Below are 121,896 nucleotides of genomic sequence, written 5' to 3'. Positions count from 1 at the left end.
GCCTGTCCTAGAGACAAGTATCTCTAAGATCTGGGGTGTCGTGGGGGTGGGGGAGCAAAGCTAGTTGTTTCAAAATCCACGTCTTGGATTTGAGGCCTTGCTGACGTGAGGTATTTAATTCTGCTCCCATCATGACCGACTTCTTTGCTGTACACAAATTGCATTTTGAGTACTTAAGTGTGAGCTCCAGCTTTTACTGAGACATAGGCTAGAAGCCCTAGTTGGGAAGGTCAGTTTTTGAACAGCCATCTAAAGCTATAGCCCTAGCAGCTAGTACAGAGCCTGACACCTCATAAGAACATAGTAGTTGTTGAATGAATAAAGAACAAGTCACATTTAGGGTAAATACCTTTTGATAAAATCTAACTTTAAAATCTGGTTTGTCTAGTTTGCTAAGAGTGTTAACCTAGGAACATAACCCTTTCTCTGTATAATTATAGTCATGTGCCACATAACGACATTTCAGTCAACAACGCACCACTTTGTTGACGAAAATAATCCATAACCAATCTATAAATGAAAATGTGGGTGAGTTTATTCTGAGCCAAAATGTGAGGACCATGGCCCTGTGCCTGCCTTCCCAAAAGAAGGAAGGGCACCAAAGAAGTGGGGTGTACAGAGTGGTTATATACCCTCAAAGAGGATGTTTCACATAGGATTGAAATGTCCCTTTTACAGTAGTCAGGAGACTGTTCTGTCGGCACAGTGATTGATGGACACAGTAGGTAGTAGGTCTGCTGTCTCAGACACAGCAAGGTGGCAGGTCTGCTGTCTCGAGCTGGGTGGTCAAAGGTGAGCACAGTAATCAGTTCCTAGTCTAAGGAGAGATGCTTATCCTTAAGGAAATGCCACTGTGAGGGGAAGTTGCACCTTTATCTTAAGGGCATTTGTTCTTGCCATAGGAAATGTTTAAAGCAGATATACAATGCATGCTTGATGGCCCCATCAGGCCCTTTTGGAAAAACAAAGTCAGGCCAAATTAAGTTTACACCAAATGGCTTCCTCATATACTCCAATGTGTCCTATTGCTTGCCATCTCTGTTTGTCAGCTTATACCACAGTAGTCCCGTAAGATTATAATGGAGCTGAAAAATTCCTATCCCCTGTCGTCGTAGCTTTTGTAATGTAGTGGAACGCGTCACTCCCATGTTTCTGGTGATGCCAATGTGCTGCCAGTTGTATGTAAGTATAACATAGTTAGGTACAGTACATAAAACTTGATAATAAATGATTGTTTCTGATTTATGTATTTACTATACTTTTTGTTAGCATGAACTTTTTCTTATAAAAGAAAATTCACAGTTGGGGCCGGCCCCATGGCCGAGTGGTTAAGTTCGCGCGTTCTGCTTCAGCGGCCCAGGGTTTTGACAGTTCAGATCCTGGGCGCAGACATGACACCGCTCGTCAGGCTGTGCTGAGCTAGAATCTACAACTATGTACTGGGGGGCTTTCGGGAGAAGGAAGAAGGAAAAAAAAAAGAAAAGATTGGCAAAAGATGTTAGCTCAGGTGCCAATCTTAAAAAAAATTTAAAAATTACTGTAGAAGAGTATGCTGTGTTACGCTGGCAGCAGCCTCATATATTGCACGTTTACCACATCTCGATTGCATCATTTTCTCGTGTCCAATTTAATCTCATGTTGTTTTGTTCATTGTGTCCCCTAAGCGTACAAAAACCCCTGCTAATATTGCCAGTAAGAGACCATATCAAATGACTAACCTGGAAACAAAATTAAAAGTGACTAAGGACTACAAAGGTGGGAAATCAGTGATGGTTACTGCTTGCCAGCCAGGCATGTCCCATTCCACCACAGCTACAATCTTGAAGAACAAGAACAAAGTGATGCAAGCTGTTAACGGATCTGCTTCATTGAAGGCAACGAGACTAACAAAATTCAAGAAGGGCCTATATCAGACATGGAGAAACTTCTGAAGACCTGGATTGAAGACCAGACACAGAAGCGTATCCCTCTCAGCACCATGACAGTCACGGCCAAAACAAAAAGTTCGTTTGCAATGCTGAAAGTAAAGGCCAGACCGACTACGATTTTGAATTTACTGCTAGCTCTGGGTGCTTTAAACGATTCAAGAATCGTTGTTCGTTACATGATGTGAAAGTGAGGGTGAGTCTGCGAGCGCTGATGTGAAGGCAGCAGAAGAACTTTTGGAAACTCCAGATAAGCTGATTGTGGAGGAAGATTGCTTGCTAGAGCAGATATTCACTATGGGTGAAACCTCCCTCTTCTGGAGATGGGTGCCTGAAAGGACTTTGATCCAGAAGGAGGCCAAGTCAATGCCAGGTTTCAAGGCTTTTGAGGACAGGATAACACTCTTGCTTGGGGCAATGTTGCAGGCTGCAAATTGAAACACTTTGTCATCTGGCAGGGTGAGAACCCCAGGGCCTTCAAGAACATCAGTAAGCACACACTGCCAGTGTACTACAGGAGCAATAAGAAGTCACAGATGACCCAGCTCCTCTTCCAAGATGCCCTCCTGAATTGCCATGCCAGCGAAATGGAGGAGGACTGTTTGGGGAATCACATCTTGAAGATTTTGTCTATTGTTGATAACGCTCCCAGACTCCCTCCTTTTTTTTTTTTACTGATGATCTTCCTCCCAACATCAAAGCTATGTTCCTCCCTCCAAACACATCCTCTTTGATCTAACCAGTGGATCAAGGAGTTACAGCAGCTTTTAAGGCCTAGTACCTGAGGAGGATCTTTGCCCAGGCTATTGCTGCAAATGAGGAAGACACTGATGCAATTCTGGAAGGATCACAACATCTACGACTGCGTCAAGAAGCTTGCTTGCGCTTGGTTCTTGATGGCTTCTGGAAAAAGACATTCAAGAGGTTCATCCATGACTTCAGTGAGGAGTTGTTGGAACTGCAGCAGGAATGCATAGCTGAAGAAGAGGCAAGGGAAGAGGAAACTGCAGAAGAAAATAAGAATCCCCAAGAAAATTCACACACGGTTTAGCAGAAGCTTTTGCAGACCTCAGCAAGCTCCTAAAAAGTTTGAAAACATGGACCCCCAACACCACAACATTTTCATTACTAGAGAAGCTTGTTCATGGTGCATGATCTCTTACAAGCAAATCTATGATGAAAAAAGAAACCACCATGGACATATTTCTGAAAAGAGTGACACTTCCTCAAGGAGAGCCTCATGCACGTCCCTCGGGAGGCATTCCAAAAGAAGGCCTTGTTATCATGGGAGATGACAGCTCCATGCATGTTATTGCCTCTGAAGACCTTCCATTATTGGTGAATATTAATGATCCTGAGCCTGTGTAGGCCTAGGCTAATGTGTGTGCATGTTTTAATTTTTAACAAAGAAGTATAGAAAAATTTAAAAATAGAAAAATGTTGGGCAAGCCCCGGTGGCCTAGTAGTCAAGTGCAGCGCACTCTGCTTTAGTGGCCTGGGTTCAGTTCTCAGGTGCAGACCTACACCACTTGCCTGTCAAGTGGCCATGCTGTGGTGGCAGCTCACATACAAAAAGAAGATGACTGCAACGGATGTTAGCTCAGGGCAAATCTTCCTCAGCCCGAAAAAAAAAAAGGAAAGAAAATAGAGAGTAAGGATAGAAAATATTTTTGTACAGCTGTACAATGTGTGGTTTAAGCTTGTTATTACAAAAGAGTCATGTTAAAAAAATTTAAAGTTTATAAAGTAATAAAGTTATAGTAAGCTAATTTATTGAAAAATATTTTTTTACAAATTTCGTGTAGACTAAGTGTACAGTATTTCTAAAGTCTAGAGCAGTGTACAGTAATGTCCCTTGGGCCTCTACATTCACTCACCACTCACTCCTCACTCACTGACTCACCCAGAGCAACACCCAGTCCTGTAAACTCCATTCATGGTCAGTGCTCTAGATAGGTGTACTATTTTTGATCTTTTATATTGTATTTTTACTCTCCCTTTTCTGTGGTTAGATATGTTTAGGTACACAAATACTTACCATTGTGTTAGAATTGCCTACAGTGTTCAGCACAGTAACATGCTTACAGATGTGTAGCCTAGGAGCAACAGGCTCTCCTGTACCGTCGAGGGCTGCAGTAGGCTACACCATCTAGGTCCGTGTCAGCGCACTCCGAGGCTTGCACGACGACGAAATCACCTAATGATGCATTCTCAGAACGTAGCCCCATCGTTACACAACGCATGACTACACCTCTATCCCGTGACTAGGCTCTGGGTCTGTGGCATATATCCTACTGTGAGCATTTGGGATATAAAGTACAAATAAATGCAGCAGGTGCCAAGGTTAACATGAAGGGACAACCTTTTCACATCACCACGCAGCAGAAAATCCTACCACATATTAGCCAAATCAAACTTCTGGGTAACTTACAGATTATACTACTACTAAAATAATGTACTAAATTCTAGTAAGTAACCTTACAAATTTTAGATAATAACCTGTAAATGTGACAGTGTGAGACAAAGCAAAAAAATAAATTTCAAAAGGATATAAAAAATGGACACCATGCCCACTCTTTGAACTTTAATACACCACTACTACTTCCACTGCATTTCCCAGACATTCCTTTCTGTGTGACCCATGCTGTGGAGAGACAAAGACTATATTCCAATGAAAAAACATCATATCCATTTTCTTTTCCACCCATGTATTTATTTAGCTGGACTTTCATCCACTAATATTATAGAGTTGTGAATCATGACCCTTAAAATCATGGCTTCTTGGAAAAATATAATTGATTTTTTTTTTTTTTTTTTTGAGGAAGATTAGCCCTTAGCTAACATCTGCCGCCAACATCCTCCTCCTTTTTTGTTTTTTTGCTGAGGAAGACTGGCCCTGAGCTAACAACTGTGCCCATCTTCCTCTACTTTATATGTGGGACGCCTGCCACAGCATGGCTTGAGCAGTGGTGCATAGGTCTGCACCCAGGATCCGAACCAGTGAGCCCCGGGCCACCAAAGCGGAGTGCACAAACTTAACCACTGTGCCACCAGGCCAGCCCTGATTTCTCCTTTTCATTTTAAGGATTTTACTGCTCAACACCAAGGGAGCAAAGGAAGCCCCTCCAATAGCTCTGCCCTCCAGTCCTGACAGACGTCGTCACAGGACTGGAACACTCTTCCCCAATAAGCCCAGACCAGCCTCAGAATCCAACCCAGATAGCCCCCAACGGCCCCTGCCAGCCAAGCAGTTTGCCATGACAGGAGAAAACGAGCACCTTCTCTGCTCTACCTGAGACAGGAAGGGCGTCCTGAGCTCTCTGAAGCTCTGCAAGGTGACAAAGGCGTGAACTAACAAAGGCATGTGAATCTTAAACTTCTCATTTTATGGCTTATATGCTGTCATTCTTCATAGATCCAGTCAAATTTTTTCAAAACAATTCATTATAAACTGAATATTCTTTAAAAACTTTGATGCTGTGACAGTGCAAACAGCATTCATTTTATTGCTCAACTTCGGCATGGGCACATACATAGTTAATTTTTAAAAACCATTTATACAGATGTTATTGATAAAGCTCATGTAACAACTGAGTGAAAATACAAAGAATATCAAAGCTAAAACACTCTGTAATAAATACAAATACAATGAAAATGATAAAACTTTGTAAAGTCAGTTTGAGAGAAGGAAGAATATTACATTAAGTGAACTAATTACATCTAGAAACAGAACAACTCAGCATTTGGTACAACCATCACCCTAACATGAGAACATTAAATACCACAAAGGCCCCGCTGACACACTAAGCTGACAACGGAAGCAGGAGCTGCTCTTACCACACTGTAAAGATGCCCGGACCATCCCTAACTCCATCAGTGCGGCCAGTTCAATGCACCAGACGGTCATGCAGACTTAGTGTTGTAAAATAAAGCAAAGGACATTGTAATTTTAAAAGAAAGGAAACTTGTGCTCTGGACTGTAAATACAAGAAAAAAACAAAAGACTTGGTAAAAATAAAACCCATTCAGGGCAACAAACTATGTGCAAAACAAAATGTACACTATACACAGCACTATTGAAACACTCTTTACATCAAGAACGAGACCCTCGGAAACAGAACTCACCTCTGTCCCGCCCGTGAGCTCTAAAGGGAAGCACTGTTCAGAGTTAAGCATTCGTGGTGGACAGGCAATGTATGGGAGGGTGACATCACGCATCGGAAATAACTAGGGGAAGGATCAGGAAAACCCAGTCAAGAGGGGCGTGTGGAAATAAATATTCACATTCAACGTGAGGTGCAAGTCCAAGGTTCAGGGACACACTGGGGGTTTGTTTGCTTAGCACCTATCTGGAAGTAATCAGGTAACAATTTTGAAAATGAAATATAAATCATCATGCTTTTATAAATTATGTTGGTGATACCAGAGACTGTTAGGGAGGGTAATTTATTTCTTTTAAAGCTCCATTAAGTCATTATTATAAAGTTAAAAAGGCACTCAAAAAGCGATGGTATTTGCCGGCATTATATTATACACTGTGACAGCAGCATTTCACTATCACCGCATCCGTCAGTTAGGACGTCTCTGAAGCGTTCATCGTGTCCTTACTTTTACTGAAAGGCTGTAAGAGTAGGCACAATTACACTGCACTAGTGCTTTAAATAAGAGAGATGGACCTGCAGCCAGTAGGTACTATTGTGGAAGCTGGAAACTACTGATAATCAAATCGTATAGAAACTTTCTCTGTACATTTCAAGATGTTCTTCAGTACTAAAGAATGTGGTAGGAAAACACAAAGTGTTTGGGAAGAAAAAGGTCAGAATAAGCACATTACCACTGCACAGTTACGATTATGACTAGATTGCATGTAGCAGTCAAATTTGGATTAATGAAATAAATTTAAATACTTAGAAACTACACAAGTAGTTCTGAACATTTTTTTTAAGCAGCAAAATTTCCACTTCTTTTATCCCACCTATCCCCCTGCCTTCCATGAAAGCTTACTTGGAATCCCAATATATAAAAGAGAAAACCTGGAGCTGCTCTGGGTCAAGGGAGCGGGGGTGGGGAGTTAGAGGCCCCCGCTCAAACACCAAGTAGGCCTTCCCTCTCCTTCTCTTTGTCCTTCCTCTCTTAAACCAGTACTTCTGAGGCACCCCTGAAGAACCTCCTGGCTCCAAGAACACAGACTGAAAACCAGTCCGTCAAATGAAAGAACACAAAGGGCCTATTCACTTGATAATTACGCTGCAAACTTAAACAAAGCTATCTCATCAAAATTTGCTATTCTTGATTTTACATCAATGTAAAAAAAAAAACAACAACAGAACAGTGTAGAGATTTCTGATGGCTGAATTTAAAACTCCACCCATGATTCCAAATTTCTCCAAACCCTCATTCCAGAATTTTGGTTGCCTTCTGGATCATGCAACGTGCCACACACCTTGAAAGCTCAATCTGGGTATTTCAAAATCAGATGTTGATCTCTTAACACCAAGGGAACTGGGATTCCCTTACTTCCAAAATTAACTCTTCTGTGTTAAAGTAATTTATACCATAGAGTCAGAGTCACTGTTCCTTTAGTAATCACAGCCCCTGCCTGCCCCATCACCCCCACTTCATTTTGTTGGGTAAAAGCAGGGTTTTCTAAACTTGCTAAATAATCTTTAGAGCAAAATTTTTCCTTTTTCATAATTTTAGCTGATTAAAATACCATGAGCAGCTCAAGAAAGATTCAGGATGGTTTACTTGAGAGAAACTTAGACCATAATTAAAATATAATATAAATTAGGTGCACTTGTCATAGGAGACTTTGGTTTACAGAAATAGAATATATATTAAAGATAAGCTGACCCAGCGAAAGAATGAAAATCTTACCCCAGCCACGTGATTGGAGGAACTATATAAACGCAGTATTTCCATTTAAGATGAAAAGTCAATCCAAAATACCTGATCATACTGATTCAATATTAAAAAATTAGGATTTCTTTTTAAGTCTCTTAAAAACAGGGAGCCCCTGAATGCATCTTATTATAGCAAATAAGCTACTAAGTTTAGACTAAATGGTTGCATTAGGAATTTGACAACCAAAATTATATAGCTGTATTCCAGGAAATTCATGCTTGAAAAATATAAAAAAGACGCACTTAGGCTAAGTTGAAACATATAATGCTTTTAGAATATAATGCTTTGCTATAGAAAAATGTTAATTAAACATGTAAATGGCTTAATTTTTTAAAGATAATGATTCTTTTAGCCAATTGTTTACAAAGGTAGAATAATTCAAAATAATTTTATTTTCTTTTCTTTTACAAAGAGCGAGTACAGGAGCTGTTCCAATCATGTGTTCAATCAAAATGCAACGTGACTTGTACCGACTGCTGAAGTTGTCTTGACGTTTGAGAGACTTGAAGTGTGTGAAGCGATCTGAGTAGATTACCTTGTAGAAAAATAGTAGTAGTCTTTAAGTGTAGAATACTGCCTAACTCTGGAAATGCAGGAAAAGTCAGCATTCTTTAGGTTCAAGATATTAATTTTAAATAGCAGCTGAATGTGGCCTCATGGCAAAGCATAAAGACCTCTTTTTTCCTTGAAAAGGAATTTCAAAATTGTCCTTTCCCCTCACAGTGTCCTAAAATTTAAAGGGGGGAGGGCATTTTCCTGTGTTTCAGCATTCCTTGGAACTCTGCTGAAAGGAGGCTGTCGGTCGGGGGCATAAATAGAGTCCTGGGTAGGTCCTTGAAGTTCATTCCACAGCAAATCCACATGTTTCTTCGATGGCTGTTAGCAGCTTTTCATATAACTTTTCATAGCTTTCGTAAGGCGGAATGTCTATGCGATTGAAGCTGGAAATAAGCAAATCAGATTGTACACAGTTCACTCAAGTAACTGGCCGAGCAAGTGTCTACTGATGCAGCCACATCACTCTTTGTGTCACACAGAAAATTAAAAGAAAAAGGTTCTATTTCTCTAAAGTAGAGATTACCACTCTCAAGTTTTCCTACCAATTTCTGAATAATCTTAAATCACTTTAAGGAGTTGCTTATCATTCTTTTCAAAGGTCCATTTAGTAGTGAGGACAGTAAGTGAAAAGTCAAACCTGTTTGAAACGAACACCTACGTAGATGGACTGAGGAGAAAAACGCAACAAAAATCACTTACCAAGTGTGGGCTTTGGGCAGGTTGTTAGTGCAGGCGTCAATCTGGTGGATGGTGAAGAGCCGCGGGCCCGCAGCACCTGCAGGAGAAGTCAGTACGGCTCAGACCGCGCAGGCGCCTGTGAGTCTCCAAAGTCTCAGAACAAAACTGGTGCGCAAACCACAGGCCTAGGCACGGGGACACTGGTGACCACACGAGCTGCCAAAGGGCAGCAGGAAAAGAATCTGCGCTTTGAAAGCTGGAACTGACCTTAGATAAGGCTGGTTTCCTTAATATACCAGCATTTCAATTTGGAAAGTTCAGGATTGAAATCCTTTGCCAAGTTCTATCTTCTATACAAAAATCAATGTCCCAAAAGTATGAAAAGAAAAGTAAATGGGCAAATCCAAGACCAAATGCATATACACAGAGTCAAAAAGATGACAGCTTAATGCATATTCAGGTTTCATGACTCAAACTTGGCTGAGAGCAAAAGATGAGCAGTCTACAGAATAAATTTCAGTCAACATAAGACATCCCATACAAATGTATGCAGAAATACAACTCCACTTTATGCATCTGGGGAGTGTGAGAATGATGAGTTCTCCAAATAGGGAAGGTAAGCACAACTCAAAGTATGCTTTCCCCGTGGACTCTGTACATATGTACCGTGGGCAACACTGTTGAATTATGGACCAGTCTTGCTTCATATATCCTCAGTCATCACCAGCAGCAGCAGCTTTGAAAATGAAGAGGTTCAGAGGTAAAGGAAGCAACTGCCAGCCAACGAAGCACAATCGTCAGCGAGATTACCAACTCGTCCCCACATTCAACGGCTAGTCCACGGAAAACATTCCTAAACACGGGATATGGCTGCACAGAAACGACCTGATGCCATGCAATAGTTAAAGTGCTCTGACCAAACAAATGACTTCCACAGCTCATGCTGCCTCTTTCTATTAAAATAATAAAAAAGTACAGGGGAGAGGCATCTCTCCCTGCGGGTCAATGTTTCGCCAGATTGAGAGGTGAACATGGAAGCAAACAGACTTCCCCTGTAGGAAGGTGCAGCAGACTTTAAAAGCAAGGTGACCAGAAAAGAAAAGGCAGAGCCTCACCACAGACAGTCTCTAACATGGGGCACTCACTACAACCACAGAGAACCCCAGCAGAAAAGGCTCTGGGGAGGGGAACGGAGGAAGGAAGGAGAAGGCGGCGTCAAGACAGTTACAGATAAGAAACAGAGCAAAAGACAACCTGCTTATCAGCACATGGTTGGTAAACTATCTGTATAAACCAAATACTGATTCCCTCCCCCAATCATGTGGTGCCACATCGTCAGTCCCTCTGGGTTTTTACCTTGTAAAGCTTTGAAGCCCTGCAGAGGCACTCTGGACGATCCTGTCACAAACTGAAGTAACCGTGCTCGTCGTTCCTCATCAAAAAACTCCACAGCTTTCCAGAACCACTTGACGACATTGCTGTCTGGTGTACAGTGTTTTAACCGGGTGTTTACCTTCCAGTCATTAACGTCTATCTTTCCAAGTCCACAAATAATGAGCTGTTAAAATATTGCACAAATATGAGCCAGTGGAAACCCAAGTTAAGTCAAAAATTCCTCAAAACAGAACTTTAGATTTGCGGTATTGGCTCTCATATGGTGGTTCTTAATCAAGGATACACATCAGGATCATTGCAAAGTTTTTCAAAATACACACACCAGGTCCTATAATCAGAGATTTTAATTCTGAGAGTCTGGGGAGATAGTAATCTGTATTTTAAAAACTTCCACAGGTCCCTACTCACTGCAGTTTCCCTACCCAGGGTCTGAGAAGCACCTCTGTGACGGAAGTGACAAGATGAAAGTTTCCTAATTTCATAGAATTCTAAACTTTTTTTAATGGACAGAAACTAGACTCAAAGAGTAAATACAGTTTATGCATGGCTTCCCCAAGACCTGCATCATATTATTCTGGTTTCAACACTTAGTAGCTTTGGGATTTCGGAATTCAGTTCACGTCCCTTAGCCAGCAGTTTCCTCTGCTGTGATATGGTAGGAACACCTATTTCACCACATCCTCTGAAAGCAACCAACAATGCACAGGAACCCAAGAAATGTTCACTGAATGAGTGACACAATCTGCTTGATAATCTCAAAGTTGTGTCAAGGGACAAAAAACATGAGTGCACGGATACAGAGCTCTGCTTGGCATCCTGATGCAGGGGCAGTACAGATGAACTGTACCCACATCAGTCTAATACTATGAATATTCACATCTCCTGAGGGCCCAAGACTAACTCATCTGACTAACGTGTTTACAACGGTGAATTATGATTGTAGTGTAAAACATACCGTAACTTGCAAATCCTACATTTTATAATTAATTCTTAATATTAACCCAGTATAACACTAAAATATATACCTATGTTTTTATTAAAAGTTTAATTTCATTAGCAGTAGAAACTATACAATGAACCGCAACCCTACTGAATAAAATCTCCAACAAGGCTTCTACAGAGTTCTGAAAAGATCACTGAATCACAGCCACACTGAGCAGGAAAGTGGTTATCCAAAGGACACAGATGTACTTGTAACACAAAAGACACCTCCCTAAATTCTTTTCTTTAGAGGCGTGGTAATTTTAGGGCCATGCTCCTCATCCAGTGTATGAACAGATGAAAATGCGCTGTATTTCAGCTTTATTGCCATTCCTGCTCACTGTTCTTCCTCCTTTGGACTGCGTCCTTCTGGCCACGTCATCATTAAATAGTTCAATCATAAAAGGAATGAGGATGGGAGCAATCTTTTTAGATTTGTTTACTAACAAGTCTGTTAAGGATTTAGTTAGAAAGGACATTGAAGTTAATGAATAAAATCATGTTTTACATTATTTGTAGACTTCAAATATTTATGCTATCCCTAGCCACTAATTAAACTTGGGACCTCTGGTAGAATAAAACCTTGTTGTTTCTGCAAACTACTTCAGTGAAAATTCAGATGTATTTCTTAAAGGTCTTAATTATAAAACTAGACCTAAGGTGGTTTAAGGGCCAGCTTTAAAAGAAAACAAAAAACGGTTAACTGTTTATTACAGCTACAGTTAGTAATGAAATGTTTCCAAAGAGACTGAGGATGTTTAAATACAGTTTACCCTAAGCGTTTAAATTATTTCTTCTATGATCTTATCTACCAAATGCTTGTTGCAAATCTTACTGTAAATCCAATTGAGCCCAGGCTTTTATTCCAAATAAATTTCCATATGGTGGAGACCAATTAATGAAGTTTTAGTTAACTAAATCAATAACCACTTAATTAGGGAAAAGGAAACAACTCTGGAAGGATGTACACAGAAGACATGAAATCTGCTGAAAACAAGAAAGGATAATTTGGAAAAATTAATTAAGAATGTTCACAATATAAGAGAGTGCTTACTGTAGAAATTCCAAAGCATGAAAGGCTTTTCCGAAGGGGAAGACTTTTTCTGTGAATAAGGATTCTCACAGCATTGCACCATAAAACTTCAAAAACACCAGGAAAACAACTTTCTCCTAAAACTGAGTAACAGAAAATTCCTAAGCTTTCCTTGTTACACTAGAAGATGTCATGACATGAACACACTGACCTCTAACTCCTTCTCATCAAATGTCTTCAGCAGATGCTGTGGAATTACTTCATTAAATCCCTTCTGTAGAGCGAGGAATTGCGCCTCAATGCCTCGTAAGAATCTCCAGTTCACATAGAGCCTGTAAACATTGGGCAGCGGTTTCATATGATCAAATATATTCAGACTTGGCTATTACTAGCCTGTCCACTCTAGCACAACTGCATTTTACAAGCATCTAGCATTAAGAATTTAGTCCAAAGTCTAAAAGAATCTCGGATTACTAAGGGTAGATGGCTCCTGAGCTGTGAGGCAGCTCACCGTACATTTTGAAAGTAACCATCCACTAACAAAAGCAGCATCAATAAAGGAACTCTTCGAATCAGAGAAACTCCTAGTAAAGTGGAAGTCGGCTAGAGGTTAGGTGGGTCTGAATTTAAAATCTGGATGAAAGTTCTTTCTAAACTTCTAACATGCATGCCAATAACCAGGAAAAACAGCCCATTCAACCAAAAAATGACTTTTTTGGTTTCACTTGAAAACACAACCTGAATGTGTTCGGTGTTTTGTTTATATTTTGGGGGCAGCATATCAGGGAAGACGAGGTAAAGAGAATCCTCACATCCAAAATGATAAGAAATAGTAAAAGACAATAGCAAGCACTTTTTGAGGAAATACTCATTGTTCCCTAGAGGCTTTACAAACCCTGGAAGATGTCATTTTACCAACAAAAAGTACACTAAACTACAGCTGATGTGTAGCTTTACTTATACTTTTCACTTGGACTTAAAATTTATAAGTGAATTGCTTTTTTTAAAATCTTATTTACCCAGGAAAACGTCTCACAAATCTCAGAACAGTTACTATTCATCTTCCAAATCTGTAAACATTTCCTTTTCCAAACTTCGAGAAATAGTTCTCTGCTTTAAAAAATAAGTTACTTAATATAATATCCTTTGGGGGACCTCATTTTTGTTAGTTTGTTTAAGGGGACAGCAAAAGTGCACATCTTTAAAAAGTTTTTCTTGGTAATTTTTTTTTTTTTTAGGAAGATTAGCTCTGAGCTAACTGCTGCCAATCCTTTTTTTTTTTGGCTGAAGAAGACTGGCCCTGAGCTAACATCCATGCCCATCTTCCTCTCCCTTTTTTTTTTTTTTTTTTTTAACATGTGGGATGCCTACCACAGCATGGCTTGCCAAGCGGTACCATATCGGCACCTGGGATCCGAACTGGTGAACCCTGGGCCACCAAAGCAGAACATGCACACTTAACAGCTGCACCACTGGGCTGGCCCCTGTAATTTTTTTTTTAAATCTCAAAACTGTATTTGGTAAGGGATACTTACTGTGTGTTGTAAACAAAACTGAATCCTGGAGAATGGGACTAGGAACTGAGTAGTGCACACGGGATGTGGACAACACTACTAAAATTCAGGAAATTCCTATTCATTTATGTTTTAATTAGAAATGTAATACATGCTTATTATATATGAAAATAAAAATCAAAGATTAAATGTGAAGCAAGAGTAAAATCTGAAAGTCCATTCTTCTATCCCCTTTTCCCTTTCAAGTTCCAGGGCCACCACCTCCAACCTCCACTCCCTCATCCTAGGCAAACACTTTATTTGGCAGGGAGCTTTCCTGAACATCTTTCAAATAATTATCAAACAACAACACAGACTTTGTTCCTACGTTATTCTTCTAAGACTTGCCTTTTAAATCTGATAGCTTATGCAGAGTTTCTCTTTCTTTTTTTTTAAATATCCACCTAATATTCTGTTGAATGTATGTATTTATCATTATCCTCTAAAAACATTTTAGCTGTTTTCCATTTTTTTTACAAATAATATTTAATTGAACATCTTCATTCACATTTCTTTAATTATATATGTGTTTCTGTAAAACAGATTCCTAGAAACGGCACTGCTAGTTAACAGGCAGGTGCATTTCCACTTTGGCAGCTGTTATCAAATTGCTTTCCAAAAAAGCTACACCAGTGTCCACTCCCTTCAACAGTCCATGAGAAAGTTTTAGCCAATAGGTGTTGGGGACATAACCTATACAAAAGAGTAGAGCGCGCATGTTTCTGTGTACATACGGTGACGTTCAAACTCCTAAATACGACTACCATAGTTTATGTTTAGAAGAACTGTAGTTACCATAAGCCAAATGATCTAACCCAATACTTCTAAATTCGTCAATCAACAGGTGATTGTATAAAATCTGAAGAACATTTTCTTATATTTATCCCTTAAACTCACAATGTGCTTATTTATCAACAGGATTAAGTGCTTCTGTATTGCTAGCTGTGGTAGCTACACTCCACATGGCCCTGGTCTTCATGCCTTTGTACAGCCCCTACCCAACAGTGAACCTGGGCTGGCATGTGACACTTTAACCAAAAGAATACAGCAGAAGTGATGTTGGACAGTTCCTGACTTAGGCCTTAAAAAGATTCGACAGCCTCTGATTTTGTACTCTGGAAAACCAGCCACCCCATAAGAAGTCTGGCCATCTTGCTGGGGGGAGAGAGGCCATGGGGAGAGTGAGAGGCCTCTGATACAAAACGAGGGTAACCAAGGAACCCAGCGAACAGTGAGAATTAGGCCTCAGATGGTGACTGAGTGGCCCTTCCAGCCAACCAGCCCCCAGCTGTTTGAGCCATCCTCACAGAAGCATCAGATAGGTGAGCAAAGAGGTCAGTTTGACATTTCACTCCCAGCTGACACCACATGGAGGAGCAGTGTGCTATCCCTGTTGTTCTCTATCCAAATTACTGACTCAGGGAATTGTGAAAAATAATAAAGTGGTGGCTCTTTTTAATTTGCTAAATTCTTTTTTTTGTTTTTTAAGCTTGGCGCCTGACCTAACATCTGTTGCCAATCTTTTTTTTTCTTCTTCTTCTCCCTAAAGACCCCCAGTACACAGCTGTATATTCTAGTTGTGAGTGCCAGCAGGCCATGATGAGTGGTGCCATGTCCGCGCCCAGGATCCGAACCGGTGAAACCCTGGGCCGCCAAAGCGGAGTGCATGAACTTAATCACTGAGCCACAGGGCCGGCCCCCACTAAATTCTGTGGAAGCCGCTTTTGTAGTGATAATTAACACTACCTAAATACTTAAATATTTTTCCCTACTGCCATTCTAGAACATTAAAACAGTTCTCAGGCTTGAGAACACGTTAAGTGTTTACCTGACATATTCTTTTTTATTTTCTTCAGTAACAGGGATACTCTTGCCATTTGGTTTAAGTTCATGCTGAATAATTTCACCATATGCGTTATGTTCAACACAGAAGGTATGGTCCAAAACACCTGTAATATCATTCTCACTAGAAAGGAAAGAGAGGGAAAGATGCTTAACTGGAAAATCTAAAATACAGATCCTATGGATGTATCAATTGGTGAGACAGATCAAACTAAGATAGTTTTAGGACATGTCAAATATAAAGTCAGACTCCTCTTCCCAGTGCTCATGCTGCCACATCTCCTAGTTCCTGGACAGAAGAGTCAAAGAGCTTTAACATTCATAAACGCAGGGGACATTTCACCTCCTCAGTAATGAGAAAGAGCCCTGGCCAAAGCTGGGCTTTACCTAGGGAAACTGCAGTTATGTTTGGCATTCAGATAAGAGGCCTTACTAGATCTGGGTACCCCTAAGTGACCAAACGCCTGAGGGTCCCCAGTGAGAAAGCCACTCATCTATTTGGCAAAAATAAGTGTGGCCAATATATCTTCATAAACTAAGGACCTCCTGCAAAACAGAACTTGTTCTTACAAATACCCTTTTAAAAGTGTGGTTTCAACAATCACCACTTGAGCAGGAATTTGCTATTCCAACACATGTAGGACTGGAATGGAACTCGCATCATATTGAGGAAATCATTATATAAAGTACTTTCTAAAATAAAATATACTAGGATTTTTTCCTTTTTAAAGTAATACCGCTCACTAACTTTTAGGAATTTGAAGTATATAGGACAGGAGTAGAAAGAGGGAATCTTATGTGGTCCTATCACTCAGATTATCACTCTTAGTATTTTCTGTGCATGTTTTTTAAATTAAAAAAAAAAGGACACTCATTTTGAAACGTGTCTTTTTTAAAAGCTCATATTCTAACTATAACAAACAGATACAGGACTCAATACATACAGTATCCACACTAAACTGTTATGCAGATCTGGATCAACTAACTCCATGTCATCCAAAGTAATTGACTTCCCAAGCAACTGCTTATAAAACGGCAACGTGAAACCACCATCAATGTAATGTCCATGAAACACTGCCATTCCCATTATTCGTCCAACAAAGTGGAAATACGATAAATGTTCCTGAAATTGAAAAGAGTTTATATAAACTCAAGTTAGACACTATCCAGGGATTTTTTAATAAAAATTAAATTTCTATGCAACATTAACCTATTTTTATAAGTATCAACTTATACTCTAATTTGCAACTCTTTAAATGGAATAGCCTATCATATCAAAGCGCAATCATTAGGGACAGTTTCTATAGGGCATGCTCAAGTTACTCTACATTGCTATAAAATATTACACCGGAGTCAACATCTCTCTCAAAGGGTACAGTCACTTTGCAAAATTTATCTTTAGAAATTAAGCCCAAACTACAGTCCCACTGTAGCTTTCATCAAATCACACACAGATTCTGTTCCCTTCCTCTCCTCTCAGCTCTTGCCGAGCTCCTTACAATCCTGGCTCTGTCATGGAAAAAAAGCTTTCAATCCAAAACCTACCACTTCTTTGACCTAAAAGAAATCGAACATCAAAATATCAGACATTTAAAGCACAGATTTGGTGTCTAACTTGGACCAGAGTCCTGATTCTGCCAGTTACTAGCTATGCACACTTGGGCAAATTATAACCCCTGTAGGACTAATTTTCCACATCTGGATAAAGGAAGGTTAACCATAGTATCTAAAAAGTATCTTGAGATGATGAAACCCACAGCACTAGACCTGGTATACAGTAAACACTCAACAAACATGGGTTGTTATAACTACAGTGGCAGTAATGGACTCCCCACACAGAACCTTCACCTAAATATCTTCCCTTTATAAAGGATTCCCTGCAATGAATCTAACATTTCTACCACGTTTGGATAGATTTGGTCTTTCATGATAAGTTTTGTTAGTTGGATATTTGTATTTTAAACTTCTCTTACTTCTCTATGCAATAAGTAATCTTTTAACTCATCTTTAAACCTCCCTTTTATCTAAAAAATATCTTTTGTTTCTTTTTAAAAAATAATACACGTTCACTACAAAATACTCAGAAAATATAGACAAGTGAAAAAGAAAAAAATCACCCATAATCTAATACCCAGAGATAACTACCACCAACATCATAGTGTAGAGCCTTTCAATGTTTACACACATATTTACCAAAATTCTATTGTACTATTTTGAAACCTCCTTTCACCTAATAGGTCATGAACATCTTTACATGTCATTAGCTGTTTTCCCACAATGTCATTTTAGTGGTTGTATAAAATATGCCCTTGTATGGAAAGATAGAAATAATACAAAAACAGCAAATTAATAATAGCTGCTAACTTTTTTGCTTAATAATACATAATAGGGTTAAAAATGTATAGCTCTGTGCTTAATACTTAATGTGCAGGGTCCCATTTAATTGTCACAACCCTTCTCTGAGGTACGAACTATACGTATTATTATTAGCAATGTTAAAATTGAGGCTTAAATCAATGAATTTGCCTAAGGTCACAAAGCTAGTAAGTCATGGGACCAGAATATGACCTCAGGTCTTTCTAATTCCAGAATCTATGCTCTTAACCATTACTGTCATTCTGCTTCACGTCATAATTAATCACCTCCCCTCTTCTGGACAACGACGTTGATTTCAGTTGGGGCTGCTACAAACAATGAAGCACTAAACAGATGCACATATCTACAATTGTCTACTTGGGAAAATCTCCTAGAGGAGGAATTGTTGAGTGGAAGGGTGGGACTAGGACAAGGACAGTAATCCTATGTCATCAACTACATTGACATTTAAAGCACTGGAGGTCACAAGTTACTTCATGTCATCACTGGCACCAATCCTACCGGATTAACTGCAGAATCAGGATTGATCTGCAAGGTATAGATATCATCTCTTGAATACTGGAAGAGGCCATAGTACGGATTCAACATTTCATGCGACAAGAGATATAACCACTCCCTAGAAAACAAGATGTGACAGAGGAACTATTTGTTAATGAATACATTTTTATTAATATACGTTATTAATCATTTCACCAAATAATTTTTAAAATAAAGTACTAACTGTAGTTATATAAGATCATAGCGAAAAATCTACCATGAGCAGAAAGCAAATGAAAACTCTTATTTTGTTACACTGAAGTTAATTCTCACTCAATTTTGGGCAATTTTATGACATTTTAGCATCAGAGAGTATAAAGATATTATCCAGAAGTGCCACTACTCATCAGATGTGCAGCCCAGTGGTCTGTCACTTTTACTTGCTAAATAAGTCTGTAATCCATGGTAAATAAAAGATAAAGGGAAGAATACGATTTTACTTCCAAACATCCATGTGATCTATACTATCCTACTCTGCCCCTATCATGGCAGATTTATACTAGTTTATATAGATATATAATATAGCATTAATTTACTCTCACTTAGATGAGGGTGTGTTTTGTTGTGGGTATTGTTTTAGTAAGGAAATTTCATTATCCATTTCATCATCTTTTTTGTGTAAATCCTAAAATAGACCATGAGAAAAATATAAGAGGGGGGCCAGCCCGGTGGCATAGTGGTTAAGTTCGCACACTCCACTTGGGCAGCTTGGGGTTTGCAGGTTTGGATCCCAGGTGCAGACCTACACACCGGTCATCAAGCCATGCTGTGGAAGCATCCCACATACAAAACAGAGGAAAACTGGCATAGATGTGAGCTCAGGGCCAATCTTCCTCACCAAAAATATTAAAAAAACAAGTGGTCAGAGATTGCAAGGCATTTGGTATAGGTAGGAACACAAGGGCAAGCGTTTTTAGGGGGATATTCCTATCACTTCTTGTTTTCAAGTGAACATCAATGTTTTTTAAAACCTCATAATAAATAGGACTATCACATTAAACTTATTAAATCCTTTATATTTTTCAAAGCATAAAAGATAACTTGCTATTCATTTTGGTGAAACTGAAATAAAATCACTAGTCCAGGACTTAAGAAGATGTAGTTCTAGTCTCAAGTCTTGTCATTCCTCAGGAAAGGTTTTAAGTGATATGTTCTGATATTACAGATTAAACAGATTGAATAATGTATTTTTAGCAAATGCAGTGACATACTATTAAAAAGTAGTTAAAGGAAAATATTTCAAAGTTTTATAACATGAATCTAAATCAAATCACTACCATTACTCTCGAGATTAAGAAAAGTGAGGTCTCTACGTAAGCAACCTTCCCAACACACATAATGCTCACCTGACACTGATGTGTCTCATATGCTTTTTATGCATATTTTTTATTGAGTCAATGATAGGTTACAATCTTGTGAAATTTCAGTTGTACATTAATGTTTGTCAGTCGTGTTGTAGGTGCACTGCTTCACCTTTTGTGCCCACCCCCCACCCCACCTTTCCTCTGGTAGCCACTAATCTGTTCTCTTTGTCCACATTTTTAAACGCTTCATGAGTGGAGTCATACAGAGATTATCTTTCTCTAACTGGCTTATTTCACTTAACATAATTCCCTCAAGGTCCATCCATGTTATTGCAAATGGAATGATTTTGTTCTGTTTCACAGCTGAGTAGTATTCCATTGTATATATATACCACGTCTTCTTTATCCATTCATCTGTTGATGGGCACTTAGGTTGCTTCCATGTCTTGGCTATTGTAAATAATGCTGCAATGAACATTGGGGTGCACAGGACTTTTGGAATTGCTGACTTCAAGCTCTTTGGATAGATACGCATTTTTTTTTTTAAAGAAAATCCAAATTTTTCTTTTGTTTCACCAAGTATTTGTAACATACAGAAGAGCAGAACCCAATTACTTTTGGGTTCTACTATGGAATAAAGATTAGAAAAAGCAGTTCACTGCCATACCCCATTTAGTCTGCCCAAACCCTGACGGTAGTGAGGTTAAGAAATAAACAACAAATAACTGACTACTTATACATGTAATTACAGCATTTAGATTCCATCAGCAGATAATTTAAAAGTTTTCCCAACAAGCATTCAAAATCTAGCTATGAGTACACCAGAAGAATTGCACAAAGAAACTATCAAGTCCTAAGTATTATGTACAAGTGATCGATTCTAAAAATCCAAACTAAAGTAACTATCCATTTGTTGGTAAAAAGGTCACAGAAGGAAAATAAGGCTACAGGTAAAAACAAGTAATGCTAAATAACAATTATGGGACTTGGTAGAAACAGAAATTTAATTTAGGCTGGATTTAGATTAGGGGGAGCAGAATTATCATGATGGCGCTTAGAACGTTTCAATACAGAACCTATGATGCTTCTGCTACATTTATAAAAGTGAATTCTCACACCTGGAAAAAAAATTACTTGATGTATGAATGTAGCAGAAGCATACAGCTTCTGTACTGAAACGTTTTAAGGACCATTTATGATATATACATATACATACATACAAACATTCCTTTAACAAGGTTAAAAAGCATGACAATGGAAGCAAAGGGAAACAGCATTCAGTTTAGAAAACATGTCATTAAAGTCTCAAGATGTTCCTGACAACGTAAAGCTGAAGGAATAACGTGTATTAAAGGAGGCAGATGGAGAAAATATAGGGCCTGCAGGTCCTACCAAGACTCCATGTAGGGTTGCAGCTACATTTCAGAGAAAGTCTCACTGGGCTATATGATCCATTAGGGAGTTCTCACATACTCTTCTGTGGTAGTACTATCCTAACATCATTATGAATATATCTATTAGAATATCCTCTGTATTGCAAACTTTAGGGAATATTATTCTAGAAAATAAATATCAATGAGAAGGTTATACCACAGGAGATATCTTAAATTTTTTAAGTATAAAGATCCATATGTCATTTATTGATGAGCAAGTCTTCACCTGGCAACCCCTCCATAGTCAAGGCCTTCTTCTCCACGAAATTTTATCATTAATCGCTTCCAGAGATCTTTTGGTCTCATTTTCATGACCTGTCGATATGATTCCTGAAAAAAAAATTGAATATAATACTATTACTAGGGGCTTTTAACCTGTTATTTAAACTCTCCCTACCACTCCATCTATAAAACATATATTTATTTAAATAAGGTGAAATGTGTTCAACAATCAAATCAATGGATAATCTCCAAGTGTTTGAAACCTCATGGAACTTCTAAAAACAAAATGGATATAGCTTCATACTACTGAAACCAATTCATTTGATAAATATTAGAAGCCTACTAGTTGCAAAAATCCATATTTAAGTTTTATGAACTATAGTAATGATTCCACTCACATTAAAAACAAAATCTGATAGAAGTACCAACTCTTTAAAAGTTGGTTGACCTAATTCTAGGTCATAGGCACCAGTAGAAAGCAAAGGTAAGAAAAAAAGTTTCAAAAGAATGTGAGTAATCATTAATGTCATCTTCATTAAATTGACAACTTTATACTACTTTAAAATACAAACGACTGACCACAAACAAAACTGTTTCAGAACTGTTCTGAGAGACAAAAGTTCATCCTTTGGGAAAAAGATGATCAAGTCTCCAAAGAGCCTGCCCAGGAATCCTCTAATGAGTGGGAAAGCCTCCCTTGGACCTCTGCCACTCATTATGTAAGAACTGTGCAGCTGATAGCAGGGCCATAAAATCCAAAGAGAAAGGAATATACGAGAAAGGAAGATTTTCAATAAATCAAAGAAGTAGTCTACTAATAATTAAACAAAGTCATTTTCTGATTGATGAGTCCTTTACACCTTTTGGAAAATTAGAAAGTAAGGGATGGATAATATTTGTGGCCTTTTAAAATTCATTAACAAATAAGTACTTGAAATGCAGAGACCAAGCTGAACCAACTGAAACATCTCACACTCTTCATCCCATTTAAATGTTGATCTTATATATTAAATCTTTCTGATATTATTGTTTTTACTCCCCACGATTAAAAAAGAAATTAATGAAAACTCTTCCATTCTAAAGATATGTAAGTCCCAGAAATATTCTTGGAAAACAGAGTAAAACACTGAAATTTAATTTTTCTCTATAAGACTTGTAAGTTTACCTCAAAAATCTCTTCCCTGGAAACTTCAATGCGGCAATGGCCAGCCTGAGGCTGTTGTTGGGAGAGCTCTTGCCGTAAAATTTTCAGTTTTTGAACCAGGTCTCGCTTGTATCGTGGGACTGTCAGACACTCTGTGTCATCAGGACATAACGATACCACTTGCTGTTGCTGTTGGTCTTTCAATTGGTTCTGCCGACTAAAAGTAAACAGAAATATTAAAGTATTTTAAGTACAAAAGACTGCTATTAGATGGTTAAAATACATCATACTATGAAACAAGTCTAGCTATATCATTTCCAGGCCTTATTATATTCTTGGCTTGACATTTTTGACAACAATAAACTCTCTCCAAAGTTTCTCAGAATCCATATGAATTTATGGAATTGGATAATGGAATTTTATCCATAAAGCTTTATACAGCTACTGAGAAGAAATGTCTCAAATACCACTTCCATTTTCTTTTGCATAGTTTACCATCACCCATTTTAAAACTCAGGCATATGCCAAACCCTATGCCTGTTATCTAGAGCCTGTCTCTCTGGAAGAAACAAACATTTGAGCTAGCAGCTTGGCAGGGACTCCTCCTATACACACTACCGTCTAGACCACAAGAATGTGGGAGGTCACGTGTAAGTTACCGGCACAGAGTAATGAGCACTTTACAAACAAGTCTAAAAGCTTTACACAATGACTACTTTTCTTTTTATTATGGCAAAATATATACAACATAAATAATAATCTCCCAAGTATAGGAGAAATATAATAATAATTTTTAAAAGTCACATTGCCTAGAGATATTTTTCTTGTCCTGGAAAAAACACTGTAAGTTGCATCTAAGAATTTTTTTAAAGAACCTTATGATATAATGAACTTACTAATTCCAATCAATTCCAGGAAATAAAAAGTCAGATAATTCACTATTGATGTCTATGCAGACACCGAGTGATTCAGTTGGAGTTTAATTTGATACACAACAGATAAGAGCACAATCTCCTGACCTACGGGTAAAGGGCAATAAAGCTGTGATGAAATAAAGAACAACCTCCTCTTCTCTAACAGATCACCCAAGCTTACTTTACATATAGTGATTCTTATGTACCAGGCCAAATTTTATACCTAAACATAAAACTATGCAGAGAAAATGCAGCTTTAGTGAAATTACAAGTCACTAGTTACTGTTCTCACAAACATTATAATAAAGGGTTTTTTTTAATACACACACACATAAACAAAATCAAAACAGAATATTAGAAAATACTCCCTAGTGTATTAATCCTATGCAAAAAAAAAAAAAAATGAACTTGGACATACCTTACACTAGATACAAAAATTTAACTCAAAATCCATCAGAGATCTCAATGTAAAACCTAAAGCCATAAAACTTCTGAAACACAGAAGAAAATTTTTAATGACTTGTGTTAGGCAAAGATTTCTTAGATAAGATACCAAAAGCACAATCCACAAAAGAACAAATGGATCAACTGAACTTCATCAAAATTTCAAAGAAAACTTCTGCTCTTCAAAAGACACTGTTAAGAAATTGAAAAGACAAGTCACGGACTAGGAGAAAATCTTCCCAAAGCATATATTTGAAATAGGACTTGTATCTCAAATTATCTAAAGAATTCTCAAAATTCAAAAATTAAAAAAAACTCACTTTTTTAAAAAAGGAGGCAAAAAATTTCACCAAAGTAGTTATACAGATGGCAAATAAGCACATGAAAAGATGCGCAACATTATTAGTTACTAGAGAAATGCAAATTAAAACTACAGAGAGATACCACTGTACACCTATTAGAATGTCTAGAATTAATAAGATTAACTATACCAAATGTTCAGCAAGGATGTGGAGCAACTACAACTCTCATACACTGCTGGTGGGAATGTCAAATGGTACAAGCACTTTGAAAAACAATCTGCAGATTTTTAAAAAGTTAAATATAAATCTATCATATGATGCAGCTGTTCTACTCCCATATATTTATTTATCCAGGAGAAGTGAGAGCGTATGCCCATACAAAGACCTAAAATAAAAGTCTGTAATAGTTTTATTTGTCATAGCCCAAAACTGCAAACAATCCAACTGTCCATGAACCGATACTAAATAAACTGTGGTATATCCATACAGCGGTGAAAAGAAATGAACTACACACACAACAACAGAGATGAATCTCAAATAATTATGCTGGGTAAAACAAACCAAACAAAAAGGGTACATACTGTACAAATCCATTTATCTAAAACTCTAGGAAATGCAAACTAATGTATAGTGACAGCAAATCAGTGGTTGGCTGAAGATGGGGTGTGTTGTGGATTGAATGAATTGTGTCCACAAAGATACAGTGAAGTCCTAACCCTTGGTACTGTGAATGTGACCTTTTAGAAATAGGGTCTTTGCAGATGTAATCAAGTTAAGATGAGGTCATACTGGATTAGGCTGGCCCTAAATCTAATTAATTGGTATCCTTATAATGAAGAGGGAAAGCTGGATCCAGACATACAGGAAAGAAGATGTGGCATAATAATAAATACACTTTAGTCTTTGTCCTGGGTTCCTGACACAGAACTCCTAAAATCCTTGCAATTTCCTGAGTGAGAGAGAGAAGTCTTTTCTAATGTTTGGTCTTTGTCCCCAGTTCCAGATACAGAGCTCCTAAGTCTCTAGGAGTTTCCTGGGTACAGGAGCATTTTTTGTTTTAATGAGGTACGTCTGGGTGGGCTCCTAGTTGGCTTCAGGATGGGGGCTGGTCGCCAGAAACACTGAGGCTTCATTAGAAGCTTGGAACTTTCAACCCCATCTCCCCAACCTCTAGGGAAGGGAGAGGAGCTGGAGACTGAGTTAATAATCTATCATGCCCATATAATGGCATCTCCATAAAATCTCCTAAATGGTGGTGTTGAGAGAGTTTCCAGGTTGGTGAACACATTGTGATGCTGGAAGAAGTGAACCATCTGGAGAGGGCATGGAAACTCTGCATCCCTGACCCCATACCTTGCCCTATGTGTCTCTCCCATTTGGCTGTTCCTGGGTTGTATCCTTTATAACAAACTGGGAAAAGTAAATAAAGCATTTCCCTTAGTTCTATGAGCCATTCTAGCAAATTACCAAACCCAAGAGGAAGGTCATGGGTACGCCTGATTAATAACCGATTGGTAAGACGTGTGAGAGGCTTAGGACTTGCAATTGGCGTCTGAAGTAGGGACAGTTTTGTGGGACTGAGCCCTTAACCTGTGGGGTCTGACACCAACTCCAGGTAGTGTCAAAATGGAACTCAATCACTGTACACCCATTTGGTGTCTGGAGACTTGGAGAATTGGTAGCTTTGAGGAAACAACCCACATTTTGGTGTCAGAAGTTTTGTGGGTAGAAACATCACAGAAGGCCAAGTGCAGACAAAGATTGGGATGATGTGTCTACAAGCCAAGGAACAGCAAGGTTTCCAGAGTCACAGAACAGATTCTCCTTCAGAGCCTTCGGAAGGAACTAACCCTGCTGAGAACTTGACTCTTAACTCCTAGCCTCCAGAACCGTCAGAGAATGAATTTCTGTTTTAAACTACCCAGTGCGTGATATTTTGTTACGGCAGCCCTAGAAAACTAACACAGGTGGAAGTCCCACAGGAAGAGACAGGAGGAATTATAAAGAGGCATGAGGAACCTTTTGGGGATAATGAGTATGTTCACTATCTTCAGTGTGGTGATGGTTTCACGGGTGTCTAATGTGTCAAAACTTAAATTGTACACTTTAAATAGGCACAGTTTATCACATGTCAATTACATTTCAATAAAGCTGATTTAAAAAAAAATCCAAGGGTACATAACAAGCTCATTCATAAAGACTTGTGTCCTGAAAATGGAAAAGAAGGCCTCAAAATGAAGGACCAAAAAAACCCAAAAAATCCTCTAGAATGGATTCAGCTATCCCGGAACTATTTCTAATGCACTCAGGGGGAAAAAATCACCCCATAAAGCAGCCTGTCTCTTCAGGTGTGTTAGGGTACACCTTTGATACAGATCCTCTTCCTAACATTTCAGGACAGGTTCCTACTTAAACACAGTAGGATTAAAATATTCATATCAGAGTAAAACTTGCCACACTCTTATATAAAGTTTTGTTCAACAAAAGTAATTTATAATTGAAGAGAGCAGACGTTCTATCACATTTATTACAAAAAGCATGTCTCAGTCTTCTCTTGTTCAGAACTTGCATTTTACCATGTATTGTTTCAAAAACTTACTTTAGAACTAAATGCAAGTTAGCAGAGAGCCGAGGATCTGTAAACTGTGTTGTTCTGTTGTTATGGTCAACGAAATAAACTCTGCCTGTTGCCGTATTACGGATCTCCCATCCAGGAGGCAACGGACCAAGCTCTTCACAATTGATGTTGCTAAGATCCCTGAAAAACAAATATAAAATAAAAAATACCTCATTGCTGTGCCTGCTGAGCCAAGCAAGTATAAATGACACAGAACAATTTCATGAAGTCTGAGAAAATATACTGTTTCAGAAACTTGAGATGTTCAGCTGGAATCTTTAATTCCCAATGGTTTAACAAACTCACATATTCAAAACCCAATCCGTAAATGGCTCAGAAATTTATCACATAGCCTACATTTTTAGTAAGTTCGTTCCTGGGCTTTAATGTAATACAGATTTTAGATTACTATAAAAGCAATCACAACATTTGCCAATATAAACTGTACTTCAATACTTGTCTGACAAAATACTATTTTATAAATGTCAGTGATATAGGAATTAAATGTTTTCTAAAATTCCCTTCAATTATTTTTCTTTACCACACCATAAAATTTGTGTAAATAAATATTCATTCCATGATTAATTTTAAACTTTCCAACGAAGCAAAACTGGGAATGTTACTGAAATTACAATCCCGAAAACAATCACAATACATCTTTTAAAGGATAACTGCTCCATTTTGAATTTTGAAATCTATAAAGCTGGTGAATGAAGAATTTTAAGACGCCTAACGAAGAATGCCCTAAGGCTTACTGCTACAATAAGAAAAGCAAAAAGACTTCTAATGGACCAAAGATCATTATTATTATTATATTACACATTCTTAAAACACTATTACATGTAGACAAACATTTACAGGACTTTAAAGAAAGCAGCATGTCTAATGTAAACAAACTATAACAGATAATTATAAAGACAAATCTCATCAAAATCATGTTTTAAAAACTAAACCAGAAAAAGACTTTTCCTGAAATAACCTCTTTGTGGTCATAATGAGACAGATGAGGGACACACATAAGCACCCACAGATTTGTTGAAACAATGATTTTGACTTTCTGCTTATAGGTGTTCCAAGAGATTCTTCTGGTACAGAACAACTAATATTTGGAAAGAACACACTATTTGAGACTCTGCTAGTCTCAAAAGAGGCAAAGGAAAAAGTTCCAAGAATCCTCCTCAAATTTTTTTTAAAAAGTGAACTGAGCTGGAGCTAGTACCCAAGTGGCAGCAGGCAGATGAGCAGGGCTGCTGGAGGGTAGTTGTTAATTAGGGAACTCAGCCCCAGGCCAGCAGCAAGGTTGGAAAAGGAAATATGGAACTTCCCCACTAAACTGAGAACTCAAAGGGCGGATGAAGTGCTTCCAGGAAAACAACCTAAATTTCCACTTTAGGTCCACATAACTCCAACCAATTAAGATCAAACTCAAAATCAAAGATCACCAAACACTTCAGAAGGGAAAGTCAGGATGACAGAGTCTCAGTGAAAACCATAAACCACATGATTAGATCTCCAAGCCCTGTCAGAGATCAGACAGAACAGCTAGGATATGCAACATTAAAAAAACAAAAGGGAACAATTATAAAGACAAACTATCAATGAGAGATTATTAAGAATGAACAGATAGATTTTTTTTAATGAAACTTTTAGAAAAGCAATTATTGAAATCAAAGCGTGAATAATTCTTTTGATGTAATGTAGAATTTTATTTTATATCATTTTACTTAGAATTTTATAAATCTATAGTCATACATGGGAGAGCTCTAAAGAACTGATTAAAAGAGCAGAAAACTGGGGGCCAGCCTCATGGAAAAATGGTTAAGTTCGAGTGCTGTGCTTTGGTGGCCCAGGGTTTCGCTGGTTCAGATCCTGGGTGTGGACCTAGCATCGTTCACCAAGCCATGCTGAGGCAACATCCCACATAGCACAACCAGAAGGACCTGCAACTAGAATATACAACTATGTACTGGGCTTTGGGGAGAAGAAGAAGAGGAAAAAAAACAAAAGATTGGCAACAGATGTAAGTTCAGGTGCCCATCTTTAAAAAAAAAAAAGCAGAAGACTGGAAACAATCTTTACGGGCAATTGGGAAATTAAAGAAAAATAGAATTCTATGCAGCCATAAAACGTAATGCAGATCTGTATTTCAAGACTACACAGTCAGTATGCAAAATAATGCATAACAAAGCATTAATCATTGTTTTAAAGAGAAATGCAAAACATGATAAAATGGGACTTCTCTGATAAATCTAAGTTTACTGATCTTTAAAGTTAGTTTTAAAGTGTCTGAGTTACACAATTTTATAAATGTCTTTGATTGAATAGTGACGATATTTTAATAGAACCTAAATATTTATAGCCTGCTTTGATATAAGATCTTCCATACAAAAGGCTAAATATTTACTAAAGGATGCTCCAAAACAAAAGATACAATATAATTTGTGTGTTTGTGAAGAAGATTGGCCCTGAGCTAACATCTGTTATCAATCTTCCTCTTTTTTTTCCCTCTCCCCAAAGCCCCAGCACATAGCTGTATATCCCAGATGCAAGTCACTCCAGGTCCCCCATGCAGGACACTGCCACAGCATGGCCAGACGAGCAGTGCACAGGTCCACCCACAGGATCCAAACCAGTGAACCCTGGGCCAGTGAAGCAGAGCAGACGAACCCAACCACTCGGCCACGGGGCTGGCCCCTATGATATACATTTTTAAGATAATTTGGAGCAGAGAAACTAAAGAAAAGAAAAATAATCCTGAGTATTATTTCATAAAGTCATTATTCAATACTCAACATGAAATACTCTTAAACCTTTATAGAAACCCTATACTCATTAATGGAAAACTGACATTTCCTTAGGAGTAAGAACATTACCAGCAATGGTGCCAAAATCTCTCTCAATTTCAGCTTTGAATGCCAGCTAACATACTATTCTTCCAACAGATAGCTCAAGATGACTTTTTCACTATTGTAAATCATTTAATTTAAAAAAAATCATTTTTCTTCTATACATCTCCTTGCAATGATTTTATTTTATAGAAAAGCTCTTTATTGACCTTCAATTTGATTAACAGAATCCAAAACACTTCTTTTCATAACTTACATAACAAAACTGTTATTTCCAAAAGTCAGGCCCTTGGATTTTTTAAGTGAGCTTATTAATAAAACAAAAATTTCCTGGGGCCGGCCCAGTGGCATAGTGGTTAAGTTCACACGCTCCACATCAGCGGCCCAGGGTTCCCTGGTTCGGATCCCGGGCACGGACCTAGTACCACTCATCAAGCTACGCTGTGGCAGCATCCCACATAAAACAAAGGAAGACTGGCACAGATGTTAGCTCAGAGCCAGTCTTCTTCACACACAAAAAATTTACTCTCCATTACTTTTTTTAAACTAACAGCTTATATTATCAAGACACAGAAATGGCAACCTTGATAAAATAAATAATAGCACATTTCCTTAGCTGCCACCTCAAAAGATTCTCATTAAGTTCTATCACCAAGTAAAACATTTTCATTATGAGAATTTTATTTATGAATAACTAGAGAGTATCAAAGCAATCCAAGATCAGCTAGTCACTCACATCTGTTTTTGATTCAAATACATGATTCTTGACATGTAGAGCTCTGAATATAAGCTTTAGGCAGAAAACTATCTCTTGACCTTCCATGAATCCTTTTTTTTTTTTGGAGGGGGATGTTGCACTTAATACAAAAAAAATGTATTATTTTATGTATTACGTGTGCAGTTTACAAAGCACATTTAGAATTTAATTTAGAACTCATCCTTTTTTTGCAGCTTCAACAGGACTACTTGGCACTCTGTATCTGGTCACTAGAAAATAACTCCAAATAGCTAATTAGTGTTTGAAAAACTTATTTATACTAAAACGTATCAAAAGTTATGTTGAATCACTAAACTGATTTGTGTGTCATTCCATCTTCTTGAAGTTAAGACAGCTGACATTTTGGTTAATAAATGCACTCAACAATGCCTGCAGTTCAAATGTACAAGTTTGGGCATTTTTTAAAAATTTAGGGCCAGCCCTGTGGTCAAGCAGTTAAGTTTGTGCACTCTGCTTCTGCAGCCCGGGGTTTCACTGGTTCAGATCCTGGGTGCGGACACGGCACCACTCATCAGGCCACACTGAGGCAATGTCCCACATGCTACAACTAGAAGGACCCACAACTAAAAAATATACAACTATGTACTGGGGGGATTTGGGGAGAAAAAACAGAAAAAAAAAAAGATTGGCAACAGTTGTTAGCTCAGGTGCCAAACTTAAAAAAAAAAAGGGACAAAAAAATTTAATTTAATTAGGTTCTTTCTTTTTCCACAATAAAATGAAACTTTATTAATGAACACGAGAGAAAATTGAATACACTTATATAAGGTTAAAAATAAAACTTCTTAAAACAAGTCTAACCAGAAATAAAAATATCAATTTACTACCCTTTAAAAAAAAGCGTATGTATGTTTTTATAAGATTTGTATGTTTTTCTCCAGGTCAATTTTCAAACTCCTAAAAGATCCATGTTTTTGCCGCAATTTTTTTTTTTTATTCTTTTCCCCAAAGCCCCACAGTACACAGTTGCATATTCTAGTTGTGAGCACCTCTGGTTGTGCTGTGTGGGATGCCACCTCAGCATGGCCTGATGAGCAGTGCCGTGTCCATGCTCGCGATCCGAACCAGCGAAACCCTGGGCTGTCAAAGTGGAGCGCGTGAACTTAATTAACCACTCAGCCACAGGGCTGGCCCCTTCCCCAACTTTTTTAAGGGTGAGCAGGGAGAGGGACCGGGCACTAGCTGTGGGGTGGGACACTCGGGTGGAATCGCAGAGAAGTAGGTAGACTTTCTACTAAATGTCAAACTGAAATGACTATCAAAAAGAGCCAAACTTTTACATAAGCTATTTTAAGAAGTTAAAGATTAAATAAAGAAATCTTAAGTAAAATGGATATTCAATGGTATGAAGAGTATTTAGAATATGTTCTTACCTAGGCACTCTTGGATCATGCCATGTGCTCACACCAGTCTGAGTATGTAAGAAATATACCTGACCTTGTTGTGTTGTCCTCTGTTCTGTAAAATTAAGAAACACTAATAATAAAAACACATTTAGAATGTCCAAATCAAAGACAGATATAGACACTAGGATGATATTATATTAATAGGTAAATTCTCCAAATTACCAATCCATTTTATTACAAAAAGTTGCTTTACAAATCATTTGTTCTGAACCCAGAATACATTTTCTCCTGGAAACAATCTTCTAAATGGTGATGAGGGTCACAGGCCAGCTATCTAAAAGCCAACTACACTTAGAATGTGGCTCAACTACTAACCATGTTGCAATGGAAAACAGAAAACAAGACTGTCACAGTACCAATAATTAAACAAAACAAACATGATGAAACGATCTCTTATTTGTCTTAAATGTGAAGCCTGAGGGAAACCAAAAAAGGCTCAGAGAAAAAGCCTAGCCAACTTTGGGGAGATTCTGGGGAGACTTGCAGCAACTGCCAAAGGGTTGCAAGCTGGTAATGCTTTTACATTATGCCTAATTTTATTTTAAAAACTTATGTTTTTTTCTTTTCTTAAGAGTGTGTATTCTCAAGACTACATTTGGACTCAAACAACAGCAAAAAAGATGGAATATAGCAGAGACAATCTATAGTCAAAAGTGGGCAAAGATGGGGGCCAGCCTTGTGGCACAGCGGTTAAGTTTTTGCACGTTCTGCTTCAGCGGCCCAAGCTTTGCCGGTTTGGATCCCGGGTGCGGACCTACGCACTGTTTGTCAGGCCATGCTGTGGCAGGTGTCCCACATACAAAGTAGAGGAAGATGGGCAGGGATGCTAGCTCAGGGCCAGTCTTCCTCAGCAAAAAGAGGAGGATGGGTGGCAGATGTTAGCTCAGGGCTAATCTTCCTCAAAAAAACAAAAAAGGGCAAAGATGGAAAAATAACCAAGTTAGAAAGAGGAGGACTAAAGAGCAAGTGTGCATATCAGGGAGAAAAAGGCAAAGGGGAAATTAACTCAAAGTCCTTGAGAGAGTGAAGAAGCCAGGGCAAAGAGAAGGAATCTGTGAAAGGGTTTCTGCAGTGGTGGTTTTAGTCTTTATTTATGATTTTAAGCAACAAAACCCACTATTCCTTAAATAAAATCTAATGAAAAATTCCCACATATAAAATGATAAAACTATTGCTAATATTTATTAGTATAAATTTAATTGCTTATAAACCTACAATAAAGTTAATCAACTTAAATTTTAAACTTTTAAAAATTATAACCATAAAATGTTTATAATTGGTTACAGATGACAGCTGCACTAATTTCAGCCTTGGTATCCACTTTATTCCTATGTTTTGGTTGCACAAAGTTTTTTTTAATCCAAATCATACAAATATTGTAAAAGTATAATCATCCCCACTTCAAACAGCTTGCCTTATTATCTCAATTAAAGAGAAATGGCAGGAGATACTTTATTCTACATTCTGAACATTAATAATAACAGCTAAAATGTACTAAGTGCTTTCTATGCAGGACACAGTATCAGGCACTTTACATGAAGTTATTTATTCCTGGCAACAAACCTATATGGTTGGTACTATTATTTTCCCCATTTTATAGAATATAAAACTGAGGCTCAGAGAGGTTAAATAATGTGCCCAGGGTCACACAACTAACATGTGGCAAAGCCAGGATATGAACCCAGGTCTGTCTGTCTTCCAAGCCCATACTCTAATCACTGTGCTATAAGTTAACCTGCGTGGCACAGCACAGTTAATGGACAAATTAGTGGGTTTTCTTTTTTTAATTAGAGAGTTAAAATACCTTAAAAAATAAAGTTAGCATCATGCATTTGTGCAACAGTTTAAAAAATATTCTAGAGTAAAAATAAAATACAAGTTAGATCAGGCAATTCCCAATGTTGGTCATTAGGTGTCACCATCAGCCCAGAATAGTTTATCTACAGGCTCTCAGGAGGGAAAGGATGCAACTTTGTTAGATTTTAGCAAGAAAGGCGAGAACAACTGAACCGAGTTCGTACTATCCCAAAGAGTGTTCACAAGCTGTGAGTAATTTAGAAAGTTCTGTATTCAACCAGGAGAAGATTCATGTCATCTTCCACATGAAATTCTACAATTCAGGAAATTATCTAAGACTATAATAATTTTACACAAACATAGAAGTGACTAAATCATTTACAACAATAACCCAATCACTCAGATAACCCAAAATTATAGACAATATAAATATGATATAAAATACCATCAGAAAAAAGCTTTAGAAATTTCTAAATACACATGTCTAGAAAATTACATTGCAGGTCTGACTTCAGATCACCATTATCAATAACAATACTATCTCCCTTCATACAGTGCCTGTTTACAAAGTAGCCTCACATTGTTTCATATGCTCCTCATAATACCGTTGTGCTAAGGAGAGGAATCATTCATCTCATCTCAATATAAAAAAGTAAAATGGCTGAGGTTAAATGACCAGCCCAAGGTCAAACTGTCGGTTAGGCAGTCTTCTAGCACTTCAAAGACTTTTCAAAGTTGGGAGGTTTTACATTTACTCTTATTTTCATGCAGCATCCCTAAACCCAGATTAATAACTTCTTTAAAAGTTGATTTTCTGGCTTTCTTAGCAAGCTAAAATCAGTACACCACACTTTATTTTTCCTCTGCTAGTTGTCATACCATAGCCTTCTGGTAGGTCTGGAGGAGTATGTAAATGTGTCCTGCTCATGTAATTTCTATGTCGTTGTGACCTGACTCTCCTCTCTGCCAGTCTGGGATCTGAAGACTGTCCACATGTTGCACCATTTGTTCCACTAATTGGAGTGTTCTCATCAACAAAGCAGCTAAGAGGTCTGCCAGGACTAGAATATTCAGATGCCGGTCTATTGAAAAGTAACAGGGGAAAAAAAGTTACTCAACTCAGATATCAAAAGGAGAGTTCTCTAGACAATGTACGTACTGCAGTAACAATCACTTATAAGAAAATGTAATGATTAATATAAATATAATGATTTCAAGAACTCTGAATAAAAGCCTAAAGCCTCTAAGCACCAAAGAAACTCAAGTGATAAGCAGATTGTCAATCACGTATTTCATCATTTTATATCGATCTTACATTTTATATGAAATCCACACATCTGTAGATGTTAGCACTAGCTTACAAAGCACTACAGTAGTCCTCCCTTATCCATGGGTTTGCTTTCTGCTCCTTCTGTTACCCATGGTCAACCGCAGTCCAAAAATATTAAATGGAAAGTTTCAGAAATAAACCATTCCTAAGTTTCAAATTGCACAGCGTTCTGAATAGCATGATGAAAACTTGTGCCATCTCGCTCTGTCCCACAAATCATCCCTTTGTTCCTCCCACGTGTTAGTCACCTAGACATCTTGGTTATCAGATTGTCTGGTACTGCAGTGCCTGTGTTCAAGTAACCTTTATTTTACTTAATAATGGCCCCAAAGCACAAGAGTAGTGATGCTGGCAGTTCAGATATGCCAAAGAGAAGTTACTGTTTTCACTCTCTTTCTGTGCCAAATTCTTAAACTTTAGCACAGGTATGTATGCACAGGAAAAAACATAATATGTATGTGATTTGGTACTATCCACTGTTTCAGGCCTCCACTGGGAGCCTTGGAATGTCCCCCGAGGATGAGGGGAGACTACTGCACTTGACTCAGCTACAGCTACCTCTCAGACCTGATTTCCCAGCATTCTCCCACTCTGCTTCTGCCACACTGACACTCTTCCTGCTCCTTGAACGTGCCACGGTCGTTCTACCCTTAGTGCTGCAGAGTAGCTCTTCCTTCCACCTAGAATGCTTTTTTCTCCTTTTCTCCCTAGGCCAGGTTCCTTTTTGTCATTCAAATCATAGCTTAAGCTTAAATGTCATCTCTAACAGGTCCTTCCTGACCTTCAAATCTAAAGTAATCACCCAGGCATTTGAGAGTACATCACCTTACTTCCTCAGCATAGCAATTATTTCTCATATTTTTCTTATTTGTATCCTTATTTTTGACTGTCTTCCCCCACCAGAATATTTGAGAGAAGAGTCTGCCTAGTTTGTTCCCCACTATATATATCTTCTGCACCTAGAATAGTGTTTGGCATATATGTAAGAGTAGCTCAATAAATATTTATTGAATGAAAAAAAATTGATCGGGGGCCGGCTCTGTGGCCGAGTGGTTAAGTTGGCACGCTCCGCTGTGGCAGCCCAGGGTTCGGATCCTGGGCGCGGACATGGCACCACTTGTCAGGCCACGTTGAGGTGGCATCCCACATCCCACAACTAGAAGGACCTGCAACTAAGATATACAACTATGTACGGGGGGGTTTGGGGAGATAAAGCAGAAAAAAAAAATTGATTGAACGAATAGAGGATAGAAGATAGTCTGTCTCTTCAAAAAGCTTCCAGTCTACTGGAGGTCATCCAAAATAAGAGGATAATAAGAGTTAATTTTTAAAGAAACATTTATAATGCGATCAACTTTATACATGGTGAAATTAAAGTCAATTTTAACAGTCCAATGAGTCACAAGGAAATGGACTTCACTAAAACACTGACATAGATATACATTCATTTACACTCAGGTATAAAAATGGGTCTTTTGACTTCAATAAAATCCTTGGCAGTTTACTACTAGAAATGCAACTCTCAAGTATTTTTTAAAACAGGAACGTAAGCGAAGCTTTTACCTGAGAATCATAATATAATAGAAAAACTGTGATTCAATGAGTTAAGCAATTCCTCTCCAATAAATAAAAGTAGGTATAACTAATGAGAAGCACTTGATGTTCTCTGCCTGGTGGCAGTCCTGATAAGAAAAAAACCAAACTGGGGCAAAACAAACACTGAACAGAGGTGGCAAAAAGACTTTGTTCTTACTGAAAAAAAAAAAAAAAGGAAAATTCAGCCACTTATCCCATTTATTTTCAGTTACTTAAAAAGCTCTTCCTTGGAGTTTCCAAAAATTATCTTGCATCCCCATGGCTTTATACACTAAGCTCTGAAGGCCTTTCTGCCTTGTTCACTGTTATTGCCCAAATGCTAAGTGCAGTGCCTGGTATATAACCATTTCGTGAACTGGATGATGGCTGTTACCACTGCCTTGAACACCTTTCATCACCTTCCCCTCACCTGGCTAAATTTCAACATTCTTCAAGATTCGGTTCACAGATTCCCCTCCTTCAGAGTCGTCTTTGCAAGTTCTACCATCCCCTCACCCCCACTCTAAGTCAGGAGCCCACTACATGGTCTCAGATCATCTGATTCTTAACCACAAACCTTACTGGACGCAATATAATATAATCATCCCCCTACATGACTGATCAAATGGAGAGCCTGTGTATGTATTTTGTTACAGCCATTACAATAACGGACTCAAAAAAAAAATTTTTAGGAGTCCCAAAAATAAGATGATTTCTCAATTTATTCATTTAACTTATTTAATAAATATTTATTGAGTACCACTGCAGGCCCTGAAGCTACAATAACAGAATGACCTGCTAAATAATCTTTACTGAAAATTACTTTTTAAAAATAATAATGGCACTTGCTGTAGGATCTACTGATCTAGAGCAGTATAAACCAAGAAAAGCTGACAGATAAACAGAAAGGGATGACTTCAGCAGGGCGAACAGCATAGACCATGGGACGATACTTGCATGTTCTTACCGTGTTGGACGTTCCCACTGCGTAGTTCTTGTTATGTGGTTTAGATACTGGATTCTTCCAGAGGCAGTTCGTCTTTCTTCCCAGCTTAAATAAAACATCAAGAGATGAGGCATTAATAAGAAGCTGGATACAGGATGTTTTTAGTGCAATAACCAAGCCAGGAAGACATCTGCTGTTATGAATCAGGAATGACAAAATGAAATATCAATACACAGATTATAGGAATTTTTTCAACTTCTTTTAGAACCGTACAATGTATCTCCTGGAAGTTTGAACCTTCTGAAGTATTTATACCAAGGTGTGACCAATATTTTCCACCAGCCAAACTCAGAATTTTTCAGTAACGTCAACAATGCTTAATTGATTTCTCCAGAATTTAGTAGGTAAAAAGGACTATACTAAAAATAAAACTCACACATAATTTTTTAAATTAAACTGGAAAAGTACATAAAAGCATCTAGCCTACCGAAACTAATTTTTTAAAAAGCAAGAATGCCACTTCTTCCTCAGTATTTTATTAATTCATGTAACAAAGAAATAGGCAAATGACTACAGAAATGTGGTAATGTTACTATTTCCACCAAAACATTGGCAGAGGTTTGGAGGCCTTAAAAAATAGAAAATAAAATGGGGCTGGCCCAGTGGCGTAGTTGTTAAGTTCGTGCACTCTGCTTCAGCAGACCGGGGTTCACCAGTTCAGATCCCGGGTGGGGACCTACACACTGCTCATCCAGCCATGCTGTGGTCACATCTCACATACAAAATAGAGGAAGACTGGGACAGATGTCAGCTCAGAGACAATCTTCCTCACAAAAAAAAAAGAAAGAGATGCTAAGAGGTTTTTTCCCCCTGTGATTACAATTACAGTTCAATAATATAGACCAAGTTTAGAAATAATAAAGCCTACAGTATTATAATTGTCTCAATATTGACTAGTTATTACATCCTAAACTTCCCCTTCAAAAGTACCATAACCTACTTCACATCCATAAAAGTTAGCAGATCTATCAAGAAGCTAAAGTGATCTACAAACAGACTTAAATTATAGCAATTTTTAACAGTTTAAACAAAATGAGAAAACACCAAAGCTTGGAAGTAAAATTTCATGCCAAAAATAATTTAAGTAAAAACTTGACCAATCATACACTTTAAATGGATATAATTTATTGTACGTAAACAATACCTCTATTGAAATTAATCAAAAATACTTAGAAAGTTAAAAATAAAATCAGAAAAGTGTCAGAACTAGTATCAAACAAAGATAGAGAGCAGCTATAAAAAGCAGGAGCTTCGGAATCAAGGCTTAAATTTGCATTCCAGTTTTGCCCTCTGCTATGTGGCCTTCAGCAAGTTACTTAACTTCTCTGAATCTGTTTTTTTAATCCGTGAAATGAATAAGGGTAACAATAGTAGTAGCAGTAGTAATAATTATAGCTAATTATTTATTAAGCACTAACTATATGCAAGACTGTGCTAAGTACTTTTCACAAATGATATCATTTAATCCTCACGATAATTTATGACATACGTACTATTATCATCATCCTCTTTTATAAATACATATACACCAAAGCTTACAGAAGTTAAAGAAATTGATTAAATTCATAAAGCTCATAAACAGAAGAGTAAAGATTAGAACCCAGGTGGTCTAATTCTAGAATCACAGGCTATGAGAATTAAATGATATAAGGTATTATATAAAGTGCTTATAACAGTATCTGACACATGCATGCCCAATAAATGTTAATTATTATAATTACTATTACAGAAATTCTCTATTCCATCCCTCTAAATAGAGCAATACCTCAAATTCAGCACCCTATATGCCCTGTTGTGAATAATTTAATCAAGTGAAAAAGTTTTCTTTTAAATATATAATATTTACAGGAGAGTTACATTTGTCAAGAAATTTGTCTCCTAGTCAAAACTCTTAAAAAACAAATTTAAAATATCTAATTCATGGATTATTTTACAAATTTGTTGTGACAAGATCCCTCAGCAATTTTCCAAGAACAAGGAAAACTAGGTTCTGGCACTGGTTAGCAAATTTCTAAAGTTAAGTATACAGTAAAGACCAACTTATTTCTCATTCTTTCAGGGGTACTACCGATGTATTTCTCTAATGACTTCAGCTTACCCGTCTGGTAAATCATTATCAAACAAACGGCTGCAGTCCACGACTTGTCCTCCTGTGCCTATTCGGTCTCGGGACTGAAGACTAACTATTAAACAACAGAAAGATTTCTAAGAGCAATAGCAGTAGAAAGAATTATTACAATTTAAAATGTGTACCTTTAAAAGATCTCTGGCTTAGCTTATTTTAATCCTTTAGAATGAACTCTTTAGTTTCTACTATATTCTGTCATTTCTTTTTCCATGAGATTTTTCCCTTTAGGAGTGATATTAGAATTTTAAGGTTTTCTACACTTTATCTTGTTCATGACGGAGAGTCTAATTCCTTTTTTCAACATCGTAATGGGACAACGCAAAGCTACTATTGCACTTAAGTAGAGGCATAACATATGAAAGGTATATTCATGTACAGAGAAATTTGAAAAGTTCACATTAACTTCGGTTTAATTCTTGATCCATCTTTAAAAAAAAAATACACTAGATTCTAGCAATAGGGCAATACTTGGATTCCATTAGTTAAAGCAGTACATCATCATGCAGTGTAGTATTAAACTACCACTATAAACTTGGAAGCCAAGAGCTGTGAACGCCAGACCTGGCACTAACAACTAGTTTAGCATTATCGCCTTGAACAAAACACTTAACATCTTTGAGGTTTAGATAATCCCAATCTGAATAATGAAGAAATTAGGCTAAACGATATGCCTGAAGTCCTTCCTTGCTGCTCTAGTATTCTTTAATTCTATTTTTGGCAACTCTCCCAAGAGACAGAAGTGATAAGCAAACCCGACTATAACCTAACTGCTTAAAGAATTAACAGATTACTATACAAAGTATGACATTTAAGACTCTTCATTCCAGGAAAGATCTCAAAATTCTGAAATATTTCAGCTCTGTAAAAATTTTGAAAAATCAGAAAGTTTAACACATTACTCCTTTACCTAATTTATAGGAGACAACACTGTAATACACCTCCTCAGCAAATGTAAACAAAACATTACGTGAAAATTATACTAGAAAACTATATTAATCAGTTTTTATACAGAAAATTAAAGTGAAATGCTTACCGAAATACAATCACAGTAGAAACAATGTTATTTTCTCAGTAGCTTTTTTTAAGAATAATGTTAAGGTTCAAAGTTAAGGACTTCAGGAGCTTCAAGGCACATCTCCAGAATGCTGCATTACAACACACCTAAGCAATTTTTAGGTGGGATTGTGTAGCCTACGTCTAGCAATACATAAGATGCATCACAGAAACTCTATGTTTATCAGAGCACTGTTCATAATATTAAAACATCAGAAACAACCTAAATGTCTAACAATAAGGGACTGATTAAACTAATTATTTGCCTACTATGGACTACCATACAACCTTAAAAATGCTACAGAAATGTACCCATGGACAAAAAAAAGATATTTAGGACAGATTAAAACAGGTTATTTAATCTTTATAGTATAATCTCATTTGTAAAAACATGGAGAAAAGGTATACATCAAAGTGGTGACAATGACGCCATGTTATGGGTGCTTCTTAGGTTCTCTGTATTTTTATTTGATTTGATAACAAAAAGCAAAACTTCAGAAGAGATGGAAAGAATAAAATAAGTTTTTTTTTAAAGATTGGCACCTGAGCTAACAACTGTTGCCAATCTTCTTTTTTTTTCTTCTTCTTCTTCTTCTCCCCAAATCCCCCCAGTACACAGTTGTATATTTTTCAGTTGTGGGTCCTTCTAGTTGTGGCATGTGGGACACGGCCTCAGCATGGCCTGAAGAGCGGTGCCATGTCCGCGCCCAGGATGTGAGCCAGTGAAATGCTGGGCCGCAGAAGCAGAGCGCGAAGACTTAACCACTCGGCCACAGGGCGGCCTTAAATAACAGTTTTAAATGCAAGGGAAAAGATTTGTAACCCTTGAATCGAGCAAGTCAATTTAAGAGAGTTTTTTCTAAGGTTACAATCAAAAACAGGATAAAGCTAAGTGTACAAAAATGGATGTAAGTTCCAATGTTATAATAGCAAAACATGATAAAGTTCAATGATTAATTTATGATATATTGATATAATTATCCTTTAAAAATCATTAATTATAAACAATAATAATAATTATAAACACTATTTTGTTTTTAACAGGAAGAAAGCAAAATAAAAATTTTATGTTCACTATAATTAAAATCATAAAAATATACACATATATGTATATACAAATACTAGAAGGAGATACATTTTTTTAAAAGTTAGTGTTCTAGCGTACTTTTCTCCATTTTTCAAAAAGATGTTATATACAAAGATGCTATAATTATTTGTAAAGGTGTAATTCAGCATGAACTAGAACTCATTCTGTTCTTAAATGATGGAATTGCAGGATCATAAAAGCATAATGTTTGAGTCCAGCCTGCCTCTAATATAAACATCAAATTTACATAAGGCCTTCAAATTGAAAAGAAAATACAGAGGGGCCAGCCCTGTGGCAGAGTGGTTAAGTTCGTGCACTCTGCTGCAGCGGCCCAGGGTTTCACGGGTTCGAATCCTGGGTGCAGACATGGCACCACTCATCAGGCCATGCTGAGGCGGCATCCCACATGCCACAACTAGAAGGACCCACAACTAACAATACACAATTATGTACCAGGGGGCTTTGGGGAGAAAAAGGAAAAATAAAATCTTAAAAAAAAAAAAATTTATAAAAAAAAAAAATACAGAGACATACTTTAAAGTAAAATATTCGGGGCTGGCCCCGTGGACAAGTGGTTAAGTTCACGCGCTCTGCTGCAGGCGGCCCAGTGTTTTGTTGGTTCGAGTCCTGGGCGTGGACATGGCACTGCTCATCAAACCACGCTGAGGCAGCGTCCCACATGCCACAACTAGAAGGACCCACAACGAAGAATATACAACTATGTACTGGGGGGCTTTGGGGAGAAAAAGGAAAAAAATAAAATCTTTAAAAATAAATAAATAAATAAAAAATAATAAAGTAAAATATTCTTTTTTTTATATAGTATACCTCAGTAGGTATATTTTTAACAGCTAACAAAGGAAAGTCTGCTATTTCTATAAATGCAAATTTACACCCTAGTAAAACCGTTTTGTTACTACTAGATACTAGTTGGCAAGCATTACATAATAGGCCAAATCACATAAAGTAGGAACAATTACATTTAAAAATCTTGTACGCCAGGATTTATTTTTGAGATGTTTTTTACTCTCTTTTCAACCTAAATATGACAGGAATCATCAATAATGCCACAGTGTAGATACTTCCCTGTGATAACCACAATAGGGCTTTGTTATGTTGCTACCCTGGCAATTCCCTATGAACCTACTTCATTGCCTTGTAAAATCAAGTCCTCTAAGTACCTCCAGTAACTAAAACCTCTCTGCTGGGTCCATAATAAAATCTTTTTACTCTTAATTCTGCTCTATAGTGAAGTGGTAAGATTCCAACTGCATTTTTCTTCTTTAATTGAAGAAGTCTCAAACAAGCCCACCTCAATGTCCTATCACACTATGTATCTTGATCAAACCTCAATTCACCAATTCTTAGGAGAAATCTCAGGAAATTCTCCACAAAGTCTTTCCCTCTGAGTCAATTCAAGATAGCCCATTAGCACACCAAGGGCCTTACAAGTAAGGTAACAATTTCCTCTTTTTCCAATCAGTGCTATCCTACCATTCCTCATTCTAGTTTTTTCAATTATCACAGATTATTTTAAAACTACAAAATCTTAAACAAAGAGTTCAACAGAATATTCTCTTTTTACTCGAAAATCAGTTTGAGAATTATTTTCGGAAAACTTTAATACCATCTATAAAGTCCGTCTCGGTGCTCTACTATACCTGTGCACTTAAAAAGAATTCCCTCCCAAAGGACCACTAGTTCTTCACAACATTAGGAGCCTGCATATTTTTTTTTTTAGATTATTAAGTTTTTTAAAAAATTAAGTTAGCCTGGATCCTGACTCCACTGTTCAAAGTATTTTACATGACTCATATTTAATTCATGCATTGTACCTTGATTTAAAGGCATTTAGAGTTTAGGTCAAGTTAAAAAAATCCCACACTTACCTACTATCTGTCCTCTAACAGTATCATTGTCATTTGGCCCAAGTTTGCATAGATCCAACCTCTGATCTATTTCAAATCAACCAAAGAAAAAAAAAGCAATTAAAAAACAAGCTGGTATCAGAGATTCTAACATCTATAGAGTGATGATAAATTTCCACAATCCATTGGAAATCAGGTCTATCATTTAAATAATTAATGTTTTAATGATGAAACAAATGTTTAAAACTGTCTAACTGAATATATAATTAATGTAAATATCTCAACAAAAGTTTTGATAAATTCGGACTTCAAAAACCATAAGACACTGGTATGTACGTTGCCAACATGCAGTTACTTTCTCTCCAACAAAAATTTCAGACCACTTCAGTCTGAGTCTTGGCTTAATACTGAATAGTTGTTCTTAAGCACTTATCCCTGAGTCTTGATTTTCTCATGTATAATAGCAATACTTACCTCATATTTTCTAAGATTAAATCAGATAATTACGTAAAACTCTTAGCAGAGTACCTGGCACATAAGGGTTCAATAAATGTCAGTTGTTGTCATTATTATGGTTATTTTTTATCCAATCCATTCAAATGACCCCTACCCCCCCCACACACACACAAAGTAAGTATTAATAAGAAGCCAGTACAGGGGCCGGCCGGTGGCGCAGCAGATAAGTGCGCAAGTTCCACTTCCGCAGCCCAGGGTTCGCTGGTTCAGATGCTGGGTGTGGACATGGCACCACTCAGCAAGCCATGCTGTGGTAGGCATTCCACATACAAAGTGGAGGAAGATGGGCACGGATGTTAGCTCAGGGTCAGTCTTCCTCAGCAAAAAGAGGAGGATTGGCAGCAGTTAGCTCAGGCCTAATCTTCCTCCAAAAAAAAGCCAAGCATAAAAAGATATGGGTTGGAGACAGTTCTGCTACTAACTCATCTAGGGGCAACTCACTCATTCTCTCATGCCTCATCTATAAAACAGATGTAATACTGGCCTGGCCAGTTGCAATGTCCAGTAAGGAACAGTGATACCCACAGCATGTTGGTTTTACTTTAATTGTAGCGCTTATAACTAAATTCCTTTACAGCTCTACGCCATCTATCTGCTCAAATCATGAACTGATAAAAGGAGGAGACTATATGTTAGTCTTCGTATTCTCCACTCCAACCTGATAGGACACTACATACATCAGGTGCTCAAAAAATGTTTGATAAATATATTGCACACCAAAAAGGTCAAATAGAGTAATGCAATGGAACTTTACAAGCAGCAAAAAAGAAAAACTCGTGCCCCAAAACTATAGCACCTGGCTACCTAGCCAAAAATACAGACATTCTTCCCTTTGCAAAATAAATAGACACTAACTACTAAGTCAGCTATACAGTGGACTTGTGCAGAACAACTCCTCCTCTCCTGTGCAGCCCTTCCAATGTGTCCTGCTCCCTCCGCCAGAAGGCCTTTGCCCTTACTTCTTAGATGATAGGATCCATGCCCTTTTCATCTTTATATCACCAGGGTTTAGAACAGTACCTAACATATTAAAGGTTCAATAAATGTTGGTTAAATTGAACCAGAAATAAGATCATACATGTGATTTATAAGTTTTCACTTTGCCTGCTGGGGTGGGTAATAAAACAGTTCATTTTTACATGCTAGACCTTTTTCGAATCCCAGTGTCTATCTTTTTTTTTTTTTTTTTTTTGAGGAAGATTAGCTCTGAGCTAACTAGTACCAATCCTCCTCTTTTTGCTGAGAAAGACTGGTCCTGAGCTAACATCCGTGCCCATCTTCCTCTAATTTTATATGTGGGATGACTACCACAGCATGGCGTGCCAAGCAGTGCCATGTCTGCACCCGGGATCCGAACCAGCGAACCCCAGGCTGCCGAGAAGCAGAATGTGCACACTTAACCACTGCACCACCGGGCCAGCCCCAATCCCAGTGTCTTCTCTCTTCTTTTGGTTACCCTGGCAACCCAGAAATGTAAGAAATTCTCAGGTGCCTTTAAATTCTCCTGGTTCAGAACTTCTAGCTCAATTTTCTCCCTTTTTCTTTTTAACAGATCAGTATGTATGTATCTGGGCTATGGCATCCTGTTAATGTATTAAAAAGGATCATCTCTTAATATATCTAATATTCAAAGCTAAAGAGACTCTATTTTTTATTTACAAATTTCCTTAGCTATATTCTATGTGAATCTGCTTAGCACAGGCATTCAGCCTGAAATCTCATGACAATGGCTAGCAGTATATTTTATGTTATATAAAGAAGAATTCTGTAGAAACAACAAAAAAGTTCTGTTGAAAAAGTATTTCCATCTATGTCCCAATGGAAATACTCCCCAAAAGATGCTTTGTCACCTGGTTCCATGAATTACACATATGCTAAATCAACTTGTCAATCCAATATGGAAATCACTTCTAATGTCTTGATTTGGGTCTAATCTTCTAAATGCCCAGGTTGGTGAAAAACTGAGCTATAGCCAAGTAGTTAACACATCTGTCTTACACTCAAAATAATGTCTTATCTTTCTATAACTTTTAATTTTTTCACTGTAGTTTTTTTTTTTGAGGAAGATTAGCCCTGAGCTAACATCTGCCACCCATCCTCCTCTTTTTGCTGAGGAAGACTGGCCCTGAGCTAACATCCATGCCCATCTTCCTCTACTTTATACGTGGGATGCCTACCACAGAATGGCTTGCCAAGTGGTGCCATGTCTGCACCCAGGATCCGAACCAGTGAACCCCAGGCCGCCGAAGCAGAACGTGCAAACTTAACTGCTGCACCACCGGGCCAGCCCCTCACTATAGTTTTATATATCATTCTTATTCACTAAAATTCCCTTCAATTGTCACCTTAAACATTCCAGTCACCTAACTAGAACTCACTTTATCTCATAAATCCACCAAAACCAGAGAAGGATGTCAAGAAATTTTTTTAAAAGGCATATACACTTTGACACCTTTATTTTCACTCTTCTGAGTATCAATCATTTCTTAGCACTCATAAATTCACTGGAAACTAAGCATCAGCTCTGATTCAGCTCTAGGATTCACATACTTAAAATGTTTCATTCTTTTTTTAAAGTCCACAAAATAAATTTAGACCAGGAATTTTCACCAATGTTTCAAATATATACAGGAAATTAAAGTTTTTGGACCCCTGCCTACCCTCTAAAACATATATATATATTTTTAAATTTTGAAAAGCACTAGTATCTACTTACAACCAGTGTCTTTGAGGCGGTTGATGGCATTGGAAAGAAGGCGAACACAACCAAGAAATCCAGCACCTTGTTTTTTATGGATCTTCTTGTGATTCCATACACTGATCGTAACTGAATCAGACTTTCCGATGTACCTAGAAAACAAAATGGCTACATGAGTAACCTGGCAATTACAAGTAGTTACTTTAAAAGTTTTCTTTTGTTTTCACAGTCTAAAGTCACAGATGTTTCAGAGCATGATGAGTTCATGCAAAATATGTTTTGAGTTCAATCAATCCACAGGACTGAATTCAGATTTTTAAAAAATCTTAAAAGTAAAATCTAAAAAGAATTTTTCATATATCCTTTATCACATCTGCCACTCTCAGACTGAGTAACAATTTTTGTTAGTAAAAAAACTATTTTAGTAGCTAGAGTCTAATAACACTATGGGAGTTTGTAATGATTATTTCTTTCCAAGAACAAAAATCTTACAACTTCTATCACTGTCACATTTTAAACACATTTCAATGACATGACCTACTACCTCAGAGAGTATTCAGTTCATTTTCAAGGGGCATTGTCAAGGCTGACAGACCAAAAATCTGACATACCTGTTATGTTTTAAAATGCTGCAGAACAAAAGCTGTTTGTAACGCTTTTCCCCTGCTTCTTTCCTGTATGCAGGCCTTGAGCGAGCAGGACTCTTGCAGATTTCACTTCACTGCCTGCAGACAAGCAGAGCAGGGAAAAGCGTTACTACACTCGTCTGTGCATATACCTGCAAGTATGTAAAAGCTCTACCACAGCCAATTGTTAACATGGTGTCAACCCATGCAAAAATATAATAAACAACTTAATTACAGCAGTAGAACCCTAACTAGATTTCACTGACTCTAAAAGGTCAAATTTTTGGTCCAGCAACCTTGACCTTAAAGTATCATTCAGTAAAGGAGTAATATCAGAAGAATTTACCTAGTATATAAAAAAGCCTTAATAATTTAAGTGAGGACTAAAACTTCTAAATGAGGAACACAGAAGCCACGTTGGAGCCCCTGGATCCAGCTGTGCTTAAAGCATGCCCACCCCTAGACTTCTAATTATGCAAGCTAATACATCAGTCCCTGTTTAAAAACGAAGACAGTTTGAATTTCATTTCTGTTGCTTGCAAATTAAAAGACGTAGATTAAACTATCATTTAGTACACATGCACCAATTTTCAAACATACCTAACAGACTTGGCTGTTAGTAGTAGTAGCCAAGTACTACCAAGTCTGTAGTAGATGTTAACTACTACGTGAGATGTCAAAATTCTAGAGCCAGAATCAAGTATGAAACACCTAAATCATCCCAAACCAAACATTAAAAAAAAAGACACATTAAATCAGTTTCCCAACTGGTAAGCCTTATTTACATGTATGCTAAAATATTGATTCCCTCAGGCCTTAGAACAGCCCACCACTGGCTTAAGCATCCTGTCAGGAGGCTGGATGTCAAGGTCCAGAAAGACCTTGAGAACATACACTGAAAACAAGGGAGCTTCTGTCAGCCTGTGTCCTTGAATGACTGTGTGACAGTGTCTTGCCTCCCTGCCAAATGGACTCTATACACAAAATACACTTGAAAATCTGGGGTTGTCTACTGTATCAGTTAACCTGCTCTAACCAACACAGGGGACAAATCATAAAAGGCCTTGTCTGCCATGGTATGAACTCTGGCTACTACTCCAAGTAAGACAGGAAGCCAGTGGAGGATCCGGAGCAGAGGAGTAACAAGATCTGAAAAACGTTTTAACAGGATCACTCTAGCTGCTGTGTTGAGAAAGACAGCAGCAGCAAGGCTTTTTGGAAAAGCAAGAGGCCCAAGGCAGGGGTCAGCGAACCCCAGCCTATGAGCCAAATCCAACAGAGCACAGGGTATACTGTATAACTACTTTTTTTTTTTTAAGGATAAAAAATTTTTTAAGTTTTAAAGCTTACTAAAATAATTTAGAATGTCTATATCTCTCCATTCACATTACCACTTTTGTAACATAAAGTCATCATTTTCTATGTGCTGGATTACCCCATAGTGTTGGAACTAGTCTGCTTGCCATTCTTCCCATTATAGCCCGCGTGTCCATTACTGGACATAAATCTAATCATAGCATTTCTCCACTTAAAATCTTTCATTGCTCCCCGTTGTCTTTAGGAGAGCATTCAAACATATTAATAGGTTTTCGAGGACCGTCATGAGCTGGCTCCTGCTCATCTTTTCCACATTCCCCTTACCTTACGTGAACTCTCCAGTGCTGCCTCTCTTAACTGTTTTCAGAGTGAGGTTCTCTTTCACCTCTGGGTCTTCACACAGACTGCTTTTGCTTAGAGCCTTCCCCCTTTTCCTTTTTCTAACTCCTACTTAAGGTCTAAGCCTAAATGCCAGTTTTTCTAGGAAGCTCTCCCCAACTCCTAAATCATGTAAAGAAGTTCTATGGGGGACAGCCCGGTGGCGCAGCGGTTAAGTTTGCACGTCCCACTTCTCGGCGGCCCAGGTTTCACCAGTTCGGATACCGGGTGCAGACATGGCACCACTTGGCAAGCCATGCTGTGGAAGACGTCCCACATATAAAGTAGAGGAAGATGGGCACGATGTTAGCTCAGGGCCAGGCTTCCTCAGCAAAAAGAGGAGGATTAGCAGTAGTTAGCTCAGGGCTGATCTTCCTCAAAAAAGAATAAATAAATTAAATAAATAAATAAAACAAGGAGGGGAAAAAAAGTTCTATGTATTTCTATAATATCCTAAACTTCCCCATATTCTTATCACACTGTTCATAATTTTCTATTTACTTGTTTTATATAACACTTGGCTATAAACTTGGAGGACTATGTCTTGTTCACTGTTGTAGCTGGGTTTCTGGCTGAATTAAATCTGATTGAAGCTAAAAGAAATAGCTTAAAATAATCTGATTAAGAACCCAAAAGCTTAGTTAGCTATATAGATAGCTTATTACAGCTTTGTTTCCAAAATTTCTAAAGGTCAAATCAAGTAATAAAAAATTTGTGACCCAGAATATATTTACTAAAAGCGTCTAACATTTGAGAATTAACATGCCATGCCAGGTACTAGTCTAAGCACTTTACGTGTATTATCTCAATCTTAATATCAATCTTCTCCAGTAGGCAATATTGTTGTTGTTATAATATTATTTATGGAAATGGATGCACAAGGGGTTAGACGATGAGCTGATGATCACACAGTAAGCGGCAGAGTGGGATGCTAGGTAGTCTCATTTCTCCATGTCTACTTTTTTACTTCCCATTTATTTGCTTATTAAGTTAACTCGGAGTTACTGAGCCATAGCACTGAGGAACACACACAAAAGCATTATTCCTAGCTGTCTCCAGGTATCTTACTGTTGCAATGGAGATACGACATTTGTTCAAATGTGGTTTAGAAGGCAAAATCTAAACAACTGATCAGAGTCCACACTGAGTCTGGGTACTCTAGGGTCGTTCCAGAGCTAAAGGTCTAGTAGTAAGTAGGTGCAATGTTAGGCAGAGAAGTTTTTTGTTGTTGTTGTTTTTAATTGAGTTCATAATAGTTTACATCATTGTGAAATTTCAGTTGTACGTTATTTCTTGTTTGTCACTACCTAAGCACTCCCCTTCACTCCCTTTGCCCACCCCCCAACCCTCCTTCCCCTGGTAACCACTGAACTGTTTCTTTGTCCATGTGTTGTTTATATTCCACATATGAGTGAAATCAAGTGGTGTTTGTCTTTCTCAGTCTGGTTTATTTTGCTTAGCATAATTCCTGCCAGGTGCATCCATGTTGTTGCAAATGGGATGATTCTGTCCTTTTTCATGGCTGAGTAGTACTCCAGTGTGTGTGTGTGTGTGTGTGTGTGTGTGTACATCTTCTTTATCCAATCATCATGGGCACTTGGATTGTTTCCATGTCTTGGCTATTGCAAATAGTGCTGCAATGAACATGGGGGTACATATGCTACTTTGGATTGTTGATTTCAAGTTGTTTGGGTAGATACCCAGTAACAGGATTGCTGGGTGATAAGGTATTTCTATTTTTAGTTTTTTGAGGAGTCTCCATACTGTTTTCCATAATGGCTGCACCAGTTTGCATTCCCAGCAGCAGTGTATGAGGGTTCCTTTTCCTCCACACCCTCTCCAACATTTGTGATTTTTAGTCTTAGTGATAATAGTCATTTTAACAGGTGTGAGGTAGTATCTTAGTATAATTTTGCTTTGCATTTCCCTGATAATTAGCGATGTTGAACATTTTTTCACATGTTTATTGGCCATCTGTATATCTTCTTTGGAAATACGTCAGCTCATATCCTCTGCACAGTTTTTGATTGGGCTGTTTTTTTGCTGTTCAGTTGTGTGAGTTCCTTATATATTATGGAGATTAACCCCTTGTCAGATAGATGATTTACAAACATTTTTTCCCAGTTGGTGCATTGTGTTTTTGTTTTGATTCTAGTTTCTTTTGCCGTGCAGAAGCTCCTTAGTCTGATGAAGTCCCACTTGTTTATTTTTTCTTTTGTTTCCCTTGTCTGAGAAGACATGATATTTGAAAAGATCCTTTTAAGTTCAATGTCAAAGAGTATACTACCAACATTTATCTTCCAGGAGTTTTATGGTTTCAAGACTTATCTTCAAGTCTTTGATCCATTTTAGGTTTATTTTTGTGTATGGCATGAGATAACGGTCTACTTTCATTCTTTTGCATGTGGCTGTCCAGTTTTCCCAACACCATTTATTGAAGAGACTGTCTTTTCTCCACTGTATGTTCTTGGCACCTTTGTCGAAGATTAGCTGTCCATAGATGTGCAGTTTTATTTCTGGGCTCTCAGTTCTGTTCCATTGATCTGTGTGCCTGTTTTTGTACAGTACCATGCTGTTTTGATTACTATGGCTTTGTAGTACATTTTGAAGTCAGGCATTGTGATGCCTCCAGCTTTGTTCTTTTTTCTCAGTATTGCTTTAGCAACTCAGGGTCTTTGGTTGCCCCACATGAATTTCAGAATTCTTTGTTCTATTTCTGTGAAGAATGTCATTGGGATTCTGATTGGAATTGCACTGAATCTGCAGATTGCTTTGGGTAGTATGGACATTTTAACTATGTTTATTCTTCCAATCCATGTGCATGGAATCTCCACGTCTTTATGTCATCATCTATTTCTTTCAATAATGTCTCATAGTTTTCATGGTATAAGTCCTTCACTTCCTTGGTTAAATTTATTCCTAGATACTTTATTCTTTTTGTTGCAACTGTAAATGGAATTGTATTCTTGAGTTCCCTTTCTGTAAGTTCGTTATTAGAATATAGAAATGCAACTGATTTTTCTAAGTTGATTTTGTACCCTGCAACTTTACTGTAGTTGTTAATTATTTTTAATAGTTTTCTGATGGATTCTTTAGGGTTTTCTATATATAACATCATGTGGTCTGCAAACAGCAAGAGTTTCACTTCTTCACTCCCTATCTGGATTCCTTGTATTCCTTTCTCTTGTCAGGCATAGAAGTTTTGATGGGAGATCTAACATTAGTTTTTGTAGGTAAAGTTCAAGTGGAACATTTTGAAGAAAAGTTGAGGTTGATGAAGAGTGAAGTAGAATGACTGTGAAGCTTAAAAGGCTAAAGACTTAGTCAATTATCAGGACAATTAAACATGTTTATAACATAAGAGATGTTGATAAAATGGCAGAAGCTTAGACAGCATGTGACAACTGAATTAGCAACCTGGAGAAAAAAGAAACCTAAGCCTGCAGAGAGGAATAGAGAAGAAGCAACACTATCACTGCCCCAAAACCCCTGAAATATTCCCAAACTGTATGCCCAAGATACTCTGACAGTGATGGTGGGGCTGAAACAGAAGGATTGGGGCAAGTGTTTAAAAGGAACAGAAAGAACTCCCCAAATCCTTTTCCCACCCAGTTCATCCCCAATCCTAGCAGGAGGATCAAAGGTTTATCCTCTGAAACATTCTCTACTCAGGGACACTGGGCACAGCTGAGGGAGGAGGTGAAATTCCATAGTAAAAACAGGGGTAATAAGGAGAGGTTAATCTAGTGAATGGAGAGACCTCCTAGCATCCTTACAGTATTCAGCTCCAGAACAGTAGCACCCAAGAATATAGGCCCTAGGCAGGAAACAGGAGAATTCTGTGCAATGAAAATATCACAGTCACACCTGATTACACTAGTGAGTTGATCAGCTCTACCCATAGGCACAGAGCTTCCAATCAACATTTAAGTGCCTCACCTTCATCATGAAAGACAGACAACAAAATCAAACTAACAGAAAAGAGGAACTCTGAGAAAACAGACACAACATAGGTAACAGAAGAAAACTATAATTAAGACTCACTTCTCTCATCAGAGAAGTTACTGCATCCAAGAAATAAGAGGAAGCTATGCAAAAGGGATATTCAGAAAGCAAAATGATGTTGGAAGTTAAAAATGTGAGAGTAGAAATTACAATTAAATAGGAATGCTGGAAAATAAAGTTGGGGAAACAGCCCAGATATTTCATCCTGGTATATATATATATACATACACACACATACATACATACACACACACACACATATATAAAACATAACTCAATAATTATTTTATATTGATTATACGTTGAAATGAGACTATTTTAGATATACTGAATTAAATACAATATATTATTAATCTTAACTTCATCTGTTTCTTTTTATTTTTTCTTAATGTGACTACTAGAAAATTTAAAATTACAGACGAGCTCCCATTTGTGGCTCACATTTTACGTCTATTCGACAGTGCTGATCTAGACCCAGAAGATAATGAAGCAATGTATTCAAAATTTGGGGGGGGGGGGGGGGGGAGTGATGTCTCATCTAGAAGTCTGTACTCAATCAGTCAAGTAAAAAGATAAAACATATTTTCAGATAAGATCTCAAAATTTTTTTTCCATCTTTGCACTTTCTCAAGATGACAACAGAAGATAGACAGCACCAAAACAGGGAAGTAAACCAAAAAATAGGAAGTCATTGGACCTAGAAAAGACAAAGGAAATTCCCAACATAATGATAAAGGCAAGTCCCAGGGCAGCTGTGCAGGTCTCTGAGAACCACCAGACCAGTCTGGAGCAAAAGACAGAGGCTCCAGGTGGGAGAAAACAAAGCCAATGCAAGTCCTCATGTAGCTGAACATATGCAGAGATGTTCAGTTCTGTAGGAGGGTTTAAGAACTAACTGATGAGACAGAAAACTAAACAGATAGCAAAATAAGATAGTTATTAACTTTAAAAAAACAAAAGTTGTCAAGAAAGGAAATGTAATCATTGCACATACCATATTTAATACAACTCAGTTATGAATATTTACATGCTCATAATAATGTAAACACAGAACAACAATCCAACCAAAAAGTTTCAAATAACTATTATAGGAGGGCGAGGAGAAAGGAAGGGGCATGTAGGTGTCATGCAGGAATGAGGGAAATCAGTTGTAAAAGCTAAATCATCTTCTATGGCAGGAAATTTAAAAATAATACCTAAAAAAAAAAATCAAGATGCTATAAAATAAGCATGATATCCAGAAACAGAAAAAATATCAGAATAAGTAGCCAAAGTTATTGAAAACAGCAACCTTGAGAATGTGTATCAAAAATAAGAATGGGACAGAGAGCTGCACTTTCCCATTAAAAGCCTTACAGTATCATTCTCCTTTCTAAAAAGGTATATATGCTACCATGATTAAAATAAAATTTAAAAGAAAGAAAGAAATCATTCATATAGAAGCAAAAAAGAATGCCTATGAGTGTATCCCAATTCTGACTTCTGGTTTTATACTTATAATTGGCCTAAAGTGAATTAATACCTTTTTTAATTGAAAAAAGGAGGGGGGAACTGCTCAATGCTGTGAGCCAGTTTCACTTTGTTCTTCATAGGCTTAAGGGTACCTCATCCTCAAACTGCTATCAAAAAGCCAAAGTACCTTCCCACTGGGTTTTGTACCCCTCTGTGAAGCCCCAATTATACCACAGATAAGACTCAGATCATTTTCAGTCATTCCTTTCAAAGACTCTATCAAATAATATTGATTCTATTTCAAATTAATCACTTAAACCTACAGGTCATAATGCTGATTCCACTTTGGATCGAGTGTGTTCTTCACAGTATCTGTAGAATGGCATTGCCCAGATCCATCAACCACCACCTTAGCAAATGGATCAGGAAGTCCTGTGAAAAAAGGGAAGAACTTTTTTTTAATTAATATTTTGACATGAAAGATTAATTATATAAAGATTACCATTTGTTACAAAAGATTATTCCATTCTTTAGCTCTTTTTAAAAAGTTTAACACCTAGCTATAAATGAAAAGTGGTATATTTTAAAACTAAGATTAAAGTTAGTTCTACATTAAATACCAAAACTTACGTTTTTTCTTGTTCCTGTCCCAAAACATTCTCAGCATAAACTACCAAAGTCTAGAGGTTACCTCATAATGTGGAAGTCTTTATAGATCTTTACCAGCCCTTTGATCCCAGAAAGGTGAATACTTAAAACATTCTTGGCTCTCTTTAGAGTTTTCCCAAGGTCTCCCTTAGCAGTTCATTTAAAGAAAGAACTGTTTAAAGGTTTTCACACAGGACCATGGGCTACAAAGAAATCAAGTTAGCCAAAAAGTTTTACTGAATAATTACCATGAGTAATGAGAAAATGAAACAAAAAAATCTAATACCTTGCCTTAAAAGAACTTACCATCTAACTGGGGAGATAAGAATGCCCTACATGGAGGTGGGGGTGGAGGGACACTTGAGAATAAACAAGTATTTGACTGCAATGATTCTAAAGAAAACACCTGTAATACTGTGTCAGGCACTATTCTAAATGCTTTACATATATTAAATCTCTTAATCTTCACAATAACCCTATGGGGTAAATACCACTATAATCTCTGTTTTACTGATAAGGAAACTGAAGACAAAGCGGCTAATTAACCAGCCCAAGGTCACACAGTAGTAAGCTGGCAGAGGTAGGATCTAAAGTTTAGATTCTAATCCCCTGCACGTACAGTCTGGCTCTCAATTTTATGCTCTTTAACCACTATACTGTATTATACCTCTCACTTACCACGTGGTTCAACAGTGAGTACAAGAGCTCAGAAAAACAAGAGAACAGTTTGAGTGTGAACAGTACAGAAAGGCTTGGGACTCCTTTGAGTTTTAAGGGACAAATAGGAAGAGCACCAAGGAGGGCATGACAGTATCCGAAGGGCTTTGAGGAGTTTAAACAAAGTGTTTGTGCTAAGGTGTAAAAATAAATACTACTGGAGAGATAAGATTGATCCAGTAAGAGAAGCTTAAAAGTCAGAAAATAAGAGCTTGGAATGACTGAGGTAGATAATAGGGAGCCATTTTAGGTTCTTGAGCATGGCTGTAAATACGTTATATTTTCCTATTAGTGGTATTCAGGGTGGACCGGGAGAAGGGAAGACCAGAGGCACAGAGACCACCTATGAAGCTATTGTAACAACCCAACAGTAGGATGAGAAGACCCTGAAACTAGGAAAGTCACATGAAAAGGAAAAGGAAATGACAGTTAAAAGAATTACTCTGAAAGATCTAATATGAATTAGTAAGAAATTACTATCAAAGATGACATTACAGTTTTCAGGCCAAAGTATCAATGAAAACAGAGGTCCTTTTGACCAAAAAATAAAATAAAATAGGAGAAGAAGGTAGAACTAAATAAAACATTAGAGACAAAAATGACAATTTGGATGTTAGACATATTGGGATAGTGTAGATTTCCTACAGACAGCTAAAAATACTAGAACCAAATGTTAGTAAGTGTTGATCACTGGAGAACCTTTGCACCTCGATATCTATGCTAATTTTTTTAAAAGTCAAGATACTAATCTGCCAGGATTCAGGGCCAGACAGAGATCACCTAGGCAGTTTCCCAATTCTACGATCTGTCAACTTCAAATAAGTAAGAGAAGATCAAAATTTAAGTGTTAAATTTTAAATTAAATCGGGCATCAATCTATTTAACTATATTGTTCTCAAAGTTTAGTGCTATTCACATTATTTCAATAATCCCTAACCATCTGCAAATGTGTTTAATGGAAGACTACTTTTCCCTCTACCTTCAATAACATTAAATATCTTCTCCTGGGAAGAATCCACTCTTGTTCCCTTGACTCTACTATCTAAACAAATAAACATATAAATGTATATTTTTAAGAAAAACAGACAAAAATTACTTTTCCAGCTTTCCCTTTGGATGTTGTTTAACTAGTTAAAGAATTGAAGACTAGGAGAAACAACTTTTTCCACAACAAAAACACTGGCTTCTTGATCCTTAATGAAGTACGAAAAGTCTGAGTCCCATCCTTCTGTTTTCCTTCTGTTAAGCTCTCTACCTAATAAAAAAATACCTAGAGTTTCAACTTACCTGATATTCTACAAAAATTTAACCTGAGAGCCAAATCACTCTAATGTGGTCAAAAGTTATCAAAGTTTTCTGAAGTTAGTGAGACCTCTAGCGGTAAATATAAAGCGGTTAAAGCATTTTCTGTTTTTTTAAATTTCTCAATTCTCCCCATCATTGCTGAGTCACATAAAATAGCTGAAGTTCAAGAACTTCCTTACTAAACAAATGCACTTAATGAGCTGAAAATAATAATGGAAAAAAATCTCAACTTAAAAGTGAGTTACTGTGCAGAGAAAATAAAGCTTTTGTTTTTGATTGAGGGAAGGAAAAAAACTTCAACCAACCATCTTGGTTCTGAGTTAAGTTCAAATTGGCCCCTATATAATACACCTTCACATAGTATCTTACTAACAAATATTTTACTTAAATTTGCATAAAAGAGAGAAAAAAATTTATACTAATGAAAACATTCTTTAAAAAAAAACAGATAATGGGGGCCGGCCCAGTGGCACAGCAATTAAGTTCACACGCTCCACTCTGGCAGCCCAGAGTTCACTGGTTCAACTCGTTGGCGCGGACTCGTGCACTGCTCAAGCCATGCTGTGGCTGACATCCCACATACAAAGTAGAGGAAGATGGGCACAGATGTTAGCTCAGGGCCAATCTTTCTCAGCAAAAAAAACTCCACAGATAATGGCTAAATGGATAGATATGTGATAAACTTAATGGTAAAATCCAGATGGGTATTCACTGTAAAATTCTTTACATATTCCTATATGTTTGAAAATTTTCCTGCTAAAATTTTGGAGGAAGGGAGAAGTAATCTGTTTTTAAAGCCAATAAACTTGAAACAGTTCAAAAAAATGAATTAACAAAACTTTTCTCAGCAAGGGTAGATACCCTGGAATAAACAGTATTATCTCAAATTATACAAATTAATCTTACAAAAGACAACACATGGCAGCATATTTTTTCCTATAGTTAAAAATATATATATATATCTATTTCACCAGCCTATAGTTATGCTTCATATTAAAATTTACTTTTCTCATTCAATACTAAACTGCATACTTAACTATATTTCACTATCAATGATAACTGCATTCTGATCAATAAACACACATTCTCACTCACATTTAATTAAAAGACTTATGAACTATTATTTAATTCTTTCTCTGAAATTAATGTGGGCAACTCTCAACTTATAAACAGATCATAAATAGATGTCAATCAACCACAGCGGGAGGAACTTCGCTAGTGGGAACCTGGGGGATACTTCCACCCCCTGAAGGCCTCAGGACCAGCGTTTCTGTTTCCCTTTCCACGGCCATCAAATGTTTCTTCCATTCTGGGTTTTAGAGATAGTCACACAGTTCCCCCTAATTTTCTTATCCCTGAAGCAAGCTCACAACTCAAGGATTTTTATTAATTTTTACTGCCTACACAAATGAAAAAGAGAAAGAATTTCCTTCTTTCCTTCTTTTTTTAACCTACAACTTAAGGACAGATGAAGATCATGTAAGTGATCATAATCGGCTCTCAGAGGTTTACAAAGAATTAAAGTAAGATTCCTCTAGATTTCCTCAGAAAACTGAGACAAGGATATCTGGATATTTTATTGGAGAAGCTGTGTCTTAGGACTCTGGAGGAAGGAAAAGAATTTGGGAAGGAACGCTGGGAGACAAAACTGAAGATTTTATCTTTAAAACCAGAGCAGATGTCTTGGAGGGTATAGAAGCAGCTCTAAGAGGGTGCATTCCTGACTTTCCGCCCTTTTCCTCTTGTCACCTGCCTATCCAATCCTATCTGCCACTGTGCAGTCCTACTAGGATAAATCTTACCCCAGATCAACCTTAAGAAGGGTAAAAAGAGTACACACTGGTCATTAGGTGACATGCAGTGGGGTGGAGGGCACATGGTACATAAGTTGGAGACTGCTTCTAACTTTCTTCTTAACTATGTACCAAATTATCCTATTTAATTGCTTTCCCATATAAGCACAGATACCATAAACTTTTTCAATTATATAATTTTATGTTATTTCATAAATTTTAATTCAGTTCTACTCTAGAAAGATTGGAAGTAAAAAAATTTCAAGTAGAATGAATTAAGTAAGATTTAAAAATATATCAAGAGCTTCTTTCTTTTTTTTTCCTTTTTTCTCCCCAAATCCCCTCAGCACATAGTTATGTACTTTTTTTTTTTTCAGTTGTGGGTCCTTCTAGTTGTGGCAGGTGGGACACCACCTCAACGTGAAACGACAAGCGGTGCCATGTCCACTCCCAGGATCCAAACCAATGAAACCCCAAGCCACTGAAGTGGAGCGCACAAACTTAACCACTCAGCCACAGGGCCAGCCCCCAAGAGCTTATTTCTTTCAATCAAACCCTTGAAAAATTATCTAATGCCATATTAAATTAGCACACACAGCCAGTTTTTGCTGGTTGGTAGGACTTGAATTTAAAAATCTGATAAATTTTCTCTATTTCTAATTTCAAATATTTTACATATAAAATTTTGTTGGCTCAGAGTTCTTTTACTAAAACTTCTATCATTTTTATTCAATAATTTAAAGCTATTGTGAAGTATAATGTTACAGGGTAAAGACTTTAAACACACGTGAGGGGTACTTCCCACTCCTCCCTCACAAAACTTAATCCTAAATACAGCCACAAAAAAATTCACAACAGCTTGGCAAAGAGACTGCAAATATGGGAACCAAATGTCTGCTTGAGAGTCTGAGACATAACAGCACCTATGATCAAGTGTGGCAGAGATCTCTTTCCTACACTCTGGAAATTCCAAGTAGGCTGAACGACTTTTCTACCTTCCAAGGAATCCTGAATGCATGGGTAAAATTTCCTATAAAACGTGAGAAAAGAAAAAAAGTGTTTACAAAATAATCTCAAACCTTTTTTGGAAGTCCAGTAGTACGTGCACACCTTCATTATACATTACACACGTCTACATTTACACACCTGCACACACACACATTTCACACAAATATATGGGAGGGTGGATAAAGGGAAAGGGACTGAGGCTAAAAAAGCACAAAATCCTCTAACAAATGTGATGTCAAAAGACTCTGAAACCAAAGCATTCATAAAACAACATTGAGTGTATTTCTAAACAGAGAAATCCCTAAACTAGACAATTCTGAAAATGCTATCTAAAAAAACCTACACACAACATACAAGATTTAAAGTCAATTTACTTACGGAAAAAATCCTTTTTCACCAAGTTTTTTGCACAGAGTACTGTAAGGGAAACAAAAAATACATGGGAAGAATTAAAATGGTATGACTGAATTGTCAAAAGTTTCATTTTAAAACACTGAAAACACCAGTAAATAATTACTAAACACTAACTACAGCAAAGTATGAAGCTACAGCAAGGTATGACATATGATCACAAACTCTCACTAAAGACTACAAAAAGACATCTGAGCCAGTGGTTGCAACTTTAACAATGATCACCAGTAACAGCTGAGGGCAAGGAAGTTTATAAATCTGGTATCCTAATAAGGACTCAATTCCTATCTTCCACCAGGATCTATTCTCAGAGTAGTTCAGTGGCAAGGGAAAAAGAGTGCTAGGGAGGAAATATGTAAATTCAGGTTGATATATACATTTTAAGAATGAAATAATTTTATATTGAAGGGGATCATAAATAAGATAAAGCTCTCTTGATACAGAGGAGATTTTTTTAAAAAACAATAATGTTTTGTTATTTACTCTCTATCTAGACTGCAAAGGAACTTTACAGGAGAGAGAAATTTTCTTCTAAATCATCAGCTCAACGACAAGATAGATCTACTATATCTTTCAAAAATAAAAAGTTAACATACTGAGCTAGATGTCCTAAATCCACATTCTCTGGATTACCTTGCATTAAATTATTACTCATCTGGTGATGGATGCACAGCCTTATGAATATATTAAAACCACTAAATTGCACACTTTAAAGGGGTGAATTTTACAGTAAGTGCATTATATGTCAATTAAAAAAATAGTGCTTATGAAGAGAGTCATAAACAACTTCTTTAATTCAAACTTGATACAAGTGAAGGGAAAACACCAATTTCCATATATTTATAGTTTAATTTATAAAATATCTATGAGTAATGTTTCATTAATTTCTACTTACTTCTACTCAGTTTAAATAGTCTGTTCAACTAATTACAATTATTGGAAGTTTAGTGTATAAAAATTCATCTAACATAAGAAACCTTGGGAATAAGTCTAAATATAACTGATCACTTTAAAAGTTCAAATAAAAATCATTTTGAAGATAGATGTCACCAGTAAATGAATAAAAAATTATTAAACAAGCACAAGATACTGATTTACTAGTCAGTCTCTTAGGCCCTATCCTCGAAACAGTTTTGTTTTTAAAAACATAAAAACTCAGTCATGAAAACTAAGGCCATAACTAAGAATATCAATCCATAAACTTGATTTAAAAGAATTCCTCCCTAAACTTTTGTTATCACCATAAAAACTGAACAGAATATTCAGGATCAATACCTTTACGACACATAGACAAATCCAAATTATAATCTTCAGTATTCATGAAGTAAGCATGGTGTTTTTTAACCACCATCCTATGATTTAAGAAGTGAAATGATTTCACATCCTACTTCAGAGAAACAAAATACATGCGAATTTCTCCAACTTCTTGTCACTAATCTGACAAACTTACTGTTTTGATATGCATTCTTTTTTTCTTCCTTCCACTATAATGTCTAACACGATCCTTCACCTGTGCTCTGGGTCTCATATCGAACACAGCACTTTCTCAGCACCTTGTCTTTCGTCCCTCTACTGACAGCCTCATGGGCATTTAAACATACTCAAGTCTCGCCCGTGCCTCCTCCCTCCAGCCACCATCCTACCTCTTCTCCTTGATAACAAAACGTCTTTAAAGAACTGTCTACACTTTGTGACTCCACTTCTTTACCTCCCACTAATGCCTCAAACCACTGCAATCTGGCTTCCTCTCTCACCACTGCCCCTACACTGCTTTTCCAAAGCCCTGGGGACCTAATTACTAAACCTACCCACGGACACTTTTTTGACCCTTGACAGGCATTTGCCACTACTCACTACTCCCTCTTCTGGAACCCTCTCTTCTTTTGGTTTCTATTTAACACCACATTCACCTGGTTTTACACCAGGCATAAAACTCATGCTAAGTCTTCTTTGCCAGATGTGTTTCCTATGCTCCATCCATGAAAGTTGAGATTCTTCAGGGTTTTGCCCTAGGTCCTCTTCATTTACTCTATAACCTAAGGATCAAAGACGCCCAATTTTGTAAATTTTGCAATTACATGTAACCTGTTACATATATGTCTATTTTGGGGAGAGAGAACTCACATTTTTCCTGAGAGGGAGTTCACAGTTTAACAGATTGACAAAACTCTTCCTGTCCTCTTGAAAAATAAACCTGAAGAGCCACTTTTCCATACATTCTCCCTCGTCTTTACCATTTTGATGACACCTAAATCTATAAACCCAACCCTTAGCTCTCTTCTGAACTCCAGCTCCACACATGCAAACTAAATATGCCCCCAAAATACAATCACCATCTCCCATCGCGCCTAAAACTGCTCCTCCAGTTTACTTTCTTTCAATAAATAGCCTTGCTTTCCACTCCACTGTCCTAGTCAGAAACCTCCACAGCAACCTTCACTACTCCTCTCCCTCCCCACCTCCTGGCAATTACCAACTCTAGTCAACTCTAGATATTTCTGCCTCTGAAATATCCTTCATCTGTCCACTTCCATTACCAGTGCCAACACTCTAGTCAAGACCACTGTCAGCTACTATCTAGGTCATTACAACAACCTCCCAATCAGTCCCCTGCCTCAAGCCTCAATCCCCTCCAATCAGTTCTCCACACTGGACCCAAAGTGATCTTCCTCAAAATGTGATTAAGTCTTTACATCCATTTCCCCTCCTCCAAATAACATTCCAAAACATCCTTAAAACGTTCATCAAAATTATCCTTCCACCTGTGCTCTGGATCTCATACCCAACTTTCTCAGGAACCTTGTCTCTCTTTCCTCCTCTCTGACCTTCATCCCTAAAACATTCCTAAGATCTTTGGGCCCAAACTTTACATTGGTTGGCAATGCCCTTCTGGCTCTGGCTCCTGCTTACCTCTCTGACCTCAACTTTCATCACCAGCCCTTCCCTCCACACCCCCAAGTCCAAGATCCTGTCACACTAAACTTTCACTTTCTCAAATGTACTCCGTCTCTCATCCATAGCCTTCATGTGCCATTCCTTCTGCCTGAAACATGTTTCCCAAGCTTTTCCACCTACTCATCTCAAAAGGGAAGGAAGCCTTTTAGAACATGTTCGCCCCAACCCTCCGCCCACTTGTATTTCACAGAAGCCCATACTTATCACAGGCACTCATCATACTTTATTATAACTGTTTACTTTTAGAATGTTGCTTATAACTGTGGAGTTGAAAACTCCGTATAGCATAAATCATGTCTGCCTCATTTCTTTGTATCTCCAGCACCAAGCACACAGTGTCCCAGTATTTAAAGGGCACTCAATAAATATTTGTTGAATGAATGAAACAGACTCCAAAATAATCTAAAATAACTTCACTAAAAGGGAATGTTTTACACTATATGACAGATAAATTACCAATCCTCAACTAATCATGATTTTCACTTACGAAATCTTATTTTTATATGTTTCCTTTTATTTAAAATATGCTCATCAGGTCATATTTGAAAATTTTTCTTTTAAAAATCATAAATAGGATGTTGCTAATATATGACTAAGTTTCAAAGGGCAAATGAAAAATCAAAAGAAAAAAAAGAACTTTAAAATCAGGTTCAAAGTTTATGAAGAGAAATTGAAATTTAGTAACCCAGAGCCTAGGGAAGATAATATCAGGGACCTGGAAGAAACAAGATTAATTTATAACATAAAGAAATATCAGGATCAGATTGGAGCTGTTGAAATCAAGCTAGCAACCAGTTTCTGCTTAAATTATTTTTATACCCTAGAAGCAGACTCTCATTTATAAATTTTGAAAGCAAGATTGTCAAACCTGACTTGAGATTTGGTAATTTTATTTATTTGCATAATAAATTATTTTCACAACATGGAGCCTTTAGTGCACTGTTGTCTCTCTTGGGAATGTACTCTGGGTACTAGAACCACAGCCCATTGCTCCCTCCATCCTCGACACCAATTATAAGAGCTCAATAAACAATGAATTAATGAATTTCAATAGGACAAACCCCTAATCGTCACCATAACCAATTCTCAACCAAAGAGGTATGTATCAGAATCTCCTGGGGAATGAATATTATAAGGTAATTTTGTATTTGTAACAATTTTATATTTGTATGAATTTATATTTGTAAATCTATCATTTCTTTTGTAATAGAAACTATAGAAGGTTGAGCCAAGATTGAGAAACGTGGAGCTAGGGAGGGGTAGCAATGTGGAGGAACTTTCATTTTTGTTTTCTAAATGATTATTACAGGAGAGAAGTAAAAATAATGTTGAGAAACACTAGACTAAGTTACAGGAAGAGACTAGCAGGAGAGAAAACTTGTAAGATGAGTGAGGCCAGAATAAAGTCTAAGGAATGCAGACTTTCTCTTAGACAACTATTAGTATTTCAATATCTTTAAGCTTTCTATTGAAGTAATATATACAGAAAGGTGTGGAAATCTTAAGTACATAATTCAATGAATTCCACTAATTTTTCTACTTAAACAAAACATTATACTGGACTCCAGATATTGAGTAGTCATGTGTTAATTTTGATTCATGCTAACTACAAATGTGGCATTACACTAGTGCAATACCATTACTCCAGAATTCATTAGGGACCATCTCAGATGGTCTGTAGATTTCCACTAGATTAATTTTACTAGACTAATTTAATCATGTTAGTAATTCCTTCAAAGCATTTCTCATTCTTAAGTCTACATTCCCAAAACCTAGCCTGCTCTAGCTATTCTATTCACCCCTTCTGCAGATGGACGGTTTGAAAGAGGTAGAAGAGATGACCCAAATAAACTAAAGTCAGCCATGCTGGTATACCAGTAACTCCTCTCTCTCTCACAGATGCAGATGTGACCATCTTGAAATGGTTAATGAGAAGGGAGTACCTTCCCACAACATTCACTCTTTTATTCAACGTGTCCTGAGCACCCACTTTGTACCAAATGCTATGACAGATTCTGCAGATACAAAGATAAATAAGATATAGTCCTTTGCTCTCAGAGCTTGCAGGTCAGCCATAATTCAAATATCATACTATAAACGCCTTTTGTTGTTATTTTCTCAAGAAATGTTCTTAAATTTCACAAAAATTTCCTTTAGTATATTTGATTTGTGGCAGTGATTGAAGAAAATCACTTGCAGAAGTGCAGATGTAATAAATATTACCATTTCATTTAAGTCAATAATTTTTCTGGTTGGAAAGGAGTTATCTAAATGCAACACACCACGTAATAATATCAGAGTAAATCCCAGCTGTAGAAATAGAACGCTATTGCTCTTCTTACTGAGTTGTACTCATAATGAATGGTTGTCTATGCTTAATCTGAACAAAACTCCCAAATGCTCAGTATCTTCTTGCCAAAAATTCCCCTTCCTCCTCCAGATTGGAGTTGCATTCCAATTACACTGCTGACTGGAATGAGACTGCTTGTGAAAGAAAAAACACACTCAGGCATCCCGTCTTCCTTTGCCCCATAAAAACAGATTTTATAATACTGTTTCTGCAACTCAAAAGTTGTATCGACTATTTTTGAACACAGTAGATTTCTCTGGATTTTCTTTGAACTTATCATTGTAAAATAAAACTGAAGTTCGGGATAACAGTCCTATACAAATTCCAACAAGATGGCCCAATGCTTTAAAAACGTTTACTAATAAGCACCCTTCCTAATCGCCGGCACCTCACAGCAATTTGGATCTTTCTGCTCCAAGAAACCTCTACTTCAACTCCTAAATGTAAAATGAAAATGAATTTAAGTTCTATAGGCAACTTGTGCACAACATAATCTTTATATATATGTATTTTAGTTATTGTTGCTTGAAACAGGAGCACTACACAAAGATTCACATTCAAGAGCATTATTACAAAATACTGCAGTGAGCAAAAACATCAGATAAATCCTATGTGCACAACAATAATGAAACAGTTAAGGATGACAAATAGCATGTTCAAATATTACATAGTCATTAAAATTACGGAAACAAATTTATTGACAAGAAAATATTTTCTTAATATCCTGTTAAGAGTAAAAACCCATTTACAAATGGTAATTTAAATAAAATGTAATTTTAGTAAGGCATATAGAAAGATTGGATAATTTTTATCAAATATTGACTACGTACAAGTGTATACCAACCACTCTGTGAAGTAAGTCATATATTACTTACATTTTAGAGATGAAGAAACGGAGGTTCAGGGATAAAAGACTTGCCAAAGACTACACTGTAAGTGCTAGATTCCAACTCAAACAGTCTAATTCCAGAACCCAAACTCTTAACCATTACATACAGAATGAAACAGTCTCTCAAGTTAGCTCTTCCTTTTTAAAGGAACTTAATGCTGGTTAAAGCAATCCTTCGTCATATAGGTTCCCAAAATGGTTATTAGGAACCTAGGTTGCAAAAGGGCCTTCTAGAGATTAGCCATTTCCTTTTTTCAATAGATACAATAGTTTACCTCTACAATCACATTAGACCTACTTTTAACTAAATATCCTGCTACAATATCAAGGGATTTTAGGCAATTCATTTCATGCATGATGCAAAACAAATTGGGCCTCTAAGTCTAACAATGTATTTAATAGCTGGCAGGTACTTAATTTCATTAGTATATTAAATGACGTTTAAAAGATCCAGGTTCTACCACAATGAGGTAAATATTCTTACTAACAAAACCAAACAATATCAGCATTTAAATATTTCACCAAAGGTAAAATTGGTTCTCAAGTTAACCAATTAAAAATGACCTTTCTAGGGCCAGCCACAGTGGCCCTGCTTAAGTTCAGTGTGCTCCACTTCAGTGGCTCACGATTGGTTCCCAGGCATGGACCTACACCACTCTGTCAGCAGCCGTGCTGTGCTGGTGGCCCACGTACTAAAAAATAGAGGGAGACTGGCACGGATGTTAGCTCAGGGCAAATCTTCCTCAGCAAAAAAGTAAATAAATAACCTTTCTAACTCACTTATATCAAACAACTGTTAAGTAACTACTTTTATTTTTAAATTTCAAACATATGAAGATTTTGGTCAAAAAAATTTCCCAAGCAAGTGCAGTTTTTAATTGAATAAAACCGAAACAAGATCAGGCTATACAAATAAGCTTTTTAAAAATTAAGTGCAGGGCCAGCCCTAGTGGTCTAGTCATTAAGTTCAGCATGCTGCACTTCAGCAGCCTGGGTTTGGTTTCCAGGCAAGTACCTACACCACTCATCTGTCAGTGGCCACGCTGTGGTGGCAGCTCACATACAAAAAAAAAAGAGGAAGATTGGCAGCAGATGTTAGCTCAGGGCGAATCTTCCTCGGCAAAGAAAAAAAAATTAAGTGCACATTTATCAACTTTTTCACTACAAAACCAATGATCTACTTTGACATAATAAATGCAGATATTATTTGTTCTAGCCACATCTGTAAATTTTTGCCTTATAGTGATCAGAGATAATTTTAAAATAAAGCTTCTCTTACAAGCATAAAAATCAAGTTCTGGTGTAAGTTCACATGTTAAAAGATAAGGTTCAGCTAAAGCCAAGCAGCACATTCCACATGAAATAAATGCAAAGCACAGTCTGGGTACCAAGCTTATAGCAGACACACTACAGAAGCTATTATTGTAAGAAACTACCTGAAAGCATTTCAGCTATATATCTTAAATCAATATTTCCATGAATTCTTTTCTCCACATTGAGGATGAAAATACAAAAAGTGCCGTCCTCCATTCATAAGGATGATAAATTCACTATGACTTAAGGACCTCCTATGCTGTTTTCAGACTGAACACTATCCTGGCTAGCGCTACTGGAGACTAAGCCATCACCTCTTCTCTACTGGACACCTTCATTTAAACAGACCCACTTCATAACTGACGACTGCTCAGAAGATTGATATAGTATATCTACATTTAACCACACAATAATTTGCTTTCTTTATCAGAACACCCGAGAAGGAAACCTTACTATAAACTCAAGTATATAGTTGCAATGAAGCCTAAACACTATTCTACATGTAGGGAAAAGTTGCATCACTTTCTGGCCACTCCCAAGTTTCTCCTTTGTCTTCTTTCTTCAGAGACAGACTCAGAGACAGCATAGTACAGTGTTAAGCTATAAGACTATATAAAGTTAAATACTAAGAGCCAGAATGCCTAGGTTTGAACCTGGTGCTGTCACTTATTAACTTACGACCCTAAACAACTACTTAATATCTCTTTACCTCACTTGGAACAGTACCTGATAAACAGCAAGTGCTCAATAAATATTAGCTGCTATTATTCCTTCTACTCTCAAATTTCTAATAAAATTAACCCACCAGGTTGCAAGCAACCTAAAGAGCAAGAAAGAGGTCACAACCTGGTGAGAAGCCTGTCTTGGTTCAGGCTGCTATAGCAAATATCATAGACTGGGTAGCTTAAATAATATTTATTTCTCACAGCTCTGGAAGCTGAGAAGTCCAAGGTCAAGATGCCAGCAAATTCGATGTCTGGCGAGGGCCCTCTTTCTGTTGTGCAGACAGCCACTTTCTTGCCATATCCTCACATGGCCAAGAGAGGGATCATCTCTCCTTAGTCTCTTCTTATAAAGGCACTAATCCCAATCATGAGGGTTCCATCCTCATGACCTAATTATCTCCAAAGGCCTCACCTTCAAATATCATTACATAGGGGATTAGGACTTCAACATGGGAAATTTGGGGAGACACATTCAGTCAATAACAACGTTTATGCACCTAGTAAGCTTTCAGCAAATATTGATAAGCGAGTCTCAATCTGTATATCTAGCCTCACTCTTCTCCCAAGCTCCAAGCCCACATTTCAACTGCCTACCACACATACCCACTTGGATACCTCACCAGCACTTCAAATTATATTTATGCAAAGCTGATTTAATCAAATTCCCGACTGAACTAGCTCTTCTTCCTTTTGACCTGTCTAGTTTTGTGAACTGCACTCCGTGCTTCCAGTCATCCAGAAAGCAAATGTCATTCTTATTTCTCCCTCTCCCTGACCACCCCACATCTAAAGCACTTGCCAGACTGCATCAAGTATCACAGCTCTCTCTGCCTCTTTCCATTTCCAATATTCACCTTTAAATAATTTATCTAGAGTATTTTACAATGTGCCAAAAGAACTTCCACAAAGTCTCTTGCTTGATCCTTACAAGTTTGTGAGTTATGTTCTAATATCCACAAAAAAGGAAACAACTGAGAGTTGTGACTTGTGCCAACCTGTCACCTAGTGAATGAGCCTAGGCATTTTGAAGGCAGGCTCAATCCTCTTTTTCTACAGAGTCCTCACTCACAAGGCTGTCAATAATCCCAGTCTTCTCTCTCATTAACCCCTAGACTGAAAATCTCATCCTCTTTGTCCCCCTCAAATAAGCCCAGGGCTCTTCTGCCTTTGCCTTTATTCAAAATATTCCTCCCTTGGGCTGGCCCTGTGACCAAGTGGTTAAGTTCACACGCCCCACTATGGTGACCCAGGGTTTGCTGGTTCGGATCCTGGGTGCAGACCTATGCACAGCCCATTAAGCCACACTGTGGCAGCACCCCACACAGAAGAGCCAGAATGATTTGCAACTAGGATATACAACAATGTGCTGGGGCTTTGGGAAGGGGAAAAAAAAGAGGAAGACTGGTAACAGATGTTAGCTCAGGGTCAATCTTCCTCACGAAAAAGTATACTTAAAAAAAAAAATTCCAGGGCCAGCCCCATGACCAAGTGGTTAAGTTCGCACACTGCTACAGCGGCCCAGCGTTTCAGTGATTCAGATCCTGGGTGCAGACATGGCATGGCTCGTCAGACCATGTTAAGGTGGCGTCCCACATGCCACAACTAGAAGGACCTGCAACTACGATATACAACTATGTCCCGGAAGGATTTGGGAGATAAAGCAGAAAAAGAAAAAAAAAAATTCCTCCCACCTCAAGTGCCATTATTCTAACCACTAACCCTCAAAATCTTATCAATTCATCAAATTTCCACTCCATGTGAAACCTCTTCTGATTCTCTTCCTTTCTCACAATCCAATTTTCATCTCTCCCTTCCTGTGAACTTCCAACAACACTTTGATGCTACTGCTTTTGTATGTCCCTTCTCACTTTGCTTGTATTAAAGCTATTAACGATGTCTTATCATTCCTTTCATGTCGCATTAAGCTGTAAATTTCTTGAAGACAAGGTTGTGACCTACTTTTATATCTCTCCTACAGTTTATTATATAGTATTTCAAACAATATGCACTCAAATACTTGTTGAATCAATGAAAATCCTCAAAAAAATGCTGATGAGGCATAAGAACGAGCAAACTAAAAGGTAAAAATAAAACAAAACTCATTCCTTGCTTCCCTTAACCTAGGAAGTTTTTTTGTTCAAATCAGGATGGCTTCCTCAACTATTTGTAAGCACTCTGCGTACCCTTGGGCCCAACTAACTATTGGAGCCCTTTCTTAACAACAGATCTCATTGAGCCTTCTCTCTCATACACAATAACAAGGTACATTGTCACATAATGTTCCCCAATTATATTAACCTTATTTCTACAACAATGTAAACAAGAATAAGCTCCTAGTCTTCTGCATCCTTCCAGCCTCCAAAAACTGTAGTCAGTCAAATACCTGATGATCTACTCTAAGAGCAAAGTGTAGAAGATATTTAGTTTCCAGAATAGGCTCCATTTGTAAACACAGGCTACTAGTACAAATAGGAAAGAAACTGACACTATAAAAAGCACAGTATTTTATAAGAAAATGCTTCTTTATAACTTCATACTTCTGAAATATTTCCTGGATTGACAGGGAATAATTAAACTTAAAAACCTTTTATTTTAGAATAATTTTAGATTTATAGAAAAGTTACAGATAGTAGTGTTCCCATACACCCCACACTCATTTATCCTATATATATATTTTTTTGGAGGGGGGTGAGGAATATTCACCCTGAGCTAACATCTGTGCCAATCTCCTCTATCTTGCATGTGGGATGTCACCACAGCATGGCTTGACAGGTGGTGTGGAGGTCTGTGCCTGGGATCCGAACCCGTGATCCTGGCCTGCTGAAGCAGAGCATGTGAACTTCACCACCACATCACCTGGCCGGCCCCAAGAATATCATATTACATTTAGTCATCATGTCTCCTTAGGCTCCTCTTGGCTATGACAGTTTCTCAGACTTGTTATTCATGACCTTGACAGTTTTGAGGAATACTGGTCAGATATTTTGTAGAGTGTACCTCAATTAAATTTGTCTGATTCTCATGATTATTCTGGGTTTATGGGTTGTTGAAAGGAGGATGACAAAGGTAAGAATAACATTCCCTTAACATCTTATCAAGGGTATATACTATCAACATGACTTATCACTGTTGATATTAACCTTGACCTGACTGAAGCAGTGTTTGTAAGGTTTCTCCACCATACAGGTACTCTTTTATCCTCCTTTCCTTACTGTACTCTTTTATCCTCCTTTCCTTACCGTACTCTTTGGAAGGAAGTCACTATGTACAGCCCACACTTAAGGACCAGGGAGTTATTCTCTCCCTCCTTAACAGAATGTTTACATAAATTATCTGGAATTCTGAATGGGAGATTTGTCTCTCCTCCTCCATTTCTCTATTTATTCAATCATTTATTTATATCAGTATGGACTCATAAATATTTATTTTATACTTTGGGTTATAATCAACTACTACTGTATTTTGTGGTTCAAATTGTTCCAGCTTTGGCCATTGGGAGCTCTTTCAGTTGGTTCCTGTGTTCCTTTGACATACCCACATCACTGGGGGTAGAGAGAGCATCCTTCCAAGCTTTCTGACACAAGAAAATGCTCTAGGCTCATCTTGTATGTTCCCTACCCCAGTCCGAGAGTCTGTCGTTTCTCCAAGGAGCTCTGGGAGTTACCAAATTTAAACATCCATAAAGACCCACACTTTTCAAATATATACAGTTAAGCCAATTAACCTTTCAGTTCATAAGGTCTCCCCCACACTAAAGTGAACATTAAACTCCATTAGGTCAAGAACTTAATTTTGATCTACACTGCATCCCCAGAGCCTAGAAACAGTGTAGAGGGTACGCATTCAGCAACTACTATAAATATTGAAGTCTTACAAATTCTGAAGCTCCACAAAAGTGTTCAGGATTGATTCACAATATAATTCGCCACTGCAATGGAATCTGCCTATATTTGTCATATTTAGACTCCTGTCCTAACATCACCATATCTAATTCACTGCATTGTTTTACAGTAAACAATAGGTTTCCTTTTTTCCACTGCTCTTTCCTCTTATCCCACTGTAAGCCAAAAGTTTAAGCATTCCCCAGTAAAATTTCCAGTGCAAAGGACTAATGCATCACATTTCCTAGATTCTTTCTATAATAGCATATTGCCATTTATATCATCCTGTCCAAGTTCTAGTCAAACGATCATTTTAACTCACTACGTAGAGTTTAAACTAAAGGCATAATGCCAAAACCTTATCAACATTAGCAGAAGAAAAATTACTGACAATGAAAGTGCCAAAAATCTACTGATACCTGTTTACACATAATGCTCCCTCAAACACCCAGTTAGTATGTATGTAAAATAAAGCATCTGAAACCTACCAATACCTTTTTATAAATCTGTAATATGTAGACAGGAAAAAACATAAGCTAAACATATACTCTTTTATGTGTACACAGTTTGATTAGAAACTGAAGGCATGTTTCCATAGCCTATCCAAACACAGGCAAAAATAATCTAAGATTATAATGGGACGGTTCTACTAAATAACTCTATATCTACAATATAATTCTAATATTCACTAAGTAATTTGTGATGGCTTATTTTTTAGAGAAAGTTACTGTAAGGAAAAAAGAAAGCTACTCACTACTAACCAAAAGGCAAGTCAAGTAGTCCTATTTTACCCTAATAGGATATCAAAATGCTATAAAGTATACTACCTTAATAAAATGTAATCTACAGCTACAGCGTAAGCCCTAGAAGAGAACTATCAGTGGCTGTATTTGTAGTGTGTGATCCTGATCCACTGGCCACCTGACCGGACAATGCGCAGTCACCAGACCCAATGAGCCAGTCAGATCCTCTCCTGGGAAACCAGCACTAGAAGTCAGAGCCACTACAAGGAAGGAAGTGTAGCACTTAGAAACGAGAAGGTTCTAAATGGCCCTGGGGGCCACTGGGAATAGCTGTCTGAGTTGCTAGGTTTTCCATTTCCTGGATCCTGTCTCACCTAAAGCTAGGCTGCACTTTTCCCTCTGGGTACCAAAACAGTATCCTCCCAAGAATGTCTCTTTTTGTTTAAGTTAGTCTGAGTGGCTTGTTTCCCGTTACTTGCAACCAAAACTGTCTTCATCAAGATAAAAGTAATCCAGGGGGCTGGCCCCATGGCACAGTAGTTAAGTCCCACACACTCTGCTTCCAAGGCCTGGGTTCGCAGGTTCAGATCCTGGGTGCAGACCTACACCACTCATCAGCCACGTTGTGGCAGCAACCCACATATAAAGTAGAGGAAGACTGGCACAGATGTTAGCTCAGGGCTAATCTTCCTTAGCAAAAATTTTAAAAATGATAAAGGTAATCCACAATGCTTACCAAAGCACTGTCACAGACCAAAAGGTGCTTAACCAAAAGTGGAAATATGTTAAACCCAAAAGTCATTAACATTTTATATATCAAAATGTTTTCAAATATTAGTTCTAACCTTAAATGTCAACAAAATAATATTTGTTAAAAAGAAAAACTGCTATGCAGACAAGAACATATGAACATGCTTACAGAATTTTGTATTCAACAGATATTTCTATTCCATAATCACATCACCAAATGAACATTAGTGTGGATTAATATAGGTTATGGGCCAACATACACAGAACTAGTATTTGTTACATTATATCTACTCTATCACCTTAAAGTCATGGTTCTCAAATTTTAGCACACATCACATCACCTGCAGCACTTGTTAAAATATATGGGGGGTGGGGGAATACACTTTCAGGGTTTCTAATTCAGTAGGTCTAGGATGGGGTCCCGGAACTAAGTTCCCAGGTGATGCTGATGCTGCCGGTCTCTGCACCACTTTGAAAACCACAGCCATAAAGTAATGATTCTTCACTTTTGGGTGGATGAGATGGTGGTGGTAGAGGGTCACTTTAAAAATCTAATTAAAACTGTACTTACACGTACTCACATACATACTTTAAAGGGTTTATGGAAACTCAGAAACTCATCCATCTCTTCTTCCAAATGATTCTGGGTTAAGAACCTCATTAAAATGGTAATATAAGGTCTTACATATCCATGTTTTTCAAGTACACCTTGGAACTTTACCTCAAGTTTATTTCACACATTCATCTTGATGTTTTAATCAACACAGGCTTTTTCATCCAAATTAATATTAACACAAACAAGATTCTGCTTTAAAAACCTACCTGAAAACAATTTCACATTGTCACAAAAAAGACAAAATTATATCTACAAAATAAGCAAAATCTGTATCTACATTTAATTAAACAGAAAAGAAAAACATTTAGGAATAAGTGAATTATCATATGAAATACATATCTGTATTCCTTTAAAAATAAAAACCTCTAGATTAGAGCTAATGTACAAATTCTTTTCTATGAAGAGTCATTCCAAAAAGCAAGTTCTCCACTGAAACCTACATATAAAATCTACCGTATCTGGACAAAGCTTGAAAAACTCATTCTCTGAAAGCTCTCTAGGCCATTGGAAAAATCCAGACACATAAGCACTTTTATATAAAGTGTAATATTCAGATCATTTATCCTGCAAGGGTAGAATATTTAGGAATTTTGTTTTAAAAGGTTATTAGGTCTTTGTATCCTTAAGAGCATCTACATAGTAACTAAAATGTAACAGGCACTGTAATAAAATCTGCAAATAACAAAAAGTCATACTGTATCACTATCTGTAATTCATAAACCTTTATTTCCACATTTGGAAAATTCCAGATTATGATGTTTTATTTTTAGTAAGGCGTTCTTTTACGGAAATTAAGACAAATTATTTTAAGGTATTTAACTTTGATATAGTTGAAAAATGGGTATGCTATACATTGAATGTTTGTGTCCCTCCAAACTCGTATGTTGAAACTTAATCTCCAACGTGTTGGTATTTGGAGGTGGGGCCTTTGGGAGGTGATTTGTCTCTGAGTACTCACCTTGGAACTGACTCAGGCCACTTGTAGGAATTTCAGCTAACAGTCCCAGCAGACAGCCAGCTGAACCGCCAGAAATATTAGTGAATAAAACCTTCAGATAATGTAGCCCCCCAGCCTTTGCTCCACCCCAGCTGATGCCGAGGAGAACAGAGACAAGCTAACCCTGCCAAGCCCTGGACAAACTGCAGATTTTCGCGCAAAATAAATGTTGCTGTTTCAGGCCACTAAGTTTTGGGGTGGTTTACTGCATATCAACAGATAAGAACACTATTAGATGAGATAAGAACAGATTAAGACCCATTAAAGCTGGCATCTTTCTCCACCAGACCACTTTTCAAAGCATATAGCTACAGAACTATACCCAAGACCTCCCTCCTAAGACCCAAACCCTCATACCCAGAGAACTACTAAACTCTGATAAACCCTGACCTGGCCACCTAGCCTGCTAATGCTAATGCAGCAGCTGGATGACAAAAATCCTTTTTTTTTTTTAAAGATTGGCACCTGAGCTAACATCTGTTGCCAATCTTCTTTTTTTATTTTTCTTCTTCTCCCCAAGCCCCTCAGTACATAGTTGTATATTCTAGTTGTAGGTCCTTCTGATTGTGCTATGTGGGACACGGCCTCAGCACAGCTTGATGAGCAGTGCTAGGTCCACGCCCAGGATCCAAACCAGCAAACCCTGGGCCGCCGAAGCAGAGCACATGAACTCAACCGCTCGGCCACGGGGCTGGCCCCTGGATGACAAAATCTTAATTCAGACATATTACAGACAAAACAGAGGCAGCCAGACATCATAATTCCATATCACACATATGCTACAGACTATCTCCAGCCAGTCCAGTGCTTAACAACCAACAAACCCAGATATCACAAGCCAATCAACAACACTCAAAGATTTGTCTCCTCTAACATGAAACAAAGATAATTCACGATCTTTTGGTTTTAAAGAACCTACCCCATTTCTCCCACCCTGAACCTCATCACTGAGAACCTGCTTAGACTCAGACAGATCAGGTTCCGTACTTAGCAATAAAGGTTTTTCACTTAGTTGGTCTCTAATAGCTGTTATTGCTTCTTTAACAGTTTGGAGGTCCTACAGAGATCATACAATTGAGCCATTCAGTGAAGCTGACAGACCACCAACACTTAAGAACCTACTGAACCGCGGGTTTAGCACTTTTTGGCACCTTCTGATGGTGATTCAGCTGATTTCAGCTCTGAGTCTGTTCTGTTCTCTCACAGGTTTCTGTTCATTCTAGCTCAGAGCCTTCTGGTTTCTTGTGGGTAGATATGGAGAGGAAATTTGGTCTCTTTTTTTTTCTTTCTTTCTTTCTTTTTTTTTTTGAGGAAGATTAGCCCCGAGCTAACATCTGCTGCCAATCCTCCTCTTTTTGCTGAGGGAGACTGGCCCTGAGCTCACATCCATGCCCATCTTCCTCTACTTTATATGTGGGATGCCTACGACAGCATGGCTTGACATGCAGTGCATTGTTTGTACCTGGGATCCAAACCAGCGAATCCCGGGCTGCCAAAGTGGAACATGCGAACTTAACTGCTGCGCCACTGGGCCAGTCCCTTGGTCTCTTTCTTGAATGACACAAAGAGAGCAGATCTTTCTATCTATTCTGTATATGTTCTGTTGTTAGTCTACCTATGTCCTGTCTAAGAGATTCCTCAGAAAACTCATGGTTTCAGCCAGAGTCAAGGACTGCAGGTACTAGCCTACTGGTTCTCTCTCAACTGCCTACATACTCTGTGTATACACTTGTCTACCAAATGGTAAAGGAATCTCCTTTTTGTTATTTGTTGTAGGGACTGTCAATTCAAAGAATCAAATATATGTATATTTATTATAGCCCAAGTATGTGTTCGATAATATGGCATAATTATACCAAGGATAGTTTATAATTGCAGCAGCCACTTCGGGAAACTTATGATTTCATCAAGGGCTTATACTTTTGCAAGGCCTTAGAACCAAAGGAGGAAAAATCGCCAAAGCAATTGTCTACTCTCTTAAACTTGTACACCAAGATATCTAAATGTCTCAATAGCTCAAAATTAACTTCCTTGAAGGATTTCCTCACAAAAGCTAAAGAAAAGACAGCTTTTTCTCTGTCTCTGACTTCCTGCCTCCAAAGCTCAGCCTTTATCCCGTCTTCTAGAATCCCAATGTTCTAACTCTTCAGATGAAGACCTCATACTTCTCTCACAACTTCTTTATCATTATGGGCTTCCCTAATACCTTCTTCCCTTAGATATCATGGTCCTATCTCCTTCCCTGCTGCTGAGTACCCACATAGCAAGGGACAGACAATCACACAACTTCCATTAAGGACTTGCCCCCACTCTTCAAAAGAAGGTCATGCCATTGTTTTTAAACTCTGATCCCAGATGGAATTCCCAAGCCCACTGAGAACCAAAGGTTTATTGAGGAGTTTAGAATACTTTTAGACATCTACACTCCCAGGCTTGCCAGAACTTCACAAGCTTATATAGACTACTAGTCTCCCCAACAGAGGTCAAAGATGGTTCAAAAAAGCAAGTTGGGATCCTAATGCAGATTAGATATCATAAATGAGAAGAAAGTTTAAAGAAAGCTAAAGATACAGAAAGGTGTTTGCTTCTGGCCAGCCCAGATGCCTTTCTTACCAAAGTAGATTGGACCAAAATCCAAAATTGCAAGCAAAATTATTCATAATCAGAAGATTTTAAAAACTTTTAGGAAATATTTTGGTACAGACCTAGAGGCAAACGAGTATAAGGTCTTTTCAGACCTTTAATGGATTAAAACCAGAAATAACCAGATTAGTGAGAAGAATGTCAGTGGATTGGCAAATACATTACTTCGATGAATTACAACCAAATATTGTCAAAAAATTCGAGAAGAATGAAAAGGAAAAAACCCACATGTCCCTTCAAATTAAACTTACTCAAAGTCTAACATTCCCTCCTATGACAGATAGGGAAAGAACTGTCGTAGGGGGAATGCTGAATCCATAAAGAGTTCAGGTGCTAGAGAACTGACTATCCCTTAAAACTGAGATAGGAGTCCAACAAGCCAAGTTAGAGATTCAGTAATGACATACCTCTGAGCATCTCAATTAATACGCTACTATATTCTGTTCTTACTAGGCAAAATGAAGTTAATTTTCTGTTCAAGAAGAGGCCTCCAAATTCCAAGTGGGTACAAGGCCTTCTGTTTCTACCTTAAATTTCTTTCTACTCTTCCTCACAGTACTAAGAGAATAACAGTGGTGACTATCACCAATAACCCTATTATTTCCCAGTCTCCCAACTTTTACCAATTTCAATTAGTCCATTAGAAAAGGAAGACACCCTCCTACAGTGTGACCTCTGCTCTGGCTAATTCACTAGGTTGAGGCTTGTTCTGTAGATAGCATTGTCAAGTTAAATGCTCCACAGAAAGCATATATTTAGAGATTCCAAATGAAAAGTGTGCACAAAACAAAATTATAGCAGCCCTAGACACTCTCTTTTTCTTGCACATACTGGCCTTTCCTAACCCACTGTTAGATCAGATACCTGTACTCTTTGGGCTAAAGATTTGACTGACATAGGCAGAATACATGGTGCTGATCCTAATAGGAGTTTAAATTGATCCTTATAAAACCCTGCCTCAGTTACTCCAATATCCATTCTGAAGTGATTATCAAAAATAAACCTTGGGGCCAGCCCCATGGCCAAGTGGTGAAGTTCACGTGCTCCGCTTCAGTGGCCCAGGGTTTCACCGCTTCGGATCCTGGATGAGGAAATGGCACCGCTCATTGAGGCATGCTGAGACGGTGTCCCATACAGCACAAACAGAAGGACATACAACTAGAATATACAACTGTGTACTGGGGGTCTTTGGGGAGGAGAAAAAGAAGAAGAAAAAGAAAAAAAAAGAAGAAGAAGATTGGCAACAGATGTTAGCTCAGGTGCCATTCTTAAAAAAGAAAAAAGCACAAATAAATAAATAAATCTCATATTGAATCTTTTTTAGAACAAAGACTTACTGTCTTTTGTAATACTCCCCTATGGCTCCTTCAGAAACCTAATGGAAAAGACTACAGATTAGTTTCAGATCTCAGGGCAATCAATACAATTGTGATCCTTAGACTGCCAGAAGCTCTTAACCACACAGCTCCCTATCCTCCATTCCTTCCAAAAGTAATCCAACAGCAGTGTTCACACCAGGAGGCTACTGCTTATCTTGCTAAGACACACCCTTCCTGTTTGCATTTGGTGACACTTTCTCCACTCAGTGAGTCCCACATGCTATGCAATTCTTGTTACTTCTAAGCAATATTCAACATATCTGTCATCTATCTTATCTTTTAAGAAATCCTTTTTGTTCACTTTGGTATCACTCTTCAACTCTGTTCAAAACTTAATCTTGCAACATCTTCAGATGAAGGGGAACCACATGACTGCTAACCAATAACTCAAAAATTAACTATGCCCAGCTCTGATCCTACAGATACCCACTTTTGTCAACTCCGATTTAATATGTTTGTGGAATGACTTATCTTAAAAATGATAAACGCATTCCCAGTGCAGGATGCCTGTTGCCACTGAACACATAGGCACTGAAGCAGGTTCACTGCTTAGTGAAACACGTGGAACCCCTACCTTCCTGTCAAATGATCAAGGAATTCATTTCACGGGAGGAATTATACAGAAACTCTATAATATCCTTAATGCAGAAACTCCACTGTCCATATTATCCCCAAAGTTTCAGAAGTCTTTCATTCTTCCTAGCCTAAAGTTTTGCCACTAGCACTAATGGCCATGCAGTTGTTTCCTCAGAGCACACAAAGACTTTCTCCCTATGAAATCATTAGGATATGCCCAACACAACCAGAATCCAACTCCAAAAAAAACTTACTCTCCACTTTCAGGTGCAAATCTAACTAAACACGGTCAGAGATCAACCTGATTTACTCAGTCTTATACTCAAGAAGTATAAGTTTCCTTTTCTCTCTGGAAACAACCTCACCTAAAGGGACCATTTCAGGTCCTCCTGTCAACAGCAACTAGAGTCAAGCTTCAAGGTGTTGATGCACGAGTTTATGTGTCACAGTGAAAACAAGCTACCAATCCAGACCAGTAGATTTCCACACCTCTGAGTGATCTTAAACTGAGTCTAATTAAAAGGACTCCAGAAGCAAATAACTCCAAGAAACACACAACTTACCCCAGAACTGCAGATCAAACTGATGACTACATATATAGACAGCTTCTGCACAAGGTATTGGAATAAAACACAAATAATTCATTCTTTTTAAAAAATGATTATTATGGTATTCTTCTGGAGATTTAGTTAAATACCAAGGGACCACTGTTTTCTCTTTGCATAGTGGGACTGAGTTTAACTATGATTATTTAGTTCCTGGTACAGTTAAAACATATGTTTACAGGTTAGCCTGTACACTGGTAGCTGGCTATACACTGTAATCTCAAGACAGGCACACACATATACACTCAAAACACATACAAAGACCACTTCCGGCCAGTCCACTGCTATCTGACCAATAAATTCCTATGTCATCAGCCTATCAACAACACTCAGAGACTTTGCTTTCCTAATAGGATATCTATTGGAGATTGCCTACAGAGATTTCTCATGGTCTTTTGGCTTTAAAAGACCTACTCCATTTCTCCTTCCCCAAATGTTGTCCCTCAGAGCCTACCCAGACTCTGTGCTAGATCAGGTTCCCTGCTAGGCACTAAAATGTCTTCATTCAATGCTCAACTTTTGGTCTCTAACAGTCTTTATTTTTCTCTTTAGTAACTGTTTCTACAGTTCTCCCCACTATTAAATTCTAATTCATCTTTCCCTCTCCCCCTCAAATTTAACAGCATCACCAATCTATACAGACATCAAGGAAGCCTTTATCCATCATCCGTACACCTTAAACTTTCTAAAATAGAACTCTGACCGTATCACTTACTTGTTTAAAATCCTTCAATGGCTTGCCAAAACACCTCAGCACACATGGTACTTTATAATTTGGTCCCTAAATACCATCTTCTCCAGCCTCACTATACACTTCCATCTCACTTTAACTCCCAAGTACCCTTTGTCCACTACACTCCAACACAGAATGCCTCCTTCACTATTCCCCAGCTTATATCCCTGGCTAAATTCACCCAATCCTTAAAAATTGGGCACAATCATCATTTCCCAGCAGAAAGTGATCCTTAACACCTATTCAGACCTCTACTGATCCAGCCAAGTCTGGTTTCCCTTTCTTAGTCTTCTCATGGTACTGTGATTATCTCTACCATAGCACTTACCAAAATAAATTGAAATACCACACTGTAAACTATCTTAAAAACAAAGATAATGTCTTAACACCTCTTCTCCTACCACAGTGCCTGACACATACCAAGTTCTCAATAAATATTTCTTTACTAAATGAATGGTGCTCTCATATGTTGGACTGTCACTACTTTAACGGGGTCTAAGAGGTCTGTTTTTTCCCCACAGCTTTATTGAGATAGATATAATTGACATATAACATTGTGTAACTTTAAGGTATACAACTTGATGATTTGATACATACAAATTGCAAAATGATTACCACAATAAGGTTAGTTAACTGAAGTCCACTTCTTAAGGGGGGAAAAAAGACCTTTGGTATGTAGATGCTCACTATCCTCTAGGTATCATCTTTTATATAAACTGTCCTTTCAGTCTCACAACAATCATATGAGGTGGATATAATTTTACTGATGAGGAAACTGAGATTCAGAGCCTCAAAACTACTAAGTGGAAAAGGAAGATTTAAAATTCAAATTTTTCTCCCTTCAAAATCCATACTCTTTCCACTACATTTTGCTGTTTACTTATGGATAAAACCTAGAGACAAAATAGCTCCCCTCATCTACTGCGGCAACTTCATCATTCCCCAAAACATGATCATAAATTGAAGAGTATTTAAGAATCTTTAAGGCAAGTTAGAGCAATTATCAATGCACTGGAATTAAAGGGACAATGAGACCAGGGTAAGCCATGAGTTTCCAAAGAGATGAAATTTCCAGAGGAACCAACTGATGTCCTAAGAAAGAATCTTGAAAGAAAGATTGGGACTGATGTCCTAGGTCAGAATCTTGAAGAAGACTTTTTAGTAACACTTGCAGTAGAAAGAAAGGCTGGAGAGAATGACAGATAAATTGATTTTAAGGAAAGAGGCCAAGATAAACAGGATGTTAATCGAATTTTAAGAACAACACAGCAAAAAGAGACAGAAAGCAAACAGAAAAACAAAACTAAGAGAAGAGAGGCCAGGAAAAACAATCATGATAATAAACATGTAAACTAACTTTCCACAACCAAAGAGAGCCTATTTAGAAACCTGCTACAGGAAGAGCCTAGAACACCCAAGGAAGGCTGCCTAAGTTAGACCTAAGTCTATAGGAAACGAACTTGGTGACATAACTGCAAGAAAAATACTTATCCAGAAACCTAGGCTGCTGGGAGAAAAAGTAAAGGCTTGGGCCCAGGAGAAGATGTAGAGAAAACTTATAAAGACAACAAACAACCCTAAGTGTTAGTTAGGTTTAGAACAACAACCTGGGAAGTCACAAAACATACCTGGAAGGGGTATTTAATATTTTAAACAAGTGTCAAGCTGAGAGACATGAAACTACTTGTATTTCAACTAAATATAGTTTGAACCCAGAAATGCTCTCACAATATGAAGATTAGCTGTAAAGCAGACCTCAATGAACAGGGTGGTTTTACAAAAGGAGACAATGAATGACAGGAAAGACTAGCCCACTTGAGGGGACTGGAGAGGGTAATCATCTGTTTTTGCCCCTCGGTGGTAAAATATAAAATTAACGCAGATTAAGTGATTAGCAAAGATCCTAGAACAGGTTTTTTGTTTTTGTTTTTTTACAGGAGGCTTCCAAATGAAGCAGAAAACCACTTCATTTGAGAGATTATCAGTCAATTGGGAGTTTCTGAAAGTATACAATCCCACTAAAATTAATGCCACGAAAGAAAGGGAGCCTGTTACTCTGCATGTGTGCCGAGAGCTAATCTGCTAAAACATAAGAAATTAGTTCCTGCCACCACACCCAAACGGGTACAACAGGTTAGTGTAAGCAGTGAGGCAAGAGAATTGTCTGTTTACACAGTTGGAGATTTCTATTTAAGGGTTCTAGGACAACCATCAGGGAAGACAAACAGATGGTCTACCTAGAGTGGAAACAAATTTAGCCCAAACTGGTTTTTTTAAACTGTCCTTAGAAAATGATAAGAATTACCGTACCCAGAGTTTGCCCCTCATTAGCTCAACTGATAAAGATAAGAACAGCTGCTTTTACAAGCTCCTTGAAAGCTCCAGCTAAGGGCTTTCCGTGTATGACTGGGGAGAACTTAAAATATCCCCTGAGGAATTTCACTAGCATTCAACTAGCTCTAGGGTATCCTTAAAAAGCAACTACTAGTCAAATGAAGTAGAGGTCAAGAAAGGTAAAACAGGGGCTGGCCCAGTAGCACAGTAGTTAAGTTCGTGAGCTCTGCTTTGGTGGCACAGGGTTCACAGGTCCAGATCCCAGGTGTGGACCTAGCACCACTTGTCAAGCCATGCTGTGGTGGCGTCCCACATAAAATGGAGGAAGATTGGCACAGATGTTGGATCAGGGACAATCTTCCTCACCAAAAAAAAAAAGAAAGGAAACCGGAAAAGTCTCCATTGCTTAAATCAATTAAGGCACCATTACCGTCACCAGGAGCAGTTTTGGAAGAGTACTAAGCAAAAACTGGATTAGCCACATAAATGAAAGGTGAAAAGCGTGGACAGAAATGAGATTAGACTACTCTTTTTCTAAAAGCCAGACCTGAAAAAAGAAATGCAGGAGTTAAAGGAAATAGGCTAAAGAAGGACTTTTTTAATATTAGAGGCATGTGTGCATATGTAAATTCTAAAAGAAGTGGAAAAGGGCACTTGATAGGGTAATGTTCCAGATCCCAAAAGGAAAATTAACTGGCCTTGACCGATGAGGGGGTCTTGACAAGTCTTTTTCAAAAACCAGCCCAAGCTCCTATGATCTACTCTTTCATGACACAGAAAGCACTTAATCAATGCCCTCCAAAAAAAAAAAAAAAAAAAAAAAACCAGAGAAATGTGACAAGATTCTAAATTCTACTTCTGAACTTATTTTCACACTCTCTTTACTGGATATAAAAAGCATTTACACAATAATAACTAATATTCAATGAGTGTTTACTACTTCTTAGGTACTGTGCTAAGCACTTTATATGGACTAGTTCATTAAAGTCTCTGGATTAATAATATTATTCCCATTCTACAGAAGGAAATTAAAGTTTAAAGAAGATCAATATATGGTCACTCACTGAAGCTGCACTTTACTATCATATACTGCCTCTTATCATCTATTAACCCAACACTCTAGTGTTCTTCTAAACCTCTTTTTAAAAAGAGAAAAAAGGAAACACTTTCAATCTCCAGAAGTTTTATTTGATTAAGTTTTGGCACATTAATCACAAATTTCTCCATTAGCTCAGATGTCTGAAGGTAGAAAGGCCAAAGCATCCTGTGTAATCCACACCACATGGTTAATATCTCACTATGCCTCAACACACTCCTAACATCAACCACCCTCCTGGAATTTGCCAATTAAACAAAATAAATCTCCAACTGACTCACACACAATCAGCTGTAGAGAGACGTGGGCACAAAAAATCAAACTTCTCTTAATTCAAAACACTCACTCAGCCCATTTGACCTAAAACCTGGTTTTAAAGGAAGTTACAAATGCTTCTGTCTCCCTTTTTTTTGAGCTGGAGGGAAAAGTGAGACAAAAAGGAACTGCTTAGGGGCTGGCCCAGTGGCGCAGCAGTTAAATTCGCTCATTCCGCTTTGGTGCCCCGGGGTTTGCCGGTTTGGATCCCCGGTGTGGACCTATGCACCACTTGTCAAGCCACGCTGTGGTGGGCATCCCACATTTAAAGTAGAGGAAGATGGGCACAGATGTTAGCTCAGGGCCAGTCTTCCTCAGCAAAAAGAGGAGGATTGGCAGCAGATGTTCAGGGCTAATCTTCCTCAAAAAAAAAAAAAAAAGGAACTGCTTAAAAAAAAAAACTGTTTAAAGGCCTCCAGACCTCTCTGTCAAGAGATGTAAGCAATTTAGGAAGATAGTACAACACAGAGCTTAGAGATGAGAGTAAAACACATCTGTGTTCAAACTCTAGCTCCCCACACTTACTAGCTTTGAGGCCCTGCAAAAATTAACCTCTCTGGGATGAGTATTTTCTCAAGGTAATATTTGTACCCACATACTTTATAGGATTACTCTGAGAATTAAATGAGATGATTTAGGCAAAGAATTTCTTAATACTTGGTGAATGGAGGTACATGGTGTTTATTATTCTAACAAAAGGGAGACTCCCTAATGACAGACTCCTCTACACCCAAGGCATGGGGAGTTGGTCAGGATTCTCTTAAAAATCAGCTGGCGAGAACAACTTCAAAGAGAAAGCAGAGTATAAAAACAGAAGCAGAGGCAAGAAACGCCCTTTCCACTGACCCCTCTATACTCACTCCAGTATCATTCCACCCCAGGTGAAATGTATCAGCTGGGTAAAAACAGTAATAAATGCAGTCATTTACATAAATCGCTTAGCATATATTTTACCATACAACATAAGAATAACCATTAAATGTGTCATATTCACTTTACTGCAAGCTTAAATTCCAGGCCTCAACTACCTTCATTGGTTTGTTGTTCACATAACATGAACAATTTAACAACTTCCATTAATTAGAGGCATCATTAGCAAAATTCTGGTCCCTACAATTCTGAGGCTATTAATAATATGCTTAAAACACCAAACAACTCTCAATACTATACTTCATTTGGAGGTAACTTAAGAACACTGGCAACCACCAAGAAATTAGCCACGAAACGCTGTGAAGAATTTTATCTTCTCCAAAGATACTATAAAAACAGAAAATACAAATAAAACATTTCAGCTGATGAAAAGCGTCCTCCTAAAAAACAAACACAATGAAAAAAAACACCTGTAACAAAACAGTCCAAATTGAATATGCTCAAACAAGAGTTTAGAAATGCACAAAAACTAAGAATAGAAAGGGTAGAAGGAGAAGAAAGAGAGGAGAGGAGGAAAAGAATCAGGAGGAGGAGGAGGAAAAGGCAACAATAATTGATCAGACTCAGGAAAGAAACCAAAGATAAAACCATTGCAGGGGGCTGGCCCTGTGGCCAAGTGGTTGTTTGCGCATGCCACTACAGCAGCCCAGGGTTTTGCCAGTTTGGATCCTGGGTGTGGACATGGCACCGCTCATCAGGCCATGCTGTGGTGGTGTCCCACATGCCACAACTAGAAGGACCCACAACTAAAAATACACAACTATGTATCAGCAGGCTTTGGGGAGAAAAAGGAAAAATAAAATCTTAAAAAAAAAAAAAACCATTGCAGAAATGAAAAAGAAATTATAAGGTATCCATGGAAAACATCACTAAATGAAAAACTAACAAGGATCACTGAGGAAAGGCAGGAAGACAATCAGGAGAATGAAAATGAGATAAAGAAAAAGTAAAAAGGGTCAAAGAGAGAGAGGTTGAAATGGAAGGGAGTCAAAGAAGGTCAATATACACATAATCAGGAGTCTCTAAGAAAGAAAAATGAAATAAAAGATTTTTAGAATATCTAAAACCATAATCCAAGAAAACTTTCCAGAAATAAGAGAAAATAAATCTACATATTGAAAGGGTCCATGGTATACCTGGGAAAACTGACTCAAAACAATAAACGCTGAGACATATCCTAGTAAAACTAGACTTTAAAGACAAAGAAATTCCCAGGGCTTCTAGGCAAGATCAAATTACTCATATGATAATAGTTTGATATCAAATTTCTCAAGAACAACACACATAACAAGGCAACTACGGAAAGGCATTTTTAAGAAATTCAAAGAAAGAAAGTGGAAGCCAAGGGCTTTACATCAAGCAAAACGATCCTTCAAGTATCAAGGCTACTAAAAAAACAGTTGTGGAGTTGGCCCAGTGGCGTAGTGGTTTGAGTGTGCATGCTCCGCTTCAGCAGCCCAGGGTTTGGAAGCTCAGACCCCGGGCCCAGACCTATGCACCACTCATCAAGCAACGCTAAGGCAGCGTACCACATACAAAGTAGAGGAAGACTGGTACAGATGTTAGTTCAACAACAATCTCCCACAAGCAAAAAGAGGAAGATTGGCAACAGATATTAGCTCAGGGCCAGTCTTCCTCACCAAAAAAAAAAAAAAAAAAAAAAAAAAAGTTGTACTCAAATATGCAAGAACTCAGGAAATATTCTATCCATGGACCCTTCTTGAGGAATCTACTGCAGGACAAGCCTCATCTAAGCATGAAATAATTGAGGCAACTTAAGTAAAAGATCTAGTAGTGAGCACTTATATTTATTTAAAGAATTACAAAGATAGAGGCAGGGACACGGGTAAAAGAATAGCATACAAATATCACGTTTTGAAAGATTTTATATATTACATTCCGATAATAGAGAATACTAAGCACACATACACAAAGAATCGTCACAGAAACTGATAATAGGATCCCACCTGTGCAAAAGGATCAGAAAGTTCCATAAAATAGAAATACGGAGGATATTTTATCTCAGAATCAACTGAGAAATAACTGCAAATTCACCAACTACTAGTGAATACCAAAACGTAAAAGCTTTTTTGTCAAGGAAGAGTGATGACATTCTAAAGTAACTCTCAGAAATTATTTCCAGCTTGATCTGTTAAACACTAAAAATGCCCATTCCTGCTAGACACAAAAAGACTCACTGGTGATTTATCCCAAAAATGAGGCAAACAACTTTGATGGTTTACTAAAAGAAAAACTTCAAACTATCAAATACAGTAGCAGAAACACGTTTATCACATTTAAATTTAACAATTAGATCAGCGCAACTCTTGCTGGCTCCTTTTGGTCTAGCCTCAAATGCGGTGACCATTATCCCAGGGTGCTGTCCCTAGCCCCAGGTTTTCACGTCATTTGTGGTTTTATGTCTTCCTGTCTAATTATTACATATGCTTTTTCTTGTCTTATAAGTACTGCCTATGACTTCCAGTACAACGATGAACACAAGCAGTAATACTAGACGTTCTGTTCTTACTCCTTGTCTTAAAGCTAATACTTCTATCATTTGAGCATTCAGTATAATTTTTTAAGATGTTAGTAGATAACCCATTATCAAGTTAAGGAAGTTTCTTCTAAGCTTGATTTGCTAAGCAGTTTTTAACATAAGTAATTGTTAAAATCTGTTCCTGCATCAATTATGATGAAGATATGCTTTTCCTATTTTATTCTGTTAATGTGATCACATAACATGTTTTCCATAGTTAAATCACCCTCACAATCTCAGAAAAAATGTACTTGGTCAAGATGAATTTTTCGTTACTTTTCAGTTTTCATTAATTCATATTTTGAGAGGGATTAAATATTACCAGAATTAGTTTACTAATTTATTTAGGACATAATTTCCTCCAGAGTACCTTCACATAAAATATGCTCAAAATTGTTGAGGAGACAAAAGTTTTCTGCTTTTTTTTTAAAGATTGGCACCTGAGCTAACATCTGTTGCCAATCTTCTTTTTTTTCTTCTTCTTCTTCTCCCCAAAGCCCCCCAGTACATAGTTGTCTATTTATATTCTAGTTGTAGGTCTTTCTGGCTCTGCTATGTGGGACGCCACTACAGCATGGCCTGACGAGCAGTGCTAAGTCCGAGCCCAGGATCCAAACCAGTGAAACCCTGGGCCACCACTCAGCCACAGGGCAGGCCCCAGAGGAGACAAAAGTTCTACATGTATACGCTTAGAATCTCTGTAAGTAGCATAACTATATGCTTATTAAAACATCAGAAAAGAGAGCCGTTAGTCCAAAGTGATACAAGATTTCACTTTCCTTTTCCTGTTTCTTCACAGAAAATAGACAGGTTTTCTAGGCATTCATTTCTTAGAAAAATGTATCAATTCTAAATGAAAACAACTCTGTGAAGAAGTGTGAAATCAACTCTAAAAAAAGTTGAGTCATTTCAATATCATCTGACATAATCCAAATATTTAAATTACTGTCCTTATAATTTAAAATGAGGAATAAAAGGAGGCTTGTATGTAACTATACTTAGACGGATGATTTTTAAGTATCCATGTTATAGTAACAGCAAGAAAATGAAATAAAACTATGATCAGTTAAGATTTATACAACTTGGGGCCAGCCCAGTCGCGCAGTGGTTAAGTTCATATGTTCTACTTTGGCAGCCCGGGCTTCACGGGTTCAGATCCCAGGTGCAGAGCTATGCATCACCTGTCAAGCCATGCTGTGGCAGGGGTCCCACATATAAAGTAGAGGAAGAGGGGCACAGATGTTAGCTCAGGGCCAGTCTTCCTTAGCAAAAAGAGGAGGATTGGTGGCGGATGTTAGCTCAGGGCTAATCTCAAAAAAAAAAAACAAGATTTCTACAACTTTTCTTAAAAAGTGAAAACCTAGCATAATAATTATAATAATGCCAATTCTATAATGACAGATTTGATCTTCATGCAATATTAAATTTGAATCTCATCACAACAATTAACCACTAATAACTTCTGTATGGCAAAAGTTACCACAAAGCTAAAAGAGAAACGACAGAAACAAAATATGGAGTCTAACAAAGGATTAATATCCAGAATACATAAAGAGCTTCTACAAACCAATTAGAAAAAATTCAGACAGAATAGAAAAATGGTTAAAACAATATGAACATGGAATTCACAGAAATAGAAATGGCAAATAAAAATATGAAAATATTATTACCACACTAAGAATCAAAGAAATTAAACTTAAAACAAATATCAAGGTAACATTTTTAACCCACCAAATTGGCAAAAATTGAAAAGATCTGTTAAAACTCAGTATTTTCAGCACAAAGGGTGAAGTGGTGCACCTACAACATGACTGACAAACAATAATGTACAACTGAAATTTCACAAGGTTGTAAACTATCATAATAAAAAGTAAAAAAAAAAAAAAAACAGCATTTTCAGGGTCACAAGAAAAAAAAGAATTTTTTAAATATGCATGGCCACGAATGTAAATTAATACATCCTTTTTGGAGGGCAATTTTGCAGGATGTGACAATATTCAAAACACAATTACCCTACTCAGCAATTCTAGGACTATATTCTGTAGATACACTAAAACATGAAACAAAAGACACACATGCAAAAACGTTCACTGGGTCACTATTGCTAAAAAGAGACAACGTAAATACTCAGCAATGGAAGACAAGAGTCCTCTATTTTTTTATTTTTTTTTTTGGCTGAGGAAGATTGACCCTAAACTAACATCTGCTGCCAATCTTCCTCTTTTTTTTCTTTTTAATGTAAGTTGCCGCCACATGGCCACTAACAGATGAGTAGTGTAGGTCTGAGCCCAGGATCTGAACCCAGGCTGCTGAAGTGGAGTGCACTGAACTTAACCACTAGGCAAATGGGGCTGGCCCTAAGAGTCTTCTATTTTTAATTACTACATAGTATTTTATACTATCCTTACTACGGTTAAAAAAGAATAACTTTAAGACAAATTGAAAAAAGCTAGTCATAGAACACTTGGTACAATATGATTCCATTTCCATGTTTTATTAAGAAAACAAACACTGTGTGAGTGTGTATAAGTCAAACACACAGAGCAAACCCAGAAAACTTATACACTGAACTATGAACAGGGGTTATTTCTGGGCAAGAAAGTAGGATGAGGTACGAGAAGGAACCTACACTTTTTACTCTATATACCTCTACACCATTTGAAATTTTTACAGTAAGCATGTAGACTTAAAATACTTGGGTAACTAAAACGATGAAAATTAAAACATTTAATATTTATTTTTCTAGATTTTTAAAATAAATTTCAAAAATCCAAATTATAGGGAACATATTTGCAATTTTTAAAAACAATAAGAGAGCAAAGAGTTCCTTATTTTTAATCTAAATTATTATATTTAAGTACCAGATTTTCTCCTTTTGTTCTTTGCCTAGTACTTAAAGCCTCTGAATTGAACAGAAACTGCCAAATTCCACTTCAAAAGCAGACCCTATTACCAGTTTTATTTTTTATTAACATTTACCTGTTATAAAACCAGGCAGGCATGCAATCTAAGAAAATTTTTGTCACAAGTCCTTATGTATTTATTTATTTTATGTATTTATGTTGAAATACTCAAAAATGATTAGCCTCATAACACAACATGGAAGGTACTGATTTTTCTGTGGTTTTAAAAAAATGAGAATTACTGGGCAAAAACAAAGACACAAGAATACACAATATTATTCAATTCAATTGCCATTAGTATATAATTCTCAAATATACATATATAAATCCACTCAAAAAAAGGACACATTATAACAAACTATCAACACAAAGAAAACACGAGTTGCCATAAAACCAACTATCCCACCAAATTCAAATTTCAAACATAGAAAAAGACACTCATCACAGAACAATTTCTATAAAATACAACTATTTCACGTAGATAAGCTTTTGATTATTTGAACAAAGGAAAATTAAAATGATAGAAAACAGCATTGTATTGTGTTTATATAAAAAAAAAGCTACTTGAACCTCTGTTTCCTTCAAATATAACCTAATCTAAAGCTACAGAAATTCTGTATTTGTGTTTACTTCTTTTTCATACAAATATGTGTGTTTTTAGAGTCCTGAGAAACATATTTTTTAACTTTGTCAGTTATTTAAAAAGTCCAAGTCCAATAATCAGTTGTCAAATATTTCACGCCAGACAGGGGCATCTCTGCACTATTTTTAAAAATGAAAAATATTATGCATACATTATGGAAGGATTCAGGGAGTATACATTAGACATGTTTTTTGCACTTAAGAATTTTATAGTCTAGTTGGGAAGCCAAGACTAAGAAACATAAAACTACCACCATCAAATTAGTGCTAAACAATTAGTGCTCAACTGAACTACCAAAACAGTTATAGTCAGCACAAAAGGTAGTCCAAAACAGGAAAGCTCAATTAACAAAACAAATATCTATCAAGCACACAAGTATATGAAGCCACTTTGTGTGGAAAATAAACACCATAACTAAGTTACACCATCTAGCAAGGCAGTTAAGACAGACAAGCGCAGCAGAAAGCATTAAGTGACAACTACCTTAAGTACAAGCAGAGTTCTGAGATTTCAGAGCAAAGAACTCAAACTAGCTCCTAAATCATCTGAAGAAGCTGTACAAGGGAGGAATAATTTTAACTAAACTCTAAGAATGAGTATGATTTTTAACAGAGGAGACAAGAAAGGATAACCCAGAAGGAAAAAGGAGACAGAGACAAAATTAAAAAATGGAAAGGGCAAGATACTGAGAGGGTGAAAAGAAACATTCCAAGTTCTTTAGAACCTATGTTAAATAAAGGGAAAAGACAGGCTAAAAAGGTAAACTGGGTTAATTTTTGGATCAGCTTCAATGACAGGCTGAGTCTGGATCTTATCCTGTCAACAATAGGGAGGCATTATAGGTTTCTACGCAGATGTGATCAAAGTGAAGCTGTCGGTAAGATTAATCTGAGAGCCATGTCCAGAACCCGCTACAGGACAAAGGAATCAAAAGCAGAGAAACAATTTGTTAACTACAGCAACAATCTCAGTCTGATGTAATAAGGACTGAATTGTGGTAGAGGAATGAGTAAGGATGGAAAAGGAAGGGATGGGTCAAGAGAGATTTCAAAGGAGAAAAAGTAGGGCTTGACAATCAGGGTTGCGAGGAATGGGGAATTAATTATAAATCTACAATTCCTCCCTTGTTTGGAAATGTTTATTAAATCCTGATTACCTACTGGATAAAATCCGTAGTCCTCAGCCTACCACTGAAGTCACTGCAGAATCTGACCTCAGGTGTTCCTTTTCTTCCCCTCTCTACCCTACTCCACCCACATAACTTGGCATTTGATATCTTTTCCTGTTGCTCATGCTTCTCTCTCCACCTGGAGATTAGAACAGCTTGAGTCTAGGAGGTGGGCTTGGACTGAGAGTGGGACAGAAGAGGTTCCCAAAAGGAAAAACAGGGTAAGCTACCAGGAGACAGGGGCAAAACCACAAGCAACCCCGGCTTCAGTAGTTGGCAATTTACAAAATAGGTGAAACTGGTAAGTGATCACATCTGGGGGAGCCAATTAAGAAACTAGGGGAACAGATGGAAATTAATCTTTTCACTGCATAAGCTTTTGTACAAGCTGAATTTGCCATGCAAATACAGTTAGCTCATTCAGTTTTTTAGAACTTTTCAAAATCATGCACAAAGGATACAAAAACTGGGTAACAATTTATTTCTTCAAGCCACCTCAGATTAATCACAATATCAGAACAAGTCCCAAGTCTTGTTCTTCAGTTCAAGTCAAATAACACTACCCCAAAGCAAATCTGATCTTTTTCCCCCTTACTGTGTAGCAAAGTCAACTTCTAAACAGAGAAAAAAGGCAAAGTCCTTGACTGCGTATCAACATAAATCTATTTTTAAACTTAGAAAAAGACAGTAATTTCTCTATTTTAACAAAAGAAACTGTTTCAATATAATTTCAAAATATAAGATAATCCCTGGGTAATGACTTATTTTTCCAGTACTTTACAGTAATTTTCAGAATTTCCAAAATGTATCTGTATTATTTTATAATTTTTCTTAAACAATGTTACAGAACTGACAATTTCAACCTTTAAAATACATCCTAATGGACTTAAACTTAGGTTTTATTATTTAATAAATAAGCTGTGAATTCTCCTTACATGTTCGATACAAATTACCCTAAATAAATCCCTGCCCCCAAGTAGGTTTTGGCCTAGTGAGAGACGGGATACAGCACCACGCTCAGGAGTCGCTCAAGGGACGCATCACAGAAAAGTACACTAGTCCTTAAGTTTTATCTCCAAAATTAACTAAAAGCTTAGGAATATGTAACGTGTCTTCAATCCAATTTCCTACATTACTTAGGGCTTCAATACTAAAATGCATTCAAACTACAAGATCCTGAAATGGCCACTAAGATATTACTAACTAGGGAAGAAAAGCAGATTTACATTTTAGAAAAAATTTCAACACAGAAGATAAAACCACCCAAGATGTCCCGAAATACTCAATCTTCAGCAATTTCAAACAATATATATTTATAAAATGTGTGTGAGACGTAGATTTTAACCCTTTAAGAATCTTTTTAGAATTCTTATTTTTCACAACTGTTTTCTTCATAAACAGAAAAAAATGTAAAAATTCTATTCTCAGGGCCGGCCCCGTGGCTGAGTGGTTGAGTTCGTGTGCCCCGCTTTGGCAGCCCAGCGTTTCGCCGATTCGGATCCTGGGCACCCACACGGCACTGCTCATCAGGCCATGCTGAGGCGGCGTCCCACATGGCACAACTAGACGGATCCACAACTAAAATATACAACTATGTACGGGGCGGGGGAGGTTTGGGGAGAAGAAGGAAAAATTTTTTAAAAATTTTATTCTCCATAATGCTAAGGACTATTTGAAATGTCTATTTTAGGTTAGTCACATTTTTTAACTTTAAAGTATTTTAACATGGTATATCACTCAAGAGAAACTCCTATCAGTTCTTAGATTCATCTTAATCATTATACACATTGTTTGAGAAATTTAAAAGCGATCATGTAACAAAAACTACACTAATTCGAGATTCTGAAAACAGCGTGATACAACAGGGGAATGCACACCAAAACAGGAGTTAGGAGACCACTGTTGAGTAAGTCACTTAAACTCTCTGAGCTTTTTTTCTGTGATATGAAATTGGACCCTATGCCAGGGGGAAAAAAAGTGTCTAGATTCACAGTAGCCACCCGAAGCCAATCCACAGACATTTTAAAGGTCTATATATGCCAGGTTAAAATAATTACTTTGTTCTCAGCCGGCTCTAAAACTTGAGTGTTTCTATTAACAAGGTATTAGCAATAAAGCCATAAGGTAATTAACAAAGCCAAGAAAAAGAATAAAGTTCTGACAGTATAAGTGATCAACTTCATTAATAAAAGACTTTCAAACTCAAAACTTTTAAAACATACCATTTCTCTCACCTACAAAATTGTCAAACACTCAAAAAATTGATAATGCTCATGGCTGGCTTTTTTTCCCCAAAAAGTCTGGCTTTCTGTCATTTATAAGCAAGAGTCCCAATACAGACCCTCTCCCAATAAAAAATATACAAGACATTGCATAGAATTTCAGTCTCCTACCCTGGACTTTAGGCAGTCCCAGGACTTCCTTTTGTGTGCAAGCATACACTCACCCATGCATTCCTCTTTCATAGTATGCTCCCTCATTTTGGTAGGCATATCCTTCAATAGCTTCCTAAGGGATAAGTGGAAATAACTGTTTGAGATTTGGCATGCCCCAAAACGCCTCTATTCTGCCTTCATTTTTAAGCAAATGGTTGGATTCTAGGCTAGACGTCATCTTCCCTCAGAATTCCACAGGCATTGCTCAACTGTCTTCTCGGTTCTGATACTGCTCTTGAGAAGCTGGTGCCATTTCTAATTCTTCATGTGAAAGTGAAAGTTTAAGGACTCAGTTGCGAGACCCTCCCTTCTTCACCTGGCAACTGATAACCTTCACTGTAGGGTGTCTAGCAGGGTGACCTAGCTGTTTCACTGAGAGACTCTAAATAGGACCTGATGAGGGTATGTTCTGAGAAGTGAGTCATTAGGCAATTTCCTCATTTGCAAACATCACAAAGTGTACTTACACAAACCTAGATGGTATAGCCTAGGCTATATGGTACTAATCTTTTGGGACTACCGTCGTGTATGCTGTCCATCAGTGACCAAAACGTCATTAGGCAGTGCACAATTGTTTTTTTTTTTTTTTTAAAGATTTTATTTTTTCCCTCTATTCTCCCCAAAGTCTCCCAGTACATAGTTGTATATTCTTCCTTGTGGGTCCTTCTAGTTGTGGCATGTGGGACACTGCCTCAGCGTGGCTTGACGAGCAGTGCCATGTCCGCGCCCAGGATTCGAACCAACGAATCACTGGGCCGCCTGCAGCGGAGCGCGCGAACTTAACCACTCGGCCACGGGGCCAGCCCCGAGCAATTGTTTTTATAAGTATTTTATCTGAAGCTATCCAAATTTTTCCAGAAAAGACTTCTTCATAAAGGATAAAAGACATAACCGGCTGCTAGTGTTCTTGGAGCTGAGCAGTGTAAGGAAACTGGTGGGAGTTTCACCAATTAAGATGTTGCCAGTCCCGTTATTTTCAGGTGAGCACTTCTCCCCCACCTTCCACAGTGCCAGCTATCCCTGGGTCTGTTCAGTTAACTTTCTCCACAAATAAGTCTAACTTTTGTCGAGGCTTGAGGAAGAACAGTCACCTGGCTGCCTGGGATGAGGTACACACAGAACCTTTTACTGACTTTAAACTATTTCCCGTTTTCAGCTTCACATCTCACCTGCACCCTCACGGAGATCTGGTGCCTCGAATTCCTGCGTCTTTTCTAGAGATCTGTGATAGGAAGCAGCTGGAATGCTGCAAGGATTTGGTGTCCCCCTCTGCAGATACTTTATAGTCTACTTTCTCAGCTCAATTATCTACTCCAACCACCTTCCTGCAACTTTTTGATATCACTTATTTGCTGTCTCCTTTTCTGCTCTTCTTGCTCTTGTAGGTATATGCCATTTTTATCCGTTTACTCTCATCAAATGGAGTTTGGGGAGGGAATAGAAATAAATGTCTGTTTAATCCCCCATGCTTAAAAAGACAACATAGTTCTTGAGTGATTTTTATTTGAAGCTAACATATATCCTGGGCATCCAGGTTTTGTGGAGCCTAGAGTTTATACAGTTTGGGGGCTCCACTTCAAGAATAAGAATACAAAATTAGGTATGAAAGCAAATATTCAATTTAGAATGAGAAAATAAATCAAATTTTAACTAGCTGACAAATATCACAAACATCATAAAAACCAGAAAACAATATTTTTGTTAATTGACACCAACCTATAATACTTTTTCTAGTTTCTTGGCTGCATACTCTTTGATTACCTCTTCCCACATGATAGGTTTTATCTGCAACATGTTTTATTGAGGTAAACGTCACATAACATGAAACTCACCTTTTTTTCTTTCTTTTTTTTTTTGAGGAAGATTAGCCCTGAGGTAACATCTGCCGACAATCCTTCTCTTCTTTTTTTTGCTGAGGTAGATTGGCCCTGAGCTAACATCCGTGCCCATCTTCCTCTACTTAAAATGTGGGACGCCTGCCACAGCATGCCTTGACAAGTGGTGCGTAGGTCCGCACCCAGGATGTGAACCGGCGAACCCCAGGCCGCCAAAGCAGAACATGCAAACTTAACCACTATACCACTGGGCAGGCCCCGAAATGCACCATTTTAAACTGTGCAATTAAATGGTTTTTAGTATATTCCCAATGCTGTACAACCATCACCACTATCTAATTCCAGAACATTTCCATCACCCCAAAAAGAAAACCCTATACCTATTAGCAGTCACTCCCAATCCTCCTCTCCCACTGTCCCCTAGAAACCATTAATCTAACTTTATGTCTCCATAAGAGATTTGCCAACTGGGATGGTACAACATGTGACCCTTTCTGTCTGGCTTCTTTCATTCAGCATAATGTTTTTGGGGTTTATCCATGTTGTAGCATGTATTAGTACTTCATTCCCTTTTATGGCTGAATAACATTTCATTGTATAGATATACCACATTTTGTTTTATCTATTCATCAGTTAGTTAACGGACATGTGGATTGTTTTCACCCAACTATTTTGGCTATTATGAATAATGCTGATATGAACATTTGTGTACACATTTTTATGTGGACATATGTTTTCAATTCTCTGAGTTACATACCTAGGAATGGAATTGCTGAGTCATATGGTAAGTCTATGTTTAACTTTTTGAGGAATTGCCAAACTTTTTACCACAGTGGCAGAACCATTTTACATTCCCACCAACAATGTATGAGAATCCTTGACGAAACTTGTCATTTTCCCATTTTTTATCATAACCCTTCTAGTTGGTGTCAAGTGGTATCTCGTGGTTTTGATTTGCATTTCCCTAATGACTCATGCATGATATTGAGCATCTTTTCACGTGCTTATTGGCCACTGGTAAATCTTCTCTGGAGAAATGTCTATTCAAATCCTTTCTCCATTTTCTAATTAGGCTGTTTGTCCTTTTGTTGTTAAGTTGTAAGAGGTCTTTATATATTCTGGATACTAGCTCCTTATCAGTTATATGATTTACAAATATTTTCTCCCACTCTACGAAGTGTATTTTTACTTTCTTGATAGTGTCCTTGTGGCACAAGTTTTTAATTTTGATAAAGCCCACTTTATTTTTTCCTTTCCTATTTCTGCTTGTGCTTTTGGTGTCATATTTAAGAAATCATTGCCTATCCAAGGTCTTGTGTCTCCATCTAAGAGTTTTTATGGTTTTAGCTGTCACATTTAGGTCTTTAATCCATTTTAAGTTAACTTTTGTATATAGTGTGAGGTTGCAGTCCAACTTCATTCTTTTGCATGTGGATATCCAGTTGTTTCAACACCATTTGTTGAAAAGACTAACCCTTCCCATTGAATTGTCCTGGCATCCTTGTCGAAAATCAACTGACTACAGACGTATTAGCCTATTTCTGGACTCTCGATTCTATTCCATTGATCTAAATGTCAACCCTTATGCCAGTATCACACTTTCTCACAAGTTATATAATGTCATTTTCGATAGAGATAACAGAAAAACAATTCAGTCCTATCTCTAGCATAGTTGAACAAATTTTTGTTGTTGTTGATGGCTTAGAAAAGTTTCTTTTAGCACAGGGCCATTATTAGTATGTTATGTAAACTTTTAGGATAGTGGTCAAACTTGAGAAAACTCTTAAGTCTCTTTCATACGAAGCTTTAAGATATGGAAGAATTTTCCACAGACTGGCTTCTGGAATCAAACTTTGCTTTTCCTCCACTAACCACATACTTTAGGTGCCAGATGCCATGGGACACACTCATATCACTATACCATCTCTAGGTCTGCATGTTTATGTTATAATGCCAGGTGAGTTAACACAATGTGTAATATTCCTAGAAACTATCCCCATACTGGGATAGCTAGCAATACCTTGACTATACATGAAGAGACTGTGAATCACATAAACATAAGCTACCAAAACCCAACTAAATGTATCCCTGAGTCAGTTTCCCCACTGCTAGATGCCCCAAATGCCTACAGCCATTCCAATACCACCAACAAAAGGAGAAGTATGATAGACAGGAAGTAAGTGTAAAAAGAAACAGCAATCTTAACTGATTGTGGTTAAGATATCTTACATTTGCAAATTCTTCATAACTATGTGACAGTATACAGGAAATTTTCTGTTTCTTGATCGGGTGCTGGTTATAGAAGTGTGTTAAGTTTATGAAAAGTCTTAAGTTGCACACTTAAAATCTTTGCACTTTTTATGTGTATATAATACATACCAAAAAAACATTTTTTAAAAGTGACCATGTGAACTGATTACTAGTGTCCCTCCTGGGCCCTCAGATAGGATCCTGAAAGTTAAGCTTCATTAATTTCCAGAGTTTCATCAGCTTCATGAATTTCACAGTAAACTCAACTCTATAGTCACGCACCACTTAACAACGGAGATATGTTCTGAGAAATGTGTCATTAGGTGACTTCACTGCTGTACAAATATCACAGAGTGCACTTACACAAACCTAGATGGTGTAGCCAACTATACACCTAGGCTATATGGTACTAATTTTATGGGACCACCAGCACATATGCGGTCCATCACTGACCGAAATGTTGTTACACGGCACATGACTGTATAGCAAATTGGATACCACAAGATGTGGTTTCTAGTACCACCTTGGAGTCTTGGGTCTTGCCAAGTAGCCATGGGACTTAGAGAAGACACATATGACCTCCCTGAGCAGTTACTCACCTAAAATAGTGAAGAAGTTAGACTATAAACTCCAAGATATCTTTCTAATAGTTATTCTTTCAAGAAATATTTACAGAGTACCTCCTAAATGTTTAGCATTACACTAGTGAATGAAACACACACAGTCCTTGCACTGCAGGAGCTCCCAATTTAGTAGGGATAAAAGACAATGAGTAACATTAGATAAAAACTAAGGAAAAAGAAAATGAGCAACATTAGGTTGGAAAAGGAAATCTGAATAAAGTATGGATTTTAGTTAATAATAATAATGTATCAGTATTGGTTCATTAATTATGACAAATGTACCATACTAACAAAAGATGAGTTAATAACAGAGGAAACTGGGTGTGGAATATATAGGAATTCTCTGTAATCTTTGCAATTTTTCTGTAAATCTAAAACTAATCTAAAATTAAGTTTACTTTAAAAAAGACAAACGGGTAAAGAAATGAATATGAAAATGAATTATAATAAGTCCTCTTAAGTTCACAGGATACTGTAATAGAGACTAATGAGGGTGGAAGCTACTTTAGACACAGTATTTAGGAACTATTTGAAACAACAGTTAAACTGACGTGGAAAACAATATGCAACAAGAGAAAGAAGACCCCTGCAAAAAGAAGAATACAACATAAAGGCCCCAAGGCGGGAGAGAGATCGGCCTTTTCAAGAAATTAAAACAAAATCAATGTGACTAAAGCATAATGAGCAAAGGAAAGACCAGTCAACACCAGATTATACAGGATCTTGTCCAAATATGTCTATTTCATACAAAGTATAATGGGAAGCCACTGGAGGGTTTGAAGCAGAGAAGTAAAATTATCCAATTTACCTTTTTTAATTTATGAAGCTGCTCTGTGAAGAATGAATTATAGAAGGGTTAAGAAAAAACAATACAGACCCAATGGGAGAGCACTAAAATGCTTTGATTCTTAACCCTGAATTATATGTTTTCAATATAAAAATAATTCCAGAGAATTAAATAAATTCATGTATTTGCATGAGTTATTTTATTCAAATAGTATGTGCCTTCTTTCTTTTTATCAGTCTGCTTCTGTCTCCACTGAGTATCTTTTTTATCCTTTACCAAAATAATTTATGGATTTTTATACTTTAATAACAAACTATCATAACTCTTCCGGAAGCTGTTGAAAATGTTTATGCCGTGTATTAAGTGCTCTGAAATAAAATCCCTGGATACTTCAAAGGCAGAACATAAAATAACTAAATTACAAAAGCTGGAAAATGGTTTCTATTAGATTAGGACACCAAAGAGTATGCAGTCCAATCCAAAAAACAAAATGTAGCAGCAGCAGCTACTGCCACTGCCACCCATGACAGTTTTTTAAATGGCTACAAATTCTGACACTTTTCCCATCATGAGATGGGATCTATGTTCTTTCCCCTTGAATCTACAAGAGCTGGTAACTAACTTGCTTGTAACCAATAAAACGCGGTTAGGACTTCCTAGGCTAAGTCAGAAAAGACAACGCAGTTTTCTCCTTGTTCCGGAGACAGTTCCTGCTGGCGCCCTGAGCCAGTCCTATCAGCAGTGTAACTGCCCAGAGTTGCCATAAACTAGCTAATGCAGAGACCACATGGAGAGGCTCTCAGATGACCTGAAGAGAGACAAATGTCCAGCCAACCGCCAGCTATTCCAGCCCCAGCCACCATCTGAACAAAACAGATGACAAACTCTGAGCCAAAACCACCCAGCTCCTAAACCCACATTAACCATGAGAGATGATAAAATTATTGTCTGTGCTTTAGGGCTCTAAGTTCTGGAGCAATTTTTTAGGCAGGAATTCTAACAACCCTTTATAGCAAATATATGATAATTAGTTCAACTAATCGGGGGGAGGGGAAGAATTTGTTTGGCCAGCAGTAAGGGTAGATTTTCCAGATACAGACCAACTTTCATATATTTAAGAGATTTGAAAAAGCTATGTAATAACCAAGTAAGGCACATTCTTCCTGAAGTCAACATAATTGGTCTTACAGCCTCTACAGATTCTTTCTCGGCATCATGATTCTCCTACAGCAAAAGAAAGTACATAAATATACTTACCAGGCCACTAAGCAGCCAACTCAGAGTCTTGCATTATAACCGTTCTAAATAAAGTAGCTCTCTACTATGGCCTAAATTAATCCCTGGCCTCTCTTCAACCAAAATGAATGAGCCAATTATTGCAAAAGCATCAAAACTGCCAAACAAAGCAAAAATTATTAGATTTACTCTCTTTTGAAATAAAAATCATCACACATTACCACTAAGTAGGACAGACCTTTTAAATTATGTATCTCATCCATCTCTTTTTTAAACTTCTATTCATTTAAATAATAACGAATATCTAATGAGCACTGTGGGTATGCAAATATGAAGAAGAGTTCAGAGCTACAAAAGAGTTCACAGTGCTATGGGGAAAACGTCAATACAACCAATGAATTTTAAGTCAATATGATAAATGATACAATGAAGTATGCTAAAGCACTGTAGGAACATAAATAAGGTGTGCTGGATGTTTAAATATTTGCTCCTTCAGATTCATTCTCCATCCTTTACTGTGATTAAGTTATCCTAAGAGGCCGACCTTTATGGACTACATAAACTGGGCTCCCTTGCCCTCTGGCTTCAAACCGGGTTCAGCAAATGAGAAGAAACAGTGAGGGTCTCTCTGGGGTCCCATAACTACTCTCTCTCTTCGGCCTTACTGACCCAAAGATGGTGCAACATCCCATTATTGCTAGTCCTTAGGTGCTGCACTATTCCTTGTTGGATTCCCTTAACCCTACCCAAGCATTGTAAGTAGTTCCTTTATGACACTCTTTCACCTATTTTGAGAGTTTTACCCGTTTCCTTTCAGGACTCTAACTCATAGAGAAGGGGACCTAACTCAGCCTGGGAAAATCTGGGAAGACTTCTCAGAGGAGATAATGCTTCAGCTATGTCCTAACAGCTCAGCAGACAGGGCAGGAAGACTAGGTAAAGAAGGAAAGTAATAGAGTCTAAGGAAACAGCACAGCACTGTCCAAAACATGGAGATACGACAGAATGTGAAAAGAATAAGAAAAGGTGAGGAGTTCAGAGTGGCGGAACACAGGAGTATTATGGGAACACAGGCACGATGGGAAACAATGAAAGAACCAAATTATAAAGAATTTTTAGATGAAAGTATTTAATAGACCTGGCTTCTATAATAACTTCATAGCAAATTCAAAGAAAAAAGGCAGGAGGGGAGTATAGTTTTATTAAAAGAGACTTGAGACATACCAACCAAATACAATGCGTAGACTATTTTTGCACCCTGATTAGAACAAACTGATTATTTAAAAAGGGGAAAGGAGACGAGGAGGAAAAGAATCAGAAATGTAACCCTTCATAAGATGGATGAGGTTTTCTTATTTTCAATTAGTTCATGTGTCTATGAGTGAATATTATTTACTGCAAATTTTGTATTCCTATTCTATTCCTATTTTTCATTTTTATAAATATAAATGCTAAGAAAACTTACATAAATAAGTAGATGGGAATGAAAGAAGTTTTATTATAGTAATGCCATCAAATTATCTTAATTCTTTGAGTTACATGCCCCCCAAAAAAATCACAATAATCTATCATGATTTTTTTAACTTTCTGGAAAATAATGGCATTTGACTTCTAGTTTTTATGAAAATTATTTTTAATAATCAGCTAGCAACTTAATCAAGTCTTTCAATTTTGTTGAAAATTAAGGACTGGAAGCCACTTGATCCGTGAAAAGATGTTAATCAGTAACTGGAGTCACTGTCTTCTCAACAATCTCACCAATATTCTGATTTGTCTCTTTGGTGCCTCTTTGGAAGGCCTCTAACCACAGGACAATGTACTATTTGGGATGGCCAAGAGATGTACCTTTCATTTGTAAAGTGGAAGGAAGAAAATATGAAAGACTGATCAATTTTAGAATCTGGAAGTTGAGCTCCCTTAAAAATATCCATGGGCTTTCATTCTTTTATTTCACCCTCATTGTGCGTATCACTAACTCTAGCACTGACTGTTTGGTTATTTCATCCATCAAGTCTTGTCTCTTAGTTTGCTTACACTGCAAGTTCCCTGAAAGTAAGATCAGGGTCCAAACCTCTTCTTGAAATCCCAGAGCCTGCACCTCAGTGTTAGGTACATGTAAGACTCAACAAATGTTCACTGAATATGTAAATATTTCCTCATCATTCCAAGGCCTTTTTCTAGTTAGAAAAAACAGGCATAAGAGTTAACCAAACTGGAAATCAGAAGAAACTTGGAATATCATCACCAACCTCACTTTAAAGTAATAAAATGATTGGTTTCTTACCTAAGGTTTCCTTTGTTAGTGCTGTCTTGTCAATTCTGACTCCTAGCGACCCTGTGGACAGCAGAGCAAAAGACTGCTTGGTCTTTTTGCTCCATCCTCTCACCTTCCAGCGCTATATGAGACAATGCTCCATTGCTATTCATAGCATTTTCATGACCAATTTTTTTGCAAGTGGGTGGCCAGGTCCTTCCTACTCAATCCAGAAGCTCTGCTGAAACCTGTCCACCATGGATGACCCTACTGATATTTGAAATACCAGTAGCATAGCTTTCAGCATCACAGCAATAGGCAGCCACCGCAGTATGACAACCAATAGACAGGTGGTGTGGGTTCCCTGGCTGGGAAACCAACCCAGGCCATTACAGTGAGAACACTGGTTCTTAACCACTAGACCACCAGGGCTAGCTAAGCTTTCCTAGCTAACTAAAATGAGGAAAATTCAAAACAACTAGGAAAGAGAAAACTAAAATATTTAAGGATTGATATTTTATTACAAAGCACTTCTGGTACAACTAGCCTCATTTTTTTTTGTAAATCATTTTTTATTTTTTTTTAATATATTTATTTATTTATTCCTCTTTCTCCCCAAAGCCCCCTGGTACATAGTTGTATATTCTTCATTGTGGGTCCTTCTAGTTGTGGCATGTGGGACGCTGCCTCAGTGTGGTTTGATGAGCAGTGCCGTGTCCGCGCCCATGATTCGAACCAACGAAACACTGGGCCGCCTGCAGCGGAGCATGCGAACTTAACCACTCGGCCACGGGGCCAGCCCCACAACTAGCCTCATTTTTATAGAACTGGAATAGTTGTACCAACCGCTCCTTCAAAAATCTATTACTATTCTCTTCACAAGATTTAAGAAAAAAAATTTCATCAGATAAAAGGTTCTCATTTCACTTTCACTGGTTCAGAATACCTAGAAAGTCAGAGTGAATAGTAATTAGGTTAGCTAATAAATGAGAACGCTTTAAAACTGCAGAGCTCTCACAGAAATATTATCTTCCTAACATTGAGAGACTAGTTATGTATGTGAATTTTCTTAGGTGACATTGCAAAACAGATCTTTTTGCAGTGAATATCAGATTGACCTTTACTTTGCTAAGAAGTAAACTGTGCAGAGTATGGTAACAGTTCTATCTATCTATCGAGATAAATATTAACAAATGAACACTTCAGTCCTATATCTTTATAACGACGTTATCAAAATTACTAAACTATAAATGTCAGTTAATTTAACAATGGCATCAAAAAGAGAGATCATAATATTTGTTTCAAATGAGGTCCATAGTGATTAAGTTCGCACACTCCACTTTGGCGGTCCGGGGTTCAAGGTTCGGATCCAGGTGCGGACCTAGCACCGCCTATCAAGCCATGCTGAGGTGGTGTCCCACATAGCGTAACTAGAAGGACCTAACTAGAATATACAACTATGTACTGGGGGGCTTTGGGGAGAACAAGGGAAAAAAAAAAAAGATTGGCAATAGAAGTTAGCTCAGGGCCAATCTTTAAAAACAAAAAACAAGACCTTTTCCAAGGCATATATTAGTAAAACTGACAAAAGTCAATGACAAAGAAAAAATATTAAGGGTAGCCAGGCAGAAGAAAATAACTTACAAAGGAACCCCTATCAGGCTTTCAGTGGATTTCTCAGCAGAAACCTTACAGGCTAAGAGAGACTGGAACGATATGTTCAAAATACTGAAAGACAAAAACTTTCTGCCAAGAATACTTTACCCAACAAAACTATCCTTCAGATACAGTGGAGAAACAAAAATTTTCCCAAATAGATAAAAGCTGAGGGAGTTCATCACAAGACCCCCCCCCCCATCCTTAGAAGAAATGATCAAGAAGGCCCTCATACCCAAAAAAAAAGAAAGAGTTTACAAGGCCTTGAGCAAGGAGATTACTAGACAAAATCAGAAAATTGCAGCTCTCTATCAGAACAAGTTAGCAAACAATTATAACATTAAAGATAAAGGGAAGGAAAGCATCAAATATAACTATAATCACATCATTTTAATCACAAACTCACAACCCAAAGTGTAGTAAGTTGTGACAACAACTTACTTGGGAAGAAGAAAAGGAAGGAAACTGTTTAGGCTAAGGAGATAAGAGGCTTTCAGAAAATGGACTATCGCATCCACAAGATCTTTTATACAAACTTCACCGTAACCACTAAACAAAAAATCAGAACAGAGACACAAATGATAAATAAAGAGAAAACTGAGAAAATCATCATAGAAAATCATCAAACTGAACCAGCAGTCGGAAACACACAGGACAAGAAACAAGGGAAATACAGAACAACCAGAAAACAAGTGATAAAGTGGCAGTATTAAATCCTCATATATCAATAATAGCTCTAAAGGTAAATGGACTAAATGTAAATGGACTGAATTCTCCAACCAGAAGACAGAGAGTCACAGGATGGATTAAAAAACAAGATCCAACAATATGCTGCCTCCAGGAAACACAGCTCAGCTCTAAAGACAAACATAGGCTCTGAGTGAAGAGATAGAAGACAAAACTCCAAGCTAATGGCAAACAAAAGAAAGCAGCTATTGCCATACTTATATCAGACAAAGTAGACTTCAAGATAAAAAAGGCAAAGAGAGACAAAGAGGGGCAGTATATAATGATAAAAGGGACACTCCACCAAGAGGACATTAACACTTATAAATATATATGCACCTAACACCGGAGTGCCAAAGTACATACAGCAACTATTAACAGACCTAGAAGGAGAAATTAACAGCAACACAATAATAGTAAGAGACCTCAACATCCTACTTACATCAATAGACAGGTCATCCAGAAAGAAAGTCAACAAGGAAATAACCGGAATCAAATGAAAGACTAGACTAGATGGACTTAATAGACATATATAGAACACTCCATCCAAAAACAGGAGAATATACAAATATACATTCCTCTTAAGTACACATGGAACATTCTCAAAGACAGACCATATGCTGGGAAACGAGAAAAATCTCAAATCAGTAATTTTAAACTACATTTTGGCCATTTATAATCACAACAAAAAGAATAAAATATCTAGGAATAAATTTAACCAAGGAGGTGAAAGCCCAATACAATGAAAACTATTAGACAATATTGAAAGAAATAAATGATGACATACAGAAATGGAAAGATATTCCATGCGTGTGGATTGGAAGAATAAACATAGTTAAAATGTCCATATTACCTAAAGCAATCTACATATTCAATGCAATCCCAATCAGAATCCCAATGACATTCTCCATGGAAATAGAACAAAGAATCCTAAAATTCATATGGGGCAACAAAAGACCCCAAATAGCTAAAGCAATCCTGAGAAAAAAGAACAAAGCTGGAGGCATCACAATTCCTGACTTTAAAATATACTACACAAACCTATATTAATCAAAACAGCATGGTACTGGTACAAAACAGACACACAGATCAATGGAACAGAAGTGAAAGCCCAGAAATAAACCCACACATCTACAGCCAGCTAATCTTCGACAAAGGAGCCAAGAACATACAATGGAGAAAGGAAAGTCTCTTCAATAAACAGTGTTAGCAAAACTGGACAGCCAAATGCAAAAGAATGAAAGTAGACCATTATCTTATGCCATAGACAAAAATTAACTCAAAATGGATTAAAGACTTGAAGGTAAGACGTGAAACCATAAAACTCCTAGAAGAAAATATAGGCAGTACACTCTTTGACGTCGGTCTTAGAAGCATCTTGTGGAATACAATGTCTATTCAGGCAAGAAAAACAAAAGAAAAAATAAACAAATGGGATTTGATCAGACAAAAGAGCTTCTGCAAGGCAAAGGAAACCAGAAACAAAACAAAAAAACAACCCACCAACTGAGAGGAAATATTTGCAAATCATATAACCGACAAGGGGTTAATTTCCAAAATACAGAAAGAACTCATACAACTCAACAAAACAAACAACCCAATTAAAAACTGGGCAGAAGATACAGACATTTTTCCAAAGAAGATATGCAGATGGCCAATCGGCACATGAAAAGATGTTCAACATCACTAATCATTAGGGAAATGCAAATCAAAACTACGATCAGCTATCACCTTATACCTGTTAGAATGGCTATCACTACTAAGACGAAAAATAAATGTTGAGAGGATGTGGAGAAAAGGGAACCCTCATACACTGCTGGTGGGAATGCAAACTAGTGCAGCCGCCATGGAAAACAGTATGGAGATTTCTCAAAAAATTAAAAATAGAAATACCATATGACCCAGCTATCCTACTACTGGGTATTTATCAAAAGAACTTGAAATCAACAATTCAAAGAGACTTATGCACCCCTATGTTCACTGCAGCATTATTCACAACAGCCAAGATGTGGAAGTAACCCAAGTGCCCATCAACTGATGAATGTATAAAGAAGATGTGGTATATATACACAATGGAATACTACTCAGCCATAAAAAAGACAAAATTGCCCCATTTGCAACAATATGGATGGACCTTGAGGGTATTATGTTAAGTGAAATAAGCCAGAGAAAGGCAAACAACGCATGATTTCACTCATATGTGGAAGATAAACACATGGATAAAGAGAACTGATTAGTGGTTACCAGACAGGAAGGGATTTGGGGGATGGGCATAAGGGTAAAGGGGCACATATATACAGTGACTGACAATCATGTACAACTGAAATTTCACAATATTATAAACTATAATGACGTCAATAAAATTTTTTAAAAGAAGAAAGTTTATCCTAAGGTATAGATTTTCATCAGAAGCCAGCGTCACTTTTGATAGTCTCTATCCTTCAACTCCATTTATTTCAAGTACACTCATTTAGACTTCGGAGTTCAGTTTTACAGGTCTTCACTTACTCTTGACATCTACCTGTGCAGAAATATCTCCATCTACTGGCAAGAGCTGAAACTACAGGCTATTTTTGAAAGGGCCAGCAAACTAATGTACTAAGTTATTAAGGACGTGGATCCAAACAGTTCCCCCACCTCCAAAATCTTGAGCAGTTCAAACTATTCTCCAAAGCTCTCCTACTTTTTAATAAATACAAGAGGGGGAAGGGAAAATACAGTTAATCGTCTGTTTGCTATACTACTTTAAGATAAAAATTATATAACAGTAACTAATTTACATGAATTCTTTATGATACACTGGTACCCCAAGGTGTACAAGACATTTATACCAATTTTGCAAAACATATCATTTAAATTATTATGATTATTAATCATTATGAATTATATATTAATCATTATTAATGTACTTGCTCCTATAAAACACAGCATATGACTAACATTTAAAACACAATCTTTGGTCAAAAATGACAAAATGCATTAACCTAATACTTTACAGCTTGAACAGTATTTTTCACATACATTATTTCATTTCTTGTCCAGCAGAATCCTAAAATAAATAACACTGTTCTTTTTCTTTTTTCTTTTTAAGACTGGCACCTGAGCTAACAACTGTTGCCAATCTCCTTTCTTTTTTTTCTGCTTTTTCTCTCCAAATCCCCCCAGAACATAGTTGTCTATTTTAGTTGTGGGTCCTTCTAGTTGTGGCATGTGGGATGCTGGCTCACCATGGCCTGATGAACGGTGCCATGTCAGCGCCCAGGATTCGAACTGGCGAAACCCTGGGCCGCCAAAGCAGAGTGCCGAACTTAACCACTCAGCCACGGGGCCGGCCCCAATAACACTGCTCTTCTAAGCAGGCATTTTTTTTTTTTTTTAAGATTTTATTTTTTTCCTTTTTCTCCCCAAAGCTCCCCAGTACATAGCTGTATATTCTTCGTTGTGGGTCCTTCTAGTTGTGGCATATGGGACACCGCCTCAACGTGGTCTGATGAGCAGTGCCATGTCCGCACCCAGGATTCGAACCAACGAAACACTGGGCCGCCTGCAGCGGAGCGCGCGAACTTAACCACTCGGCCACGGGGCCAGCCCCTAAGCATGCATTTTTAACAAAAGCACAGGCACCAAGAAAATCAGTGATTTGCTTACAGGCATAAAGCTTATCAGTGGCAACTAGGATCTGAACCCAAATTTTCAGCCTCCAAGTTCTATACTCTTTCCAAAGCATCTCAACGGCCTCCCACAAAATTACCAATTACATTTTACACAGTAAAGATCTACATTATGCATGCCTGCTATGTGACAGTTCTCAGGGATGCACTGTGGTCAAATTAAAAATGTCTGCTTAGATTTTAATAAAATTAAGTTTCTTCCTTTCTTTAGTCTTACAGGAAAAGAAATAACATGCTCATAACATAAAATACAAGTAAAACATTACACATAATCCAACCCACATTTAACAAAACAATTATATCCTTTCTTTTCTATTGCCGCATTTTATATATGTTTATTCTTTTTATTCCACCTTTTTTCAAAAATGATGAGGGGGCTGGTAGCTGGTAAACAGGCAAACCTTGTTAAGTCATGCTTGCTGCAATCCACTTTCATCAGTAAGAGATGAAAATAATAAACTGTTTAAAAGTCCATAACAGAAATTTTGAGAAGAAAACTACAGAGCCCAATCTAGTTTATTCTGATTTCTTATATTTCCATTCATGCTACTATATAATAAAAATTACCGATGCCTGGCACGTGTAAGGAAATTGATAAACATTTATTGGTTGAATAAATGAAATAATGGCTCTAAAGCATTACAAGATCCTTAATCATTACACGATCCTAAATTAAAGACTCAGTTATGCTTATTATGCTGTTCTTATCAAAATGTTTATGAAAAGCTTTTTATTAATGTTTGAAACCAGAAGATTTACATTAAAGCTACAGTAATCAAGAAAGTGTAGATTATAAACTACAAATTTATAAAAAGTAGAATTCTAGATAAAGGGAACAGAATAGAGTCCAGAAATAGAATTACGTGTATACTGTCAACTGATTTTCAACCAAGGTGTCAAGACAAGTCAATGGAGGAAACAAAAGTATTTTAACAAATAGTGCTAGGTAAATTATCCATATGGGGGGAAAAGAAAAGAACCTGACCCTTACTTCTCATTCTCACACCATATTAAAAAATTAACTTTAGAAGGATCATAGATCTAAATGAAACATAGGGGGTAATCTTTAGAACTGTGAAGCAGGAAAAGATTTCTTAGGACATAAAAAGCATGAACCATAAAGAGAAAACTGATGAACAGGGCTAAATAAAAATTCCAAACTTCTACTCCTTCAGACACTATTGAGGGGGGGAAAAGCCACAGATTAGGACAAAATATTTGCAAAACACATATCTGATAAAGGACTTGTATCCAGAATACAAAAAGAATTTTCAAAACTCAGTAATAAAAATATTCAATTTTAAAACTAGCAGCAAAAGATTTGAACAGATATTCACCAAAGATACACAAATGACAAGTCCATAAAAAGATGCTTAACATTTTAGGTCAATAAGAGAACTAAAATTAAAGCTACACTGAAATATCTCTACACATCAATTAGAATGGCTAAAATCAAAGACTGACAATACCAAGTATGGAAGCATTGGCTTGGATTGGGAGCAACTGGAACTCTCATACATTGCTGGTAGAAACTCAAAACGATACAACTTTGAAAAACAGCTGAGCAGATTTTTTTTCAAGTTAAACATATTTACCATATAACCCAACAATCCTAATCATTTACCCAAGAGAATTAAAACCATGTTCACAAAGAGTTGTGTACTCAAATGTTCACAGCAGCTATATTCATAATAGCCAAAAATCGGAAACAACAAATGTCTGTGGATATTCGTGAATGGATAAACAAAATGGGGTATATGTATACAATGCAATATTCCTCAGGAATAAAAAAGAATAAACAACTGATACACACACAACATGGATGATCTCAAAAGCACTAGCTAAGTGAAAAAAGCCTGACCCGTAAGGCTATTTATTGTATGATTCCATTTACATAAAATCCTAGAAAAGGCAAAACCATAGTGACAGAAAGTAAACCAGTGGCTGCCAAGCAGTGGGGATGGGAGAAGGAGACTGGTTATCAGGGGCATAGGGAAACTTTTTGGGGCAAAAAAAAAAAACGCCCTTTATGCAATCATCTATGTAGTAATTCCTACCTAAAATGAATCATCAAGATTTATTTTGAAATTTCATAAAAATTGACAGCAGACATAAAACTTAAGAAACCACACCAAACTACCAAACTTAAGATATATGTTGATACTTCTTTTGTTTATCTGTTTGTGTTTTGGGGGTTTTTTTGAGGAATATCAGCCCTGAGCTAATATCTGCCACCAATCCTCCTTTTGCTGAGGAAGACTGGCCCTGAGCTAACATCCGCGTCCATCTTCCTCTACTTTATGTTTGGGACACCTACCACAGCATGGCTTGACAAGCGGTGCCATGTCCGCACCTGGGATCCGAACCAGTGAACCCCGGGCTGCCAAAGAGGAATGTGCGAACTTAACCGCTGCGCCACGAGGCCAGCCCCTGTTGATACTTCTTAATATATCAAATGTGGTTTTTTAAAAAGTAATCAATGCTTTCAGAAGCTATTCTCAAACTAACATAAAATTCCTCACTTTGTTCAAATAATTATATATTAGAGGAAAAATCCAACAGAAAAGAAAAATTTTAAATGTTAACATTCAACTGAAAAAATGCCCAAATACTGATACCTAGAAAACTAGCAGTAAATGAAATACTAACAGACTAAGTGTTCAGCAAAATTGCTCTAATCAAGCAAAAATACATATGACTGCATTCCTAAATACAAGCAAAAACTAAGATTAGAAAATACAATGAAAATGACACAAATATAAATTATCTGGAAATATGTTAAAACAGAAGAAAATTATTAAACTATCCTGAGCAATATAGACAAAAACTTAAACATAAAAACATGGTGTGCTCCTAGGTGGGAAAACTAAATACACTTAAATGCCTCTTTTTCCCAAAGTAATGCAATTCTAATTAGAATCCCAATGAAATTTCTTTTTAAACCTAAGTTTAGTATTCGTGTGGAAGAGCAAATAAGTAAAAAGAGTAAAAAAAATTTTCTGACACAATGAGAATTAATCTAAATTATAAAGCTTCAATAATGAAAAGAGTACAGCACTGAACAAGAGAGAGATAATCTGACTCTATAATAACTAATTTAACATAACTAAAAAGATGTCACATCACAGTGGAAAGAAAGCCTTGGTTAATAAATAACGACAACTAAATAGTAATTTGGGGAGAAATATCTTCCTATTCTTCTGAAAAACACTAAAATAAAATGTACTTATATATTTACTAAGCCTCTTGAAGAAAAAGGCCTTCCTAAGCATAGAATAATAAGAAAAACAAAAGAAAAGTTGGACAGATTTGACTCCAAAAATAATAAATTTCTGCATGCCCAAAAATGGTCAAAATTAAAAGACGACAGACTGAGGAAAAAGCTTGTAGTAAATATGACAATAGATTAATATCTTTCTAATTCTCAGGCCAATCAATAAGAAAAACACTAAGACCCTAATGGAAAACTAGGACAGGTCAAACAAGTCAACAAAGAGAAATATAAATACTAAACAGACAAAGATTTTGCCCAAAGATTAATGTTTCTAAATACCAAATATATCAAAGTCTAAAATCTTCAATACTTCCCACCACCTTAAAAAAATACAATAAAATCAGGGCAGCCCCATGGCAGAGTGGTTAAGTTCAGCACACTCCGCTTCAGCCCAGGTTCGTGGGTTCAGATCCTGGGTGTGGACCTACACCACTGAGCCACGCTGTGGCAGCAACCCACATACAAAACAGAGGAAGACTGGCACAGATGTTAGCTCAGGGCAAATCTTCCTCAGTAAAAATTTTAAAAAATAATAATAATAAAGAACTTTTTTAAAAAATCAAACTTCTTAGCAAAATATAATATGGTCCTAAATGGGTTGGTCCCTGTCTATAGCCTCATCTCTTGTCACTCAGACCCAGTACATTAGCCATAACGAAGACATATAGAACTACATAGAAGTACTTCTATGTCTCCAGCATTTGTTCAATAAAATGCCAAAAAGTTCTTAATCCAAGCTGAAACAAGGATTCTGCCTTCATGGAGCTTACAGCATGGAGACAACAAATGCCCTTCATCTTGAGTTAGGTCTGACACTAGAGGAAGAGCCTCTTAGTCACAGATGAAAGGTCAACTCAGGTTGAGGAAGGTTCTAAGGATAAGGGTAATCCTTGAGCTAGCCTTAAAAGATGAGTACGGATCTAAGGGGCAAGGGTAATTCCAAATAAATGGAATGTATTTATTTTTCCACACAAAATCTTGTAAGTCTGTAACAAGTTCTCTAGATAGACAACTTGGGTTCTGACATATAGTTAACCTCTTCAAGTTTCTCCTACCTTTTGGAGCTACTGTGAGAATTAAAAGTGAAAATATATGTTAACTTAATACAGTGTCTGGCACATAATAAACATTCAATGCATGTCAGTCACACAGAAATACATAACAATGCTGATTACAACAGCATATTTCAAGCATCCAGCATTCTTAGAGAAAGTAACAGTAAACAAAAACCAGGGCAAGGAGAGAAAAGGCAGTAAGAACAGAGTTAAACAACATATCCCCATATGGCCAGGGTCAAACAGCTCCCTCTACACATCATGATGATATCTTATACTACACATTATGTAGCACAATAATTTATATTCATAATGATACGGAATCATAAATAAAACATTAAGTTCTGTTAAGTATGGTCTATTTGAAAGGAGTAGGACATAACATATCTTTAAAAGTCTTCAAAATCTTTAAAAAGACATCAAAAATGGCTAAAACAAAAATCTTGTGGGACTAAAGTGTGACCCTTCATTGACCCTGAAAATTGAGTTATATGCTAAATATGCTAAATTATATGCTAAATAAATGACACGTTAGTATGTCATGATAGTTACAGTTCAACCAACAGGAAAAATAGTAGAATCCAGGATTAAAACACACATACACAGGGGCTGGCCCAGTGGTGTAGTGGTTAAGTTTGCACGCTCCACTTTGGTGGCCTGGGGTACACAGGTTTGGATCCCAGGCGCCGACCTACCACTGCTCGTCAAGCCATGCTGTGGCAGCACCCCACACAGAGGAAGATTGGCACAGATGTTAGCTCAGCAACAATTTTCCTCACAAAACAAACAAACAACAAAAACACACACACGCACACTTTATTCACCAGTGAAAACCAAACTACATGAAGCACCTAGGCAGGTTCAATTGCCTGTCTGAAGGTTAGACTAGAAGACATAACTTAAGAGAAAAGGAAGGAGCTAAGCCACACTGGCTTGCTTCTCAGAAACCAAGAAAATAAAATGAATTGGGGATATTCAAATCACCTAGAGAAAGACGTTATGGTGTATAGGCTGGAAACCTGAGATAGAATAAAGTAGTAATTTTTAGAGCCTTGAATCAATAAAAAATGCAGTAAAACATCTAAAGTGAGACTTTGGGGTTTTTTCTGGTGAGGGAGATTGTCAATGAACTAACATCTGTGGTAATCTTCCTCTATTTTGTATGTGGGATGCCACCACAGCATGGCTTGATGAGAAGTGCACAGGTCCACGCCTGGGATCCAAACCTGAAAACCCCGGGCCGCTGAAGCAGAGCACGCGAACTTAACCACTAGGCCACTGGGCCGGCCTCTAAATTGAGACTTTTAAAGTTAATTTTCCTTTAGCCACAGACAAGGTTAACCTCATTATTGTCAAGGGTTTTATAAATTAATAACATGAGGAGCAGTATACAAAAACATCTGAATTACAAAAAGGTCTGCAATAAATGTTCTGGAGAAGTAATCTGTTATTTCTCCATATCTAAGAATTTTAAATATTAGAAACTACACTAAACTTCTTTTTCCAGCCTTTGGTTTTCAAAAACAATAATGATATAAAAAATTACCCCCAATTTTTTTACTATAACCAAATACAAACAATATTTCCTATCCAAACCATTGTAAGAAAAGCCTGTATCAGATATTCCTAAGTATAATGTATACAAATTTTAAATTTTATAATCAATTTGCTCTAAAAATACGAGTTGAAAGTGATAGCTTTACCATATAGCCCATTTAAATAACCAAGTGTTAATGTGCCATAAAGAATAGCAGAAACAGCCTGATGGACCAAATCAGATTTTACCCACCAATGGCCTGAGGAATCTCAAATTTGGGATTAAATTAGCCCTGCCTTCTTAGCATCAACAAATACCAAACAGTTCACTGGTTGATTGTGGTCTTAGGAATAATACTGTATGTGGGAAAGTCTAGTATCCGTTGCGGGCAGAGATCTCACAGCTCAAATATTTCTTATCCTTCAGTTTGTATGTGTGAGTGTGAGTGTGTGTGTTACCATGCGAGAAATGTTTCAGTGAAGGGGCACCTCTACATTAAGAATATAATTGAGTAACTGTAGTTCACAAAGCATCACGGAATCAAAGGCACTCTATTAATTTACAATACTAGCATGGTATTAACGAAGCAAAGAACAATAATTTTAAAGTATCTTACAGCCCAAGTGTATTGTAAACCAAATAAAAATTCACTATGGGATCCGCCTTTTTTTTTTTTTTAGTGATTTTCCTCTATTATACAACCCGGATCTAAATGAACTGTTAAACACTTAGTCTAAAGGTATGCCAAACATTTCTTAAGGTCTTAACAAAGAATCAACTTTTTTTTTTTTTAAACAAAATGAGGCCTAGGTTAAATATTTTATTTGGCTTCTCAAGATGGACTGAAAAGTTGGGCACCAGCTCCAGACCAATTCCTGGACACACATCAAACACAGCCCTGTCATTTATCCAGTCAGTCAAAACAATCTTTTCCATCTAACCCTTTAATGTTTATGTCCTAAAAAGCTGCTAATTGAATCCAGCTCTTGAGATCTATTTGTTAAAATCTATACCATTTAATTTGTAAATGAACAAAAATTAAAAAATATATGTTAACTTTCCTGGCAAAACAGAAGAGAATCCACCATATGTAACCAAAACGGAGAGGGCAATGTTTCTAATATTTGAATAGTTTTCTCTTAAAATATGTCAGAGACAGATTCCCAATGGTTTTAAGAAATTGAGAGTACCTCAAACTGTTTTTACAATTAAGGGGACACAGTGTATTTAAAATTCCTCAGAAAAATCTAAAAATACCAAATCACTTTACAAATTTAGTTGAGTGTTTCCTCTCCCCCCTAAAAATAAGTGTAATTTTTTCTCTTAACTTTACTCGTGAATTCGAATTTTTATAATGTATCATATGCAGTAAGGAAACCACAGATAAACACTTTAAGATCTATTGAGTCACACTAAAAACCTCAAACTCATTTTATCTGCAGGAAATCAAAATCCCTGTTTTTTCCCTCATTTTCTCATTACGTATATAAGCTAGAAGGAAGTAAATGGCCAACATCCTATTTCTGACGCTTTTGGCACACCTGGACTCACAGGTTCTTTCCAATATCACTGACACAGGACTGAGTCCAGAGAGGAGCAGCAACAGATAAACTCTAAAGCATCAACAATCCCTTATAAAGGTTTCTATTTATTAATAAGAAAATAAGGAAACCGGGGGATATGAGGGAGACAGGCATCTCCCAATCCAGGTTTCCCATTAAGAACCACTCAGTTAATAATTCTCTGCAATTTTCCCTAGGGAAAGTAAAACGATCATGAAAGTAATACATTTTTAAAGTTGCAGCCAACATACAGTCAGGCTAAATTCTCAAACACCAACTTTGCTGCAAGGTTTTATCTCAAAGTTCAGCCGGTGGACTGGGATGTGACACACAAGCACTCAATTACAAAATTAGTCCATATAAATCTCAAAGTCTAGTGTAGGCAAACATAATTACAGTTTATTCTTACACACACACCCACACACACACACACAGACCCTCTTAGGAAAACCATCTTTCTCACCACACATCCGAGTATCAACACGGATACCTTATTAATAGTGAATGGTGAAACTACGATAACTACACTGATGTCCACTACACTCTCCAAACCAAAAAATAATTCTTTCTTAAAATGGGGTAACGTGACCATGTAAGAATACCAAAAATGGCACTGTAAGCAAAATGTACCTGTAACGTTAAAGATTTCATCCCCTTGGAATCATAAACACTTTGCAAGAGACGCCTTCTATCTAGCAACCCCTCCAGACATTCTTTTCCATTTAGAAAAGGGAAGGGGAGGAGAGTGGGGAGAGAGAAACGTCGCTCGAAAGTTTGTATGAGCGCACACTGAGAAATGTACCCCCCAAAAGTGTGTTTTTAAAGCAGGTCTAGAGTTAGAAGGGAGACACAAGTTCTGCGGCCTACAAGAAACAACCCCAAACACGCTACCCTACAATCAAACACTTCCAAAACACAGAGTGTACAAAGAGCCGGAGCCGTCGGATCGGGCAGACACACCGGAAAAGTCAACCTCAGCCTCCTTCCCTCGCAGCGACGTGCGTTTCAGGTGTGTGGCGGCGGCGGCCGCGGCTGGCAGCGGAGACGGAGGCTCTGCACGCGGGCACGGGCGGGCGAACAAGTTCCCAACCAGGGAACACACACACACACACCCTCCCGTTAAGCGCTCCATCTTTAAGGAGTGTTTACTGCGCGCCGTCGGCAACCGGATTCAATAATCCCCGCCACAGGAGTTCCTCATCCCCTCGACGACCCCACCTGGGCAGGAGCCCCGGGGCTGCCCCCCGAGGCCACGGCTCTTCGACCTCATATCCGCCCGGAATTCCAACCCGGGGATCCCTCCCCGCCAACAAAAGACCCCCCGAGTCACCCTGCGCTTTTTTATCAATTTCCAAACATGGGAGAGTGGTTTTGCCCTCACTCTTCCTGAACTAGGCCTTCGCACGTCCCCGACCCCCAACTCACCATTGATCGCGACCCTGGCCCTTCCCAAGGCCACAGACACCCCCCGCCGGCTCGCCCACCCCGCGGCTGCCCCGGCCCGGCTCCGCCGCCCGCCCGCCCGGCCCCCTCACCTGTCAGGCGCAGCTTGACGGGCCCGTTCCTCCGGCCCCCGGGGTTAGACATGTCCCCGGCGGCGGGGGCGGCGGCGGGGCTGCGGCCGCGGCGCGGGGCCCGGGGCCGGCGGGCAGCGGGCGGGGCGGGGGCGACGGCGAGGCGCGGCGGAGTCACCACAGCGGCCGGGGCTGGGGCCCGAGGAGCCGGCGCGGCGGCCGCCACGGCCGGAGGGTCCCGGATGTGCCGAGCGTCGTCGCCATGAGCCGCGGAGGGAGCGGGACGCCGAGCTCCCCCCTCCTCCCACTTCTCCTTCCTCGGCCCGGGCCGCACAACAAAGCGGCAGCCGCGGCCGGCCGCGCCGCCTCCGCCCGCGCCCGCGCCGCCTCCACGCAGCCGCCTCCGCCTTGCCCTCCGCTCGGCTCGGCGAGGCCCAGGAGCCGACGGGGCTGGTCGGCTGAGGCGGGCGGTGCTCGGCGGCGCCGGAGCAGGACTCGGGGCTCGGCCGCTTCCTCCTCCACCCGCCCTCTTGTCTCAGCGAACCGGGTCCTGGGGCCGCCGCCGCCGCCGCCGCCACTCGTCGGCTCCGGGGGGCGGGGAGGAGACGGGAGGCGGGTCCGGCGGGACGGGGCGGGGCAGCGGGCGGGGCCTGAGCGGGCGCGCGCAGGGTGCCTGGGGGCGCGGGGGCGCGAGGCCTGGGCTCCGCCTGGGCTCCGGGTGGGCAGGGTGGGGGCGCGGTGCCGCAGAGGGTCCCACGCCGAACTTGAGGAGGGAGCGGGCAAAGGAACAAAGTGGCGGCACGGAGCTCTGTGGCACCAGGGGGAGCTTAGTGTCCAGCCCACTTAAGGGAGAGCTTTTGTCCGTGCAACGCACACTGCATTTTTTAGACGCCCACTGCGTGCAGGCCACTCTCAGAGGCTGGGGCGAGCAAGGTTAGAGCCGAGCCTGCTGCCTTCCGGGAATTTAGCGTCGCTGAGGTGAGGTAAGGGGCGCTGTTCCCACACCGAGGATTCCAGCAAATCCGCAGGGGTGTTTTGCTCCTGGTAGCGTAGTTGCCACCTCCATCCAGGACTCACCTGGTGAAGGAGATCAGGTTACCTGCCCGCTCGGCCTCTTTTTTCCAGCTGTCGCGTAAGGACAGGAGGATGATAATGCCTTAAAGGTTTATGAACAAGATAAACCTTGGAGAGCAGTATATGAAAAGCTTTTCTTATAGTACTGTATTTCCTTATCTCAGGAGGAAAAAAACAGAAAATGAAATAAAAATAAGTGTACTTTACTCTTTGACCCTATAACTGCACTCGTAGGAGTTTATTCTTGACATATACTAATACAGAAGATGTTCTTTCCAAAGTTCAGTTAAATAACAAAAGGGGGATGAGCCAACAGCCTAATGGCAAATTATATTAGCATGGATTTTTATGCAACCGTTTAAATGGCAATTATGAAGACCATATAATATGGAAAAGTTTACAAATAATCAAAG

General features: G+C 37.8%; 1 protein-coding gene across 2 annotated transcripts; it reads right to left on the bottom strand.

Annotated features, from left to right (window-relative positions):
* Window positions 1–5,383: 5,383 nt before the first annotated feature.
* SMURF2 (SMAD specific E3 ubiquitin protein ligase 2) lies at window positions 5,384–120,938 on the bottom strand. Of its 2 annotated transcripts, none has more exons than XM_023652198.2 (19): window positions 120,431–120,938; window positions 60,878–60,916; window positions 55,352–55,460; window positions 47,269–47,402; window positions 44,058–44,123; window positions 39,999–40,083; window positions 37,862–37,945; window positions 34,869–35,071; window positions 32,160–32,244; window positions 27,145–27,303; window positions 22,907–23,102; window positions 21,746–21,849; window positions 18,747–18,861; window positions 16,814–16,992; window positions 15,856–15,993; window positions 12,686–12,806; window positions 10,422–10,623; window positions 9,087–9,162; window positions 5,384–8,770 (listed from the first exon to the last, which is right to left on the bottom strand). In XM_023652198.2, the coding sequence occupies exons 1-19, from the start codon at window positions 120,480–120,482 to the stop codon at window positions 8,671–8,673; spliced, it is 2,247 nt and encodes a 748-aa protein (XP_023507966.1). In that variant the 5' UTR covers window positions 120,483–120,938; the 3' UTR covers window positions 5,384–8,670. The 2 variants fall into 2 exon arrangements, with proteins under 2 accessions (XP_023507966.1, XP_070083144.1); XM_070227043.1 differs by lacking the exon at window positions 120,431–120,938 and adding an exon at window positions 96,441–96,489.
* Window positions 120,939–121,896: the final 958 nt, after the last annotated feature.

The sequence above is a fragment of the Equus caballus genome, chromosome 11 (assembly GCF_041296265.1).
Source record: "Equus caballus isolate H_3958 breed thoroughbred chromosome 11, TB-T2T, whole genome shotgun sequence".
Lineage (NCBI taxonomy): Eukaryota > Metazoa > Chordata > Mammalia > Perissodactyla > Equidae > Equus > Equus caballus.
Note: the sequence above shows the minus strand (reverse complement) of the source record. Positions and strands in the feature narration are given on the sequence as shown.

Coding starts and splice junctions, on each gene's coding strand:
- SMURF2 (XM_023652198.2), bottom strand. CDS start 120,482: ATGTCTAACCCCGGGGGCCGGAGGAACGGGCCCGTCAAGCTGCGCCTG. Junction 55,461..60,877: donor GGTGAAAAAGGATTTTTTCC/GTAAGTAAATTG, acceptor CTTTTTTCACAG/GACTTCCTGATCCATTTGCT. Junction 16,993..18,746: donor CTGATTCTGCAGTTAATCCG/GTAGGATTGGTG, acceptor TTTCAATTTCAG/GAACATTTATCGTATTTCCA.